General features: G+C 38.6%; 1 protein-coding gene across 1 annotated transcript; it reads right to left on the bottom strand.

Annotated features, from left to right (window-relative positions):
• Positions 1–1,513: 1,513 nt before the first annotated feature.
• Positions 1,514–85,869, bottom strand: PREP (prolyl endopeptidase). The gene is made up of 15 exons (XM_085543681.1): positions 85,680–85,869; positions 84,031–84,105; positions 76,585–76,718; positions 75,167–75,297; positions 72,279–72,488; positions 70,996–71,117; positions 60,229–60,334; positions 40,983–41,174; positions 33,610–33,807; positions 31,630–31,733; positions 17,435–17,571; positions 11,412–11,506; positions 9,167–9,298; positions 4,449–4,605; positions 1,514–2,167 (listed from the first exon to the last, which is right to left on the bottom strand). Exons 1-15 carry the CDS (start codon positions 85,851–85,853, stop codon positions 1,873–1,875), a joined length of 2,262 nt encoding a protein of 753 aa, XP_085399807.1. The 5' UTR covers positions 85,854–85,869; the 3' UTR covers positions 1,514–1,872.
• Between the last annotated feature and the right edge of the window lie 36,027 nt (positions 85,870–121,896).

Raw genomic sequence — 121,896 nt, 5'->3', positions numbered from 1 at the left:
CCCAGATGTAGGACTTTATACTTGCCCTCGTTGAACTGCATAGTGCTCCTTTCTGCCCAACTCTCTGGCCTTTTCAAGTCTTGCTGAATTGCAGCACAGCCTTCTGGTGTGTCAGACACTCATCCCAACTTCCTACCATCAGCTTCATTCCTGCCCCTACAGCTCAGCTGTTAAAAATTCCAAAACGATCTTAGAAAATAGTTCACATGTCTATGGGAAAAGGGCCAGGGTGAGAGGCTGAATCTGAATTCCATTTTCACAGCCTGGAGGAATAATAATAATAATAAAAAATCCCTCAACTCTCTAGTCGGACTGTTCAGTTTGGTGCTGTGATCGAAATACGGCATAATGTCCATATATTATTTGGTAAAAATAATGGCCAGGGTTCACAAATAAGCCCCAGATCACATACAGGTTTATGGGTATGGTACTTGTCATGAAAGCAGAAATCCTCCTTCCCCATCCTCCCCCTTACCTCCCCCCCAAATCAGATTATTCTTTATAAGGGCTTTGGAGACATGATCCTTCCCGGGCTACAGAGTGAATCAGAATAAGTCCCTGAGAGTGAGAGAAACAAGATGAATTTGGTACAGATAATCAGCAGCCTACTCCCTTTCTAAATACCACTCCCTCTTCCCATGTTGAGACATTACTTGCTTAGACAGGAAGCTCTTGAGCTCAGAACAAAAATACAAGCCTTGGGATCCAAGTGTGAGCATGATGACAAACATGATACTGGAGGAGTTTATCAGTTTATCCAAAACTGAGAAGCAGCAGTATTTTCTTGATGGGCAACAAGACTAATAGTGAGTGGTAGAAAACCATTCTGACCCCAAAATCAAAATCTACTTGCTGCAGCACATCACAGTTTAGAAAGCTACTAGACAACTTCTACTCGTATCTACTTCATAGCTCAACAAATTAATGAATGAAATAGCTCTAATCAAATTAATGAAATAGCAATTCAAATATCTCATGTGTGTCAAATCATTAGGGAATCTGCTTATGTGCTTTTGTTGTTTTGCAGCCAGGACAAGATTATGTATCCATCTTCAAATTTTGGCACCTTAAAGAATACTCTGTCACATGTACTGGGAAAATGTGTATTTGAGCAATCTAGACAAATCTGTCTACAGTTTAAAAATAGTTGAGAGTTAACAGTAGACAGGCAACACTGTGAAGTGTGTATGCATACCTTGACTGATAACTGAGTGTCTGAAGAGTTCTTCAAGTATTCCTGATTCCAGTTCTCTCTTCTTTGTGAAAATAAACAGCAGAAGAGACAATGGACAGTTTCAAGTCTTTGTGGTAAGAAAAGACAATTTGGCAACATTATTATGGACTGTAACACACTGTTACAAACAGTATGAAATAATATAATGTTTTTAATCATATTGGCGTAATTAATTACCTAGACTACTATCTCCTCAATATTTCATGATTATCAAAGAACATTTTACATTTCCATTCTTAAATAAGTTACTGTGTAAATAAAGTATGCTCAGAGTTCTTGTATGCGGACAGTACTTACATTTAATTACAGATGATCTGGATATGTTTATAGGTGCAAAATACATTAAAATTGTTTACATGAAATCAGCTCAACTAACACTACATCTGGAATCTAGATGTTCACAACAGCACTGTATTTGAACATGCTACTTAATATGTACTTTGAAACACAGTAGAAAAGAAATTCAAAGAAACTCTAAAAAAAGGGAAGCACAGATCAAAATTCCATAGCAGGTTGGATCAATAAAATATTGAACTGCAGTTCTTAAATGTAAGTACTACACCAAGTAGTAATCTGGTTGGTCTTAAAAGGTGTTAAAGCCCTTTTTTTCCTAAAGGAGACAGTAATAAGCATTTCGCCTATTCAATCCAATCAAGATTTAGGCAACGTGCTATAAAAGCAAACATATCTGACACTTCTTCTATAACTTTAGCAGTTGGCTTTCCTGCTCCATGCCCAGCTTTGGTGTCAACATGGATGAGAAGTGGATTGGTTTGTTTACGGCTTCGGCCCACAACATATTGCAGAGTAGCAATAAACTTCAGTGAATGTAGAGGGACCACACGGTCATCATGGTCTGCTGTGAGCAGCAGTATAGAGGGATACTGGATGCCATCTTCTTCTGGTAGTTTAACGTTGTGAAGTGGAGAATACCTGAGAAAAATACACAAACATTTATATATTTTCTCCTCCAGGTCCAATAAGGTGGTCCTCTCCCACTGAAATTATCACAGTGACATTTGATAGCACTCAATACTACAATGTTGCACATAGCAGGGCTTCACTGCTGGCAAATGATACATAACAAATCACTGGCTCTCAAATGTGAAGCAAATACATTAATTTACAGAGGGGTGTAAGCATACATCCCACAGAAATATCAAAATAGCAGGAATGGGTAGCAGAGAAAGAATAGCAAAAGCTGTAGAGCTCATAGCAGGATCCATTCTGCTGGGAAGCAAGGAGATAACACTTTTCCAGCACACATATGTATTACTGGTCTACATGTGAACGAATGGCTCCATTACATACAAGTTTGGAAACAGTTTCTGATGGTGAACGATATTTATACCACTTCTGAACATGCAGGTACTCTGTAGGAATATCATGCAGGAAACTGAAAAAAGAACTGTAGGTTTTCTGGGTTCTGATGGATGACTGATTCATACTTTTTGAGTAACAAATTATCTTACTTAAAACACTTGTTTTCTTTGCAGGAGAATTTATCTTTCTTTAAACAACTGCAGCATAACATAAAAGATATATCTACATATCACAACAACAACAAAAACTGAATTTAATAGTCACAGAGAATTCCATCTAACCAAAGAATAATCTTACCTTTTTAAAGTCAAGAGTAGGATACAATTTATTTTTCCTATTTCATCGCAGAAAATACAAATGGAATTCTGTTGTTGTTTTTTAATTTAATCTCACATTTAGATGAGTAACCATTAAGTAATACCAAACTGTCTTTAAGAACGCACAACACAATGATATTTGACTGCCTAACCTCACATATTCCTAGCTGCCGCATTTCCACTGAAAGAGCAATGGAGGTGAATTTCCAGATGACAATTTGTTTTAAAAATAGATGGCAGTCTAGTTAGCTAAGGTATTTTTTGAGAGTATCTATAAGACAACATTTTTGAAACATTATTTATCTTTCTATTTGTGATGATTTGATGTGCCATTGCCAGTTGAACAGGAAGCATAGCAGCTCAAAGAAATTTTGCCAAATTGAAATATTTCAGGTAATATTATATATGACGCTTTTAAAATATGCATTGAGATTTTGTGAGTTAAGCATATGTAAATAAGTAGGTACAGAATAACTCCTCTCTGCAGACACATATCTTCTAATCGTAGAATGAATTTAAAACTTCACTTCTGCTTTATGACTTCAGAATATCTGAACTTACAGCTGTTTGTGTGAATTTTACTGTTCAAAACACTGAATATTACTTGATGCATACATTTTAAAGCAAACAATCTCTTTTGAAAACTAATCATTAAAGAAATTATGAAATTTGTTAATTGTTTTGTGCACTGTATATACAAAATTTGTTTGCCACTGAAACCTTGAATTGAACAACTAGTAACAATATAATTACAGTGTGGCCAAATGATTATTTAGTATCTGGAATTGGTATTGCTTGTTTGTTTTTTTTTTAATAAATGCTGTAGATAAGTTAGATCTCAGTGTACTTTAGTATATACATTTTTTATGATCTAAACACTATTGTATTTCAGACAAGCCAAATTGTTAGCGTGTCTGAAGCACTGTCCTGTAATGCCAATCTTCATTATTGAAGGAATACAATTACAGTAACAGAAGATGAGATGCCAGAAAAATAATTTAAAATGATGGAACATATTTTAACACAATCGTTAGTGACCATATCAAATGTGCAGACCATTGCTGTTCTCTCACAGTGACTGTTTTTTTTCCCCCCCTTCTAAATGATCTTTCCAGAACTCTTAGCAAGAGCCTAAGAACTGAAATAATATCCTGTTGTGGTCTACTGCCATTCAATTCCTACAAATAAATCCTATCCACATTGTATAATACAATTCATAATGGTCATTGCCTCTACCCAGCATAAAAAATACAATTTGCGTAATGGTTCACTTGAGAATACTCTGTTGTGACAGCCTAAAGCAAGCGTTTGGAAAGAGTACCTAACAAATGGTTAAAGCTGCTAGTAGAATATGGTTTCAGAAACTATAATCAGTTAACTCAACAGGGCTTTGAGAAGAGTTGTTCTCATGCAAAGTTGACTTGTAAAGAAGCTGTAAACTCCAGAAACACAATGTGAGAAAAGAATGAAATAATTCATATTAGCTAATAATAATGGCTATTTATCATGACAACCTGAAACTGTTGAGCAGAGTTTGCATTTTAACCATGGCAGAAGTATTTAAAGACACTTACTTGTACAGCCATTCAAACTGTTCTTTATTGTCAGAGCAGCCAAAGTCAGTAGTCCAAGCATGGCCAATGGTGTACTTGTGGAACTTTAGCATATCCATCACTCCCACTTGGGCAATAACACAGCCAAAGAGGTCAGGACGCTGATTAGCACAGGCAGCTTTGACAAGAAAACAACTCTATTAGTATTAATATCTTAAAGAATTAAACTCAGCAGTAAAAGGCCCAATAACAGTAAGTTATTGTCAGAAAAACTTCTACAAAGATGTCTCTCCAAAGGAAACATCCAGGTTTATAAAAGAAAAGAAACAACAACAACAACAAAACTCAGAAAATTGTTAACAGGAAATTGTTAAGGTAAAACAAATATGGATTTCCCATGTAATATCTGAAGCCAAAGAACCTTAATACAAAATATCCAATATAAAACCAGTTGCAATGAGAGAAGCCCACCAATGTGTGTGAAATGAAAGTTTTCTAAGAAAAAAATGAAAACAATTGTATAAATGGATAACAATTATAACTGTCAAAGCTGTTATTTCCTAAGGAACTTCGGAGCTATTTTCTCTAAAGCACTAAGCACAGTTCTTAGAAAATATATCTTCCAATGCACTTGTTAAATATGTGAACTTTTGGACCACTGTAATTGGAGTGTGCTGAACCATTCACTTTCTAACATTATTGTCAACAAAGAAAAGGACATTAAGGAGCAAAATTCTCCATTTACTGATAAATTTTCTTCCATAATTACCCTGTCAATTCGTATGAAAAGAGTTCTAATGGAAGCAAACTTCTACAAAGTCAGAGGAATAACGTCATTTTAATTTTTTAAAAAAAAAGTTACGGTAGTATTTTTTTCTTCTTATTATTTTAATTTTCCTACTTCTGGAAGAGACAATTTCTTTAAGCATAATTCTTGCCTCGTATTAGAAAAAATAACCATCTAGCTTCATGTTCAATTTACAAGAGTGGCAACTGGCGGATGCTCTGGAGAAGAGCTTTAAATACAGAAAATACTGAGATTTCCTGTACAATGTCAGCTTTTCAACTAGTCGGTTGGTTTCTCCTGAGTTGGAGTTTATCCTCAGACACCAAAACAAGTATCCTCCATAAATACATCTATTTCCTCTCTCAATGCTTACTCATCTATTGCTATGATATCCTGCAGCAATGCATTCTTCAATTCCAACTTCAGTTGCTTGATTTAAATCTATTGCCAGATGATTTTACAAATTCCCCACACTTTTTTTGTAGCATAAGAAATAACAGTACCGAGTTATTCATTTAACTACCACAACAGATCCCTCCCTTAGTTCAGAGCTCATCACTGTGCATCCAAACCCAGAAACAGTCTTTCTCAAATTCTTCAGCTTCTCATTTGTGTCCACTGTGAAAACAGATTATTTATTCCCATTCTTTGTTTTCTGCTGATCAGGATATCACAACAGCAACCTTCCATCCAACTCAACAAGAACTTTCTTTCAAAGTCTTAAAATCTCGTCAAAAGCTCATGAAAATCTGAGAATAACCAGATCACTGTTACATGCAACATATGCTCAGTGACTCCTTCAAATAGCTCTAAGATTTCATGTCGCAACTTTAGCCTGCAAAATTCTTCCCCATGCATGTCAGCTATTATTTATTGGTTTCAGTTGGCTTGCCTGTTACAGAAGTCAGATTTACTGATCTGCAGTTTGTGGTTAGCCATCAACCATTTTAAAAATTGGCATTAAACTTGTTCCCTTCTGTTCATCAGACATTCAGGCTTAGGAGCCTGCAATTTCATATTGGAATTCACTTAGGATCTTGTGTGTGTACCATCTGGTCCTGGCAAGACACGATTTTTCATTTGATTTACTCTAAAACCTCTTCTGCTAATGCTTCAGCTTGAGGCAACTCCACAGAGCATCACCCACAAGGAGAGACTGATGAAGGGAAATCCCAATGCTCTGTAGTAAGGAACATCAATAGAAATGAACCATTTTCTTGTTCTGTTATGCCTTTATTTTTATTTAGTGCTCCTGCACAGTCCCAAAGATGTTCTGGTCAGCTTCCTGCTTCTGATACACACACAGAAAGTTTTTATTAGCAACCTTTATGTTGTTAGCAATTTGCTCAATCTCCTGTGGTCCATCAGTCCCTGTCAAAGCTTATTTTTATCCTGTTTTCTTCAGTTGAATCTCATTTCTGTTTTCTGGAGGATGTTATTTTACTTCTAGTCATCTCTGATAATGTAACTACACTCCCTGGGTCTTCTTCTTATATAAGGCTGCCATCTAAAAGCTCTTCATCCTTTTAACTTAACCTTTCAGATCTCTCCTTTTCAAGTCCTTTCCTTTTTTGAAGAGAAATGCTATTCTGTTAGGAAAAAAAGAGCCCAAACACCTATAGTAAAATCAAATTCATTCAATTCTTCATTGTAAAACACGTCTCTTGAAGGACTATGCGTTGCTCAGGATTATATCAGAACTGCTGCTCCTAGCTCTCAGAATAGTTACTTCAGTAAGAAAACACTTTTGGAGTCACTTATCAGTTCCCATCACACCCCTTTTGCTAGCCATAATTATATGCATTTTGGAGCTGTAACCTGGAACAACAATTTATTCATTAATTTTATTCCTCTACACATCAAGCTTTAAAATTTGGTTCCAAAGCCTCAGAACTGTTTGCCTAAACAAACACAAGAGGACAAATGCTGCACTTGCATGAAAGAGGCTTTCAGGTCACAGCTGTGCTGCTGTGCTGAGCTTTGGGATCCTATCATACAAGACAAGGAAGTATTGTTTTTCAACTCAGTGAGGCAGGAGTTCAGAGCCCTGTGCTCCTCAGAGACACCTCCTGTTAGTTAAGATTAAAAAGAAACAGTATTTTGGAAGAATGACAATATTTTTCCTTATCATTTATTTTTTTCCCCTCAGAAAATAAAAACTCAGAAAATTTGGCAGTGGATCCTTGCACTTAATGAAGTAGTTATATTTGTCAGTGTCTTATGAACAGCTACTGCAAAATTTAAATTGAAAAAGCACTTTTGTATTTCCTAAACTCACCTATTTTAATCTGTCTCATTAAGAATAAAGAAATCCAGATGGATTGTAATTAGTCATCAATTGAAATAGAAGGTTTCTAACACTAGACTTTCACAACAGGCATCTAGACTCACAGCATCTGTCTAATACAGGCATGACATGCCCTCTGCACTCGCTTCCCCTAACCTAAAGAAGGTGCCAAGCTAACGTGTTTATGAAGAAGCAGATTTTTCTGGTGACTAAAGCAGGGTAGGATGAATGCTATCCTGAGTGAAACTGAAGTGCAAGTAAGGATAAAACAGTATTTGCAGAAGCTATGTAACACATTGGAAGTTTAACAGAATTTTCATATATATATATATATATATAACTGTGCTCACATAAAATGGACTTTTGTAGTGGTTGTACTCCCAATGATGTATAAAACCTTTTTTCCTCTCTTTTTTTCAGCCATTTCTATTGGTGTTGTTTACAATATACAAACACCTTCTGCCATGTGAGAAGCAAATATGCAAAAATATGACAAAATATGCATGTTTGTCTTTAAAGTAATTGTAGTGGCCAAGATGGCTCAGATCAAAGAGCTGTGTAACTCCAAATCTTGTTTCTTACACAAGATATTAGTTCACTGAAAAACAACAAAAAATAATCAACAGAGTGAGTATTCAGCAGCTGTTAAACAGAGGGTAGTATAACAAGTGGAGCATGCAAAGGGCGGTCCTAATAAATCTCATTTTCAATAAACTAGATGTTTTCCTCATGAGTAGATCATCTCTGTCATACTGTCTCATGTCTCTCATGTTGTTTTTAAAATAAGCTAAACTAACCACAATGTTATTCTTTTGTGTTTCCTTCTTCTGCCAAGACTGAAACAAATAACTCTTTTTTATTCTACCACTTTTAGTCACTAGGATATAATCAGAAATAAATGTTGTAGCTTTTAAAAGGCTGCTTAGAATATGAGATTTTTTTTTGTGGAACCTTTTCTAAGAAGGCTATTAATTTCCTTGAATTTAAGAACATAGCAGTGAACGAAAAGCACTTGTAACAGCATTACATATACACAGACCCTCAAAAGTCCATGACTTTTTCAAGTACTTGAATTTAGTGTTTTGCACAAGAGACATTCCTGGATTTGTTACCATGTCTTAACTACATGATTAGAGTCAAACAGTCACGTGTTCTTGTACAAAGGCCTTAAATGCAGAAATATCACGTTTTCATTTTTTCCTTCAGGAATGGGAACACATGACTACAGAAGGACTGAATAAGAAGCTCAAAGGACTGCAGAACTTGGGATTCTGGCTTGTGCCATGGGCACACAAAATTTCCTGAATGCCACATAACAGACTTTCTGGTTATTCAGTTATTGTATCATACTAATTACTCTTAAGAGATAAAAAAGATTTTTTAAATTTCTTTTTAAATGCATTCTTACTCTGTGATTCTACCCAGGTAGCTTAGCTGTAGCAAACAAGACAGTAATCGTAAGCACTGCAGTCAGTACTCGCTGCAGAAACCTAATGTCCATTGGAAATGGCAAATAGAGAAGAATGGTATATACTTAATGTTTGGTGTATATATTAATGCACAGACATTCTGCCAACTCTTGAGAAAAAGGTTCTGATATATTTCTGTCAGGCTACTTTGATAAACTCCAGTACCAAACCCAGGAAATATACAAGCAATTCTTACCAACTAAGAGGCCTCCATTTGAGCCTCCATTAATAGTCAGCTTCTTTGGAGATGTGTAGCCCTCTTTGATGAGGTATTTGGCAGCATACTGAAAGTCATCAAAGCAGTTTTGTTTGTTGGCCAAGATACCACCTAGCACACAAATAAAACAAATCAGTTGATCCCATAAAAGCCATGTGAATCCATCTCTTCAGAAAAACACGTGTGCAAAAAAACCTGGGAACAATTCCAATTCCGTGAACATTTTAATAATTGATGCAGGTCAGAAAGACAGCAAAAACAAAAGATTCTTTCAACACAAAGAATATGAAATGGCTTTGTCAATAACTCTAATGCTTTCAGAAACTCTGAATAATACATACTTACACTGTGGAATGAGTGCCAGGTAACATTCCAAACCAGTAATATTAAAGCTAAAAGCTTTGCATTACAAAATATATACAAAATAACCACACAATCCACTTGAGGCTTGATCTAATGGGACATTAACAGCACTAAACTCAGGGACAGTTTCTTAAGGTGATAAAACTTCAAATTTGCACCTATATAAAATACACACTTTAATTTCCTGGACAAAGAATATGTGGCTGATAATTTACCTTTTTTTCTTATTATGTTTCCAAATCAGATGATATGTAGCTGTGGTCAAATAAGAAATTCAGAATCACATCTTGGTTAGAAATGTTATTAGTGAGCTATCAATGTGGAATGAATATCAACCTAGAGGGCTCACAGATGACCCAATCTCAGTATCAGTATCTTCCTCCCTTCAGAGGCTTGTTTGGTAAGGGACTAAAAAATGGTTCCTCCTCAAAGATTCCCCTACCATAGATCTAGTACATTCCTCTTCAAGCAATTAAATGTTTGTAAAAGTCTGGGGAGAATATCTTCACATTCCTGAAGGAAAGACTGTGGTCCAGTCAGGTAACAGGGGCTCGTACCTGGCAGAAATGGAACTGCATTTCCTTCCACTTAATTTAAAGCCATGTGGTTTAGTCTAAACTAATTGCCCAGGCTCCCACTATGGTTCAGGATAATTAACTCCTCCTTAAAATAAGCAGGATTAGATATAATATGAAGGTGCTTATTTCTATCATCCTTTGATTACTCTACGCATCCAACTTAAACTGGATACTTCATCCCTACGCTGCAAAATTTGAATAAGGTAACTCCAGACTTTACTCATATGGATTTCCTTGTGGAATTGTGAGCATTATTTTATAACAAATGCTCTCATACTAACAAGACCATCAAATGAAGATGTGTTGGAACAAGGAAAAAGTCTTCAAATGCATGGCAGCAAAGGAGAAATAAATAAATCTTACTCTTCCCTTCAAGTTCTGAACTAGTGTAAGGTCAAAATCCATACAGTAAACCTATAATTGCTTCTAGAGTTAACAAAGAACAGATGTATATCTATTTTTGCAACTGCAAGAAAGACTTGGGTCAAAATTAAGGAGGAAGTAGGTGGAATAAAGAAGCATTATCATATTAAAATAAATTTTATTAAAACCTATTACAAACCAATCTGCAAATTAAAATTAATGAAGGATACTTCATCTTTAGCAATAATATCCTGCGTCTGCAAGCACATATAGCTTCTATTTATGAAACCATTACTTCTTAACTCAATTGTAAGGAAATGACCCAGACAAAAAGTTACCACAGATGAAATGGTAATATCAAGATGTAATGATCTGGGAATACTGTTATGTTTGATACAAAGTTATTATGGATTACTCCCCATGCAAAATGTTGCATCATCACTGTTCTGGTGCATTTGCCTTACTGACAAGATCTCCAGTAACTTATCCTCCAGACTCTTGGGATATGAGTAAGGCATCATCACTAAATAATGGAGGTTATATTGCATATCTGAGAGGGACTTTCTTCAGCTTTTTCTTCTGGTGAAGACACACAGAAAACTGTCAACAACCAGAAAAGCTGACGAACAAAGGATTTAAGTGAGGACTGTACTGGAAAAATGGGGAGAGAAATACTTTAAAGGTGCTAAGAGGTGTCTGAAGTCACTTAAAAATGTCTACCTACAAGTTGTGTCTCCTAAGTACAGAAAATTTCAGGTAACATTGGGCAAGGTAGAGATCACATGAATAGGAAAAAAACCCCGACTTTTCTATGGAGGAAATGTAAGGTGAAATGAGACAAGTATGGAAAAGGGACAGAAAGAAAACATCAGCCTCACTGTTTGGCCTGCAGTTTTGTTCCTATGCTTGGACTGATTTACCTTTGTGCCAGGTCTCTCCATATTCACCACCACCCCTGATGTTTGCCACTGCTAGAACACCCCCCAGGTGTCGCACAAAAATAAGTCTTGATACACTGAAAAAGCAAGCAGAGGATTAATATTATTATTTATTTCTAAGTACCTGTATTACTATCACTTTCACAAAAATACTTTGAAGGAAAGTCCTAAGATCAACGACGAAATAATAAAGTCCTGCTCTGATGGCAAACCTGAGTAGCCAGGTAGTTTTCAATGGTTGTCAATGGAAATGAAACACTCTGCAGCCTCTTAGAGTGAATCAGAGCTGTTCTGCTCTTCTTTAGTTTCACACCCTTGAGGAGAATGGCCACTGGTTCTGCCTCTGGAACATCGAGTAAGCTACTCTGTACCACTGGACCCCAAAGGCTTTTTAGCTGCTGCCCTTCAGTGAGTCCTTTGCTTTTTCAGGAGAGGAAAGTTTAGCCCAAATGAGGAAAGCAAAGAATTAAGAATAATGATCAGCACATGACATTTGTTTATGGGCTGGTATATACAACTGCTGCTTAACGCTTTTTCTTTAACCTTTGTAAAACTGTATTTACCCTTATTTTGTGCCAGACCCTACAGTCAAATCATAGTCAGTCCCCTCCCTCATTATTTTCCACTTGATTTGTTAAATATGAAAAGTAAAAACTAAAAGTTCTGCCATCCTTAATAGCTCTCAAACCTGACTGAAAGCTGAAGTCAAATTGCAAAAAGTATGAAAGCTATTAGTATTATTTTATAAAGGATTTAAGTAATTTAGGTTATATTTAACAAATAAGAAGATATATTTATCTCTCATGTGTTGAGACAGTAGCTTATCATAGTGGAAGCTCCAGACTTAAAACTATGTTATTGTTAAGGAGAACAGTAAATATCCAAGCTTAATACCAAGAAGTTTTTGTCGTCCCCCCTCCCCCTCTCCCCCTCTTGTAAGTTTAAATTTCTTTTTTCAGTTGAATTTACTTAAATCTTTCTTACTTACTTACTTGAAATTTTTGCTTATGGAAGAGACCACTGACAGCAATATTTAAACCTATTCAACCATAAGAGCAAAGGTTAGGTCTTTTTACCTTTAAGCCCCTCCTGCTGCTCATCTGAAATGTCCTGAAAGACAGTTGTCTTACAGCATTTCTCATGTGGATGTAATACCAAGACAAGTAAACTTCACAATAGTAAATACTTCACAAAGCAATTACATATGTATTGGCACTTGGTTTTGACATATGTGCCAAAGATTAAGAAAATAAAGAAAAAGAAAAAAGAAAAAAAAGCAGAAAGATGACAAATAAGAGACTTTAGCATTTCTATAACCTGCCAGAAAAAGAAATAATCTTTCTAGATCAGCTATCTGTGGTCATCAGATGGCATGAATGATTTCTGCTTCTGTAAAATCAATTCTTGAGTTCATCACTGTGAATAGTATTTTTCCTTCGATCACTGGGACATGCTGATCATTGGTAAGATTGATATTCCATAGGCATACTGTGCAAAGGTCAGAGAGAATTATTCTGTCAAACTCAAGGATGTCCAATTTCTACAGGTTAACACATTGATGATGTACAGTAGTCTCACAATAGCTTGTCCCATAAGATGGCAGCTTCTTAAATTTTGCTATGTTAAAGCTGCAAAATCTCACAGAAAACTGCACTACTTTTCTGTGTCTCTGTCCCAGACAAAATCAATAGAAAGTTTAGGTACAACTTACTTGATCGAGTAACCAACCAAAGGTGCAAGGAAGAGGAATTGAAGGTGAGGTATGAATCTGCTACCCAAACACACTGTCTGAGATTATTTTAAAAACAAAACATGCCATCCCTTTCCATCTTCAGAAAAGGAAACTGTGCCTATCTGAGGAGTCAACATATTTAATCAAGCAATCTGAGCAACATGGAACCAAATTCTTCAGTGCATCATGATAATGGAGACTCCTCTAGCAGGTGCTACATTGGTGATAGTTTTCAGAGGGCCTGAAAATGACTTATCATCTCCTAAGATATTGAATTTCAGAAGAGTTCCTAACACAGTCACTAATTATACAGAGCTACTCTCCATTTCCCTTAGAAAATTCTCTTTCAGTTTCACAGACCCTCAATAGGATAAAGTCCAGAGACTGAAGTAATAATTATGTTGCCAAAAATGTAAGTAAGGCTTAGTATATTTGTGTTCATTCTTATTGGTACAACTGGGATTTAGGCACTTCTGATAATGTTACAGCCATACTCTCAACACAAACATCTAGTAACGTCACTGCAAATAACTATTAATTAATACCCACTTGGGTATGATCAGTAATAAAAGTGAGAGAAGACTCTAACTTGACTGATATTTTGAGGTGGATGTGCCTAGTGCTTATAACAAGTTTTCTCAAAGTCAATTTTAAATTCAAGGAATTAAGATAGACTAACTTTTAAGACAATAAAAATCCAAAATTATCAGATAGCACAAAATTCAACTTGCATCCAAACCCTGCTATTTCCCCCTGTTTTTCCAGTAGATTCTTGTTTCCAGATTTGATTTCAAGTCAGCCTGCTGTTTAAGTCACAGTAAACTGTTCAGTAGCCTTAGATGTCTAGAAATTGTCTCCTTCTGTATGGAAAAGTCTAGCTCCCTTCTCTCTCTGATAGTCTTTATAGCCATTTCCTCACCAGCTGATGGAAAAATGCAGGCTGGTGCATTGGTGGTAGGGAAAAAATCCCCAGATCCCTGAGTCACTGGACTTCAATGCTTTCTCAGCTTTTATAGGGCAGGAGGCAATGGTAACAGAGAAACAGAAAATAGTAATCTCACATTCTGCATCACTGGCTGTGGCATTGTTTGACCTATCTGTGGGCTAACAGACTTTCCCTGTGCCATCTCTGTGCTTAAAGGCTTGGTCGAATCTGGCCCTGTAGCAGTGAAATACAATTTCACAGTCTGCTTCACAATCAATTGTATTTCTGGGTGCATGAGAAATTGCTTCTACTGCACCTGCAGAGGCACCCACAGAACAGTATGGGGACACATGCTGTTTCCTGCAGTGTAATTAGCAGAATCTGAGGTATTATTGGTGGGTTTGCAATAGCATCACCACAGCAGATCTGCCAAGCCACAGGTGCCAATTCCATCAATTTTAACTTGCACTCACTATGCAGGCTGTATATAATTAATGACAGCGCTCTAGTGTGCACATTTTAGAAATGCTACTGAATACAGCTCTTTGGTCAAGAGAAACACATAAAAGATGCATGCTTGCATTCAAAAATAAAACACTGCTGTAACTGACTTAATGACTTTGGCCTATCATTCTCATAGTTATTTTTGGATCCTCTTACTTGTTGATTTGTTTCTATTGCTTTCAGGGGAAAAGACTTTTTGTGCGTGTGTATGCATGAGAGAATACGTGAAAAGCAATATCACTTTTGAAGAGCTGGCTAACATTGATGGATGCAAAATATCAGCAAGAAAATATTACACTGACTTGAAGAAGTATAGGACAGAAGATGGTCACGAAAAAATCAGAAGTCTAGAAACATACCAGGGAGGTTTAGGCTGGATATTAGAAATAAATTCTTCATGGAGGTGGTTAAGCATTGGAATGGGCAGCCCATGGTAGAGATGCAGTTCTCATCCCAGGAGGTATTTATGTGTTGTGTGATGTGGCACTAAGGGATCTGGTAGGTCAGGCTGATGGTTGGACTTGGTGATCCTTAAGGTCTTTGCTGACCAAGATGATTCTATGATAGGAGAAATAGGAACTGGGAACAACTCCTGAATACCATAGTGTATAGTAACAGGGACATAGTCACGCATTGAGTCTACTAGGTATGGAAGTCGTGCCTTTCTGACATAACTTCTCTATTACAATTTCCTTTCCTGATCTTGCCTACTGTAGTGGAATTCCAGGGTCACAGCCTGAACCAACACATGAACATGTGATGGCTTGTAGAGACACCCTTTCTGTCTCATCAATGCTTCTGGGAGCATGTATGCAATCTGAGTCTGCATGGGTTCCCCTTCCCCCTACCCTTTCCTTCTGCAATGCGAGAGTACAAACAGGAGAAAGCTCCATTCCTCAGATCACCCCTTTCTCCAAACTGTTACTGGGAGAGGTGAGTTAATTTCTCTGTGATTTCTTTACCTGTAGCACCTATTTCTCAAATAAAGGCTCTGTCATTGCCTTTGTTTGCTCTACACCTGCTTACTTCCAGAACGTTCTTCCTCATCAAGTATGCAAATCTGAGTTTATTAACGGTAAAGATGCATTCCAAGGCCTTGGTCTTTCTCTCTTTTTTGAAAGGCTAATAAGAGATGTGTTGCTGTTACAAGGAAAGAATGAGGAGGGAGATACAGATCACCTGTGTCTTCTTCACATTAGTGGAATAACATATTTATTAAAAGAGACTGATAGTTCTCTGTGCTTCTTACTTTTAAGGTATTGTTTCAGATTCGTACTCTTATTTAAGAGTACAGTTTCATGGGGCTCTGAAAGATACAGGCCACTGTAGAAAGGGCTCCTTTCTCCCATCTTCCCTTCTTCTGTTAGCTGCACTTTCTTGCTGCTTGCTAATGCTGGGATCCTACAAGTAAAATTTCAACTTGCCCAAGTGGCAGAAAAAGCCACCCATCCTTTTTGCTAGGATTGTGAAGGTAATGAGCTTAGCAAAAATTCCAGCAAACATCAGGGCTAATGAAAGGGAGGTGGAACAAGGGACCACGGGATACCTTCCACTCCTTTTGCCAGCAGCCAACTCACATTGGTTCTGCAGCACATGAAATTTTATCCCAAATCAATAAATACATTATATTTACTTTGGAAAAGAAAACATGGTAAGTTTTATCGCAGTTTTCAGCATCTACAATAGACCGTAATAAATCAGTGCTTGAGTCTAATCTAAAAGGGAATTTAAAACCTATTCTGGTTATATAATTGTCTCACAAAAAACCACAGGAAATTAAAAAAGTAGCTTTACAAGGCATATAAAATACTTTCCAGTAATCACAAAGTGCAAGATGTGAGGTCCATTGTTAGGCAAGGTATTTGATATAGAGCACCAGAGACTGTAAATCCTACTTAGAAATACAATCATTGTGACCTGGAGGAGCAAGCACTACAAAGGATTTCTTGAAATACACTGACTCTAAAAGAAGACTAGTGACACACAAACTTAACAGGATGGTTTGATAATAGATTATTTTTGTATTAGTGAGCTGCCTGTCTATCTGAAAAACAGTGTTCCATTCAGCCCTTTGCATTTCTGTTTACTTCTGCCTTGCTTAGAAACAATTGTTATACATCAAAGCTCTAAGACAATCAGTGCCATTTTTGCTAAGACTATTTGAATTCCCATGCAGAGGAAATAAGCCTTTTCTTTAAACAAGGATATGAATTCAATATAGGTTATGGCTTTGGAGAGCTACAAATCCTGTTTTGCAAACAGCATTTTTGGTTTACAACACATTGCTTTGCATATGCAGAACCTTTATCAAACCTACCTCCAGACAAAATTATCTGTTCTCAATTATATAGGAACACAGTATGATTTTGCTTCTGACAACCTCCACAGAAGTAAATGAAAATACATGTGAATTTTCATAATTTAAAGTACACAAGAATTTTCTTTAATATTTAAGACATATTTGGTGAAAAGGAAACTTCCTATAGTATCGGTTCAGCACTTCAATGTATTATGCCTTTTCTGTTGAGCTCAGTGGCAAAGCAGGAAGTGGTTAAGCTATAATTCACAGAGTATTGTGCCTGTTGTAAACCTGAGAAGAGCACAGCACTTCTCTACTCTGACAGAAATGTATTCTGTGATTCTGGGCAAGTCCCTTGATTTCAGAACTAGGAAAACAAACAAATGATGCCTGAACTCTGATCTGCATCCCTTGCAATTCCATCTTACTTCTCAAGGACTTGAAACCCTTAACACTGCAGATCTGAGTCCAGCCAGCTCTCAGTCCTTTCTGGCAGCTGTTAACATCAAATTGCTTCAGAAGGCGTAAAATACCCTGCTGCTTACCTATAGCTTGGTGTAATTGATATGTTGAAGCCTCCATATCCGTACAAGAAGGCAGGATGAGAACCGTCCAATTTAATTCCTTTCTTGTGAATAATAAACATGGGGATCTTAGTACCATCTTTGCTAGGGTAGAAAACCTAAGACAAGACAAGAAGAAATGTGAAACAATCAAGCCATCACCTGCATGGTTGCTAGATAGCTCTGAAAAACATCAAAACGTGACAATACAAAGGGTATGTCTATTAACCAGATTTCTAATCTAAGATATTCCCCAAAATCTCTCATTTTTAAAAATTCTGAATTTCAAACACTAGAGAACAGTGTACAGAGAAGAAGCAACTCATTGTAGGGTAGCGACTTAGTGAGACCCAAGCAAACGCACTGTTTTGGGTAAGAAATAGCTCTGCGACTCCCAAACAAAATATGTAAAACTCCCTTAAGACTTTATGTTGTCGGCTGAAATGCAGCAGTATTTGCTTGTAAAAACAAATTTAACCATAAGAAAAAGGCTAAAGATATTTAAAAAGCCATAGAATTAAGTTTTTGGTATCAATATATTGGCATACATTTTGTTAACACTGTTAATACATTAATAACATTTCTCATCAGTCATTCCACACACCAGACTCAAATCAAAAGAATAAACCTTGAATGGCTGAAAATCCTGTTTCTTATTAAACCTTTTGAAAGCATCAAAAAGGTGACTACTCAACACTTGTGCATGCACCATAAACTCATAACAGCAGGTCTGTATCCCGCAAACATGGATCGAGCACTGGCTGGTCTTTCCAGGTTGTCTCAAATTCCCCTAATCACAGTGGTAACATAATCCACAACAGACACTTCTGTCATATTTGGCATATTTCCAGGCATTTCCCAGCAGCTCGGACCAGGAGTGCTGGCACTACAGAACCCCCAAGCCCACCTGGCAGGACAACAGAGCTATCTGCTGGCTTTTAGGAAATCAAGCATCCAGGCAGCATATGCTTTCCTACGTGCTTCTCTACTATAAGTCACAGTGCTGTAGTAACTTAAAAGATAAATTTCACATATAGATACATCCGCAGCAATTGCTTAGCAGAATTTCTTCATCTTGTTATTTAGATGCATGTATCTGCACGCATTTTCTGGTTTAGGATCTAGCATATCCTATTTTGACAGCCAAACAAAACATGGGCATGAATGCAGTTTACTGCTTATCCTAAAGCTCATTGTTTTGGGTTTGGTATCAAGATTTGTGGCTTCCAGTCAAATCAGAACAAAGTAACAGAACTACAACCTTTCTTCATTGTACATTTACAACCCCTTCAGCTTTAGAGGAAAGAAACCTATCATATAAAGTGTTACGTGATCAACAGGATCTGTTTTTATAACTAATGAACCCCACCAGTAATACGATCTCTCCCAACATATTTATTCTGAGCACTGCTTGTAATGTGAAACAGAAAGCTACATGGCATGTTAAAAAAAAAAATAAAAAAGAATCACATTTGATTTTAGTTTAATGATGGCTAAAGATGTGTGAGAAATTTCCAAAGACACTGTGTCAGTATCTGAAGTCTTCACTGAGTCTTGTAGGCTTATTCTAGGTACAGTTCAGCATTTCAGTTCCTATTAAAGTTAAAAAAATATATATAAATCAGAACTTAAAGCTGAAGGCATTTTTGCATAGATGAAATAACCCTTCCCAGCTCCTGCCACAAACACCTCTTTACTGCTGAAGTACTCATCAGGGCGCACTATAAGAGAACACACAAAGCATTTAGAAAGACATTACAAACAAATTGAACACTATAAACAAATAAAATAGCTGATGGACAAGAGAAGAGACCTGCTGAGGATAGAGATGAAGCATTCCAGAGAGACTCCTCTCTAAAATACTCTCCAACAACTCCAGTTGTTGCTGGCAATTCACACAACGTGCACACCTGGCCCTCCTGTGTTTCCAGTAACAATGCTGTTGGACCTTTTCTTTTTCTTATAGAACTCTCTGGAAAATGACTTCAGCAAGGCTTTTATCATTATCAGTTAGGATTAAATAACATGCAGGTAAATGCAAACTCATCAAAAAAAAATAAACCAGACTGAAAAACTGCATGTCAAGGTGACATTTGCAATGTAAGGGTTTTCATTCCTATTTTTACTGAAATAATCATTACCTCCCTCTCTGAGAGGAACAAATGGGAGGTGGGAAAAAAAATCAATTCAGTGAGACACAGAGATATGTGAACCTATTTAAGCTTCTCCAAATAGACTATTTTCAACAACTGATTCAATCTCACCTTTAAATTGGGTGTTATCTCTGAAGCAAGTCCAATGGTTTATTTATGCAACCAATAAAGGGCTGTGCTTCTATCTCAAAGATTAAGGTAAACTGGAAAGGGCAAGCCCTGAAGAGAAAACCTTCCCGTGATGGCACTTCATGCCTAATTTTAGAAGCTGACAGTTTTTACAAGAGTAACTGCTCACAGAAGGGTCCTATGGTTTTCTGCTTTATTGCAGTGCCGAGTGATCCACTTGTGCCAGTCGCATTACGTTACTCATCGCTCACATACTTCCACAAATGAAGACTCACATCACTAGAGCCATTAGCACATATAAAAAGCAATACTTTTCCCTCCAAAACCACTTTGAGGACAATGCATCAGACATACTGGGAAGAATGAAACTATAGAAGTAGTACAGGAAGGAGGTGTGAAATGCTGAAAATAAATATTTTCAGTCTCCAGGAGTGTACCAGGAGTGTGTGGTTGGCAGGGTGCTCCTGCTGCGTGCAGCCTCTCAGGCTATTCTCAGAGCATGTGTGGGAGCAGCAGAGGAGCCCTGAAATAGTTGTAAGCATAACTTTGTCTCACACTACAGTCCCTTTGTGTCACATGGCCTGGGCTCTCACTGCCAGAAAGAATCTCTCTTAATTCAGATGCTGGAACATGAGGCATGGATTTAGAAACCTTATTCTAATTAGCATGATTCAGAGAGAAAGCAACATTGCTTGCACATCTATTCCTTACTATGAAGCACCTGAAAATTAAACTATATAAACTACACACAACAAGATTTGTTGTTCCTCATTAGTACATACAGTTTCTATCCTTTTTGCTTTAAATAAACAAGCCTTAGTACTTCAAAACAATTTACACTCAATTTTGATCTAAAACAGACACTAGAAGCTTACTTCTAATCCCGTTCAGTAAGGTCTACATATAAATGATTTGCAAATTTACTTAGCAGCTAATGAGAATAAAAAGTGTGCTGTGCATTCAGTTCTGGGGCAGTCTTTGCCCTCTTAATTCCTGTTTGTTATAAGCATGCAGAATTTACGTTACATGATCTTTGCTTAAGGAATAGGAAAACCAACACCCAGCACCACAGATACAGATATAAATTCAGAAAGATCCTTAGTTTATCAATTTATGCCTCTGTAAGGACAACAAGAGCATTCTCTCTTCTTCACAAAAGGCCATGAAGCAGACATACATAATTCAGCTTCTGAAAAGTTGGCAGAGTTCGGAAAAGAGCAGTCAAAAAGTCAGGTTTTCCCTTTTATTTGTCTACAGAGATAATATAATCAGACAGCGAGAACTTACACATTGAATTAAAAATAATTTTGGCACTCATCCACCATGCACTTCTGTGAATAAATACCAAGTCAGTATCATATAGCACTAAAGGAAGTGATATGATCATCACAACAAATAAATAAAATGAATCTGCCCGAGTACAACACTGCATCACACAGCTAAAAATACTCAAAGCTACTGAAATTAAATACAGGCTTCCACCCTTAAAAACTAAGAGTCAGAAATTTGGGAATACTCGGTGTCATTTTTTCTCGCTTTTAAAAATCTGTTGTCTGTTACAGAATACACAAATTAAAGGGTGAATGTCATTGTGGTTGTTCACGGAAAAAAGGTGGGTAGATACCTGAAATCACCTTTCTTTTATAAAATTGAAAATCCCCCTCAGCAAAAATAAAACATGCTGAACTTCTACCAATTTTAAGGTAAGATTTAACACAGGATTTGAGATACTGCTTTGAATCATAGAATATATATATATATATATAGAAGCCCAAAATAATCTAAATAAGTCTAATGCAAATTTTTAAAGCTGTGAAACATATCTAAATGTCTAGAAATCTTTCATAATTTTTAACATGCTAGTTAATAGCAAGAATAATTAAATTGCAATTAAAAAGTGTTTTGTGCAACTTTTCAGACATAATTATTCTTTGCTGATAATACGTTAATTTTACATATGAAAAGAATCTTTTGACTTGGGATTTGAAACACTCTCTAAATCACAATAGGCTAATCATTCTTAGAAAGCTGCTTGTGATTCTAAAAATGTCTCTCAACCTCTCTTTCAAGATTAGTTACTACATACCAGATATATCAGTTATTTCCATGTCTTTGTGTGCTTGATCCAAACCAGGTAAAAGTTGTATCTGTCAGTGCATTGACATTCATTGCACTAAAATGCCACAGAACGTTACGAAAAGTAACTAAGGCACATAAACCATAATAGAACAGGCTTTATTAAAAACATCTGTACCATAATTTAAATACAGAAATACCAAGACAATGCCTTCAAACAGACTTTTGTTCTATTGTCAATTAGTGTTTTATTGAATTAATTTCTTTCCTTTTGAAAAAGAACAGGATGTAGCAGACTTGTGAAGTTCAGCTATTGTTTTGTGCTTGCAGACAGGGACATCCCCTTCACCCATGGCTCCTCTCTTCAGTTTCAGCACACACAAGTAGGGTGACCCGAGCAAACCTGTGCTGAGCAGCTGATCAAAAGGAATGACCACTTCATTTCTAACTTCCAGGGACTACATTTCACATGTTCAGATTCATCTGCAGTATTCCCTTCATTAACTGCAAAACGAAGATGTCTCACTGCACTTATGCCAAAATACACGCCAAGTTAATATGCCAAGTTAAGAAAAGTATAAGAAATTTGAAACTTGTAATGTCATTAGTTTCCCCATATACTGCAAAAGCTTTGTTGAAATTCCATACAGCTGTATTTCAAAGAAGACTGAAAGGGTAAACCTAATGGAGTAGTCCCTGAAGAAAGTTCGAACTTGTGCACTGATAGCACTAGAGGTTGCTGTACAGCAACGCTTAAAATTGATAGATTGTAATAACTGCTGCTCAACACTTCAGGGAGGCAAATCACAAAGACCCTACACCAGCAAGTCTGAAAGTATCAGTATTGGCAGGCAGGGGGAAATATTCTACTTGCTTGAGGTGAGAAGGCGAAAGTCTCATAGTCTGTGATAGAATCAAGATTCTCCCTCCCAGTGCTTGGCCTTGAACACAACCTCTGCACAGTGCATTCAGATTCTCCTAATTTCTGACATTACAAAACAAACCAACAATACCCCCTGGTTTTGTACTGCAGGCTACATAGCTCTCCATCACAGAAGAAATACTCCATTGACTATAGCATCAACAAGCACTCGACTATAGAAAAAAGAGATGTCCAAAGAGCATCGTAGATCTGGCAGCCTATTACCGCTACACAGCAAATCTACAGGATCTGCAGTTTCCCTTCTTCAGAGGGAAATCCTAATCAATCTTCTTTAAGTTTCTTAAATTAGCTTCAAAGCGATTCTGTGCTGGTTGCAAAGCTTGCTAAATACAGAGCTGGACAGGAGCCAAAGTGACTCAGTACAGCAGAAATTAATGCAGGTAAAATCCAGAAGGAAGAGCACTCACTACAGACATTTTCAAAAGCACTGTGAAAATAATGGAGAAAGCTCTTAGAAGAACCTGTTTCTGGGATGAAAAGCAGCCTCCTGATGACAGAGGAGATGACCTTTCAGAAAAGATGTCTTCTTCAGTTCAGCTGCCCTTCTGCAAATGTCTCCAGTGAGGTATTTCACAGTGTAACGGTGGGGAGAAAAAGTAGGAATAAAATACAGCTGAGAGTTCAGAAATTCTGCAGGCCAAGCAGGGCAGACATTATTCCTAAATCACATTTTTTCTGTGATCAGTTATGAGGTAGCAGACCTATCATATAAAGCGTTAGTGGCAAATTAGATTCAAGGAATTCCTTCTACTCCTCTTTTGCAACCTGACAGACTTGTTGGTTTCTCTCTCTGCCTTACTTCATAGCAATCCCAGTGCTTCCTACAACAGACCAAGTAGCATTTGCCATGTACTGTTCCATCTTCTTTCCTCAATTGTAAGGAACACTGAGAGTATAGTACAGAGACATATCAGATAGATATACCTTTTGAATTAAATATATATTGTAGTCATGATAAACTTTTTTCCCATAGGTCTATGAAAGTTATGGTCTCTTTCTTATATTACCTGTATGCTTAGGTATTCATGAATGAGATAAAGAGATTTCTCAATAGAAGCAGCACATGCACACATGCAAGTAACATCTGCTGGCTAATGCAATTTCTTTCATTAAATCCAAGATTTACTTCACTGAGAAATCTGCTCTGACATGAGCACTGTAACGCTGTGTAAGCATTAGAAAGCAAACAACCCTCCTCTTTACCATGCTGTAAATCAGTTTGGGTTGTAATGGTAAACACTTTAAAAATAAAATCCCACTATGCAAAGGAGGGAACTTGCAGTATGTACACTATTCCATAACAGCTATTCTAATTTATGGTTTATTACATCTGATGGGAAATGAGAAAGATATTCTCATTCAAATAAAAACCAGCTAATGAAGCATTTCTGTTCCTATTTTGGTCAGAACTTGATTGGTTATCTCAAGAGAGCTGTGCCATTGAGCTGTTGCTTCAAAAAGATCATCCACACCTTGTTTCTAATTCCTAATGCAGGGCATCTAGAATAGTCAGGGTATTCAAATTTCACCTGTAAATGCATATCCAAAAACCTGCAGAACAAATTGAATTTTGACACTGGTGATGCCAAGAACCCAGCTTATGTCAGAGAAGGACCCACTTATTCCACTTACATTGCCAAGAAACTTGGTTTATGACTTTTGATAGCTAAATAATTTCAGGGTTAGTCTGCTTAGAGACACTGCTGGCTACTCAAAACCAGAGGCACCATAAATCACTAAGCACCAAGAAAAGTTGCACACATAGTACAGCAAAACCCTTCACTTCTATTCTTTGGCTTGAAAAGAAACATATCATCTATTCTGTGTGGGAGGGGGAATGACAACAAACTAGTACAATGAAACCTTGCAAGAATGTCACTTTATGATGTATTTTCAAGACAGACATCACAAGGCTTGAAGGTACTTCATAAAAGGAACACCAAGGGATATGCTAATGCATCTCTATAATAATGTTTGAACAAGGGAAAAAAAAACAAAGGGAAGAAAAATAAACTTGTTTATTTAAACAGAAAAACTACGGACAGCTTGTACTGATCTTTCCTTTCATGGGCAATATCTGAATAGGTGGTAAAATTCAATAAACTTTTTTATCAGTCAAAGAATTCAAATATTAATAATCACAAAACAGATGAAATGTCTAACTGCTGCAAGGCAAGTTCAGTGGCTGTTAGTAGTTCAAAAGTAGGCCAAGAAGTGGAAGAAAAACTTCAGGGATGTTTCTAATGGTAAAAGATTCCTCAGCTCCAGGTATTCTACCATTATCCTTTGAATCTTTTCTGTTTCTTGGGTATTTTAAGTCATTACAACCAAACACTGTGTACTATTACTTCCAAAAGCGTTTGGCTGAAAAGCAAGCTGTACTTGTCAGGAAGAATTTATCCATCCATTTTTCTGTGCATGTGAGAAAAGCAAGTCAAACTCAAGAAGTCTATTTCTTTAATATTATTCATCTAATATGGGTAAAAAACTAGTTGCTATAATTATGCTTCTAGGAGGTTTCTCTTGTCCCACAAATTTTCTAAGATGTTCCTCCAGGACAGAGCAGAAACAATTAATCAAAGGAAAGATGATATTCTATCAGTACCTCCGGGCAGTGTTGATAAAATAAAATCAACTGATAAATGAAGCTGCAAACTAGATTACCCTTAATAAAATTGTGCCCTGATGAATTTGTATTGGATCACATACAGAAAAAATATCCAAAGGAAAAAAAAACCTCATGTAATTAGTGATGAACTGTGCTGAGTGGAAAGCGAGCTGCTACTTTCCCTTCTTTATGTTTATGGGTATTTTTCACTACTTTTAAATAGTGTTAATTATAATTTGGTTCCAATGCCTCTATGTAGTTAACACACAGTTTCTAACTGCCCAGAAACATAATTTCTTGAACTGTCTTGCTTTCAAGGTGTAGTTGGCGAGGGGCCCTGTTAATGGCTTGTCTGTACATGGCACTTCAGTGTACTGGTGAACATAGTCCATGACTAAGCCTCCAAAGTGCTCCAATAACACAAGTAAACAAAGGAGCAATAACTTTCCAGTTTGTTCTCTGTAGGCTGCTGTACTACCTTAAATGTTTCTGCATCAGTTGTATGTCAAGCCTAATATAAGCTAGTTACTAACTTGTGTGTGCTTAGAGGCCTGGGGCTCACAAATACAAACGCCTCAGCTGTGTCAGAGCCATTTCTGTTCTGAAAACACTCCAGTTCTTTGGTGGCCCACAAGGACATCGTTCAGGATGAGAAATTCACTCACTGCGAAGTACCTAAGTGGAACAGGGGGAACTGTGGGGAAGTTTCATTAGGGAAACACTAAGAGTCTCCAGAAGAAAAGAGGCAGCAAGGGAGTGCTTTCTGCAAAGAGAACACAAGGCAAAGCTACATGAAAAAGTAGAACAAAATCCAGTATGGCAAAAAATGCAGCACGATGTTTGGACAGGTGCAATCACCTACAGGATGGGAAAGAACTGACTAAAATAATTCAGAGAAGGAAATGAAAGGTACAGAACACGTCAAACCAAACTTGAGCAAACAAAGAACTTTCAGGCAAGAAAAATCCATTTAACTGGCACATACGAGCAGAATTCTTACCTACAACAGGAATATAACAAATGAAACAACTCATTCTACCATACTTAACATTTGCAAACCTCAGCTACAATTACTTTGCTTAGCATGTCATATCACATCCTGGACATTTATTGAATCCAGGGAAAAGGAAGAAGAACCGAATATAAAGCTGTCTAGAAAAACTGAGCAGATTGCAGATGTTTATATTCTAAAGAAAAGAATCCTGTCTGTGAGGGACACAAAGCTATGCATTGCAAATGTAGCAAGAGAATTTAGGTAAAACCTGGTGGCAGACTCCTCTTTCCCCTGCAAAAAAAAAGCTTTCTAACAATAAATACAGTGAACCACTGGGACAAATTGCCTTGGGAAACTGGAGGTTTTTAGCAACCAAGTGGATAAAAGCCAGTCCGGAATAGTACAGGCAGAAGTGGCCTGTCTTAGAAATCATAACTGTGACCTGCCGTAAACATTATGTGCTCTAGCACATGGATACACGACCACCACATTGCCACTGCATGCACTCACTGCAGTTTTTTCCCTCCCTGTTTTTTCTGTCCTGTTATCACAGCAGCTCTGCCAGAGGTTCTTCTGATTGAAACATCCCATGCTAGGCAGTAACAGTTTGTTCTCTAGTAGAAAAAGAGATAATCCAGTCTCTTTAACTGCAATGTAAAAAATAACCTCAAAAGATCATTTCAACTAATACTTTATACGATCTCAGAAAGAGAAGCCTCATAAGTAGAGAAAACAAAAAGAATGAAAGAAAAGAAGCTTCCTTTCTGCCTTTCATAAAGCCATGATGTAATAAAATTTCATAGAATCATAGACAAATCTTCAGGAACAGCTGGTGAGGCCATACAATTTATTAAGCTGCAAATTCTCTTCTTAATGACTTAATGACTATTCAACAGGACTATACTATACTATGCAATGCCTTTCCCTGCCAGATCAGAAGCTTTAATTCTGATCCATATCAGTGAGGTCTGACAGCTGCAATCACCTGAAGTCCTTTTGCCAGTGTACAAAGTGAATAAAACTAATGACTATAGTCCCAGAGAGAGCTGTCCTCAGTGCAGCACTAAATCATGATTTAACCCTCTCCTAGATAGGCCCTGTGAGGCAAAGTAATGAGCGGGCAAGGATGCATTAAAAAAAACATTCCCATAATTGCAGAGGAAAACTGTCATTATGAGCAATGCACTGGCATGCCAGCAAAGTTGATTTTAGCCCCAAGAAACAGACAGAGAAAAGAAAACTGGTAGTTATCGCTTCTTTCTTTCAGAGGACAATTATACATATAGTCGTTAGTATGGTGAAATTTTCCACTTATATTACTGCGTGAATCTGAACAAGACCTGAGGAGCCATAAAGAAGGTTGGGAACAACAGACATTTGTGGAAGCACTTTGCATTTGATCCTTCACCATTATAGAATGAGACTGTTTATTCTGCAACTCTATGAGATATATGTACACTATTCTGATCAAAAGACATTCTTTAGTCAGTATTTAACATTGTTGGAGATACTGGGAGTGGATGATATTTAGGTTTTATTGGTTGGTTGTTGTTTGTTTTTTTTTTTAATCTGTTTTTCTTCTGTATGTTTTTTAAACTGATGCTAAAGTTCTATGAACTGGCACATATGTGATACCAAAAACTTACTTAACAGTTTTCTGATTGCATCTGAAGAGTCAGCTCCTGGCATCAGCAAAAAGAAGAGCAACCCATATCAAAAAAGAAACCCTGGCACATCAGCATGTAACCACAGACAAATCTCATCTTGAATGTTTTTGTTCCTGTAAAACTGAGTTAGTATTCCTCACTGCCTTTGAGAAATAACACCAACAGCTTATAAAAAGGGGAAAATAAGAGCTGCAAGAATATTCCCATTGAGAATCTTTACAGAGAATTCTTACTTATTTTGTAAGGGAGTTAATTAAAACAGTGATGTGTCCATGGTTAATTATTGGATGTAAGAACTACCGCAGGAGTGAATATGAATGGTGGGAAAAAAAAGAGAAGGGAAAAATCTGTGAAGAACACTTTTAATCTTTTTTCCTTGTTGGTAAGATGTATTTAGTCATTTACTGTAGAAATCTATACTGTTTTTATTCACTGCTAACAATGCAATAACTTAAGACATAGAAGGCTGTAAAATAATCATTTTAACTCCTCTGCAGTTGTATAAAGCTCCCATATATCAAAATGGATTCTCTGTGTGAAAAACTTCCTCCTAATATCTAACCTAAACCTCCCCTGTCTCAGTTTAAAACCATCCCTCCTTGTCCTATCACTATCCACCCTTGTGAACAGTCTTTCCCCCTCCTGTTTATATGCTCCCTTCAAGTACTGTAAGACAACAATGAGGTCTTCCTGGAGCCTTCTATTTTCCAAGCTAAACAATCCTAGTTCCCTCAACGTTTCCTCATAGGAGAGGTGGTCCAGCCCTGTTATCACCTTAGTGGCCTTCCTCTGGACCTACTCTAATTGCTCCACATCCTTCCTGTACCCCAGGCTTGGAGATAGTACTCCAGATGGGGCCTCACAAGAGTTGAGTAGAGGAGGACAATCACTCCCTCTACCTGCCGGCCACCCCTTAGTTAATGCAGCCCAAAACACAGTTGGCCTTCTGGGCTGCAAGAGCACACTGCTGGCTCAATGAAGGTTCTGCAAAGCAGCATTTTAAGAAGTTCTTCAATTCTCTGCACACAAAATCTCACATTAGAAAGCCTGGGAATAACAAATCACAAGGCCTGTATGATGATCACAAAAAGAGAGAGACTGGAATTTTACTATTATCCATTCAAACTGTGTGGTCTGGTATTGTGTTAATCCTTCTTAAGAGCACTTCTGTACTCCTCCACCACAAACAACACTTCTATTGTTCTGCATTCTGCTGAATACAAACTCCCAACATCCTAAACTGTACAACAATGCTGTGTAGAATGTAAGAAGGGGAGAGAGCAACTTTGGACATTTAGGCCTCAAAACAGGAAAATTGCATTGCTTTCTTTGCCAATCAAGTTCAAATTAAATTACTACATCCCTCCTGCTTGGAATATGAAGATCTGGTTCCTACTCTATTCACCTCCAGACTTAGGGAATATCATGGTCTGTCAGAATTACTGGTACGGATTATTTGAGTGCATTGCTTCTGCTTAGGCTGGCTTCAAAAGTTCAAGATCATTTAAGGTCATTATGGGAAATCCTTCACTAATTGCTATTCTAGACATAACATCCTTCACAAGTACAAATTTTCACCTTAAAGTGGAGTGCAATATGGCTGCACTATAAATAATTTTCCAATATACTAGCTTCTGGCTTTAAAGAGATACAGAACCTTAAAACCTAAAGATCGTGTTTTGAGTTGCTTCCTCGCTGACCTGCAAGAAGAAAAGTTACTGGCAGATTAAAGCGGTGTTCATAGGAATCACATGCCATGGGTGTAAGAAGTTAAATTCACGTAGGCAAACTGCCAACGCTGCCACAGTTGTCACTGCGATTTTGTTGATGCCTGCCAGAGCAAGACTGTTGACTAGGTGCCAAAACCACAGCCATTACCAAAGCGCCAGAAAAGCCCTAAGCTAAAGACTTCAGACTCATCTTGGGGGTTTTGATGAAAAGTGAAACAGTCCAGAGTTTACTTTCCCCTTGGAAGAGGGTAGGTGGCCTGCTACACTGTAGCAAGTACTAAAACTCATGCACTTCCTTACATTCCCTCCTCTCTCACAGTACTTCTTAGTCTTCTTCCCCCCTGCAATATGAAACCACAAGGAGATAAAAATGAATAAAATTGAAACAAGCAATAATAAGCAACTTGTTTCCCCAAGTATTAATTCTATTTCCTCATCCCATGAGATCAAGACAGGAGTCAAACTCCATATGCTGTTAAAAACAAGCAAATAATCAAAACTCAATCAGTTCTGCAACAGGAAGAATTTTGTGTGTGTGTGTGTGTGCATAGATTCAGTGTAAAATAAATGCACTTTCCTCCTCTGGTATAAGAAACACAGCTGACCCAGCTACTGAATCAAAATTCAGTAGCTCTCCAAAACCAAGTGACCTCTCTGTACCTATTAGACAAGAGACTGTCTTCTTATTGCTTCTATCTATCCACACTGAAAAAAAAAGAGATAACGTCAGCTCTTGTACTGCTAAACAGGTTGAGCTTTCTACATTCTCTCATAGGACACTGCTTTCCTCTTCTGCCTTCTTTACTTCTCATTTTAATGAGAGCATTTAATGCTCATGAACGGACACTAACAGCAACAGCAAGATCCAGGAATAGCATGGGCAGGTGCTGTGCACAAATCTCTCCCACAGCTTTGTCAATCAATCTCCAGCCTGACTGCTCTTCTGTGTTTTATTTTCTTGAAACAGAGATTAATAACTGTGCCAAACTGTACAGTGAGAAGTTCCACTAGGAATTAGATTGTTTGGAGGCTAATTTTCCCTTATCAGTGATTCACAACTTGAAATCAGTGCTGCAGATGGGGCTGAAAGGCAGAACAACACAATGAACTTCTAATGAAAATCACTTCACTTGTAAAAACAATTTTGGCAAAAGAGACAATCACAGCCCCAAGAAAACAAATACCCTTTTAAATACTTGTCCTTCCAGGGAACAGCGTCTAAACAGCAAATGCTTTCAAAACACAAGAAATTGTGCTATGAATTTCATAGTTCTCTTGCAAGAGCTAATTCAAACTTTATTTGTCAACAGCAGCATATACATTTGGTTCACATCAAACTATGAGGACTGCTCTGAAAGTAATGCCTTCTATTTTGCTATGTTGGCTCATGATATTGGAGGCACATGGTGGCAGTATGGCAGTAGAGGACAAACCATCCTGCTAGTGCTGCATGACAGATGGCAGCAGAAGGGTGGTCTGATAAAACGGTATCTGACATGGAAGTGTATATGCTATTTGCTACTTAAAATGTGTATTTCACATAATATTTTTAGCCACAGTATTTGTTATGAAATCACAGCAGATGATATCAACAGATGACACCCATCACCCTTCCTCCGTCCACTGAAGCTGTCACTCCATCATAGAAGGCCACCAGATTGGTCAGGCAAGATCTGCCCTCAGTGAAGCCATGCTAGATGTCTCAAATCACCTCTTTATTTCATATGTGCCTTAACATAGTTTCTAGGAGGATCTTTAGGCCCAAGAGCCCTGTAGGGCTCAGAAGCTGAAGAAATCACTCACCTTCAGCAAAGCACAATTTTGTTAAACTTCCGTCTAAGGGTTTACAACCAGTTGGAAGGAGTTGCATTTATTACCTGAATTGTCTGGTAAACCGAAGGATCAAATCCTTTCACAGTCACCTCCCGAAAAACTCTTGGCTCCAGTTCCTCTTTAGTCAGATCACAGTGATATATAATACCTATAACAGAGTACAACTTTGTCAGCTTCAAGTAAGGGGCACTGTTAAAAGGACAGTAGTTAGGCATTGTGATGGAGTAATGAATGATATGGATAATTCAGCAGAGTGGAAAAAAAAGCTCCTGATAACTCTTTCAGTTAATACTTCTTAAAAAAAAAATACGTCTACATTTATTCTAAGAGGGATGCAAAGATTTTCTGCCCAAAGTTAGGATCAAAAGTGGATTAAACAAACTGGAAAAAAAGAAAATCTGTTGTTTTCGTGAAGTAAAAAAGCATTTATTGAGACTGATAAAACCGGAAGAAGTATAAAGCCCTCTTCAAAACATCTCCCCCAGAGCTACCTGACCAAGAATAACTATACCAAGAATTTTATTCAGGTCATTTTTCTCCTTACAATAAAATATTTTGACATTACAATTCAAACACAACCCTGGATAACAGAAAGAGCTGGGAACCCACTTGAGATAGCAGCAGAGTAGCAGAGATTACCTATGCGACTGAACAGAATTTGGTCTCCTACCATTTATTTTACACCCTGATCCTGAAGGTTTGAATGCAGCTACACTTTCTTGAAACACACCTGTGTTTTCCAAGTGATTTTGCAGGAGAAAAATCTCTGCCTTTGAGCAGTATAAAACCACTAGGCTTTAAGGATTATTATTGTTTTTCAGGGTGTAACAGAATTGCAGGGCTTCAGCAATCTAGACACAATGCAGAGGTGTTATTGGACAAGAAAAATTTTGTATATAGACTGTAAATCACCAGTCCTGTCATTCAATCCTGTTACACTTGAACAGGGACCATACAAAGTAAGATTTTCAGTAAAGTGGCTGAGACTATCAGTGCCTGCACACTGGTTAACATCCTAGAAAATCCTATAGTTCATACATACAGTACAGATATACATGATGTAGAAAACTACACTCACTGTTAATTATTCCGTTTTTCTAGTTCTAAAAAACCAATGAGTCTCTCTAGAATTGTTAAGCACGCATTAAAGTAAAGAACACTACAAGCTTAAGGCAATAAATGGTCCACAGAAATTTTCATGGCAATAAAATTAACCAGAGTAGACAATGCTTGATTGAAATACTGCTGTGTTGTGCATCTTTTAGGTAATTGCTTCTGGTTTCCTGAAAATACTGCAGAAGTTATGGCTATAAAAATTATACTGAAAAATGAAATAATGAGGACACATCTGATACAAGTTAATTGCCTCATTAAATCATTTTTATAGACCGTGGAAAATCAAAGATAGAGATTGGTGAAGGAACACAAGTGAAAACCAATACCTGAAAACTGATAAAGCTTTTTTCCATAACAGAGAATTAATGGGAGGAATAAAAGGAAGAATATTCTAACCTGCTGGGAAGTATTTTATTGAATTGTATTTGCCATATAGTGACTAGCAAGCCTAATGCAGGTGAAAATACAAATAAGCATTAGCGCAGCATTAAAGTAACGTGAAATCACAAAGGAAATCACAAAAGGTGGTCAAAGGCACACTGCTGTTATACACACATATAGCTGCTCAGAGTGGGCAGAATAAGCACATATTAGGAAACAAGCAGTCATGGATGGTATTTTGGTAATGGCTTGGCAGTTAATCTCCCAAACCATAGTCATCTCTAGTACAAGCCAGTCCTTTGTACTTTCTGAATGCAGATGACTCAAACATGTTCATTACTTAAGCAATGTGGACTTCCCAACTGGTAGATTCTGCAGCATGCAGCCCCTCCCCCAGGGAAAGGAAAACAATTTTATCTGCATTGTAGATGTATTTAGTACCTACTGAACAACAGAATAGAAGTCACCAGGAAAAAAAACCCAATATGCAGTAGGAAAAACAAACAAACACAAACAAAACACCTTACCTGGAGATAAAAATGAAGTAAACTGATAGAATATTTCACTATCCTTCTTCTGACCACTATAACCCACAATACTCCCAACCTCTAATGGGAAAGTCTTGAGATGTGCACCAGTAGCTAGATCATGAAGTTGTAGGACATTCTTCACATCATGCAGATAGCATAAAACAAGGAAGTTGGATCTCACACAAGCAACCCATTCTGAAGAGCATGGAAAAGAAAAAAACAAACATCATATATAAATTGACTGACATACACCACACCATTTTATATGTCACTTGACTTCTGAAACAAAAAACATGAACCCAAACATAAAGGATGACATTCTTTGGATATGTGCTCACCATGTTGCTTTAAGCTGATTTATGCAGATGCAGGTGGAAAGAATCGTTTAACTAAGAGTATTCCTCATTTTGGGCACTTATGGATCAACATTATTCTTAAATACCACAGATTTCAAAAAAATTCCACTGAGACCTTGTTTTAATTTTCATGCTTTTCCATAAGTATTACTGGCAAAAAAAATCATTATGATTTTGACTCAAAATAAACTAATAATAATGAAGAGATGCATTATCCTGTGTTGCACAGTAAGTATAGCACCTAGAAGGTAGCATCCATCCTGTTTTAATTGTCTCAGTATTCAGGAGACTATTCTTCAAGCAAGCTCTATTCAGAACTGTGAAATACTCAAACAGGCACACAGGAATCATGGACATGATTAATTAGTTTTGTTTGTAGCACTGGTGAGGCTGTGGTTCTTGTCCTCTTCCAACCACACATATGCCACTTTTCCCCTGATAAGTCAGACTGGAAATGAAAATCCTGGATAAGGCACCAGCATTATACAATGCCTTATCTTATCTACTGGAGCAAAACCAAAAAGGATGGACTCAAACGAGCAAGAAAAATCACGTTGGAATGACTGGGGCACGCTGCCAGTGTCAAAGCAGCAAGTGGGGAATTTAAAATGCCAGCACAGGAACAAAAGACAAAACAGAAGCAAGGAAACATTGGCACAATTTCCATCTTATTCTGTATTGTATTATTCACATTTTAACAGCTTCTTCTCTTTCCTCAAAGCCCTGTAAAAACAAATGACTTGAATTCATAGAGTTGTACTGAACACTGTCTTATAAAAACATAATTGAGCATTCAGGAGCCAGAACAGAAGTTCAATGACATATCATGTGCTCCTTCCATTAAAGATAACAAGCTCTTTCTGAACTCACTACTTTGCATAGCTTAGCTTCTTTAACAGCCTCTGCTTTCATGTGGAGTTTAGGTCTATCTTGATCCCCAAGAGCTTGAAAGCCATCAGTACCTAGAAGGTCTATAGCCTACACTTCTTTCAGCTTGATCCAAAAGAACTCAGCCATACAAATTTGTTACAGAAACAAGAAATAAAAGCTTTAATGCTCTTCCCTCTTTCCAAAGACCACCCCTGAAATAACTGTGTTTTTCTTTTTGTCCTTTTCCTCCAGACTTTTCAACTCCCTCACAAGCTTCTAGTCTAAATCTGGGAATTTTTGAACAGAAGTCCCAGAACATAACATACGGAACAACCTGCCAACATTTACATCTATAACTGGATCATTAATAAAAAAAATCCGAATTAAATCCCTCTAGTAACATCCTTCTGTTACAATGAGCTCCTGTGAACTCTGTATTCTCAGTAACATCTATGACAAATATGTCTCCGTTTACTCTTGACATTTCCTGGCAAAGTCTCACAAAATGGACTGAGACACTCTCAGATCAACCTCAATCATATTATATACGTCACTCTGCTTCAGCAAGGATACTCTTCATGAAATCCTTATTTTAAAATTTAAATTGTGATCAACCTTAATTCCTCACTAATCATTTAGCAAAGCATTGCAATTTAGTGGATGGTTTCATTAAAAGTCAAACTACATCAGATATTACTCTTTCCTTAAAAAATAAATAAATAAATAAGAAATTCATTTGCCCATAAGACTTCTTGCTTCCTGCTACTAAAGAACTTGCCTAGGAAGCAGCACTATTAACCTCATCATCAACTGGTTCATTTACAAATAAGACACTTTCACCAAGCTGAAGATATGAGAAGACAATGGGAAATGGTTTTAAAACTGTCTATGAGATTTCAGCAGCATATCCTTGTAATAACTGTTTTTGTGCCTTCATAACTGCCTCCAAAACTTACAATAATGGAACATACATAAATACATGCAAATCAAAACAGAATGAAATAACTGTAGCAAGCTTGAAAGAGCAGAAGAAAAGAAAGAGTAAGACTCAACATTTATATATATGACAAGCAAACAATGCTAAATTATTAACAAGAGTTATTTTTTGACTGCAAGCTCAGCCTGTTGCTCCCCTGCTCAGCACTGAGAACTGCAGGTACTGTTGAGTTTGTTGTGACAGCGGTAGCCTCTGACTTTGCCCATGTTTTGAGGAATGCACTCGAAATGCCTCTGCACTTCCTTGAAGCTTTTAAGACTGTACATGAACAAGCCTCAGATGTCTAAAAGTTCAGGCTGACACCACTGCTGTACACTCCCTTTACAGAAAACAAGCAGCAATAAACATCTGTAGGATATAGAACAAGTATTTTGGCTGCCCTGTTGAGTTTCTCTACAGATTCACATACTGAACAATAAACTAGTAAGAAGTTGCCTTTTCCAACCTGATCCTTTGGCTTAGGCATCAGAGATGAATGGAAACACCAGTAAATGCTACAAGCAGGTGTGAAGGAGTATCCTTGGTACTTTCCATTTCTCTCTGACAATGAAAATATCCATCCTGATGACTACATAGTCATAAGAAGAAATGAACAAGTTATTTTCTATACAACATGCTCATGTATCCACTCAACAAATAAGAATGTGTGTTAATTGGCTGTGAAAACTTTAGCTAGGAAATAGATTCCAGTCATTTTTGGATTCTTTGGTCATCACAGATGACAATCGGTGTTCACTGTCTCAGCAGATTAACAGATATGCACGTTGGTATCGAGCAAATGACCCATAACCATCCACTAAAAGACAGCTGCAGGTAGACTTGAAAGGAGAGCACTAGCAACTTGCAGAGTAAACCATGAATCATTTTGAAACATGTGAGGGCAAGCAAGTTCTCACAGCATCTGTCTTTCCTCTGAGACACCATCAGTGACAGACTGCCATGATTAAGCTAAGGGCAAGGCTCCAACCAACTTCAGCACAACAAGGATTTTATACTCTACATTCTCACAGTATGAGACAAACAAATGAGAGAGCAGGGGGGTGGGCAAAGCTCTTCTGAAGCTGCAAACATCAGGAACAATGCTTCCTTAAATAACCAATAGGCTTTAGTCATCTGTGATTGATACAGCTTTTCCATGGTAAAAATGGTAAACTGAGTTAAACAGACACACCAAAGCCCTACCCTGAGAAGCAGAATAAAACTGAAGTCAGGGACATGCATCTGGACATCCTCTACATCCCTGATTGAGGGACTGCACCTAGCTTGGCCAGATCTTAGCTCTTAGTTGCTAAGAAACATGACATCTAATCCACACAACATCTCACAGTAGGAACTTATCAATCTGGTCCCTTGCATTGCAGCCAAGTTCCTCCTCTCTGTCATGCTGGCGTGCCAGCCAGCCCCACAGGGTACCTCCTTGGGTAACAGACAGAACAGCTGCTCCTCAGACCATCCATGCAAGCTTCCACTTGCTTTACTTTGAACACAAAACTCTCCAGTGTGGAGTACGGGCACTTAGAAAGACAAGGCATGGTAAAGGAATGCACAAGTTTTCTGACAGCTGAGACAAACATGAAGGACTGTTCACGCCCATACACATTCTCTGCCATTCAGGATTATTAATTTTGTGATCTCAGCTCAGACTTTCTCTCCTGGTTCCACTACATCACCAAAAGACAACTATCACCAAATACACTTGATGATTCTGGATGTTTGTTCATTATCACTGCAGATTATTAAGCATTTCTGATTTAGAATGTTAGAGGTATGAGAGAAATCACTGCCTTCCTCCAGCACAAGCTAGCTAAAGGAAGGTAAGCATTATACCTGCCCTGAATTTAGGTGTGCAGATGTTTGCAAGGTACAGAAACATTGCTAGCTTTGCCCCTGCTTATTAAATGGTTGAGATTTGAGGCATGGAGATTGGAACCAAATGACCTTTAAAGTCCCTTCCAACCTAAGCCGTCCTGTCATTCCAGGATATCATTCTATTGTTTAAAGTCATTTACCTGATCTACAGTGTTCGGGAACACTGCTTACTTCTTAGCCCTCCTTACTCGGGAGATCTATTTTATTATTTTTTTTCATTGTCCCAACTACATGACAGGACGTAACTGCCACTTTTAAGCTGCCCTACTCCACAGGTACTGAGCACTTTGGGGGCAATTAGATAGTTTAATAACTTTTTGAGATCTACAACAACCTAAGTTGGTCTTATGACTGAAAACCACAGTCCAAGCATTTCTAATGACCACAGATGTTTGTCCAAGCATTTCTAATGACTGAGATGTCCTCAGGCTCTTCCTTAAATTCCATTTTAAAACAGATGTCATTTCTTTCTTCCCCTCAACTCAGAGAGAAGAGATCCAAATTCATCCCAAGTTTCCACAAAGTCCCTGTTGTAAAATGAGGTGTGTGATCAGCCTTAACGTCAAAGCCAATTAAAACAAAGTATATCTGGTAAAACTAAGTGATACCCATATTGTCTTGTAGGCAAGAATATTTGTTTCTTGGTTAAATCATATTTGCATGTTCCTTAAGAATGCAATATGACACTTTATGGAATTTCTTTTTTTAACACCGATGGACATTGGCAGGATTTCGTTGTTACTAATACTTAATTTAGTAATCATAGATAAAATTTATACGCATCTAGCAAGGGTTTTTGGAAACAGAATTCAAGTTAACTCACAGAAACGAAATCAGATTGTGTCAGAGTAAGAGTATTCAGTCAAGTATTTATATATCCAGTAAAAGTACAAAGAGATATTTGTGGCCTTGAGGATCACTGACTATAGTATTTATAAAGAAATTCTAAAACAACTGATAATATCTGAGTAAACAGCCTCCCTAACATACCTTGAAGTGGACAGGCAGCAGCACTCATTTACCTTTGAATCACTGCTGTCCTAGCTTTTGCTGAAGGCATTTCATTACATTGTCATATCTGAATCACACAAAATCAAATTCCCTAGACTGCAAGGCTTACACAAGGCAATGAATTATTAACTGCCTTCTGCTATAATTATGTCTTTCCAAACCAAATCTTGGAATGATTAAAACAAAATGACAGAGACTGGTTTGCTTGCTATCTTCAAGTGTGTTATTTTATTCAGGGCTACAATCTCCTAAAAATGGTAAAACTCCCTTATGTTGGAGCTGAACATGTAACACTAACTTGAAACTGTCTACCACAGAAAAGCAACTGAACAATTCATGTTCGTTTTATTGTAGCATTAACTCTATGATACACTTATAATTGACCTTGTAGGGATGCTTTCATTTGCTCATTTAATGCAATGCCATTATGCACCACCCTAAAGAGCTAGCAAAAAAACAAGAATATGATTGCTTTTTCTTGCTCCACATTCAAACACAGCAGAGGCATGATAATACACAATAGAGTCTTGAGAATCACTATGATAGTTTCATATGACAGATTACGTTTGCCTTCAAGTGTGTAAGAGCTGAATACCCGTTGTGTTTATAGTCTGAAGGCCAGTGCCCCCAGCAAACCCATTTATCTGGGCTTTTGATTCTCTAACTGCAGCATTTGTTATGTTTATATAGTCACGACTGCCGCATATAATCCATTAGAAGAACACTGCATACTTTACGCTGTTTTTTAATACATGTATGTGCACAAACATTCTATTTCAACACTTGCTATCTGTAAGTCTGTTCTTCAGCTTGGTCCCTTTCTATAAATTACTATTCCTCGTAATCTACATATGGTTTCACAGACAGTCAGCAAATTTTCTTGCGATGAGAAATCAAATGTGGAAGCAGTTTTTTAACCCGCATGCATCATTTATTTACTGTCTAGAACTGGAAAAGTACTTCTTTTAAAATCCAGACTGTTCATGATTCAGAGAGTTCACAATCTTGAGAAAAAGATTTGTCTCTTGCTAAGCCCTGCTCACTACTTCTGTGTATACCAAAAATCTTGCAAAACTCAGGCTCCAGTTGTTTGGCAACATCACTGTAGTTCTGGACATGCTTCATAGGTGCCTCATTTTCCCTCACAAATCTGTTACATTGGACAGATGGGACAGAGACTGCCCAGAGAGCATCTGGTCAACTGAAGAATATATCAAATACTATGTTGTAAACACTTTGGTCTCCATTTATGCCTGTCTGGGGTGCAGCAGAAATCAAACAGGAAACTGCAGAAATTGAGATTTCTAAGAGACCTTGGAAAGTGAGATCTTAATTGGAATTCAAAATAACAGCTGATTAGATTTGTCTTAGTAACAGACAGAAGTATATAGGATGGCATATACATATGTCTATCACATATACAGAGCATTTTACTCATTCTAAGAAACAGATCCCCACTGGAAAAGCAGCAGACAGTGAATTAGTGAATTTGTATAAAGAAGGATTAAAAAAAAGAAGTTGAATCTTTTTGTATAGCTGTAATTATGGTAGTTGGATAAATCATAATTAGATCCTGTACAGTCTGGAGACTAGACTACATGAATGTACACAAAGCATCTGTCAAATAATAGCTCAGGGGAAGTTTTTCTTTATTATCTGAAACTAATTTAAGTACAATGTTTTAATATCATTTTCCCCAAAACAGGATAAAAAAGCTTCCCAGTGTTGAACTTTAGTTCAGAAAATGTATCACAATATATCTTGAAAAACCAAACACTTCTACACTCCAAGAATTCCATGCACTTTGACTGTCTTGAGGATTTTTTCCACTGCTCTCTACTCCACTTATCACTATCTCCGACCAGGTCTGCTCATAGTGTGGTACACCCTTACTGTGCTTGTTCTTTTCCTTCTTTCTGCTAACAAAGCCCCATTTGCTGCGATTTCCAACTGTCTAATAAGCATTTACTACATTAACACAAAGCAGGAAAATATCTACCCACCATTTCCTACAAAAACAGAATTAAAACAAGGACAGATGAAGTGACTCCTTTATGGCCACACAGGATGCTAGAGAGAGAGAGGGGAATGGAATCTGGACCTCTCAAGTATTAAGCAAAACTTAATTGCAAGCAAACACACGAAATCCTAAACTAAGTTTGAAAACAGTAAAACAGTAAGGTCTGTACAAGGTCATCCAACTGACTAATGACTGTATTAGTTTAAGAAAAACAGAACAGGGAGACTTTTACATGACAAACTCTTACCTAAGACATCTTTTTTGTGTTCAGGGATGAGAACTTTCCATTTGGACTCCTCTGGGTCACTGAAGTCAATGTTGATTAATTGATAATTTGGAGAATGACGGTTTGTCTTGAAAGTGAATATTGTTCCTTCGTTGGTGACATACTCATACTCAGCCTCAAAGTTATCTATCAGCTTCACCCACTGAAGAATTCCTGCAAGATTAAACATGTAAAGTGAATTCCTCAACTTCTGAAATAAAGCTTCCTTACACTCAAGAGCAAGGGCTTCCTCACAATTACTTTCTTTCTCCAGTAACAACAGCAGTCAAAAGGGGTACTGTTATGGGAAGGGCTTGATATGCCTAGCACAGTCTTAATATTGAATAACCTAGAGTTGGGACAGAAATAATCTGCTACTTAATCACATCTTACTTTTTTGCATCAGGTTCAGAGGCCAGTGGAAAGAAAAAGAATACATCAGAGATGATCAACATGCTTGTTACATCTGCAACTCAACCTATCAACCAAACATATTATTACAGGCATGCAATAAGTAAGAGTCCTTACTGATGAGAGAAACTGAAACTTTTCTGTTTGTAAATAACAATTGTCAATTTTCTACCTCATCCTTAAAACTAAAGGTTGTTTCTATATTCAAACAAGATCCCAAACTGTGCATAAATGTGATCATGTAAGTTCATAACACAGTATTTCCTTCAATAAATCAGCACAACAATATTAATAGTTGCTCAGGATAATAAAATTAGGACACAGCTGAGCTATAATTGTTGTAAGTTTAAGAAAAGTTAACTAAGGAAGCAGTGAGATGGCATTTTAAACTCATTAAATACAGTAAGAGTACAGTCAGGTCTAGTATGTTCATAAAGCTTGTATCACCCACTTAATTGCCAATTTAGTTTAAGGAAAACTGCCCCGTCTCTTTCTCTCTCCATCAAAGTGAGGGATTAGTCAGTTAAATTTTACTTTTTATACTACTGTAATATAAACTTCCCAGGTAATCTTGTCAGCTTAGTATTTGAGTGAGCATTTGAAATCTTTATTCTTCACTGGGGCCCAAACTTCCATTTCTCTCAAGAGATCTCATGCTGAAGACAAATCTTGCTAAGCCCCCAAAGTTCCATGGAAAAAAATATGCCTTAAAGTCCAGTAAAAGCAGAATATCTGTCCTACATCTAACTCTAATATATACCAGTGAAACTGTTTTATGATCTCAATTCACACATACAACAGTTTCACAAGATAAAAATTTAATTGCAGTATAACGCTATAAAAATACTGGCACATTTGAATTTCAGTATCTGACAGAATGAAATCATCCTCCTAAGGAAGAACGAGACTTCATAAAAAGGAATCCCAAGACTGTTGAAAAAAATCCATTTTTTTTAATGGTAAATGCACACAGTAACTGTAAACTGCACAGTCAAAACAAAAACAAAAAAGAAAGGAAACGGTGGAAAAAAAAGGACAATATCATTACATTAGCAATTTATGCTGCTGCCTTGCAACTCATTTATCCAGTCCCAATAGAACAGTCCCTACACAATGAGAGAGCTGATACTCTCTCTACAAAGATACACTAAGTTGTTATTACAAAAAAAGTTAAAGTAAAATAAAAAAAATCAAGAGCATTCATCTTGTTAAAGTGAATATTATATAGTCCTTTGAAGACGAATACTGCAGGTGAATTACCCCCAAACCACTGTCTCACCGAAGTGGTTAATTACATCAATATCTGGCTTGAGTTAAGAACCAGTAACAAGGCAGCTACAAGCAGTTGAGAAGGACGGTTACATCAGGTACATCTGTTACTGCTACTTGCTGTAGTTAATCAGAGAGAGAAAGACACCCAGCCATAGAAGGTGCATCTGTATTGCATGCTGCAGCTGACCTAGACAGAGCTTGCAACTGATAGGGATGCCCCAGCATTGCCTTATATCAGTCTGTTTTGTTTTTTCTTTCAGGCTAGGAACAACAACTGGCTGACCAGCACAGCCACTTCCCAGCTTTAATAAGGCTGAAAACTGACTAGGGGTGGGGGAATATGTTTTTTGGCTCAACCCCTTCTGTCTGCTGATGCCCAGGTCTCCCTAGTGCCAGCCCAAATGGACGGGCAGCCCCTGCAGCTATGCCATTATGGAGGAGCACCCCAGCGAGCAGCATGACCACGTGACCAGGTGCTGGGTTGATTCAGCATCTCTTGAAGAGTTGTTCTTCACTCTGCTCTTCCTAGCCCACTTTTTTGTTTTGCTTATCTGCCTTAGAAGCGCTACAAAATAAGCTCCTCTCTTTTGTTGCCTGACCAAGCATGCAGACAGAAGAGCACCAGTATGCACAAGGCAGCAGCAAAGAGAAGCAGAAGAGGAGGAACATTTTTCATGATTAATGAGCCATAGGAGAAGTCTGACTGAACCAAAACTGCACACTCCTTTATCTCCCTCCTCCAGCAGCAGGCCTCCACTTTCATGCTTGGTTTGCCATTTGCCTGAGTGAACACTGTAGCAGATTAAATTAGTTAACCTAGAAGAACGTTCACCTGTTTTACAGGGTTTTCCTTTCCCTGACAGAATAGCGAGAGTCATCGCCTAATCACAGGTTGAGAGAGGAGATGCTGATTGACTTAAAGCGAGGGGCCAGCACTAGGTAATCTGTGGGCATGAAAACACGGGTAGAGCCAGACAAAGGAGTTGGCTGTCTCAGACTGCTCTCTCCAGTACCCAAAGCACCAAGGGGAACAGACAAAGCAGATTTCTATTGAAAACAGCACATTACACCGGGAGGGAAGTTTGTTTAAAGGAACATAATTTGAAATGCAAAGTACACCTTGTCAAAGGTTCTGTCTGTGTCAGGAATGCATCTACAAGTCCGTCTAGATGGGGAGACATGGGCATTCAGATTTAAGCTAAGTGTAACCAGATTAAGTGCAACTATTCTGTTTCTCCAAGCATCTGTTGTTTATATGGGTAGCTACTCAGTACTATGAGAGGTATTCCGCATGTAGAGTTCACTAGGCATGAATTTAGGAAGATTGTATAGTAACTGATCAAACACTCAAAATGAAGGTGAACCATGTACTGTGGACCTTAAGCACCTATTGTCATAGTTTTATGATCATCAGTATTGCACATCATTACATCATGTAGCATACTGGTTATTTATGGGCCAAGCCAGCCCATAAACTGTCGACACCTATGGAACATTCTTTATACATGGGTAACAGAACAGGTTTTACAGCAACTGAATGAGTAAGGCTGAGAGCTGGTATCATAAGAATCATCAACAGAAGAGGATGTTCCAGAGATCAGAGGTAACCAAAAAAGCATTCCAGCATGAAGTACAGATAGGAAAGTGTGTCTGACCATGGAGGACCCACGTTATAACTACACTAGAAGGAAAAAGAAAGAATACACAAGAATACATAGGATAATACAAGACCTCCCAAGTCCTTTCTCTCAACACTGTTGCCACAAGTTCCAACCCCAAAGGAAAATCTGAGAAAGTCTGTGAAGAAACTAGTGAACAAGAAGCTCTAATAAACAAACAAACAAGCCAGAATTTGTATGTCTTAGTGAAGGGTATAAAGCTATGGAAATAGAGATGAACTACATGGTTTCTTTAAGACAAGGCAATGGTGGAGTACTACTCAGGGGTGGCTCACAGTCTTTCCAGGAGCTAGACAAGACACTGGAAACAACCATTCAATACAGGTAGGAAGCATGATGAAATCTAAAAAGTTTTCCTGCAGAATAACCAATGAAAGTGCCTTAATTGGAGCTGCAGTGCCCAAATCTTCCATCAGAGCAAGGATGATGGACCTGCTATGGGCCGTAGGCCGCAGTCAGATCTCTGTACAATGGTTATGTGATCAGCACACTCATTCTTACCAAACAGTGAAAGATACATGCACACCTTTCCACTATATGGCTGGATGAACATTCACCTGCTGATTATATCCACAACCAAAAGCAAACACATGCATATATCTAGTTAGCTAAACAGTTTTTCCTCGCCCTTGAAATACTTTGACAAAAGGTCACCAAGGCCAATAAGCGGAAGGCTGCTTACGCTGATCTAAAGGCAGCTGAAGGATCCCTGTTTCAATCTCCAGAACAAGATCTTTATTAAGACCTGCAAGTTTTACTAGCAATCTGTTGAGAATAAATCTCTGAGGAGATCCACTAAGAAGTTTTTGCAGTCCAGGCTCCCTCACCCTCAGCATCAAAGTCACTGAAGACTCAAAATTTAATCCACATAAGTATGTGATGAGATATGACATGTAGGAAAAGCATGAGGTTAAAATTGTTGGTATTTCCTACATCCTGCTATAACTTAATCATTGTTTCTGCCAGTCCTTCTTCTGAAGTGCATTGCTGAAAAGCTATAGACAGTTTGGCATACATGTTTTGTATGTCCACCATCAAATGCAACTGTTGCATTACAGTTGCAACTCTGGGAAAGGGATTTATAGCCTTTACGTGATGGTCAGTAAAAGCTGTGCCCCATGGCAGGAAAACATAATCCTACAGAGCTGACCCACCTTCAGCAACAATTAGAGCAAAAATAACAAAACGTACAGATTTTCAAAGAAAATTTTCAGATCAGTGAGATCAAAAAGAAAACCACGTCAGAAAGCAGCACAGATTCAGCCCTCAGCAGGACACAGCAAAACATTCGCTGGTCTGCTGAGGGCTCTCTATGATGAAGCAGCTTTGTGGCTGACTGATGAAAAGTACAGGGGAAGGAAAAGCTAATTTGAACAAACTGTGATTATAACAGCAAGAATGATCACAGAGAGCCTGCCGTTAGCCCTCTTTGAGAAAGACAGAGTGCTGGAGAGTCACTGTTCATCAGCTTGCAAATGTTCTCAATAATTCCTTCCGTATTTCATGGTTCACAGAAAGGCCAAACAATCCATTTGTGGCAAATAACCTCCTCACTATGCTGGCTGAAGACAGTGCTTTTACTTATCAGCTAATGGCAGTTTTTCATCCGATGTTGGAAGAAGTTATGAGTAAGAAAAACTCTCATTCAACCTTCTTCATATATTCCAGCAGCCAAAGTGATCAGGTAAAGCTATAAAATAAAAAGCTATAAAGCTGGTCAGCATTTAAACAGCTCTTCTTCCAAGCTCAGGATCAGCGCATCCCTGTGTGCAAGAAATCGAGTAAGGGTGGCAGGAGACCTGTATGGATGAGCAAGGAGCTCATGCACAAACTCAGAGGGAAGAAGAAGGTCCATGAAATGTAGAAAAAGGGTCTGACCACTTGGGAAGTGTATAGAAATGTTGTCAGGGCCTGCAGGGATGCAACAAGGAAGGTGACGGAGCACTGGAACAGGTTGCCCAGGGGGGTTGCAGAAGAGTCTCCTCTGGAGATATTCAAGACCCACCTGGACACCTACCTGTGTGACCTGGTGTAGGGAACCTGCTTTGGCAGGAGGGTTGGACTTGATGATCTCTGGAGGTCCTTTCCAACCTCTACTGTGAAAATACTAATCACCATTTAATTATACTTTATCTTACATTTTGTAGTTTCAGTTGGATGCAAAAGAAGTACTCTTAAGGAAGAATATAATGCTAACTTTGATGTTTTAAGCGTCAAAAGTTTCCTTGTTATCTCAACTTCTGTGCTTGTTACTGCAGATGTCAAAGAAAGTTCAATTAAGAAAATAATCTGAAAACTTATGTCCCAACTATAAATTGTCACGTCATTTGTCACCAGAAAAGACACCTGTGAAGACAAAAGCCAGGTTTAGAATGCTAGTTTATATAGCCGTCAGCCTTTTCTAATGTCCCACATACTAACAAAAACCAAACTGAATTAACCAAAGAAGTGGTAGCATGTTCCTTGCAAAAGTAATAATGTTGACTGGCATATGAAATTATCTTTTAATTTTCACTGCTTCCATTCATACCAGCCAACAACTTAATTGCACAAGGTCAGCAAGTCACCATATAAAAGGTGTCTGAGCTTTCATGCAGAAGCAGTCTTATTGCAGAATACCAGCAATCAGGCTTTCATCAGGCTTTTATTTTACAGACTTTTTCAAACCTGAAAATCCACATACTCAGAGACTTTCAAGTTTCAAGTATTCTTTATGAGAAGAGATTTTGAAAAGTGACCATTTACTCCGGAATTCATATCACATGACTAAATCCACAATAATCTTTACATTCAAGACATGATAGATACTCTCATAGTAAACACTAGTTCAGATTGGAAGACAGCTTCACAGCCCTAGTGGTATGATCAGAGCCCTTCTAGACAGCGTGCAGCCCTTCATTCGCATCATCTACACGTGCTTCAAAAACTACCTGCATTTTAAATCACGCAGTATACACCTTGCTTTTAAGATCTCACTCAGACCAAGGCAGCTACAAAAAATAACTCTTTTCTCTCCCCCCCTTCCCCCCTTTCTTCTTCACAGCCACAAATTTTTAATTAAGTGTGCCACTCTGGTCTCCAAAGGTAAAGCAGGTTCTCAAGAAACTTGGACTATGCTTGAAATTAATATCTCAACCTCATAGGATCAGACTTCATTTATGAACACCTGGAGGAGAGCAGCAACTAAGGTTTGTCTGGAAGGAATGAACCCTTTGTCACATTTGTACGGAGAGCTCCCAGTAAAACTCATCCTGTGGATGATGGCTACTCATTGTTATGCAATATATTTTGAATTTAAAAAAAAAAAAAAAAAAAAAAAGCAAGGAGGCAATCTTTGTTTCTGGATTAAAAAGTTCAAACATGTCAAGATATATAAAACCAGCCCAAAAGAAAGAAATCAAGCACTTTTATGAGCACAGATTCATCAGATTTAAGGCTTCTATTTTACTTCCATTTAGATGCTTACACAAAGGACAGAAGAGAATATATATGCTTTGTTTAGAGAGTTATAGCTTATGGCCTCATGCAGCAAAACAGAGCAATAGAAAACAGGAACTAATGGTGATCTCTCATGCCATACTTTCTCTAACATACACATAGTACAAACAGTCTAAAGAATAACCTGATTGTGAGTACTATTTATAAAAGCGATGTCCAGGTAGAGATTAAATCTCTTTATTCAAATTGTAACCTTTTTAACCTTATTGCTAATGAGTCCCCTTGAATTAAGAGAATCTACAGCAAAAGCAAAACTGATGAGAATTACCATTTACAAGATATGAAACCATTTTCTTAAAGCAAACACAGTTTTGCTAAGGCATCCACGAATTTTTACAATATTGAGCTGATTTTTTTTTCCCCATATTCGTTAGGGAACTAGGATAGGAAGGCTTTGTTTCAATATAGACTTTTGAAGGCTTTTTTTTTTTTTAATTCTTAATCATTATTATTTTAAAGTTTCTTAAAACAGTCTTTCTCCACTTGCTACACTCAGCTTTCTAGCTAATGTCTGTTATCATCTCGCAATTCTTTCTCACGTCCATTATCACCACAAAGGTTTTGATCTACATTTTCAGCCTATGTAGAATATACCAAATCATCCCTTTGATGTTACTGTATATAGCACTGCTCACTGCTGTTTAACTGTTTTAAAGACAACCTTACAAACTACAAGACTAAATAAAAGTACAAAAAGATCATGTAAATCTAATATTAACAGAAAGTTGACAAACATCATATTAACTTTTCTGCCTGCCCACAGAGCACATTTCTTCAGTTTGTCTAGGAAAAACAGAAAAACATAATGCTTTTCTGAACAAAAATACAGAATAAAGAAATTCTTACAGCTGTTAACACTACTTTTCAAGTCCTTCTTGCAACATCGTTGTGAAGAAGCCAGCTGCCCATGGTTTGGGTGGGCATATGTGCCACTGGGTGAAACATTGGCTGGATAGCTGGGCCCAAAGAGTTGTGGTCAATGGAGTTAAATCCAGATAGCAGCCACTCATGAGCTGTGTCCCCCAGGCTGGGTACCGGTGCCACTTCTATTTAACATCTTTTTTAACAATCTTGAGAGGATTGAGTGCACACTCAGTAAGTTTGCAGATGACACCAAGCTGGGAGGGAGTGTTGATCTGCCAGAGGGGAGAAGGGCACTACAGAGGAACCTGAATAAATTGGATTGATGGGCCAAGGTTAACTGTATGAGTTTCAATAGGGCCAAGTATTGGGTCCTGCATTTTGGTCACAACAACCCCAGGCAACCATATAGGATTGGGGAGGAGTGTCTGGAAGGCTGCCTGATGGAAAGGGACCTTGGTGTGCTGATGGACAGTCAGCTGAATATGAGCCAGCAGTGTGCCCAGGTGGCCAAGAAGGCCAATGGCATTCTGGCTTGTATCAGGAATGGTGAGCAGAACTAGGGAAGTCATCCTGCCCCTGTACTCTGCATTGGTGAGGCCTCACCTCAAGTACTGTGTTCAGTTTTGGTCACCTCAGTACAGAAAGGACACTGAGGTGTTGGAGCAGGTCCAAAGAAGGGTAACAAGGCTTGTGAAGGGCTTCGAGAATATGCCCTACAAGGAGCAACTAAGGAACTGGGGCTGTATAGTCTGGGGAAGAGGAGGGGAAAAAAGGGGAAACATTATTGCTCTCTTCAAATACCTGAAAGGTGATAGCAGCAACAGCGGGGTTGGTCTCTTCTCACTGGAGACAGGATGAGGGGAAATGGCCTCAAGTTGCACCAGGGGAGGTTTAAGCTGGATATCAGGGAAAACTTCTTTACAGAAAGGGTTGTTAAGCACTGGAATAGGCTCCCCAGGGAGGCGGTTGAGTCACCATCCCTGAATATATTTAAAAACTGTTTAGATGTGGTGCTCAGGGACATGATTTAGTGTACAGTTGCTAGAGTAGTATAGTTAGGTTGCAGCTGGACTTGATGTGGTCTTTTCCAATCTGAGCAATTCTATGATTCTCAGACAAACTATCAGTTTCCAAAGCAGCTCAAAGTCTCTGCTTCCAAATATTCAAATGTAAGAACTTCCATCACCATCCTCTCTCCTCAAGTTCCCCACATCTCTAACATCTGCAAACCTATCTTCATAGGAAATCTCTTCCAATCAACAACATAGGCTGTAACCTGTGTTTTTCAACTGGCTATCTCTCTAAGTTTTCCGCTTTCCAGAAACCACAGCAAACTTTCAGAGTTGATACATACTCTTCAGCACCACAATATGCTTTGTGCCCCTCCTTCCTCACTCTGTTCTCATGATGTAGCTCTCCCCCATGAAGAAGAAAGTGGGCCTGTTCAGAGCTCTGAGGCAGCGATTCATAAATCAGCTCTATTGTGCCTGTAACAAGAGGATCTTAATTCTTTATTAGGCTTCCTGGGCACTGCTATAATACAAAAAGAAAAAGGTCAGTACTAAGAACTTCAAAAAGACCAATTGGCCATGTCATGTTGGTTTAAGTTTCTATCCAGGGCTGATTAAAGAGCTTTCACTTACACCCATTCACATGCCTACATATTTGGGCTAACTCCCCTTCTCCCTGCACCAAATGACAGATTCAGAATAAATAGTCAAGGCTGACAATGTAATTAAAAACAAACAAACAAAAAAACAACACACAATAATTTCTAGAGAGAAGGAAAAAGTTATTATCAGACACAAGAACAATAAGAAATGTGTTAGGAGAAAAATGTTATCTTTTTTTTATTTAAAAAAAAAACAAAACAACAACAAACTTGTACAGCAAGGCTTTCTAATATATAAATGCTTGATTGCTATGTATTCAACTGTTTCGTTTGATGCATTTTCAGGGATATTGAGTACAACAGGTAAGTAAGGTGATTAATGAGAAGGCTTTTTTGTTTGATTGCTTCAACATGCAATCAAACTCCAGAGCATTGCCGGTAATGTAGAAGACACATTTAATAGAACAGCTACTAAAAAATTATGCCTTACAATCCTGAGCTATTGAGCGCTTGTGCTGTTTTTGTTTCTTAATAAATATACAGCATTAAATTATTATTTGTTTTTTTTTTAATTTTGTATAAGTAAATGTTTGAGACATTTATGTTCAGCCTAGCAAGAAAAGTAAGGAATTCTGATGTCTTGAATGAGAGGCAACCTTCTGGGCATGAACCCACAGTGCTGTCCTTACTGACACAGCATACAGTTGTTGTACCTCTGCAACTGAATCTCAAAGCAAAATTAAATTCAGTTAAATAAGTTCAGTAGCTGACAGAGAAACAAAAATCAATAAGAATTCCAGCACTCATTATAGAATAACTATGAATTCGTCAGAAGCTACACAGTGATTTTCTAGTCTAGAAAGGCTCATTCTTAGCACAAATAGCTCACAATAGCCCAGTTAAAATCTTAGCAAACCAACTTAATATTTGAAGAGCAAAATGACTCATTCTGTACACAGTATGAGTACTGTAAGGCGGGATGGGAAGCACGAAGAACATTTTATCTAACCTGAGAAGCAGGAAAGATGCTTCCTTTAATATCAGTGGAAGGAAATAGAAGCATGGCTTCATAAGTTATCATGCAAGGAAAAAACTCTAGCAAGGATTATTACAAAAGATCACACTGTACATTCAATTAACCCATGGCTGTTGGCCAAGAATCACATGCATTCCTATGCAAAAAAGGGGAAGCAGTCTACTCTCATTTCTTAGACACAATCTCCACTTAGATTTAAGACTACTTTCTACCCTACACAGAACAACCTGACTTTCACTGGTCCCCAGATGCTTGAAATGTATAAAGAATCAGTGAATATACAGGACAACTGTTTTCACTACAGCAGAACTAATATGTCACACTTGCACAAAATTTTTAATTATATCATTTTTCATTTACAATTAAAAGAGTATATGCAAAAAGAAGCCACAACTCATGCTGAGCAGAAAGCTAATGAAATGCATTAACTCACAATTACTAAACTAATAATGAAGTAGCAAATATTGGGCAAACCATATTTCATAAAAAAGATGAGAAAGTTAAACCAGAGGGTTCCCTCCACATGGAACTAACTTTTTTGTCCTGGCTGACATCTACAATGCTGTACTAAATGTACAGCAGGGCTGACAGAAGACCCACCAGATTTCCACAACTAACATTTTCCTAAAGTACTTAAAATACCAATTTTTAGATTCGGACTTAAAATACATATAGCTTCTAAGCTAAGAGGCTGAGCTGAAGACAAAGTATGGAGTGAAAACAATTTCATCTCAAAAGACAACATCAACAAAGAAAATACACAATGGTGTATGTTCTCTCTATGCTGTGCTCACAGTGGAAAGAATAATTTTTTTTGGTGAGGTACTCAGTTTTAAGCCTTTCAGAAATCCAGTATTTCCAAAAGTCTTCTACAAATTTTGCATCACTTTGCTACCTTAAGTTTTCATGTCAGTTTTTAGTCAAAGGTTACACACTACCTCAGCAATTTGGCTATTTCACCTTGAGTTTTTCTAGAACTCATAGGTGAATTCCTCAGACGTATCTGTTCTGGTAAGTGTACTGATGTTCTGTCAGTTTTTTGGCACAACCTATTTGTAATTCAGCAGCACAATCATACCACTCTCACTTCAGTTTTAGATAAATCTTCTCATGTGTTTTCTGAGAAGAGTAACTCCATCATTGTATTACCCTATTTCCATCGCCAGCCCTCGTGCACAGTGAAGCATATAAGACACACAGTCTAATTCTTGCCTACTTGACCCCTACTGACATTTTTCAATTGTGTAAATCACAGACTATATCAATACTAAAAATAGATTAATTTGTCTTAAAAAAATAAATAAATAAAAATCCAGGCTGGGGTATGATTTAAGGTCAGAAATAATTTCTAGTAAGCAGTCTGAATGCAGCTACTCATGCACTGCAGAGTAAGAGGGCTGTACAAGTATGGGCATAGGTTGTTAAAAGTCAGCTAGTCTTAGCACCAGAAAACATTCATCAATCCATTATGTTTACTAGTATAGAGGAAGCTAGTTCAAGCAGGGACTGGCAGCAGGTTCCTGCAATGCAAGAAAAGCTTGGAAAGATAAGTAATGAAGTTTGATGTGTACAGTATTTGATAGGTGGGAAAGATCGCATCAAATCCTTCTACACAGCAAGAGAGCAGAAATCAGATCTTCTCACTACGTATGTGAATGATTCTCATCCTGGGCTGACTGGAAAAAGTGCAAAAGGAACAAGAGAAGCATTGCTTTGTTTCATGTCTTGTAATACCTCAGAGAGGCAACAACAAAGCAGAGGGAGTGTCTGCCTCCTATGTAGTTTCAACTTTGTGCCTTCCGCTTCAACACTGCCTACTTTCTAATTCTAGTAGCTCAGCATGTAGATTTATAAATGTGTCTTTTTCTACAGCCCCTGCCTCTCTCTGAATGTAAAAAAATAGAAGTGTAGCTCAGGACTGTGGGTTCCATGGGGTAGAAGATAAATATTTAAATGTTTCAATATTTTAGTGTCCATATCATGTTACAAAACTATTCAGTACAAGATAAAGCATTAAAATATAAATTAAGCTCCTTATTTGTAATTCTTCCACACTAGCAAGATGACTGAAGATGACGCCTGCTCTTGCAAATAGAAACATCAAATTATATGGGAGAAAAATGGAAATTATTTTAAACAACGAAAACAGCTAAAGGTAGGGGAGAAAAGTCAGGCACCTTGAGACAACAAAACTTAAATTAGCATTGGTGACTGTCAGGTTCTCTTAGACAAGGAGACCAGTGGGATTTAAAAAAAAAAAAAAAAAGGTTAAAGAAGCTGAAAAAAACCACAAATCACTATCTGGAATGAGACACAAAGGAAAAGCTAGAATATTATCCCTCTGCTTTGGAAAGTAAGGCATTGCTCCTACTACTCATGAATTGTTAACAAAAAAGGTTGACTTATTTAATAGTTCCATTTCTTGCTGATTCTCGTGGGACAATCTGGTTTGCCCATTTCAGCCTCTTACACAGAAGAGCTGCAGATTTAATTTGTTTGTATTGTCCAAATATCCAATGAAAAACAAGATGAGCATGTAATTGAGCATAAATGGGAAACGAAGTTCAAAATATAAGCAAGTTAAAAGGGTTTTAAAGCTTTGTGTTTTTTTTTTTCAACTGGATACGCTTATCCTGTTGTACTCATCTTTTCAAAACAGCCAGAAACTAATGAATTCAATTTGAAATGAAAAAGGAAATATTTTTCTTGTTATAATAGCACTTCAAATGTAAATAAAAGTAAAAAGGGAAGACTACACATTCATTCCATCTGCTGAGGAAAGAAATATCTCAACTCCTGTAAGCCTGCTATGGGCTACATTGTGTTGGACCATAATTCCCACAGTAGCTGACTCATTTCTGAATTCACAGTCATCTTCTGAGTTCTCTCAGGCAAGTATTTGATGAGTGTTTTTCATTTCTATACATGAAATACACTGCTTCATCATTTTCCTTTCCTACTTCATTTCTTTTCCCAAGATGGATTTTTTCCCCCTACTTTGCAAATGTAAGCCAAACAATTCAACTGGATATTGAATGGTTTGAAGGACAATGATTTTTCATTTTTTATCTTTCAGACTAAATAAAATAAAATAAAAAAATTTACTCTGACCTTTCTTAATAGATAAGTAAAACCCGTTCTTGGTTGTTTTTCTTTCCCCCCCTTAAAATGTACATTTCTAACCTGTAGTTTCCAGTTGCAAAGTCGGACTACTTGTATGCGTCTTTCCACAGCAAGCTTCTACAAAATGGAATGAAATTTTGATTGAAGTAACCCAAGCACCTCCTATTTTTAATTTAATGCTATTTCATCTCTTTTTTTTTTTGATGTCACTAAATTGGAGTTTCACTGTTAAAGCACTACATCCTTAAACAAGTAAAAGGCGCCTATGTCAGATGTGTTATCTGCTATGAAGACTCTGTCTAATAGTTGCAGGGAGAGCACAGAAATCCATCTAATGACCTGAAACACATGAGCTCTGTCCATCACCTCCTCTAAGACATAAAGGGTCTGGAAGCAACTCTCCCATTACTTCCAACAGAATTCAGCAGTGACTTCATTTCTGCAGTACAGCATAATGTAAGAAAGATCGTTACCCACCCCAGCCACACTGGAGTTCACTGCATTCAATAACAGAAGTAGCTGTAGGATTAGCTTAATGAAAATATGAAACCAGAAGAGATTTAAAACAGCTCTACTTTGTCATTATTATATACTCAATCTGTGTGTCAGTTGTTATCCGGCGCAAGAAAAACAGAACTACAAATTTGAAAGCAACTGCTCCAAGCCTGAATTTGTCCACCCTGTACATCCTTTAAATCATATACCAACACACTGCCTAGTCCTCCTTTACAATGGTATTCCAGTGCTACACTATTTCAACACAGACAATCAGTTGCATAACACACTATTAATTGATTTATGACTTAGTTATGTCTAGGAACAGACAGAAAATGAGTTGCTTAAGGAGCTCTCTAGAAACCAATCCGTTTATTACTGCTCCTTTTATTCCATGGATCAGTTCTGAAACTGAACCATCTCAGGTCACAGTAATTACCAATAATGACAAAGCCTTGCTAAAAACCCCATGTACCTCTTGGCTTCAGTGTAAGAGCATAAATGGCTGTGTCCAGCCTGCTCATGTATAGCCATAGCCTGAGTTACACATGCAGCCTATCTCATCCCTGAGGTGAAGCAGTGGGAAGCCTGAACATGTGCTTCTGGCATTCAGAAGATGTGAAGGGTTCAAGATCTACAGCAGGAGGGTGTACTGAGAACAACACAAATAAAACACATAGCCACATTAAGTCTCTGTTTCCACAGAGGTAGGTAGGCAAAGGGTAGTACAGGGTACATTAACTCAGATCATTACAGAGGGGTGCCAAAATATCTGATATTTGTCTCCTTTTTAGGAAACACAACACAAGAGCTAAAGTAACACATTGATAAAAGATGGAAGCTGCCTTCAGTTCATTTTATAACCTGTGAGGACAGTAATAATTAAAGTTTTACAAAGAGGCAGTGTAATTATCTAGATATCTTTTTGTTAATTGCATTTAGAAGTGTTATTAGGATTCATTAAAACCCAGCTGCCCTAAAAGCTGGATTTTTATTATTATTTTTTTGTCAATTTTGGAGATCGCTGCTAATCAAGAGGCATACTATGAAAACACCATGCTATTTTTTGAAGAGGCTGTAATAATGAACTTTAAAAACATTCTGGAAAAGCAGATCACTTGAGTCCACCTTTGAAAGACACTATAATTATTGCTTTGTTCACTGTTTTAATGAATAAGACTACCATATGAGGTATAAAATAAAAAACGCTAAGGCTTATGAGAAGGAAAAAACCTCTCATTTCATTCAGAGAACAGTATTGGTAACAGATGAGTTACTGCTAAAAGAAATTTATTTGTACAGTCTTCCCTGAATAGAACAATTCAGTGCTTCTTTTTGGGTAAGGCTGCATTGTTTTCAAGAAACAGATTTTAATCCTTCTGACTCATTCAAGGATTCAGCAGATCCTGAGGCTGCAGAATCACTGGAGACTAACACAGAAATTATTCTCAACAATGCAAAAAGATTCAATAATTAAAAGACCTGGTGCATATTTGCTAATAAAAGCTACCTTTTTTAAAATCTTGTAGATAAGGACACATCAAACTTAGGTTTGATGAAACGCTTCCATTGTTTTTGTTATCTCAACTCTGAAAAGGACAATTTTGGATGTAAACTTCATCACAGATATAAAATGAAGGGAGTATCATTTATGCAATGTGCATGCACACACTCTTTCAATATACTCTACCATTTTCAACCCTCCCTCTACAAATTTACCTCAGGCCTAGAGATATGGGAACTTCTCTTTCTCTCCAGTTTTTGGCTACTTTAATTCTTACCATAAAAGAGACACTTTCTCGACTCCTATCTTCCAAGATATTTCTTCTCCTTTTTCAGGAATAGCAAGCGTTAATAACAGAAGTTTTTGCATTTCAGAATTCATTTTCTTCATTTCTGAATCACTAAAAACTATACACATAAATAAAATATATGATTTAACTTTTTGAAAAATGGTGTAATTCTATATGTCACAAATCAGGAAACAAAAAAAAAAAAAAAAAGGGCTATAAATGTAATCAAATTTCACAGACATTCCCACGGTTTTCCAACAAACAACAACCTGACAGTTTTGGCATTCAGTACTGAGGTCACAAAACTGGACTACCTGACTTCTACACAACCATTTGCAAGTAGGCAGGCCAAGCAAATGGCCATTTATCATTGCAGCCATTGTCTCAAGGAAATAGTAAAAGAATTACAATCAGCTTCCCTTGGTACATCATAGGGAAAAGAAATTCAGTCTTCAGTGGTCATATTTCTTGACTATAAGAACACCTTTTTAAAGAAAACTATTTAAACAGCTAAGAAATTTGACTGCCTCCTGTCAAAGGAAAAGATTGCACTGCTAGCAATCAAAATCGAGAAAGGCAGACTAAGTTAGTTGACACCACATTTTGAAATAGTCTTTTTGGGCAATAAATCACAGATCAGAATCAGTTCTCTGCATTTAGGTGAAGTTCTGTCTAAGTGACATTAATTCATGACTAAGTGCAGGCATTTCAAACTGCAGTGGCACAGTGACTATGGGAAAGACTATTTTAAAAAACAAATTTACAATAATATAAAGGAAATGATGTTTATAAAAACATGTTACAGAGTAACTTTAAGAAACAACCATTTGAAACGCATCATGATTAGCAGTTGCTTTTTTCTTCTACCACTGCCTCCAAAAACAAACAAAAAAAGTCTGAAAAACTGATAATTTATTTCAAGTACCATTTAGGACACTGGAAAAATACTGTCCTGCTTTTTTTCCTTTTATTCCTATTTATATACATATATAATTTATTTATTTTTTTGAAAGAAAGATGATATTCTGAATGCGACCTCAGATTTGTGAATAAACAGGTCATTGCAAACAGGTCAAGTAAAAAGGCTCAGACTAAATAATCAATAATTCTGAGAAAAAAATGGTAAGAAATTCCTTAGACTTAATCAAAAGTACAAATTCTTTTTATAAATAAAACATGTTCTAAAAGCTAAAAGACAAAAGAATAATGTAATATGCTTTAAAAACCAGATACTCAGGACTTGACACTCTTGAGCTTTCGTAACTGGTAACATGATTCAATACTTACACACACACTCATAATGTATAGATAGCATAAGGAGGGCCAGCATTTTTATATCTCTTGGTTTTGTAAGAATGTGCTTCTTTTGTACATTATTATCCCCATCTTAACCCATCTGAACATCCCTTGGAATATTACTGAGCAGTCTCTACCTTAGAATATTATTGAACAGTCTCTCCTAATTTGCAGTAAAGTGCAAGTATTAAATCAAGAAACAGACTTGTCATTAAACTCAATTTCAGATATTCTAGAGCTTCTCATTTATTATCTAAATCACCTTAATGAAATCTGGTATTAGTTTCTCTGAACTTCACAAATAATTACTTCTACATTTGCTGACCCAGAAAATTACAAACATCTGAAATTACATTTCTTGTGGTCTAATTTGTTAGTCAGAAAACTAAGCATACATATTTCATGCTTGTTCAAATTTACTGTTTCTGGCCAAAGACTGGAGGACCAGTGATTCAGGGAGTTTACATTTGAATGTAAATTCATCTCATTCAAAACGAAAATGCATTTGGTAACTTAGATAATAAATGTACATGAGGTTATAAAACAGAATTTGTGAAAGCAAACTGTTATACCTACATTTTTCCTTTTATAAAGAGAGAGGATTTAGAGAGCTAAAAGAACTTCCACCCACAAACAAGAATGCAAGTCAAGGTCTGAAGGAAATATTTTTGGTAAAGCAGCATTTCCAGGCCTGGAAAACATTTGAACTATACTTTTACCTTATACCAGGCAGTATATAGCTTCACTATCTGTCAAGGCTTCATGCTAGTTTTCTTATCAAGGTTATTCAAAGAATCTATAAAAGGGAGGGTAAAGATGGGAGGAGAGCTACACTTTTTAATTCAATCTGCCTCTACCTGGAAAGTGTCATCTTGAATGACAATCCAATTTATCATTTACAAAAATGCATCACTATACTAAACAGTTTTATCTATGCAGTTAAATGTTTGTAATAGACCTCCACAGAAAGAATTTGTAATGATTGTCATTAGACCTGCCATTTTCTCCATTCAAGAGGGCATTAAAAAACTTAGCAGTTTTGTCTAATACAACTTGTCTAAGTTAAGTTTAAAAGTAATTAAGAAATATCATTTGTAAAAGGGCAGAATAACATGAACACAAAATAAAAATAAATATTCTCCCTGGGAAGGAGTTTAGAGGTAGGAACTATCATCTCTAACACTTAACTCACCAAAATTCAATTTACTGTACTAAGACTTGTTCAACTAATTAAAGGAAGGCCATGCAGCCATGAAGTACAACAAAGGCATTGACAGAAACAAAAATAAATTTCCCTCTCCCCTCCACTGCAGAGCTGTAACTCTCATAAGCCTTTAATATTCTGTTTACAGGCAAGAGAACAAGTTGCTTAAATCCAATATCCAATGAGGAGCTACTGCAGTATTCATTACCCCTGAAATTTTTTGAAAATAGAAGCAACAAAGAGTCAAAGAATTAAGTTGTTGTGTACTGTGCAAAGCACATATTGCGGAAGAGATTTCAACAGTGCCAGTATTCTGGCAACACAAAAGCCACTGACCATTAAAACAATTTGCTATAATGACCAAAGTACCAAATGTTTAGCCCATAGTATCGAGGCTAATACTGCAAATACACAGAAGGCAGAAGGTAATCCAACTAGAAGACAAATAGGTGACAGTTTATAAATGTTTATTTGAAACCTTACTGTGGAAGTATCTACTAAGAATAACAACACTACAGAGCCAAGTTTTATTACTAATACATTAAAGGGCTTTTTTCATTCACTGTACAGTGGAAATGTTACATAGATGTTGGAGAATCAGGTTGCTTTGTTTTCAAAAAAAGTAAGATTAACGCTTGAAGGAAGAGACGTGAACTTTTGAAATGTGAAAAAATTAAGCATTGGAAAATATTAGTGGAGTAGAAAAAGATGGACCGTACACTGCTAAGGATGTCTATACTGTATCAGTTTTTCCTTGGGATGTTTTAAACTACAAAATTAATATATATGTATATATATTTATATATATATTTCTAATGAAACATAACAAAGAAAACCAAGTTCTAGAAGTGTGGATTTTCTCATTCTCTGCATCAGAAAATAAGATATAAGTGATACGTAAATATTTATGTGCAAATATATTTCAAATATAAAGAAAACACATACCTGATATACCCTGAGACTCTGTCTGGAGATCACAATACCACAGTCTGTTCACTGGATCACACCCTTCTCGAATGGACAGCAAGACATATCGACCATTATCAGATATCTATAAATTACAGAAAATAAAATAAAAAAAATCCACGCTGAAAAGGCAGTCCCTAAAAATCTAGCAAAAAATTAGTCAGTGCTACAGTTAGATGAATGAACAGATGTATATGGAATGAGAACTCACCAAGAACCCTCACCACTTCTATCAGCAAATAACAGAAGTGTAAAAATTGGATTAAAACAAAACAGCTGTATCCATTTATTCCCATTTTCAACTAAACAAAGAAGTTTAATAATAAACACTTTTGATATAAAAGAGTCAGTGCATAAGGCAAACATGCTTGCTTTGTCAATTTATTTTTAATAGAAAAAGACAAGCACTGCCCTACTGTCATTCACAACAGCACCGCAAGAAAAAGATCTAACAAGATGGTAAAAGATAGTTTGGATTCACGGTTGGCCTAATTACAATTAACTTCCAAAGGTAGCTGCTAAAAGTCTCTCCATCAGAGGCGCAAAGAAACTGGCTGCTCTCCTCCCAGTGACTAAAAAAATTATTGTTTTCATCATTTTCATAGGGTTTGCACATAAATCTAATGCTGCTGCTAAAATGAACATTATAAGACACAAACATATAAGACATTATAAATTTTCAGATGAAGCTTTTCATTCTGCCATTACAGAAACACATGATAACATTTCCAAAGTTGTGTCTGTTGGTACACAAAGTTACTATTTAAGCCTTTTTTTCTACTCAATTTTTGCAAACATAACCTTTTTCCTTGCAAAGCTTTTGAAAATGCAAGTCTATGAAGGAAAGGCATAATGTAACAGGAAGCCATCAATTTCAAGTTTCCCTTTCCTTACTAAGCTCTTTTGAGCTTATGCCAAAATTACCAGATTTACATGTTTTATTAACATCTGATGTAGAAATCGTTTCCTGTCTACATTCTTACACAACAGTGTCAAATGGAAATTTAATTTTAGTTACAAAATATGAAACTGAACTTGAAAAACTTCCCATCTGATGCTAAACATCTTCAAAAAATCCTTATTGGTTGTAATTACACCATAGGTTTATTTCAGTTAACATTCATAACGTTAGTAGTGCAAAGTTTTCTTAGAATTAGTTAGCAAAATCAATTTCAGAAAAATTAACCTGTAGCTATACAGTTATTCAAGTAGATCCATGGTTTTGAAGGCACAAAGGAACACCGTAGAATACAGTGCAAAATCTCAGTACATGGGAGCTAACTAAAGAAACAAGGCCAACAAACAAGCATTTCCAAATTACCTTTCTGATAAGCATTTTTATCAACCAGGGATTACACCACTAAAGAAAGGCCTTACATCTGCAAGCTTACAAGATGAACAAGAAGGAACACCCAACTGGACCAAGAAAAAGCATTACAGGAAAACAGCTACTACTGACTTAACAGGGCAGTAAGCAATATTAAGACATTTTACCACCTCCTTCCCAGACGGATTATGTTCAGGAATGGAAATCAAGTCCAGGTGATCTCTTTCAGAAAAGCATCTTTTGTGTTTTTAGACAAAAATCCACTAAAAGTGTCAGTTTCAATTAAACTGGACTACTACAACATATTGCTTAAATAACTGTTTGTTACATTACAGTAGAAGTCAGTAGTAAGACACAAGTCTTTCAGTCATAGCCAGAACCCACACAGATTTGTTATTTGATGGTATGAATTAAGAGTTAACAGAAAACTGCTCACTTCACACAAGACAGAAAACTTATTTGCTGTTTTCTCCTGTGTAGTCATAGCAAAGGCAATTCAACAAATTTGGGCACATCTAATCAGTTTTTCCTTCCACGTCCTCAACTGAATGAGTGAAGAGCTGATAGCAGTTTATGTTTAATTTGAAGTAGGAATTCCCAAAGCACATTCCTGGTGGGATGCCAATTATGTCTGCCTCCATCACTGAAGCTGTTTTTACATCAGTGAGTTCTGTAACCCAAAGGAATGTGACAGAAACAGGACGAGTCACTGTTGACTGCTGCATGCTAAAAAGTTTAATATTATATTGCAGATTTAGAGATCCACATTGCAAACTTACAGTTTGACGAGTAATTTATGGCAGCAGCATCAGTGTATGTAGTCTCCAACTCTAGATCTTCTTTCTGCTAGGGTTGCTTGTATCCACACAATTTCATTTCCATAACCATACCAGTGCAGGCATTTATTACCTGTGTGGCAAACCACACTGGAGAACTGATCCAGGTGAAAAAAATAACATGCTCAAAAACAAGTCCCCACTGCTCCACACAGAGAAAGAAAAACTTGGATGGGAAGAAAAAAAGAGAGAGAGAGAAAGTCCAGGTGTGCCCCAGTGGCGCAGCGGTAGGAATGCCGCTTTGCAACACCAGAGGCCCGGGTTCAAATGCCCCCTGTGGCACAAGTGCCGCTCTGCTACACAGAAGGCTCAAATCCCGGGGGTTGGACTCGATGATCTCTAGGTCCCTTCCAACCCGCACAAGACTGTGATACTGTGATAAAAAAGTAAGAAATACAGAGAAAGCCTCCTTTGCCAGACCAGTATCTCAGTTCACTGGGCAGCTGCACAAATGGCTGAGTTAAGACACTGTGCCGAGCAACTGGAAATATGAGTAATAGGGACAGAGATTGCTTTGAAGGCAGCTCAGCTGCTATGTCCCAACTTTTCTATGCTGCAAACAGACTAGTTATCCAAATGGCAAAAGGAAATAGGATTTCCCAAGAACACTTGGGTTATCCTTACACAGATGCATCTTAACAAGGTAAACTGCAACCCTTCTTCTTGGCCCACAAACTTATGAATTGAAATGTCATACCAGCACTTCACTCAAATCTCAGAATATTCATAGTTCAAAATAAAGGAGACAGCTGTAATGTCAGAGTTGACAGCCTGGCTCAGAAGTAAATTCGTGTTTACTTTCATCCTAGCTGGAAAGAAACACTGAGAATTTCTGAGAGAGACCTTTATTTAAAGTCGAAGAAGTGCATGCACATAAAAAGAGCTTTCCAACTACATAACCATATTTTGTAAAAGAAAGAAAAATGTAATTCATTCCACAAGTCATTTAAGGAACCCCAAGTAGTCCTATCTTCTGCACTTACAACAGCAGTAACAATCTACGAGGATCCACAGCAAAAACTGAAGTTAAATATTTTGTCTAATAGAAAATCACTCCAGATCTAAAATTCATACATAATTAAATGAGCAAACAAAAAAGAACAAACAGGAGAAGGTTGTAGGATTTTCTGACTTCCTGGCTTTAAGTATAACCCCTCAACTGTAAAGTCAATAAGAAAGACATTAAAATGCTTTCCCTCCAAGTAAAGTAGCCTGACAGCAACTCCTGTGAATATTAATGCTAGTTCTTTGAGTACTACCTGGGTAGTTACCACTGAAAGATTTAGAACAGGGAAGAGCTCTCTATTTTTACTTCACAAACACAGGTCCTTTGAATGCCTATTATTATGTGAAGGCAACTACCTACTTTACGTCACTTTAAACTAAACAATTACAAGTTTTACCACTTTTTCCTTTTTTTATTGTCAAGGTAGAAAAAATCCTAGTCATGGCATAATTTGCTTCCACATAATAAGTCATTAAAAAAATGAAGTAAAAATCAGTTCTTACAATAACATGCCTGTGTCTAGAATAAGACAAATGCCCTCTTATTTAACTGCAGATATTAACACCATTATAACCCACCTCCTGACCTGCATCCACGGTACCTACGAACTACTGCTTTTCTTCAAAAAACAGTGTCGTCTATATATGGAACAAGGTTAACTGCCATTGCAAACACATTTGCAATATAACAAAGTAAACAATAGAGCCAAATTGTCAAATTAGGAACCATATTCTATGCGCTAACACATGGTAACAACAAACCTTTCATGGAAAGCAAGATAGGAGACAATAAAGATAAAACTATGCTGTGTGTGACAATAGCTAGACTAATAACTCAAAGCATTGGTAAGCTATGTTTTAATACTACAGTTTTCATTACATTCTATGCATACAAGAGTTTAAAACCATGAGGAGTGATTGTGTAAAAACTTTTTCTCTACCCATTAGTACTGATTTACAAATGTAGGAAGCCATCCAGCATAAGACAGATGACAGCTGTTATTTCCAAATCTTTATATTCCTGCAGCAAAAATGTTGGGTATAATTTCACCAAACTTCAACATAAAGAATCTACATGCAGAGGACACTTCAGACTGACATAGGAATTATCTGCCTTCCAATCACTTTTAAATGCTTCAAATCTTCCTATCAGATAACTAAATTAAAATCCTAAGCACAAAAAAACAAACAACAAAAACCCTACAGAAGACAAGCCTTCCACAAAGAGATGAAAAAATATCTACTGAAATTTGTCAAAACACTTGGTCAATAAGAAATAAGAGTAATTTTGTCTAAACAGCCCCAAGTGTTTTAGCGTCAAAGATATGCCACAGAGTTCTGCCTGCACAATGACAGTGAAAAATCCCTACTGTAATCTTCCAGCCATTCAAATTTTGCTTTTATTAACTTATTGCTTAAAAAAGCAAAGCTCCATCTTGTCATACAAGAGGAAATTAGGTAAAGCATTCTTAAAGATTTCGCTTGTATGTTTTAAGAAAAATTAACATTCAGCTACATTCTGAAATTATCTTTGCAGTAGTTCAAAAAAAGTCACACAAACTAGTATATAGTTCCAACAAAATGAAAAGCTTTGAAGTTGGGCTGGAGGAATCCGAGGCATATATACAGATTGGAAGGAGCACTCCTTGAGAGTAGCCCTGCAGAGAAGGACCTGGATGTCCTGGTGGATGAAAAGCTTAACATGAGCCAGCAGTGTGCTCTTGCATCTCGGAAAGCAAATGGTATCCTGGGCTCCTTCTGATGAAAAGGAGTGGCCAGCAGGGACAGGGAGGTGTATTGTCCCTCTCTACTCTGCAATTATAAGGCCCCATCTGGAGTACTGTGTACAGGTCTGGGGCCTCCAATAGATGAAAGAGAGCTTTTAGAAAGGGTCTGGAAGAGCGCCGCAAAGATTATCAGAGGCCTGGATGACCTCTCCTATGAAGACAGAGGGAGCTGGGCTTGCTCAGCTTGGAGAAGAGAAGGCTGTGGGGTGACCTCATTACAGTCTTCCAGTACCCTAAAGGAAGTCTACAAATAGGAGGGCAGCCAATGCTTTACAAAGTTTGGTAATGCCAGGACAAGGGGAAATGGTTTTAAGTTGAAGAAGGGAAGATTTAGGTTGGGAATCAGAGGGAAGTTCTTAACTATGAGTGGTGAGGTACCGGAACAGGCTGCCCAGACAGGTTGTGGATGCCCCGTCCCTGGAGGTGTTCAAGGCCAGGTTGGATGGAACCCTGGGCAGCCTGGTCTAGTATTAAATGTGAAGGTTGGTGGCCCTGCCTGAGACAGGGAGATTGGAGCTTCATGATCCTTGAGGTCCCTTCCAACCAAAGCCATTCTATTTGTCTGTGATAGTTCCCATAATATTTTATGTTCTTCAGAAGATATGCTACAAATACTTGTTTTGTTTCCTATTTGTATCACATTGGTTTAATAAAATAGATTTTTAAATTAGAAGAACTAACAGTGGGTGACTACAGGAATGAAGGATTTCTGGATGTGGTCCATCAGAAATCTTTCTATTCTGAGAAGCAGGCTTGATATACTCCAAGAAGGACATGGTCTTACTGTATGTAAACAACAAGGTAATATGCTCTCCCTTTCCACTTTTCAGCTTAGAAAAACTGTTTTGGGCATTAACTCAGTTTCACTGTTCCCTCAGTTTCCTCCATGAGGCAGTCTTGTTCCCAAGTGGAACACAATAATATGCACATGGGTATTTACAAGCATCCTACTTAATTCGAGTACAGAATAAAACTCGTAGTCCTCTGAGGTGACAAACTATTGTATTACTTTTTTTCCCTGTGGTCTTCAGCTTCTTTTTGAGTGCAGTGAAACTCACACAGATACGAACACATGACACCAGAATAAATTCAGGAGGTTCCAAAAATCTGGGTTAGATCCAATTCCCTTTGAAGCCATTTGAAAATTAGGAACAACTTCTTCTCAGAAAGAACAGTCAAGCATTGGCACAGACTGCCCAGGGAGGTGGCAGTCACCCTCCCTAGAGGTGTTCAAGAACTGTGGAGATTTAGCACTGAAGGACATGGCTCAGTGGGCACTGGGGAAGGATGGACTCGGTGATCTTAGAAGTCATTTCCAACCTAAATGATTCTGTGATACAATGCCTATAAGATGTTACACCTACCACAGATCCGTGTGCAGCCAGAAAGATCACCTGGCTGTTTTACTTAAGCAAACTGGATGCTTTGAGCCCTTCCTGTTCATTCTTTCCCCCTGGATGCTGCACTTTCATGTGTGAAAACACGCCAGAGCCAACACGCATCTGGCAAAGTTTATTCTTCTGCACTCCAAATTTCATCTGCAAGTCCACCTTCCTCGCAGGGAACCACTGATGCAAACTGACATTTCTAAACGTTTAAAAATATTTTTCTTGTCAGGTTATGGCCTGTGCACAGTGTATCAAAAAACAACACAAAAAATTGTACTTGTTTCATTATTGGCAGAATTGGGACAGGAGGGTTCCCCCATTGCTCTCCTTTCATTCTGCCAGTGTAGCAGTTTTAACACTACCAACTGTGAAAGAATCTTACATAATTTACTGACTAACTTTCAGAATAACAGTCTGTCTGTAAAAGACAGTTAAAGTGTATGAGTCTGGAGAGGAAACAAGCACATACTGCAAACAGAGGGGCAGAAGCCTGGGAAGCTCTTGTTTCAAACACTACAAAAGCATAAAGGTCTGGAAAAAAAATAACAATCTTCATACTATACTGCCATCTACTGGAAATTCACTCAACCTCATTCCTGCTTCTTCCCAAATCCCTCACCATCCTAGAAGCTGCACCAGAAAAACATACACAATTTCTACACTACTGAAGAGATGAGATACCATCTTCTTCAAAACTAATCTAGCTATAAATCTGAAGTATGAGGAGCAATAAACATTTTTTTCCTCCCTCACAGACAATCCATTCCAGTGAGGAGATGGAAACACATCTATAATTTTTATGCCAAATCTATTTTATGCATTACACGTTTTGTTTAAATCAAGTATACTCAGTGCTGGTGTTGAATAAGTAACTTCTTAAACTGAAGCTATTTTCCTACATGTTGTTCAGTAGATGTAACAAGTTAACAAAATCTTACTCAATTCTCTTCTGTCCTAATTGGAGACACATTTTCATTTCTCACCTTCACTGCAATACCCTATTTTTTAAAGTATAATGGCATTATTATAACTTTCTCTGTCTGAGAAAGATGCAAGTGTCTGACACGAACAAGCCAGGAATTTTTCCTCCTCTACCCAACGATTGCAAAACCTGCAATTTCTTTTCTAATTCTGGGTACGGAACTTCAAGATCTGATTGCACTATAATGAAAGGTTTGATATTTGAAAGTGGACCATTGATATCAAAATCTGACTGACTCCACTGGAGCCTGTGTAAAATGGGAGAGAATCTGTTTCTATGTATTTGGCCCAGCTAGGCACTGTAAAATAAAAATGCTTCTTCATTTATCTTACAAGAATGCAAGTAAGCAGACTTTCAGAAAATACTGAGCTGTGCTATATTTCAAAATCTCTGGCAGAGTGATAGCACTGGATTAGAATATTTAGGCTGGCATCACTAAGTCACACAACTCAATTTTTACTAAAGCTATTTTAATTCTTCCCAATTATTTTGTGGTGTTTGGCTTTCTCAGATGCATGCTTTAATAATAATAATAATAACAATAATAAATGACCAGAAAACTTGTTTAATGGTTTAAAAGGGAGATTTTTTACCTTTTCCACAAAGATAAAACCACATTTTGTAGTCACAATGGTATACTTCAATTGCAGTATATTTGTCTTTTCCTGACTATTAAAAACCATCTTCCATTAATATCAGGGTGCCAGAGCCACATTTTACAGCTGCAGTCCACAGCATGATCCTGGAAAGTCAGCTGTTTTATAGTAGTATCGCTCTGACTCGCTCATGATTGTTTACCAAAATGAATCTCTATTTTACCAATACTGCCTTAAAATAGTATTTAATCTTACATAATAGCATCTCTGCAAGATTATGTTTCTTAGAGATTAGGAAGTCACTGGAAGCTACACACATTAAAAAGAAACAATAGTGAGGTGCTTCTCTATTCAACATCCTGTCCCCTCTTCCCATTAATTGTGGGGATGTTTCAATTCCAGAGACATAGAACTGGTAGCTGCACTACAGTCTATTACTCTCCTACACTACAGCAAGCATCATTACTACCAATGCACTCTTCCCACGCCTCAGACTTTTTTATCACTTATTACAAGGTCTATATATTCTCATCAATGAGAAAAATTACCCAAGACATTTGCTGTCAGAGCAAAAGGCACTTTGTTTAAGGTTGCCTCAAGGTTTTCTTTCATGACATAAGAGGAAGAAGATGCAGGGTGGCTACTCCTCTACATTCTGGACCAGTAAACTCTACACTAATCCCTACAGGCTCCACACTACTAGTTCTTTTCCATCATCCTTCTCATATTCAGTTCTATATTTCTGATCTCCAAATGCTCCAGGCCTTGCTTTTTCAACTTAGTACACTGACAAACCCTTTTATACCTATTACCTCAAAGAAGATTTTACTAAATGAGACCTCACCTGAAACACAAGAGTATCTCTATATCTAATACAAAATACATATTTTCTGTGGCCTCTAATATAATCTAAGACAGCAAACTTTCACTACCCTAAAAGACATTATATGCTAATAAATAAAGGTCATAATAAATCAACATTGTAATATTCCACCAAGAAAAATTAATTTGCCTTAGCAAGTGTAAATTAGCTCATGAGTCCACAAAACAATAATAATATGCATCATGGTGTGAATCAGCGTACATACCACTGCAAAACACCTGCCACCAACAGAAAGAAGCCCCTTTATTACAGAACTGGAGAAAAATAAGGGCAATTAATTAAATTAGCAACAGGATGGAATTTGAAACTCAACACAACTTGTTATTGCTGTTCAAAAACATTTTAAGATCCTATTTTCAAGTTAATACCAACATTCAGGTCAGACTGTAAAGGTATGCTCCAATAACAGATGAGATTACGTAAAAGAGTTCTGTTTATCTTTACATTCTGTAAACAAATACGATTTGTATAGACAAGGTTTAGCATGGCCACTTTGCTAATGTGATGTTACACGCTTATTTGCCATTCCATTTTAAATCCAAGTGCTCAAATTCTTTGAGACAACTGGTGTTTCCTGGCAGCACAAAGAACCCCACATGGTTGGAGTTGATATCACGGGTTGATATGCTGAATGGTAAGCATTCTAATTTAGAATCATTCATTCATCAAGATTGAAAAAGGCCTCTAAGGTTACCAACCATTAACCCATCACACCATTTCCATTAAAGCATGTCCCTCAGTGTCACATATAAGTGTTTAATGAACACCTCCAGAGATGGTGACTCTTCACTACCTCCCTGGACAGCCTTTTCCAGTGCCTCACCACTCTGAGAATAAATGTTTCCTAATACCCAACCTGAACCTCAATGCAAATTCAGGCCATTTCCTCTCATTTTATCACTGTTACCTGGGAGAAGATGCCAACACCTGCCTTGCTACAATTTCCCTTAAGGCAGTTGTAGATAGCAGTAAGTCTCCCTTGAGCCTCCTCTGTTCCAGATTAAACAATTTCAGTTACCTCAGCTGTTCCCCATAAGATCTGTGCTCCAGACCCTATCTCATAGTTCTAGAATAATGCTAATTACAAAAACTAGGGCATTTTGAATCATTCAAGTAAAGAAGATCAAAGCATGGTTATGTACAATTATGGTTATCTAGGACTTTGAACAATATAGTTGTAGTTCAACAAAATAAACTTAAGCAATCGCTTCCAGCAGTCACTTTCTGGTAACACTGTCCACACCATGTTTGTGCTGTGAAGTCCATCAAAGAGGAAAGATATGAACTATAAATCGAAAACAGAACTAGCAAATAGAAAATAAATGTGGTGGGGAATATTCAGACATGCTTCTTGAAGTAGACTTTTTGTAAGAAATGAAGACTGAGGTTTGCTGACAAGAAGCAAACAGAACAATGATATATTTTCCTCCTTTATACCCAAATTTACATAAGACAGTGTCCTCAGAGAAGGAAAAATGCTGCGTGACTGTGTCATTACAGACTCAAGGACTGGTTTAAAGCAGACCAGTCTTACTTTTAGCAATTCTTAGTCCATGATTCCAAGTCAATGATTTTTAGTTCAGTGCTAAGCTCTGTAACTCTAACAGATTCACAGAACAGCCTGGGTTGAGATGAGATCTTAGAACCAATCCAGTTCCAATTCTCAGCTGTGGGCAGGGTTGTCTGTGACTAAATCAGGCTGCCTATGGCCTCATCCAACTTGAACTTAAATGTCTCCAGGGATGGGGCATCCATAGCTTTTCTGAGCAACCTGTTCTAGTGCCTCACCCACCCTTTGAGTAAAGAATTTCCTCCTAATATCTAGCCTGATAAAAAACTTTATTTTAAGGAACATGTTTTCCGCTCTGTATCTGCTACCAACTGTTAGAATCTGAAGAAATAAACACGGTGATAATGTTAAGCTTCAGCACGTTCACTTTACCTCAGCTCCACCCATCCATTTTGGTTCATCAGGAAATTCAGCACACAGAATATCTTCTGATTGGTCAGTTCCTAATACATGATAATACAGCTTCTGGTGCAGATTAGTGGAGGTCTCAGTACCTAGTGAAATGCATAGAATTAAACAATTAGCTCTCAGTGAAATCCAACAACATCCACATAAAATCCTATGAAACTGTATATCCTTTTTAAGTATAAAAGTAGAAAGCCATTCAGCAGAGAGAACTAGGAATAATTTAAGCGTACAACCATTCCCCTTCAAAAAACCAACATCCTCTACTATAAGATAGATCTTCAAATCACCTTGCAGCCTCATTCAAACAGTTAGACTTGTATTGCAGGCAATACTTTCTCCGAATGTAAAGGTTTATCATTTCAAAGTGCACTTTCTAGAAATACTGAACAATCAAAGAAAAGCAACAATCTCTGCTACCCTTTAAAGATGCTTCTGCTTCTATCTTACATTGGGGACTTAGGGGGGGATCTATTATTAATTACTACTTTTAGGAACCGTTGCATTCCCATCTGCTGAAAATAAAATGAAGCATTTTAAGGCGCACTATATGCTAATTGATTTCTCCTTTTACTTTTTTCTTGCAACATTTTCTAGTGCAATACTTCAGATTCTGAACTACAAATATGTTTAAAAGTAAACATAATAAATGGTGGGTGTCTAAATTACAAGTTTGGCAAAACTATAGGCTACAAACTTAAATACACATGTAAAATTTCAGCTCTCTTCAATGTTTCACAAAAGGCACAGGTTTAGAAAGAACATACTAGCATTCCCTTACAGCAAGAGAAAACTCCTAGATTCCTTCTATATTGACACTCTCCAACAATTTATTCCACTTTCTATACTACTTAGAGTTTTGCTAGCATAAATGCTTAGGTTTGCTGTGCAGCGAACCACAGATGAATGAGTCTGGTTGAGTAACAGAAACATTACAACCCAGATTACTCTTCAAGTCAACCTCCTAAAGTCAGTTCACCAATGCCCAGAAAAAAAATGCGTAAGGTAGAGATTTAGAGTAAACTGCCTCTAGACATCAAACTCCAGCCTGTATGAAAGTAAACAAACAAACACCTGCAGAGAAAAATAAAAGGGCCGATAGGAAAGGGAACTAGTTGAATACAGATTTTGGCCATATAAGACAATCTGATATCTAAATACATAAACTAATATTAACTATTTGTTGCACAAATTAATTGAAAAGGTCATTTTGTTTCCACATAGAATGCAACTGGTACAGCCATACTTACCATCACTTTTACCATCTTGTTTTGGATAGCAGTTATAGAACATGCCTTTTCCATCATGAGTCCATGCCATGCAACTGAATTTAACTCTTTCCAGTGTATCTGGAAGTTCCTCAGGACCTTCCACTTTCATAAACTTGATAGTAACCCAATCAGAACCACTAGCACTCAGGCCATATGCGAAGTATTCACCATCTTCACTGAATGCATAACCTAGAAAATCAGAAACAAACAAGATGCTGTAAGAACCAGAACAAGGAATCAGTGTCTTCAGTAATCAGTGTTTGCTATTTTCCCACATGGCTTTTTGCTATTTACTCCATCTTAGTCAAATTCAGCAAAAGAGAGATGTGACTGAAAGCAGTTAAAAGGACTGTGCTCACAGAACAAGAGGATTTATTTTCTAAAGGCAAAGCAAGCAACTACACCAACTATAATTTGGGATTTGCAGTAGTTTTCCTATCTTGGGCTTATCAAATAGCTTGCAGTTCATTTTAGTCGTATGTACTCAGTATGTTTAGTAGCATCACTAGTATTCAGCATGTGATATACAATTTGAGCAATAGCTGTTCTTCTTCCCTGAAGCTGGTGATAAGGATGGAGACTGCAAGTGCCTGTAGGCAACCACAAACTGAGGTTCTAAGACAGTAAAAGCACAGCAGAAGTTAACATGAATTGAAATAAATAAATAAATTCTGAAGATATTACTACTTCAACTTTGCAATCAATGAAAACTAGACCTTGCAAAACCATCCAAACTGAATTCCCCACTACAAAACAAATGGATTTGTTACCATAATGTCAGCTAAGACCTCTGAGACATACACAGTTCTACTCAAATTTTAAGGAAAATATGATTATGAAAAAAATTCAGGAGATTTTCCATCATAGCCAATAAGGATCAAACTCACTTCTAAAAATCAACTCAAATGAAGGGACTGAATTATCATAAGCCTATCAAGACCTGGAAGTAACTACACTGGACAAAAAAAAAAAAATAAAAATTGCACTTAATAGGAACTTCAGGTTTAAGACGCACTACTCATGCACCCCAACATGTTCTCTCCCCCCCAAGGTTGTCATTCTGACTCAGAACAGATTCCGTATAGGATTTTTCAGAAGTAACAAGATGCCTGCAAGAGCAACACAAGCAAACCTATTACTTGCAAGTATCCTTCCAGCTTCTGACCACTTTTAGGAAACATCTTTTCCACAAGGCAGTTTGTTAATCATCATCAATGGGTGCCTTCCCTTGTCCTTCTCCACCTTCCCTATAAACCCACAGTAAGCTCCCTGCATCAACATCTACTGTCATCGTTGATCAAACCTACTACTTCCAAGATGAACAACAACCTTCTTTGCTTAGGACTCAACTCCCACTGCCCTCTTTTGATATCCTCTAGTTCTCAGAATAGAAAAATAAATAAATAAATAAATCACAAATAACCAAGAACTTTGCACCCTCTCCATCATACTTAATGCCATACAGGATTTTGTAGACCACTTTCACTTCCCTGTTATCTCTTTTCCAGATCGATCAATCTGGGCACATTCCATTGTTTCTGACTTTTGCTTGTTCCAGTTGCCCTTCTCTGAACTACAATTTAGAGCCCCTTTTGGGACCTCACCAGGCTGGCACTGTATTTAATTTTCAGCTGCTACCACATAAACCCCTGGGTTGCAAATATTATGATTTTTTAATGCTCTTATCTCCATTTCTTTCTTAACTATTTCTGACATTTAGTGTCCTTATTTTGGCTGCTACAAGGAACCAGGGTGACAATATCATGGAATTACTTATTACAAACCAAGAATTTTTCTGAAGTAGTCGTGGTCAGCTCAGAATCCCATCCATTTCTCTCCAAATGAGGTCAAGGTTCTTTGTCTCCTGTGCATCATTAATTTATCTACTTCCTGCATTTTTTCACAGTCATTCTTCAGTCCTTATATGGGATAACTCCATATTATCGACAATCTCTGACACCTTCCTGCTCACTCCTTTCTCTAGATATATAAGAATATATACAACAGCCCAAGCCCTTTCACAGTTCCTGAGAGAGCTGCACCAGTGATTTCTACTTTGACAGCTAGACAGTTATTCCTGTCCCTGCCTTTATGTTACTTATTTATTTTAGAATGAATGCCAGGATTTTCACCTCTTTTTCCATGTCTGTATTCTCTCTAATTGCATTTAGAAAAAGATTTTGTTATAAGCCTTTCAGAAATGCAGCATGAACCTGATCTGATATCCATACTTTAAAGGCAGGACTTCTCTGAAAAAACCCATATTGATTCTTTTTTATTAGATTATCTCAAAGTGTCTCCTAATTCTGTCCTTTGCATAGCTTTCATCAGTTGGTCTTGCAAAGACTTTGAAGGCTTCTAGATTTAAGAGCCTTGCTTCTGCAACAAGCCAATAAGAAGTAGGAAAATGGACAGCTAACACGAGTAAACACCAAAGAGAACACAAGTCATCTTGTGATTCTCACAGAAGTTAACACTATGCTACTTCATTCTCTCTTACCTTAACTTGCAGGCTTTTACTAAGAATACAAAATAAAATTTTAACATAACTAGTTGACAGAAGTTCATAAACTTTTTTCCTAGCTACAGAAAATCTCAAGATCCATATGTATTTCAGTGGAATTCATTCCAGATTTATGAAAAAGACATGGCAAAAATAAACCCAGTTAATTACGAATATAACAAAGACTTAGAAGTGTTCTTCGGAAAGGCTATACAAAATACACATGGCTACTATGATTACTTTGATGCTAACAAGCTACTCTAGTTGTACTTCTTTGTTGTTTTTTAAATACATGAAGAGTTACAAACTATTTCTAATTACTGGAGACCCAGACTTCTTCAGGAGTAACCGCTGTGCCACCAACCTCGTAAAGCCACAGTGCCATCATCGGAAAGCTTATTTGGATCAAGAAAAACTTTGGCATCAGCATCCAAGGAGTCTTGTACATATAAAACCCGCTGGTTCTGTAGTCCTGTATTGTAAAAGTGGAAATACCTAAAAGAACAAAAGATGGCAAAATGACTATGAGGAACTCAGGTTTTTCAATTAGACTACCAAGAAAAATTTGTGTTAGGTCTTCATGAAGTGAATAAAAGACAGGTAAATAGGGAAATAAAAGTATCACAGTAGAACAGGAACCATAGCTTCCCCTGTGACTATCAGAGAGTTGATGATCCACTTTGACACAGAGGAGGCCCAGTCACTAATTTCTAGGCCTCTGAAGACAAAAGGAATTCCAGCCTGTATAGTTGGAATAATACAAGTATAGTTGTAAATAGATAGACAGAGGGTATTTAAGAAAAAGACTCACCAACTCTGAGGCCTTCAGTCAAGACGGAAAATGTTGAGGCTGAACTCCACAAAGGAGCAAAAGATGCTACCTTAATGGTGGTCTGCCCTTAAATGGGATCTAGGAGAGGTAAAGTCAAGCTCTACCCCTTCCAGGAGCACAGCTGAATTACCTTCACCTGTGCTCCCACCAGCTGACTCATCACTTGCCTCAGATGGTTAATCAGCAGCTTCACTGCTTCTGGGCTTAAATTTAACATCTTTAAAAGATGGCATGTCAGTGCTAAATCAACATCAGCTCCCCACAATATACCAAAAACCAAACAGAAAGCAAATAAAGCCTCCTGCCTCCCCAGACCAAAACACCCACACAGTACACTTTCCCTCAATTAATAACAAGGACCTATGCCCTCTCTTGCAGCACAGGACAGGTAACTAAAGAGCTGCAGATCTCTCTCAATAACAATGCAAAAGTCTTAAGGTAATCAAGGTATATTTTGCTCTTCCTCACGCGTAACAGTGAAAATAAACGTGGTATAAGTAGGTGCTCACTTAACAAAGATCAAATCAATTGAGATTATTGGAACAGACTACTCTTGTTTGATTTAATAAATATTCAGAATGTGTACCTGACAGATTTGTGCTTTTTCTAGGAGAAGTGCCTTTAACTGGCAGTGATAAACCCTCAAAGAAACTCCCCAGAGTTTTATTTTTACAGCAGCTGTCTTACATTGCAGTTAAGAGTTTTGATAAATCACTGTTCTTATTAAAAAGATAACAAATGCACAGAAGATAATTTAACTGGGAATCGCAAACAACCTAGCACCTTCTGCTCTGCATCATGCAACCACATATCTCAAATACCAGCTTAAACACATGCCTTCACAGCAATAAGGGAAATAATGCAAGTACAGCTTATAATTTATGTAACATATATTTGCTTTTGACCTGCTCCACATTCATCTATGTCATGTGAAGACATTCCTTACGTACCTTTTTCCTTTCTTGAAGTGGCAACTGTACTTAGGATAATCATAGAGTTCAGTCATTCGTTCTTTGAATAGTCCTCTGACAGGGCACTGCTCAAGGAATGGTACTGTAAGCTTGTTCTGAGCCTCCACAAATGCCTGAAAGAAAATAATACCCCCCCCCAAAAGTATATTAGTTCAAGTAGAAATGTGTACTTCCTACAGGAGACACTATTTTCTGATGCAATTAATCACATACATTCTTTCTTCCCATGTAGGGTGTGTAGATTTACACCTGAACAATCTTACATATTTACCTGCATTATTACAGTGTTGCAGCACTTAATAAGACTGATTGTATACCTTGAATTATCTTTCTTCAGGACACACATTAAGGTAGTCAGTGGTCAGGCCAAAGGCAAGCCAGATTCCTGCCACTCCATTTTAAAAACAAAACAACACACCGAAGCTCTTTCTTTAAAACAATCCTAAGCTTTACCGCTATCATTTAAGCAAATATAAGTTACAGAAGACACTTAGGAAAAAAATCACCTTCTCTTACTTCACCACAAATACACAACGCTCCAGTCCTCTACAGCATATTTATTAGAAAACTGATAATGAACAGAGTCCCTTTTGCCCACAGACATGACTATCATTTCAGGGACTGTGAAAAGCTAGATGATGATACAAAATGTCATGCACACCTGTCATCTGTTCATTCTATTAACACTTTGGATTACTAGCCCCAGTCAATATTTCTTGGAAAGCCCAGTGTGCTATCCTTTACAAGAACAGATGAGGCATTTTCCCCATGTCCAAAGATAAATTCTTAGTTACAAAAGAGTAACAGATGTAATCTCTGGGAAGAGAACATTAAGGGGTCTGGCTTCCTTAGAACACTCCACCAAACAGATGCAAACACTTAACTCCAGTGGCCAAAACTATTGCTACTTCAGCTGTTTGTTAGAGGCCACCACTCCCATTACACGGATGGAAAAAGTGGCGCTATGCTGGTGTTTCATCACAGCGCATTAACATAAAATTAATACCTAACATCTTAAGGCAACATGCTGTGAGCCACAGCTGTTAGGAAGCAGACATGCAGATTCTTCTGTCAAGAATATAGACTAGAAAGGGCAGGGCAGAGTGCACGTCTGTAACTCACAGCCAGGCTTTCCAAAGACAGCTGCAATACCATACACAACCCAGCCTCTAGCTGTTATCGCAATGTAGCAAGCTGAAATGCTGGACTCCTCACCTGCTTAACACAGGTTTCTTCCCCAGCAACTTTGAATATGGTTACTGTTTCTACCCTCTGAATCTGTTACAAAGCAGGTGGAACAGTGCATAATAATGTCTGAATTACATTTCACTGTAGGGCATGACCTACGGGAGCAGGTGGGCTACAAACTACACTGCACAGCCTGCGTTTCACTGCTCTTCAAGAAAGACAGCTGCCGGACAAAGCACCTGACCAGCATTTAGCAGTTGCTGTCAATGTTCACTCATCTATCAGTTCTTCAGGTGAAAAAGATGAAAGAATAGAACAAAATTGCCCGTTAGTAGCATGTTACAGACATTTCACACAGTGAGAATGGCTCCGTGAGGCACAGAGGTTAACAGACTCTCCCATTCATCCTGCTGCAACAGTAGTGCATGGCCAACAGTTGCATTACATGCCAGGCTTTGTTTCCAGAGACTTGTCAGGCTACATGATAAGGGGGAAAGTACATTAATTTTGGTCACTCTCTATTTGGAAGATAATTGTTCATGTCCAACAAAACATACAGAAACTGATAAATCTTAAACACAAGTGCAAAATTAGTAATGCTCTAAGAACACTTGGCTAAGTGCAGAAGTGCTTTAGTTTAAGAACATACATGCTGGCTACATGCAAGTCACCACTCAAGGATGACATAGAAAAACAACAACTATAGCACTGAAAAGTCAAAGATGCAAAAGAAGGCTAAAAATGATGATATAATCAAACGCAGACTCCATGCATCAGTGAGGAGTCAGTCAGGAAATTAACCCCCAAGAACGAAAGAGGGGAAACCATTGCCAGGGGAAGGCTGATTCTTATCTCTGCTCTACCCCCAAGGATTAAACTGACAAAGGCAGCTTTACGATCTAGCAAAGAAGCACAGCACATCCCAGTGGTTATAAGACAAAACACTGTTCCAATCAGAACATGGTGCGGTTTCTATCTTGCTGTAACATTCCCAGGCTCCATCAGAAGACAAAAAGAACTTAAATCTACTCAAGAATCATTTGATCTGATCTGTTTCCTCTAAGTGGAAATACAGAAATTTCTAAGAGCACAGACAGCACATACCATGTAAGGTAACTACTCAGTGTTGTGACAGTCTCAGGGGAAAAAATACATATATACATACATATATATATGTATACATATGGATATATATATGTATATAATCACCAATGCACCTATACAGGCAAAAGCACTCTGCAGTGGCATTCAATGGAAAGAAACTGGCACAGATCCTTATTCCCTATATTAAGTGTGACCCAAACAGTAACACTGCTGTAGTGTGTTACTCACTTTTAATTGCAGTCACACTTTTACCACATCTGCTTTTACCTCTGGTAAAAAAAAACAAACTTTTCCTTGCAAGTGTTCATTGCACAACAATATACTTACAAAAAAAAGGCAATACATATCTGAAATATTGCTCTGTGTGAAGTACAGGAACAGATGCTACCAACAGAGCTCTCACAGCAGACAGTTCTGTTGACCATGCTGAGTTAAACAGATGCCAACAGTACAGAACCTACAGCAATTGTCCATACGTTCTCGTGAACCTACAGAGAAAATACTTCCTCTGTTGAAATCTACACCTAAGAAACTAACAGCAGCCTTGACCCAGGAGAATTTGTTAGCAGGAGAAAGAACAGAATAAGGGTCAAACTTGTGTGTGTCAGAAAATAAGGTAATTTTCAAAGGCAGAAGTGGCGTTAAGTCCAGAGACGTTCTACACAAGGCTGAAGTTTTTGACAATCACTCAAGCAGGTCAATTGCTATTTTTTTAAGAAGTTTATATTTAAATTTCATATGAAAAAACAAATGACACCTTTTCTTAAACCATGTTTTTTACATCCCATCAGCTACATGCTACTGTGCTGTTCTCTTGACAAGATGATTTCTATCCAAAAAGAAAATTACCCAAGGCATTCACAGTATATTTTCCATGGAGAAGCCTTTAGTCTTTGTTATTAATCCATAAAGAATTTACAGTTCATTTAATAGTTACCCTCCAAAGTCTCTGTATCTCAGTGAAAGATGGTTTGGTCCAACTCCTACAAGAGTGCACGTACCTTGTATTAAATGTTCCAAAATAAAACTAAGAAATTTCTCATGGCTTGCTCCTTAGCACTTTCTTTAGTCTTTACTAAAGCAAAACTCAAAGTTTAACTGCAAGATTATCCAGGAAGTGTATAAAAACTGTTGAGTTATAACTGCAAACCCATTTAATTTTAGTTCTGGGAGTTTTAGTTCTAATCTCAATCCAGTTGTACACCAGTTCATAGTACCAAAGTAAAAACTGTCTGCTACACAGCCCCTACTTTATTATCCCTTCTCCATCCCTCACATCTGAGATACACTACATGTTCCTGTCTACAAAGCTGTTCTAGTGAGCTAACGTATTGTATACAACTGACTGATGCACAGTAGCAAAAGACTTTCCTAGTCTAAAATAAAGCTTGCATCCCCTAAATTGTAAAACATGCCAAGAAGTTAAATCATTGTTGGCTTTGTCAACTCAAAAGACTTTGCATCTGACTGGAAGCAGTACTGGTTACCTACATGCAGACTTCAATAACCTGTTTTTTATGGAAGCTACATGCACTGGTGATCTGACTGAAGGATCTCTAGAGCTCTCAGACTTTCATCTAATCAAAAGTAGCTTGTGTGCTGCCAGAAAAGAAAATATCTCATTGTTATATCCAAATATCATGTAGCTTTTGTGTGAGATGAATTAAGTATGCATTCCACTACAAAACTCATTTACCTAAAAGGTTTCACCTAAAAGGTTTCATCCCCAGAAAATCACCCTGTGATGGCTACACTGATGTAATAAAGGGACAAAACCATTCCAGTCAGTGTAAGAATGAGAGAGAGGGCAGAGAAAGCACAGAGTCAACCAATTTAATGGAAATTAACAATATACAGTGGATTAGGTACAGTACCACCTACACTCTAACATCACTTGAGAAACACCTGATTAAGTCAATTACAAAAAGAAAAATCATTTGGATTAGACATAGCAAAAGTGACCATGATTTTCTTTACAGACATTTTGGATAATTTCTTTTCACCTTAGTCCTATTAAACCTACAGCATGCATCAATTAGAACAGTGAACATTCCATAGTTGAAACCAGTATCATTTGCTTGCACTTTTTACTCCATGCTTCCGAAAATATAAACTGTATTTCACCAACTCACGTCAACAGAAACAAAGTAACACCAATCCTGACCACTCCAACCCTTGGACTATTTCTGCCTAATCAAGATTTCTGAAGTAGAATCCAACATAATCGTCTTGCTATTCAACAGCACATACAGAACACTTCCAACTGTCCTCACATGAGAAAAGATCCCTAATTTTATAAATGAAGTTCAGCCTTCACTCTTAGCATAAACCAGAATTTTCTGTTTACACTCTTGATTTGCATGAATGTAACAGGAACTGGGAGTGGGAGTTCTTTCAGTGCAGATGAGCATGAATGCCAAAGCAATTCTTCTAGTCTTTATTTAATACGTAGAAAATTAGCCTGTAGAAATGTAATATGTAGAAAGTTAGCCTGTTGGTGGAGGTATACAGTGGGCACCCAATCTTCCCTAAGAATACATGGAAGTGTGAGATGCTACATAGAGCATAAAGAGAACACTGGACTCAGAGGAAGCGTAAGAAAAGATGCAGGTCTCAAGATTAGCAACTTCAAGGTTTGGAAAGTCTACAAAGCACACTTGAAATTCCCTCTGAAGTCTGTATAGTAATTCAATTGTCCCTTTACCAGGGTCTGGTTATTGTTTGATCAGCTAAGTACAGAATGGTTATTCTGCACGACTCTGGCAGAACAATCTAAAGAACACAGAGATAAAACCATTAAGAAAAGCTAGTAAGAAAGAGTAGCTGTCAGCAGCCTCTGCTGTAGAGCACAAGAAAGTGAGTAATAGGGCAAATGAAAAAGGCTTAGTGCTTCATGACTCTTCTGACCTCTGTGAAAGAAGAAGGAAAGCAAAATACTCACTGTCTTTGTTCAGTAACTCTTGAGACACAGCAAAAAGATGACCTACTCGAGTACTCAGACACACAGGAACTCTTTGCACTTTTTGCATCATTCTACTAAAGCATTGCCAAGTTGTGTGTTTTTTGGAGTGTAGGTGAGTATGATGTAACAGAAGTTTCACTCCACCAAAATGACATCTTTCTTGTGCTCCACATCTTAGCCTGGAGAAGAGGAGGCTCAGGGGAGACTTTATTGCTCTCTACAACTTCCTGAAGGGAGGTTGTAGTGAGCTGGGGGTTGGCCTCTTCTCTTGTGTAGTCAGTGATAGAACTAGAGGGAATGGTTTTAAGCTGCGCCAGGGGAGATTCAGGCTGGACATTAGGAAATGTTACTTCTCGGAAAGGGTGGTCAGGCATTGGAATGCACTGCCCAGGGAGGCGGTGGAGTCACTGACCATGGGAGTGTTCAAGAAACGTTTGGATGTGGTGTTGATGAATATGATTTAGCCGGGAAGTATTGGTAATGGTTGGACTAGATGATCTTCTAGGTCTTTTCCAACCTTGATAATTCTGTGATTCTGTGATCTTGTGCCTGGGTGGCTTCATTTTTACAATGATGCTTCAATTCCCCACTCCTTTTTAAGTCTCCTATACATAAATAACACCTCTGTAGGAGATTCACCTGCCTTCAACTGTCCTTCCCCAGTCTGTTCACATCTTGTAGCAAAAGCAGTGACACAAAAGGCGACATCTTGGCATTTTCACAGTGCTACCTCTTCTTCATAGGGTTTTGAAAACCACCTGAGTGGGTGGATATCTGCATGGTCCTTATAAGACAAAGATATAACCATACCTCCCTATGCGTAAATCCTTCTAAATGTGATACAAAAACTAACCTAAGTGTACCATTACTTAAGTGTATCAGAAACAAAACGTCAAAATACTCCAAACTTACTACATGTATAATTTTCATTGTCAGTATCTATGGATGAATTTTTCTCTACGGTACAGTCCCCACATAAATACAGGTGAGTATTTATAAATCCTAAATAACCATTTACAGGTGGGGAATGGAACACTGTGTATGTTTTTATCCTAGTCTTAAGTGTAAAACAAATTCTATTTAAAAATCCTGTAACTCATCAAAACATCATTATACTAAGCACCTGTATGAGTGAATCTAAAAGGAAACTCACTAACAGAAAGATATCTTACAGAATTATTTTTAAAAGGAACAAACCCTCAATCTTCTAACACAGCCATGTCAGTAGACAAGCTAGAGCTGTAGCTCTCTAACTACAGCTGTCACAAAGGTATTAGCCATTCTAAGGGAACAACCCCCTTCCACTCCACTGCCACCTACAACTTTCTTGCAATCACCCTTGCAACTCCCTGTGCCAAGACTATTGGAGGAACTGGCTCACAGACGTACTTCATTATTTTTCAGAGGGAGCTCAGTGAAAGACCAGCACCACAGAATCACAGAATGACCCGGGTTGGAAGGGACCTCAAGGATCATGTAGTTCCAACCCCCCTGCCTGGCAGGGCCACCAAACATACACATTTACTAGATCAGGTTGCCCAGGGCCCCGTCCAACCTGGTCTTGAACATCTCCAAGGACGGGGCATCCACAACCTCCCTGGGCAGCCTGTTCCAGGGCCTAACCACTCTCCTAGTGAAGAAGTAACATAGTCTAGCTGTACTAGATTTCACACTGAAAATACTGTGATATATGTAATGAAAACCATTATCAAAGCCTAACCTGAGGAGGTCAAAGTTGAAAACACACAAAATAGATTCACATACTTGTCACTGTAAGAAAGAGGAAAGGAAAAAATCTTCCTTTCTGACTTGTTTTAATATGGCAATCTTAGATGTACTTCGGACAGTAGGCAAAGCGATCTTAAAAACAGAGCACCACCTTTCAGTGTTATAGTGCCACCCTGAAAATCAACTTGACAAAAAGAAAATCAGTGCAAGACAAACAGGGCCTTACTTCTCCATATTGTTATACCCACCTTAACACAAAGGTGCAAAATAACAGCATTGCTCTGTTGGTACCTTTAAGCATCAGGTGTACTACGTTACACCTACATTCACAATGGTAAGATTTTTAAACCTATTGGCAAGGTCTTCTAAAAACAGAATACATACACATACCCTACAAAAGAGATCTATGTTGAAACAGACGTTTCTGCACACAAAAAGGTTACCTTTGTCTGCTCACTGTCAGGATCTTCAAGCCAGCAATATGGGTCACTGATTTGGTGTCCATGGTAATCCGAGACCTGAATTAATAAAAGACAATACTTAAAACAACAACAGCAAAAAAAAAACAAACCAAAAACATCACCCCAACATTTATACAAGTGAACTATTTATCAGGGAATAAGCCACCCTGAAACAAAGTTTATTTGGAATTTCAACAGAAGTACATAGTGCTAAGAAGCAAAAGAGGACATCAGCATCTTGCTCTCAGTTGAGTTGTAAATATCATCATTTTTGGTGGAAGAACTAAGGCAGCAATAATCCTTGGGGGGGGGGGGGGGGGGGGAAACAACCAATTGAAAACACAGAACACCAGAGAAACACATTGGAAAAACCTTAATTCTTTCCATGAGCTAGGTTAGAAAACTAACTTAAAACGAACAAGCAAACAAACAACAAGGCCTCCTTTAAACAAACAAACAAGACCTCCTTCAAATCCAGATGCTTAAGTGAAATCTCAAAACCTAATTACTGGATGCACCCAAAAGTGTGAATTCAGGTTCTGCCCCTGGCAGTTACTACACCTCTCCTACTGATGCTCACATTCAGCAAAGTACACATGCTGATGAGAAGAAAAGCATTTTTAGCACTCAAATTAGTCTCCTATGTGCCTGCTTGCTCCAGCATACAAAAGGCACCAAGATACCTGGAGCTGTGTGGTTCAGCCTTCCGCTAAACTACAGAAGAAAATACTTGAGTCTTTCCAGTGCCAGCTCATTTCGGCAAACACTTTGGGTTAAAAGCAAAGTTCTTTCTGCAAATAATCACAGAATCACAGAATGACCCGGGTTGGAAGGGACCTCAAGGATCATGTAGTTCCAACCCCCCTGCCAGGCAGAGCCACCAAACATACACATTTACTAGATCAGGTTGCCCAGGGCCCCGTCCAACCTGGCCTTGAACACCTCCAAGGACGGGGCATCCACAACCTCCCTGGGCAGCCTGTTCCAGGGCCCAACCACTCTCCTAGTGAAGAACTTCCCCCTAACATCCAACCTAAATCTTCCCTCCTTCAACTTAAAACCATTTCCCCTAGTCCTGCTATTGTCAGCCCTTTCGAAGAGTTTACTCCCCTCCTGGGAGTAAGTTCCCTTCAGGTATTGAAAGGCTGCAATGAGGATAATAATCCCTAGCCTGGTGTACGAGGCTCAGCTGTTTGTGGAAGAATTGTGAAGCACTCACAATTCCGGACAAACTCACACGGCGATCCATGCGCGAACCGCATCGGAACGCACGCAGACATTACGTTCCTGGTGCACCATTACAGAGAAGCCGGCAATGCTCCTCATGCATTCAGGCAGGCCTGTATTTTCCAGCCGCGATGGAAACCGCCCCTGAGCCCCCCACCCGGCTCCGCGGGGCTGCAGCCGCCCCCGGGTGCGCAGAGACAGCGGCGGGTGGCACGACCCGCCTGGAGCAGCCCCGCACGGCCCATCCCCGCGCCCAGCCACCCCCAGGCGCTGGCCTGGAAAGGGAACGCGGGAGGCTTCTCCCGACAAAGCAGCTCGGGCCGCTGAGGCGCCCCAGAATCGGAGTTCTGGGTGCGGGGCACCCCGGGCACCCGACGGGCTGCCCCAGCTCCAGCCGTACTCACGGCGGCCTCGTCGCGGTACACGTCGGGGTACTGGAAGGCCTGCATGGCGGGAGGCGGCGCGGAGCGGCGAGAGGAGGAGGAAGAGCGGAGCGGAACGGGCTGCGAGGCGGCAACTCGAGCGGCAGCGACCGGCAGCAAGCGTGCGGCACGGCCCAGGCGCAGCGGGACCGCCATAGGACCCGCCCCACACAGGGGAGGACGGCGGCGGAACGAGGCGGCAGCGCCCTCTGCTGGAGGCCGCCACCACTGCACCGGCTGCACCCGGAGCGCTCCATTAGTTGTTTGGAGTGCACCGCTTGGAGCATCACCGTCCCCGTGTTTATAACAGGGATTATTGTGTTAGGAAACTCGCAGTTTTTCTTCTTCTCGGAAAGGGTAGTCAGGCATTGCAATGCACTGCACAGGGAGGTGGTGGAGTCACCGACCATGGGAGTGTTCAAGAAACGTCTGGATGTTGTGTTGATGAATATGATTTAGCCGGGAAGTATTGGTGATGGTTGGACTAGATGATCTCCTAGGCCTTTTCCAACCTTGATAATTCTGTGATCTTGTGCGATTCCTCGAAGTGACACAGTGATCTCTCATGTCACAAAAACACCGGAAGCATGTAGCTCTCGGTCCTTTGACCAGCAGCACGGCCACGTTGCTCGCCTTCCAAACTGATGATGTTTCAAAGTTTCAGCTCACAGCCCTGACAAAACCATGCTTACTATGGGGACAGTTTGACTGCTCTCTACCAAGGCAACTCCTGTGTTCATGTGATGAGTGTCGCAGAGCTGGAGGCAACAGTGTTTACATGTGGTAGAGTCTACAGGCAAGAGCAGCCCAAAGACTGCTCAGTGCCCAGTATAGCTGTGGTTAGGATGACAGTGATATAAAGTATTCTGGAAATTGAATCAAACCTTCATACATTCCAACTCAGAAACGTGTCTTGATTTGATACTCTTAATAGAAATTATTACCATCTCTAAATGGGCTTTGTTTGGGGGTGGATAGTGTGTGCGTTACAGAGTAAGGCAACACAATAACGATCTCTGTTAGTAACCGATCTAACTACATTCATGTCACGGGTTTCATTTAGATTCATACATCTTCAGGTCTAACATCCCTTCTTTTTTGATCAGTTTTCCTTCTTACCTTGTTGCTCTATTTAATCTTGTGTAAGGCCAACTACAACTTTTACACTAGTGCTCACAAAACACAGACAGCAAGGAAATGGAGATGCCTTGGTGTGCCTTGTGCTTGCCAAAAATTTGCCTCCCCTCAAGCACTTACTGACACTGATGAGATCCCCTTGATCTTCCTCTTCTCCAGGCTGAGCAGGCCCATCTTTCTAAGCTTGTCCTCACAGCACAGGTGCACCAGTCCTTTCAGCATCTTGGTGGCCCTCCACTGGACCCTTTCTAGTATCTCCAGGTCTCTCTTTTACTGAGGGTCCAGCACAATGATCCAGGTGGGACCTCACCAATGTAGAGGGGAAGGATCATCTTCCTTGACCTCCTGACAACTCGGCCTAATTCAGCCAGGAACAGTGACAGCCATCTCAGCACAAATGGCACTCAGCTGCTGACTCATGCTCACCTTGGTGCCCCCCGTAGCCCCAGGCCCTTTTCTGCAGAGCTGCTTTCCAGCTGGGTGTCCTGGTGCCTGGGCCCGTTCCTCCCCAGGTACAGCCTCACATTTTACCTTGCTGAACCCCTGGAGGTTCCTGTCAGCCCCTCTCTGTGCTGTTGCGGTCCCTCTGGGTGGCAGAACAGCCCCCTGCTGCTCCCCCCAGTTTGGTGTCATCCATAACTTTACTGAGGAGGCTCTCTGCTCCATCAGCCAGAGCATTCATGGAGATGTTAAACAGGACTGAACCCAGAACCAGTCCCTGGGGTACTCTTGTGGTTACTGACCTCCAACCAGGGTTTGCACCACACTGAGTCTGGTTGTCCAGCTGGCAGAGTTCTGAGTCCTCTCAATTGCAGTTTATACACATCTAAGTCCTTCATCTGATTCAGAGCTGCAGTTTTCCTGCAGAAAAAGAATGGCATCTTCTTCAGCCTGAAAATATTGTCCATTGTTAAATGTGAACATTCTACATTTGTCCAGAATTCCTGGATGTTCAACATCTTGGTCATGCTTATAAGAACCTCTGACCTAGCAGCCATGCATCCAAACATCCCAGACATTTCCATAATGTAACTGTAGATCAGCTTTGTGCAATAAAAGCAGCCCAGCTGTCAAACACTGGCATTATGGACTGATGTTCTTCAGGCACTTGAAGAACTCTGATTTGCCAGGAGAGGGCAGCCAGACCGCACACTTCTGTGCAGCTGGCAAAGGAATGCCTCATATTTCAGTCTAGAGCAACACTCTCAAACCAGTGCACAATAATTACAACACGGCCTGGCAAGCATCCAAGTAGTCACAGTAATTATCCATTATAATACCTTTCAGTTCATCCCGGATGCAGAGAAAGTGGGAAGATACAAAGATACCCTCATGCATGGTTGTCCAAGATAAGATCATTTGGCTCGTATTTTACAAGTAGTAATATATTTTTAAAGGTGAGCAGCAGGGATGGGCAGAAAGTGAATTTTCTCTTTAATGTAAATTTCCCTTTTGTTCCTTGAGGGTTGGGGGGGGGGGGGGGGGGGGGGAGGAGAATTAGGGGGGGGGGAGAGAGGAAGGAGGAGGGTTCACATATGAACGGTAGATAAAGAAGCAAAATTACACCGTCTGAACTTTCCTTATCAGAAAAGCAGTTATTACAGGTTACACAGTGCCTAAAACATCGCCCAAAACATGTTTTTCTTAGCAGTGAGCATGCGCTCCCTGTACAAGTGGAAGAGAGTGTAGCATGCATTCTGTTAACAGAAATACCTGCTATGAAAGAAAGATGTAGCCATCTTCTCTCTTTCTTAACACACTCCCTTTTCTTAACTAACACACAGTTGAAAGAGATTATTGTTTGAACTTTACTGTAATTTTAGCTTTGAGACCAGATTTAATCGTTCACTGTTGTAGAAGCAAGTGAAATTTATAGAAAACACAATAGAAAATACTTTTTCTAAAACCCTCCAGTAGAGTTCAGAAATATATATATATATTTTTTTGCTAAGTTTTGAGGTTACTCTGCCGAGTAAGCAAAAAATTCTTCCTGTACTTCAAAAAACAAAACAAAACAAAACAAACTCAAGTTCTGACATCTCGCAGTATTCATTACCATCATACTTCCACATTAGCACGAATTCAATCATTTGAAAAACACATTCTGGTCTCTGCTGATATTAATTACACTTCTGCTGATCATCCACTCATTAGTCAATTTCTTTCGGCTTAATCAGTGTATCCACTTTGACTCACTGCATGTTGTGTATTGACTCAGTAGGAAGTGACCTCCTTCTTGTGGGGGAACATCTTACCAAAAAATATCAGCAAATTTTGTTTTTACCTTTCCTTTTCATCCTTTCCCCAGTCTGATTCTACAGCCATTATTTGAAAATGACTTGAAACTTTTCTGCTATAGGAAGAAAAACCATTTCTGTACCTTTACTTCTGTTTACTTTGTGTTTTTAAAATGCCATTTCCTTTATTGTAGGGCACCATTTCTGCTGTTCAGACATTTATCAACAGATGTCAGCAGAACCTCAGTTTTTCAGTAACAGGAACATATGCTGAGGCATGCAAATAATTCAAGTTGCAGCAGAAAGTGATTCTGAAGGTGTCTGTCCTGCTGGATTTCTGTCTTGAAAACTCTAATTGAGAGCCTTAGACTTATTGATTAGCAGTGAGTCTTTGATTACCCTACATTTTCATTACAAAAAATCTGTATCTTGTCTGGATAGCTGAAGGATTGCTTGGTTTTTGAGCTGATTTATAAAGTACCTGCATAACATGGAGCAAGTCTGAATTATTTCAGTTGTAGAAACTAGATGTATTTCTATGTAGAAACATAGAAATGACCAACATTTGAAACTGCAGTGAAACAAAACACTGTTATGGTTAACTGCTCTGCACGCTAAGGGTCAGAATTGGTGCTCTAAAGTCAGTGGTATGCTGCAGAAGCACATTACCTTTCCCTGGTATTGTGGGTTGGTACTGGAGCTATGAAGTCAAATAGGTAATACAGGGATATTTACATGGGGAGCTAGCATGTAATAGCAATTACAGAGTAGCTATTTCAACATATTTCATCAGGCAGGCAATTCTAAACTATGATTATGGTGTGATAAACCGTACCTAAAGTGACGTATGAGCATCAACATATAAATCGTCTTAGTATAAATACATCCAATTAAAAATATCTTTTCCTAGACTGAATGAATTGGTGGTTGTTTTTCTTTTTTTCAGATAGATGAGTTGAAGTGTTTTAGGCTTGCTTACTTTTTTTCTTTTTCTACATGGACCTTCCTTGTGAAATGAAGAATGAACAAAATTCGATTCCTGGAAGAGGCTGATGTACAGGGAATTCTCACCTGACCCTTTGTTTTAATTCCCTAATTTTTATCTGATTTTTATCTGATATGAATTTACCACTAAAAGAAAGATTTGCCAAATAGCGGAGATCACAAAAGTAAATCTGAGCTTTTGTATCCCTTTGATAGATTCTGAATTCTCAGCTTTTGCTGGATGTTTGATTTGTTTGGGTCTTTTTTATAATTTACCAGGGAGTCCACCAGAGTATGTAAAGCTAGGTATTATCCACCAGATCACAGCATAGTCCTGACGTGTACTTCAGTGTTTCTGGAAATGCATCCTAATGTTGTTACCTCAATAATTCATCTACAACACTATTGCATTTTGCTTGTCTTCTGAAACAAACAAACAAACGAACAAACAAAAACAACGTTGTTGCAGATAAGTTAGAAGAGTTTGAACTTCTGTAGGTTCACAGAGTTTAATGGGTAAGAAAGTCCAACACTGTCAATAGGAGGTTTTCTGCCTGTCTTTTTTTCATCCCACCTATTTCAATTCCCACTTAGCAGCATTCTGTAAAAACAACTCTATCTTTATAAGCATTTTCAATCTAATTATTTTGTGTGCATGTGGAAAGACAGCTAATTCACATTAATAAAATGAAAAAGGAAGTGCATATTCTGATGTGGTTTTGTTGTTGTCAGTTTTGGGTTTTTCAGTCTTTCTAAACTCTTCTTTTTCTCTGTTGTGTGATGCAAAAAATTGTATAAGTCAATTATTGTCTTCAGATCTTAAAACCAACTCAAATAACTTCTATATTCAAAATATTTTAAATATTTTTATATATGCATATATTATAATTACAAATATATAATATATAATATAAATTATAATTATAAATATAAAATATACATTATAAATATAATACTATAATATTATATATATTATGCATATATATAAATATTCAAAATATTTTGAATGTAGAAGTTGTTTGAGTAGGATTTATATATATGTTCTGAATGAAATCTCCCCACTGAAGTCAAGGGAAGCTTTGTCACTGATTTCAAGAGGCTAGGAATGTTGCCTCTAATCTTGTCAACAAGCAATACAGAAAGCAACCTCCTGGTAACAGCTTATGACTTGTTGACAGAATTCAAAATACACTAAATATGGGGAAGCATACTTTGTGTTTTTACTTTTTTTTTTTTTTTTAAACAGTTTTAGCCCCTTTTATAAGAATTTATATCTAGAAATATCATCTGAAGCCATCATATATCTATGTTTAACAGATTTCAAATATGCATGTTCAAACAGCTTAGAGAAAAAGTTTTCCATTGTCCCTCAGAAGACATTTGGTTTGGGTTATAATGCTATAGAAACTATAGTTCCCTGAAGAAAAAACAAAATTCAGACCACCAGAAATGCTATTCCAAACAAGCTTTAACATGCCTTTGAGGAGAATCACTCATTACTTGGGAAAAAGGAGGAAGTAAAACTATGAAATTTGTGACCTTTGAACTGGAAATGCAAACTATTTATGACAATGTACCAGGTTATCACAGTGCTCTGGCCACCCTTTGTAACAATTCATTTAAAATGAATTATATCACTACGGTTCCACAGTGGAGACAAAAATAAGAAGAAAGAAATAGTTTTAGTTCCAGAATTGTCTTTTGAGAAAGGTATAAATTTTGATAGGAGCCAAATAATAATTATATAACAAATATATTTGTAACTATACATACTATAATATCTTTAACATTTAGTGGTGACTTTAGCATCTCCTGTAAGGTAGTATGAATTAAGCCTAGTTACGTAACTGAGGAACACATTCCTAACATTTGCAGAGCTGAATGTAAAATCTCTGTATTTCGGTCATTGTACTGTCTATGCAGTTCAGATATGAATCATGTGTGCCATGTATTATTTACAGAAAGCTCTTTCCAGACTTGAAAGGCAGTGTAGTGTAGGAAATTTTCAGTAGTGGATAAAGAAGAAAGAGTGAGAAAACACTCTGCCAAAACAAGAGAGGGCCGTCTTGTGGAAATAGACATGCAGGAGAATGAAACCCAGACTGATAATATTATCTGTATGGTAGCATGACGAAGGTCATAGCTTTGAAGTTTTATGTACCATGATTCACACAAAGCATTGGTATGAGAAGCTGAGGTGAGAAAGATCTGGTCTGAGGGTGCTGAGAAATTCAAGGACTGGACAGAAGATAGGGCTGTCATGTTAGCCACAGTGGCTACAGAAAGAAGCAGCAAAGAAAGCCTAGAAGAAAGATTAAGAGCTCTGGTGAGCCTCACTAAGCTTGAGCCGATGGCTAGACATTCAGAGAGAAGCAGGCTGAGATCTGGGCTTGGACAGAAGGGAGCATAAGAGCGGATTTGAGTCATCAGCATGAGCAGTTGGGCTCGTGTTTACAGATGAGCTTACCCAGAGAGGAGGAGCCCTCGACAGAGGGAAAACACATTCACCTATTTTCACATGAGATTTATTGGTAATAAAAATCTTTTAATACCTATGCGATTTTAAATCCTGCCACCAAAACTTTTTAATACACAGATTTTAATCTAGTGCAAAGCTGGTAGAAAAACTGTATGTGGTTTACTGAATAAACAGTCAGTTTAGAAGATGAATTTTCTCAGGTCGCATCAGTAACACTGAAAACAAATGCCTTGCATGTATTTTGTCACTTCCTACTCATGGTAGAGTTCAGGAATGTCAGAGGAGCAGGAATTTCAAAGACCCAATAGATATTCAAACAAATAACTTCTTTTTCTCTTTGTCATTTTCACATTCTTGCAAGACTTTATATCTCCTTTAATTTTTCTATTCATAAAGATTGGAATTCTGACAAAAGTGAGAAGGGAAATTGAGAGAAAATCTATGAAAATAAATTCCTCCTCCAATCATTTTTATTAGTTGCAATTCCTTTGCCTTCACCCTTGGAGGAAGAGACATCTTCTTCACTGACTGGAACAGGTTCCTAAGTACAATTGGGAAACATGGAGCAAATCAAGGAAACTGGAGAAATATGTACAGCACATTCTGGTGGAAGAAAATTGCACAAAAAATCCTCATAAACTTCTATCTATTAAATTTAATCTAATTCATCAGCTTTTGTCAGGAGTCCTATTCTAAATCCTGCTTGAGGGTCATCAAAAGGCACAGAACAAGGTAAAAGTACAACCTCTGGTTATAGGGAAGACCTACCATATAATTTCAGCATAATTTCTGCTGAAATTACCCAGAAGGACCTTTTTTACATCTTGTGAACCTTCTAATATCAGTGTTTGTGATAAGTAGCAGCTCCATGTCCTCCTTCCCATTGCCCCATCCCTCTCACAGGTAGTGATATTGTGAAGTCAGTGTTCAGCAGCCATCACACAACTAACAATCTACTGTTGTAGTTCATTTTCTTCCTTAAAAAACTTACTTACGAATGTTTTAGTGTTCTAGAAGAAATGGAAGTACTTGGGGAAAAAAACTTGACAGAGAGAGAGAAATGCAAGAAATAAAGACTGGGAGACCACATCTTCTATGAGCAGGGTCTTTCTTGCCTAATAAACTTTGATCTCTAATTATGTTAGATGTTAGTGCTATAGTAGGCTCTTTTGATCACTAATAATGTTAGATGTACTGTTGTTGATATTAGCGCTGCAAATAACCCCTCCCTGAATTCACTAATTAAATATTTTTATATTATTCATTCACTCCTAACAAAACTTACATTAGTAATCAGAAAATACAATGGTAATTTATTCTGCACGTGTGACTCCTTTGCTTAGATAATTATTTACACAATTTTACTTTATTACAACCTGAAAGAAATTCATCTTCAACATTTAATTAGGCATGCATGTGAAAAGCCAGGAAGTATTTGAAGATAGTCTGTGCTTGTTAGCTTTATTTATGCTCTTAGTCGTGCAAACTTCAGAGTATTTACAGAGGTGTAAAGGGTAATAGTTGTTACCACACCAAGTAAAACTTGCAAAATATTTCCATTTACTTCATGATAAGTGTGTTATCTAAATCTTGTAAGCACTAAAAGGGATCAGAGAAAGAAATGTGCCTTTCTCTTGTGTAACGCTACCTGGATTTTCTCTTTGCCTTGCAGCAGACTGGCATATTGCTGCAAGCCTTAGTCACTTGTGCCCTCACTGCCCTAAGCTGATACTATGGCTGTGCTCACTATCACACAGACACAGCTGCAAGCATGTGGCAATGGACATATTTCTACACAGCTCATAGGATTTTTCTTTTACCAGAATTGCCCATGCAAGGTCTTTGCTTCTGCTGGCAGGTCATGATTCAACCATTTGGTATGTTCAGCCAAATACACCGGGAAGGCTCCATGTAATTAGTGGGAATAACAGACTTGCTCCAAGCCCTTTGGAAAAAGCACAATAAATTTAACAACTGTGCCCCTACACCTACTAAAGTAACTGAACTGGCCTTCCAGCTTCAGGATAATAAATGTAACAGCCTCATTTCCTGGAGGTTGCTGAAAATAAACGAAGCCAGTCCCTTCATTCCAAGAAATGGAAAAAATTGGCAATCAGTCTTCTCCAAGGGAAAACAAACAGAACTAGTCCCTCAAACCCAAACACTGGAGAGTCCCTCCTTCTCCTAAGCAGAAGAGCAAAGACCTGAAATCCTTCTTGGCTGAGATGAAATAACCCTTTTCTCTTCCCTGCAGTCTGTCTGATACTCAAGTGAGATGTAGGGCCAGCCAGCAACAGGTTGCTTCCCTGCTTACTCTAGCCCATGGCTGTGCAGCAAGGATAAACCTCCACTTCTTTAGTTCTGCCAAGTTCTCCCTTTTGGGAGGATTTGTTTGTGTTCTGGGAGAGGGACTCAGAGATTGCATAGTGTGCTACACTTATGCCTGATGCTTCCTAGGTTACGTAAAAAGAGAATGCTCTACTTCTTCCCTATTGCTATCTGACCCTTCCAGGCCCTCTCATAATCCATTCATGAAAAGGCAGAGTCAGATCTAAGATGCTAGTGATGAGGTGATGAAAAGTGTCTTCATCCCCCTGTTTCCTGGGGCTCTACATAAGAAAACACCCAGTCAGATCATGGCCCAGCTAGTGAGCTCACACTTGCAGGTAGCTCTTCTGCTCTGCCTTGTAATTCTGCCATCCACCAGACTCTTGCCTCTCCTCGTGGATATCTGAAGGATGTCTCACCATACCTCATCAGAAATAAATGGCTGTAGGTGCCTCCACATGGATCAAATGTACTTTGGATGAGAACAGCCATTCTGCATTCTGTATGAGTTCTTGAGTTTTTGCAAATCTTATGATCACTCACAGTGACTCAGAAAGGAGTCCACCTATTCTAGAAAACAAAGTAATTACGGAATGGCACTGCTAGAGGACCATCACCAGGTTTGTGCTCCTGTCAGCAGATTAACTACAAAGCAAGTGATGAGCTACTAGGAGCAAACCAGCTCATATACCTAAACCCTTCTGCCATGACTCAAATCAACTCCAGAGATATCTTGCATTATTTTGCTGCTAACCTTGCATAATCCCATACTTGCTGAAGTCCATGCACCAAAAGTCCAGGTACTATATGCCTCTCAATGCAGTGAAAAAAACCCGATCAAAAGGGATCAGGTCTCTTTCTCCCTCTTCTCTGTCCTTGCATACCTGCACTCTCAGCATTTCCTTCATACAAAGCATGAAGATCCTCCTCTGGGTTTGCTTTGCTTGCTTATCATCATCTCATGACTTACTACTATGCAAAGCTAAAATCTGTTGAGCACAGGGGCATTTGACCCTGACCACAACCTGCTGTTCCTTTAACAAACAATTAAGACATTCCATTTATGACTGAATTCGAAAGCAAACCCAAGAATTAATCTGCTTGTTTTAAATAGGGATATAAATAAGAACCAATCCAGATATTGCCCAAGTGATAAGCCAAAACTTTGAGGTTCAAAAAAAGTTCAGTAACTTCCGTAGTTTCTTAGGCAGGTTTGTTAGGTCTTTATTTAGGGAATAGGGTCTTTATTTAGGGTCTATTAGGGAACACGATGTCTCCCTGAAACTTGAAGTATGCGCTTCCATTTCTATTTGAGTAACAGTTTCCCCTGGGTATCATACTAAAGGAAAACAGTGTAGCCAAATCCACTGTTACCTAGCACAAATTGTATTTCTGCAAGATTTCTACTTTTAACACGCAGTTGTGGCAACCACATAGTTCTGGAGGTGCCTGGGTAATTCTGCATTAGATGTATCTGTCCCGTGGCCTGTAAAGAGAATGTAGTACAAGAATACCTGCATTTATATCAGGCTGGACATAGAGACGAGACTGGCAAAAAGAGCACAGCTTTTAAAAAGGTTGTTGACAAGAGACACTATTCGTGGCAACTGGTTTGATCGATTTTGTTGATACTGTAAGGGTCCTATCAGAGATGGTATATCAGATCTTTGAGAGACCTAAGACAATATTTGTTATATATATCTCTGTACATATATGTTACATGTTACAGTTTGGAGTCACATAGTGTATGAAAAAATAAACTAGTTTCAACACTTTATGTAGAGAAAAATCTATAATAAAAAGCTGGATGCAGCAGGAGAACAGGAGAACTATTAAAGTCATTTTTTAGCATGAAAAGATGCTGAGTGGAAAAAAAAAAAAAGGAGATTTTTTGATTAGTTTAATTCTCTGAAGTTAGAGATAGCAGTGATAAAGTTATGAAATCATGGAAAGTGACTATACCCACACATTTTTTTAGGTGACATGGAGTTCAGAGAGTTCATTTTTCAGGGTTTGTAGACTGAAGTTTATATATTAACCACTAACCTAACTGATAACTCCATGGACAGAGTCCACTTTTCAGTGTAATATGGCCTCACTTGTCCCACGCATAATGTTTTATGAGCACTTATACTCACAGTGCTTTCTCACAAATTATTTTGCATGTAGATTATAGTTAGTAAACAGGGCTTTTCCTAAAGAATTCTTCAAAATATCTCAGTTTACATGCAGATAAAACAAACTCTTTCTTGAAAACTCTTTCAAATAGGTGTTTTACTTCAAAATGACTAAGTGAGCAGTATTTCTACTAGGAGTGAAAAACTGAAGCATAAAGCTTAAGTACTAACACTATTTAAGTGTCTAAGAAGCATCACATTTTCAGAGAGGCAAGGTGCGTGAGTACCTTTGACATTTTATTGTCCTCTACATGTCACCAGTAACAGGAACAAGGTTAAGGGTATTTCTTGACTTGTGCATTTGTTTTTGAGAAATACCTTCTCAGGATCATGGGGAAAGTCCTAATTTCACAGAAGCTGCTAATTTAATATCCTGTTTTATTAGCAGAATGTATGCACATTGTCTGATGAATTCCTTCTATGGTAAGATTTGTTTTGAAAAGAAGAAACCTCTCCAGTAATGTTTTAGAAAGAAATTTCAGAGAAGAGCAGATGATGTGGCACTGAGAGATGTGGTTAGTGGGCACAGTGGGGATGGGCTGGTGGCTGGAGTATATAACCTTAGTGTTTTTTTTCCCGCCTTTATGATTCTATGATTCAGCAATTTATGGTAGTAACAGGCATGCCCGATGAGAGTCAGAAGAACCATTTGTTCTGCAAAACAAACAGAAAATATCAGTGTATAATGGTATGATTTCAATTTTCTTTCAAGTTGAAGGATCTCTAACTTGGTATTGAATTCCATTGCTCTAAAAATGCTTCTGGATCCATACATATTTTGCAACCTTCTGTAAATCAGCGACACATGTGCCACTTACTAATAACTGATTAACTTTATTTTTGCATTTGGAACATCACTGAAACTAGTCTCCAACTCTGTCATTTCATTTTTACTTCAGAATAGCTATAAAATGCATTGATTCCTTGTAAGATATGAAAGATGTTACCTTTCCAGTTAGCAGAGGCAAAAGCTGTCTTTTTGAAGGGCTTCAAAAGAGAAACCATTTTGAATGTTTTAAATATTTACAGAGAAATCATATATTTTTATTTTCATGTGAAAAGGCAGAGTGAGCTTTCTTGTTCAAAGTTTGGCTCTTTGAGGAGGTTCTCAGAGGTCAAAGAGATGATCTGACCCTTAGCAAGTGAACCCCTAATTACTGCAAAGTACCATGGCACTGGGAGCCTGGGATCTTCGTCCTCCTCTGAGGCATCATGGTTCCACTGAGCTCTGTTGAAAGATCCCTCTCCTCAATCAGCTCCTTGCCTTCCTGGCAATCCCATACATCATTTCTCTACAGATAGATAGCACAAAATCTGTCAGATGAAATCTGAACTTTATATCTGTTATCATGTTACTTGCTACTATGATGTGGTGCACATCATATGATTTTAAAATAGCACTGCTATACTGCTTTACTCCACTTGTAAAAATGGGACTGTCTGAAGCCCTCAGGCACCTAGTGCTTGATTCAAAGCCAGTTAAAGCTAATTAGACATTTTCCACTGACTTAAAATATAGGACTCCTCAGAGTGAAATAGATCTTGCACGCTCCTAAAAAAGATGTAATGACTAATATCAGAGTTGTCCAAAGGCTTCCATCTCAACATTCTCTTTTCTTGGAAAATAATAATAATAATAATAATATATTCATATATATATATATATATATATATATATATTTGGCTCACATTCTAAGATACATCAATTATTTTAAATGATTTTGTTACAGGTGAACCAAGTAAGAATGAGTCAGATTTTAGGATTTTATTTAGTTCAAACAGTGGCTGACCAAGAAGAAGCTTCAGCCAGGAGCTCTGTCTGAGTTGAATACGATACCATTTTACTTCTTCATTGCTGTACTCCTTAGGGAAGCAACTTAGCCTTTGTGTAAAGAAACAGCCAGGTTTCTGCTTTTTACCCATTTTTACTGCAGGTTCCAGTCTTCTGATTTCAGTCTGCATGGCTGCACTATGTGCTGGTGTCCCCACAGAACCCTTTGTCTCCTACCTTTGAAAACTTTCAAAACAAACAAGTCCCTTTCTCTTCCCCTGACGAGACACGTAATATTAATGGTTATCTGCCTATGATAAGCGAAGCAGTATCATTTTTCATGACTTGAAAGGGCCATCTATATCATCAGGCACAATTAACTTGTCGTACTCTCACAAAACAGAGTGGGGTATGTAACTGAGAGACCATGCTTCCGCACATACCTTAGAAAACTGTTCTGGGACAAGGGGATGGCCAAAAGGCAAAGAAAACTTGCAAATACCAAATGCTTTTTGGTTGGAATGAAATAGGCTGCATGGCACCTACCTGATATTGTACCTTCTGCAGTGGAAAATGATCAGTCACATGCAAGTTTGGATGATGTTACCTGCAAGATTTATGTTGCTATTTATCCCACTTTTAAGGAAAGGTAACTTTGCAGAAAAATTACGGAAAACAGAATGGATTTTAGTGAGAATTTCTTTGAGGATTTATTCAAATTACAGCTAAGCCCATGCTGAAATCTGGCAGAACTTACACCATTTTTCTATGTTGTTTTTGTTTTGCAAGCATACATAAATCAGAACAGCAAGCTAGGAGTGAAAGGCAGCTCTAACTCACTATAGGATGCTTCAACACCCTACGTACCTGCTTTTCAACTCTCAAAAACCAATAAGTTTAACAAAGATCCTGCTTTGAGCAGAAAATATCTGGGAAATGGATTGTGTAGAGAACAGTGTTTGCAGTTTAGCAGATGAGCACAGCTCTTCCAAGCCAGTGCTGTATCCCAGCTGCTGCTGAGGGCACTTCATTCAGATGAAATGATGCTGACCTCTTGGGTGGCAGAGAATTGCATAGCACTTGTCACAGTAACACTGCTATTAAATGTGTGACGTGACCGAATACCAAGTCTAAGTATTACTCTGACCACATGCATTATTCCTGCAATTAAGTAAAATATATTTCACTTCCTGTCTTAAATAACTGGGTAGTGCTGCTGCTGACAAGGTGCTGAGTTTCAGCAGAATGACTGAATGTCAGTAATTCATCATGGTACCCTTCAGAGGTTTTCTTCTGAAAAGGTTTAGGGTCCTTTGGAAGGAAGCATCCTGACTAATGGAAATTTTCTACTATTTATAGCATGGCAAGTTTGCACATGCCATTTTCCTTTTATGACTGATCTAAAAGTCCATGCCAATCATTTATTTTTTTTTTTGTCTCTTTCCCAGTATAATATGCATGTAGAGGGAGAGATGGCCAGAGGAAATTTAATCCTTTTTTGTTTTCCATTGCATCAAATTTTAACACAGAAATAACTGAGAAATATCTTTTTTCCCCCTATTCTTGCAAAGAGTATAATACATCTGTAGAATCGTTTTCTTCAGTATAAATAAATGTTTTGAAAAGGAAGAAAATTTTTTTCTATACAATTTCTGTCAGTTTTAAAGATATTTCCAAATGAAGGAATCCCTTCTATTTTTGTTTTCACCTCAAAAAGAAAAGAAAATTTGGAAGTGCTTCAAAGTCCCTTCTGGATTTTCTTCACAGATTGGTGATAAACTGTCATGTTTTGGTGAAGAAATCAAAATCTCTTTTTCTCTCAGAATTCTGAAGTGTCCAATTCTTACTAGCTGTATGCTGAATGATGGCAGCTTGCTTGAATAATGAGGATGTTCACAGGGAGAAATTGTGGAGAGTGTGTTTTGCTTGTGATGGATGGAAGGACAGCATCCTGCTGGGGACACAGCAGTCTGTCGGTGCTGCCGCTGTAACATGAAGCTTGCCAAAGGTCAGCAGCTGCACTCTACAGTGTGCTCTCTGCCTATCTGTGCCATCTCTTGGAATAACAGTGGCTTCCAGGGCTTCTTTACCTTCTTCCATGGCTGGCCCCTGCCTCCCCCCCTCCTTGGTTCCCCGGTCCCGCTCTGGCACACATCCTTCAGCGCTGCTCTCTTTTCGTTCTTGAGCTTTTCCTGTTGTCATCACAAAGACCTCTGTGTCCTTTATTGTGCTGTGTCCTCTCCTTGCCTGGCTCAAAGGCTATCTCTGCCTTAAAGATGAAATCTTCTTTAAGGAAGGATGGACATTTAATTTAGAATGAAGAGTTAAGGAAAAGAAACACTCTGATGTCCCATCTGGGAGGCAAGTAACTCATTCCGACAGGCAAATTCAAACTTTAATCAAATATTTTCTCATTATCATACCCAAACTTTGCGAATTTCCTGAACAATCTATTTATGACTTGTTCCCTTGAAACTTGGAAGCAATTCTTTTAAGAGAAGCTTCCATTTTACTCTGCCAAGAGAATTACTAAAATAGACCTGCAGCATTGTTATTTTTGAGGATTCATGACCCTTCATTTGTTTGTTTGTTTTAGAGGGATTTTTTTGTTTGAAGCCATTTTATCTTGGTGACAATGAAAGTTGAAAGGGACGTTTCAAGTAATAAAAAAGTAACTGTTCACATTTGCAATGCACACTGTTACAGAAGGACTTGGGTAGCTGATAGGAGCTCACGTGTAACTGCTGCCATATACTGCCAGATGGTGTATCAGGTAGGAGAAAATATGTACTGTGCTGAAAGGCTTCGCTAACCTGAAACTGAAATGCAGGGTAGAAAAGTGATATGCTATGTATTTGTATCACATAAAATTCTACTCATGTTTCCTTCTAAAACTAGATCACTGTCACTAGTGCAGCAGCTCTGTCCACTGCTGGGTAATGGGGTAAGAATCTGAGCTCCTTGTCTTGATGCACAGTGGACAGAGCAGAGGAGGGTGTCATGTACGCCCTCATACAACCCCAGAAATGGCTGAACTATTACACTCACCATTGCCCTCCCTTGCTTTAATGTATCATTTTTCTGTAGTGCCATGAAAACACAAGGAAAAACCTGCTGCATCTGAGTTATATGCCAACCTCAAAAATAATTTACACATGAAAAAAAAAGCAAGTAAAGTGAAGTGGATAAAGATGATTAACAAAACATAAGCATGATGAGTAGTAGACAAAATTCTGCAGAATTTTGCCATTTACTCTTTTCCAGTGCCTACTGAAACATGTAGCTAGGGTCTCAAAGGAAATTTAATTATGATTATTTAAAATATGAAATAAAATTAAGCCAATTTAAAGGAAAGTATTTGTAGTAATGTAGCAGAAAACAGCCTAGGTTACTTCTAAAACATTTCATGTATTTTGTCACAACGCTGTTCATGGATACAAAAACCATGTTGTTTTGTACAGGCAGATGTTTCACAATGAAAATCTCTGCTGGAGCCATGTTAGTCTTTAGGAGAATCCTTATATACACTCTACTGTAGATACCAGATCTTACGCAAGCATCTTCCTCAACTGTTAGTACATGCTTTTAGGACTGAGCATTTGAGGAGGGCTCTGAATGTATTCAGCAAAGTGCACCTTTGTAAAAAATGACAAACACATAAGTTTTCTTCTCAGGCAGCATGGCACCTATTAATTAGCAGTTCATTTGCTCAGTTTGTTCTTTAATTTAGTACTGAAGCTCCTAACACTCAGGGCAACTTTTAGCTCAGAAATTACATACATGGCAGGACCTGTGAACTGAAATTGCTAATGTCTCTCTCAGAGAACAAGTGTTCCTTGCTCTCAACAAATGATTCTCAGCACTGAAGACAGCTGACTATATCATAGTTTGATATCATTAGATAAACATCCCACTTGTAAATATGGAAGAGTTATATATAATAATATGATGAGAGTGAATGGCCAAAAGTTGCACCAGGGGAGGTTCATATTGTATAGTGTATATCCTATATGAAGAAAGGCTGACTAACTTGGGTCTGTTCAGTCTGGGAAACAGAAAACTGAGACAGGATCTGATAAATATTTATAAATATCTAAAGGGAGGTGAGAAGCAAATGCATGAGGTCAAACTATTCTCAGTGGTGTGAAGTGATAGGACAAGGAGCAATGGTCTAAGACTTGTGCATAGGAAGCTCCATATAAACATGCAGAAGAACTTCTTTACAGTAAGTGTGATGGAACACTGGAACAGGTTGCCCAGAGTGGTGTCTCCTATGGAGATATTCAAGACCCTAATAGACGCCTTCCTGTGTGACTTATTGAAGGGACCTGCTTTAGCAGGGGAGTCGGACTTGATGGTCTCTTGAGATCCCCTTCCAACTCCTGCGATTCTGTAGTTCTCTGCTTAGGAAAAGCTTCTCTGAAGCACTGGAACACAATTCCTGGGGAGGTGATAGAGTCACCATCCCTGGAGGTGTTCAAGAAACACATAGATGTGTTACTAAGGAATAAGTCTTAGTGAGCAGTATTGGTGGTAGGTGAGCAGCTGGACTAGATGATCTTCGAGGTTGTTTCTGACCATAATGATTCAGTGTTTTTATGATTTACAAGCTCATAAACTTGAAACCTGTATCTTAGATCTGGAAAAAAATGTTTTTTATTATCATTCCCTAATTCTCTCTGCTGAGAGAATCAGTAGAATTTCAGGTAAATGAATTAAACTGGTATCTCCCACCTTTCTTATACTACTACAGTACTTCTGCCAGAATGGCTTTTCTGTTGAACAGATCAAATTATGAGCAAAGAATCAGAGACCTAAAAAAAAATAACATGACAGAAATTAGGTGAGTGGGTGGTCAAAATTTGATTACTTTGTGACCAAAGCAAATAGTTTTATTGGCTGTAATTGGTCAGTTCAACCTGTGATCCAGAAATATTGTTGAAGTTCTGATCATCTTAAAAGACAATGCAGCTGTTTTTCTGTCATCTGTGGCCAGCGAAGAATTCCATGTCTTTGTAAATTCACATCCTTTAGCTGGACTATCGCAAAGTGATGAGCACAGGCTCTCTTTGCAAAAGGTGCAGGACACTACAGTGCATCAGTTATCTGAAGGCATTGGTATATTCTTCTTTCTCATCTTCAAACCATTTTGGGTATAACCCAAGAGGTTCCTATGCTCTTGTGTGAAGACCATGGTCAACAAAACTCTTCTCTGCCCTTGTGAAACTATGTGTAATAACGATCTTTTCAGAATAGAATGGTCAGACTTGAGAATGAACTCCTCTGAAATCTGAGGACTACCACAAACTCCATCCTCTATTCCAAGGTCTTGGTATCTGGGGGCTCATTTCTTGGCCTTTGCATGCCCTACAGTAATCATTTGTATTTAGAACAAAAATTAGAAAATGTTTCTCAACCACTGAAAGACTGGGTTCTGAAACAGCCTTCCTAGCTGAACTGTGAGGGAAAGAATCTAGAATTACTTTGAAAATAACTTTATGGATGTGACAATATACAATGAGTTCAGAATAAAGATTAATGTTTAAGCTGTCAGTCTTTGGACCTTCTGTTCATTACTGAAAGTAGATGTGATCTCCGTTGTTGATGAATTGTGTCACATTAACATAAGATTTCACATTTCTGCTAGCTACTTGCAGAGATTAAAATATATTCATATATATATATATATGAATTTTCTCTTCCTTGATATTAAACTTGGATCCTATTTCATTTTGTTTTCAAAATAATTTCTACTTGCTTTCCCTTGCAGCAATAAACACTGACCATAGCAAGACCAAGGATTTCATGATAGATGTGCAGCAATAAACACTGACCATAGCAAGACCAAGGATTTCATGATAGATGTTCTGGGGCTCCCACTTGCTGATTTGGGCACATAAAGCAAGTACCAGGTTTGAGTTCAGGAACACATTTTTTCCCGGTGCTATACTGATGAGGCCCGTGGGTGTTTGGAGGGCTTCTTTGCAGAGGGGTTTGTGAGCAGGTTAAAAACAAACACTGGGAACACTGTAACGGTCTTGATTTCTCTTATTCCCTTCTTGTGGCACTACACGGTCCCACAAGAATCTTTACATTTTTTTTTCCTGTGACATGCCAGGAAATATGTGGCTTGTGGTACATGGAGACATGTGGAATACATGTGCTCAGCATCCTTTTAGGCCTGTTCTCAGTATCCCATTCTGTGGGTTAGTCTTAGATTCCTCCGTAGTAATGTGTATATTGAAAAACGGGAAGCAAAAAAAAAAAAAGAACAGAACTCTGTACCAAAACCAAACATTTTCACTGCATGCCTCTCCTCTTGGGGAGTGGATGAGAAAACAAACAGCAGATGACTGACACTAACCACACTACTTAATACACTCATGGCAATTACTTAAAATTTTCTGATGATCAAGTTGAAAGACGCTAAAGCACAGGATAGAATTATGTGAGACAAATTAATAGGCACAAGTAGAAATTCCACTGCGTAACACCATAAATATTTTTAGAATGGTAGGCATAAATTTCCTGCAATTGTATAGATAAGGGAACCCAAAGGTAAATATAATTGCTAATATTCATATTGTGTGCTGTTTATCAAACACTTACACCACGAACAAGTGTACTTAAAGACACTTAGTGTAAAGTGTCACTGTTTGCTAAAGATTTCTTCTCATAATGTTTGTAGAGCCCTGAGTGGCTCTACAATTAAAGGCAAGGCAATTAAACACTGATGGAACAGAGATAAACATGTCCTACTGAGAAATGCCACATCAGTCTTTCTGCTTCACTTCATTGTGTCATTTGATGCACTGAAGGGTATTCAAGTGACACAGCACCAGATTTAATATCATAGCAAAGGCCACAGAACATGCTGAGCCATGGCCAGGTGGGTAAAAAAAAATTGTAATCTTACACATTTGCACAGAGAGAAGGGACAAGTCATGTATTTACTTAGAGAGAAAAGTAACATGCAACCAGAGTCTCAGTACATTGGTTTGCTCTCATGCATAACTCTCCAAGCAGCAGCATACAAGCATGTGCAAGTTAACATCCAGTAGCTCTCCTTTCCTTGAAAATTAAAACGTCTGGCAGCCAGTGCTGTCAGGATCCTTTTAAGATCAGGTTTCCTCTTGCTTTCTCCAAATGGGAATGTTAGCAAACTCTGTCAGTCCACTCTACATAACATATCACTCACATTGCAGAAGGTAACAGACAAAGCACTGGAGTTTCAGGAGTGCCTAAAGAACTGTAGTTCTCTTGATGCTTACAATTTATCAAATGGATGAAATGTCCACCTACTTTCTGTCATAATTTTTTAAGAGTTCAAGAGGCTTCTTTTCTTAAGAGCAATGCTGTTACAGTGAAGGTGAAAGCATGCCTAGTGAGCAGAGAAACCATATGTCCCTATTTTAATAAGGCCTCAGACTTGGTTTCAGAATACTTGAAAGCTTCCAGATTTTTATTCCGTTGTTTGTATGCTTTGCTATTGTTGCTAGCATACTGTTTGACAGCACTAACATCCATGTTCAAAGTTGACTCAGAATTCATTACTATATTTTGCACAACTTTTCATTCAAATATGAATACTATACAGAACTATACAGTAGTATTTAGAAGTGTTTAGTGAGATAAACACAGATCAATGCAGAGCAGAAAGCTGAATGCATTTGGAAGCTGTTAGACTCAGTCTTGCGCTTCAAGCAAATGCTGGAGTCCTATGATTCACACTGTATGATAAATTAGTGCAACACTCTGAAATAGAAATAAAAATGTCCCTAGTTCTCAGAAATGTGCATACGCTACTGTTGAATCAGATCTTGGCTACACTACCATTGGCACACATAAGGAAGAGTCATTTTGTCTTCTATGGGGATATTTATGGAACTGCGTTTTAAAATACAGAAGATCTTGTAGGCTGCAGCCAGCTGATGAGTGCTAGCTATCATATATAGGCATGAATGAGACTTGCTGCATTTTCTAATTGAAGCAGTGATGATTTTTACTCTGTTCCCGCTGCCAGCTGGAGCTAAGCACCCTTCCCAACTGAGCCATGATTCCAGTATTTGGTGCATTAGGTAGAGAGGTATGGGTCCCTCAACTGTATCCATGCCTTTGTTCACAAGAGCACACCAGCACTAAGACTGTTCTTATGCATTCATGGTTCTTATTCATGTTACTCTTTAAATACAAAAATAGAAATTAAATTGGAATCAAGAAAATGCTGTTGAAAAGAACTGGAGACTTCAGTTTGCTTTTCAGTTTGGGGAAAGAAACAAGATGTGAAGAGATAAAAACAGAAATATGTATTGACAACCAAAAGCAAGATTTTTTGTGTATTTCTTGTCACCCTACTGCATACACTGGAAAGCCATTAAAGTTAAAAATCACCACATGAGTATTTTTGATGATAAAATTCCTTTGTCAACAAAAGAGCTGAATATGTAAATGTTTCGTATAACATCTCTTTCTCTTTCTGTCGGTATGTTTTATACTTGCTGGTTGAAGTATAATAACTCCCTAAAACACAAAGTTTATTCCAGGGTTTTTATATAAAGCTAACTGCAAACAGATTGTACCAGGAAAGAATAAAGCAAAATCCACCATAATGCCTGCAACTGAAATGTTTCAGCCTTTCTGTCAGTTCTCTGCACCCAGAAAGAAGGCTGTCAATGAACCTCATATTCCCCACTGTACACTCTCCCCAGGAGAGCACAGCAACAGGTGCTTTCCTGTTTCCTCTTCTAGTCCTTCAACTTGGCCTGTCCTAAGCCACCCTGACTCATCTCCAGCAGGAAGGGTGGAGGTTTATCTCTTCCAAAGGGGCTGATCTCCATGTGGTTACAGGGCTCTTTTGGCATGTGGGAATTGTGGAGTCAAGCCCTCTGAGGCTGCACAGATAGGCCAGATTTCCTGCTTCTGGATGAGGGGGTTAAGGCATCATGAACAAAAAGAGCACAGGTACTTTTTCCTCATTCTGAGTTTAGGAAATATAGGATGTAACATTGCTATCCTGAGTGCAGAAAAGCATTTGAGGCTCTGAAGACTAAGGTGGGGCTTGTTGGGAAATCAGATTAAATTCTTTTGAAATGATTTGGGGGTGGAGACAATACATACTTTCCAAACATGAAGGTAAGAACAAGTTTTAAGGGATATTATCAAAGGGTTTAGATACAAAAATTAAACATTATAATCTCTTGAAATAGGGAGCATTCACCAGGAATTTCGATAGGAACTGGAATTTTTATTTAGGGGGGAAATAAAAAAGAAGTGCGAAATAAAATCAAAGCAAACCAATCAGTCTGTAACAAAATGCTGCAACCATCTGGTTCTTAGGCAGCACTTCAGGCTGCAGCTAGTAATCCCATATTCACTGTCCCACAGAGGGTGCAATGTGAGTGGGCAATGCATGGGTAGAGCTGTCCTTTCATATCTTAAATCCTGGCCAGCTTAACCTTCTAAATTGCCTCTGTAGTAGTATCACAGCTTAAAATATATCTTTCCTGGTCCCTTATGTGCGTTAGCCTGAGAGTTACTCTGGACAGTAATGGAAGGCAGGAAGTTAGGTACTGTTATTTTTTTCCATGTGTATGTAAAGCTTTATAGACTAAACTAGCAGGGTCAACAATAGGCGAAATTAAAACAGTTCTAAAAATGAACTAGACAAGAGGAAACAATTACAGGACTGTTATTTGGAGGAAACAAGCACTGGGTGGTTCGGTCGCTAACACAATGAAGGAGACAGCCCATGATGGTGCTTCTAAACCCTTCCTGGTCTGGTATTCCCAAACTACCCAGTGTTGTTTACTTGCCTGGAACAACGCCACAGACACATCCTGATAGGTCAAGAATGATCCTCAGGGGTTTCTATGAGAAATAGGAAGTGGGCAGAGAGGGCAGCAGCAAGTGACGTCTGCACGTTTGAGGAGCCGTGCAGTGAGGGCTGCTGTGTCCCTCAATTGTCTGTGGCAATGCCTTTGGTCAAAAAATAACCCCAGAAGGTGTCATGGGCTGTAGAAAGCATACTAAGATTACTAGGATAGTGTTCACAACTGCTTGGGTCTGCCTGGAAGATGTCAGAGCCTTTGGTGGTCCCTGCTGTCATGCTCCCACCCCCAAACCATTGACATCATAGCAATTAATGAAAAATTAGGTACAATCTTAAGCCAACTGCACTGACCAAGAACTTGGAGGATCTATTCTGGCTTTTGTGCTGATACAACCCCATGGCCTGCCCTTGGATGTCTCAGCTTCCTGTCTATGACTAGCATTGCATCTTCTTGCCTTATGCTTTGAATGCTGCTTTTCATCTGCAAGGAGTCTGCAGCAGGGTCTGTCTCACACAAGGGTCTGTGCTGCACAGTGACCGGCAATGCCAGGTTTCAGGCTACTGTAACAGTCACGAAGAATAACTCCTACATCCTTCTACCTCACTGCTAGTTAATGAATCTGTTTATTAAACTGTATTAACTTATTAAACTGTATTAGACTTAAATGTATTTTAACTACTTTCATTCAAAATGCTAAATTAAAACAAACAAACAAACAACACAATGTGCTCTCAGATCTCTGCTCTGTAGAAGCAGTGGAGAGCTTCTTGCGCAGATCCTCTTGTCTGTCAAGTTCTATCATGTGAGGTGAGATTGCCAGTTTTCTGAATCCAGAAACAGTGCAGACCACAAGAGTGTCATCTGCAGCTTACCATGTAGTTATCTTTTTTTTTTTCAGTGAATGATTTAATTGCAGCTGTGAGAGACTGAAAAATCCTTCTTGATAAGCGTGCATTTCTGCTTTAAAAATGCAGCTGAAAACATTCTGCTAGCAAGCCTACACAAAAGCTCATTAAATTAAATGCCAGGAATTATCTCTGAAGGTAAGAGTATATAGAAGGCAGGTGGAGATAACAAAAGCAGGATATTATTCCATTAACATTTGTTCTGTTGCTGCACCCACTTTGTTGTCAGCTCTCATTAGTATTCCACCAGAATGCTTCCAACTACCTGGAAAGGAGATAGCAAAAGAGCAACCTGCCCCTCCTGTCAGGCGAGGGAAGTGGTGACGGCTCCTTGTCAGCCAGGGCAGAAACGTGCCAAGGAAAAGTGTGAGCTGCAGGCGAGGCTGCGGAGCAGCTAGGTGCCTGATCCTCCCTTCTCAGCAGAGCCAAACACTGTCAGTGATGCAAGAGCATTGCTCTTGGCGTGCCAAAAAAGCGTACACTCTTTCAATGTTTCATTGCCTCACACCACCCGCTCAGCAGCTAGTGGCACTCCTTCTATTGAAGAGTGATTGTGCGTGATGCACACGTCCCACAGCACACACAGCACCTCCAGGCCCTGCTTTAATAACCGAGAACTCGGTGTACTCCCTAAGTGTGTGCTGGCAAGGACAGCGGTGCTGGGGCAGCTCAGGGAACTCAGCAGCAGCCAGGAGGGTCTGCCAAGGAGTCCAAGGAACTGAAGTTGTGTCTGGACTGATGAGGCACCCCATTCTTGCAACTCTCCCTGAGTACTCTCTAGAGAATGTAGGTCCTGGTGGAGGGGCAAGAAGATCAGCCAGGAGCTGGGTTTTATGGCTCTTTCCCTTTGGTGAGAAGAATCCTTTGCAATGCTACCTGGTCAGACAAGCACTTCTGACCTTCCCCTGGGCAGTGGGCACAGCCCCAGGGTGCCAGAGTTCAGGAAGCATTTGGGCAGTGCTCCCAGATGTAAGGTTTGAATTTTGGTTGATCCTGTGCAGAGCCAGAAGTTAGACTCAGTGATCATTATGGGTCCTATCTAACTAAAGATATTCTGTGGTTCTATGATTCTGTGTGAGTAGGGTTTGTAGGAGAAATAGAGACACTGTGGTGATTGGAGATCAATTTACCAGAGCTTCCCTCAGCCAGTGCCCTCCCTTTTTTTCCTTCCCTTCTTTTTCTGTTCCCCTTTATTACTCTTTCTACCAGAGATTCCCCTGTGATTCCTCTCCCTTTACTGCCTTTCTGTGTAACTAATCTCCTCCTAACTAAATCCCAGCCCAAGAAGCAAACTTTCAATTCAATAAATCCCTGCTTTTGTGTTTTGATTTTCCCTAACCTCATCTCTTGTTTGTTTACATACACTAAAATAATCTGCTGAAGTGTGGGAAGACCATTATCCCATATTCTTTCCTCTTGTTTCTTTCTCTCTCTCATCCCCTAACTGTCCATAAGGCGCTGAGTCTTATAAACATAAATACAGCTCAATTTGGCTTTGAAGCACAGTCAATCCCATACAACAAGGTGCACTACAGAGGATACCAATAGAACATGCTTCATTTTTTAAAACTGTTTTCTTTCCTCTTCTCTACTTTTGTTTTCTTAGTCTCTCTCTTTTTGTTTATCCCCTCTGCCCCATTTTTCATCCAGGACTTCTCTCTGCCTCACCCCACCCTGGCAGCCTCACCTCAGAGGAATGCAAACCAAATAACCATTCAACGCTGATGAACTTTAAAACCCATGACATTCAAGTGGGTTGGAAATTAGACAAAACAATTTCACCCATCCCTTGTTTAGGGCCCTGACAAACAGCTTGCTGTGGCCCTCAGGATGGTGTGCAAGAGGATGTGCTGCTGCATGTCTCCCTTTCATAAGGGAAATGCAGGAATGTGGCTGTGTATCAAAAAGCTTGTTGGAACATGGTTTGTTAGAAGGACACCCTGGATCCCCCACATGCATCTTGTATACTGTGCTTTTCAGCTCACCTCCTTTGATAGTGAGCACACGGAAATGGCAGGATGAGTCTTGTTGGTTGCTGAAGCAGGATCGTTTAGGGTAGTGAATAGACTAGTCAGCAAATCCACTTGGCCCAAACTGAAGATCTGTTCCAAACAACAAAACAGAGTGTTGTTTGCTTGAGCAAGAACACCAGATTGAAAGGAGTGCCCCATTTCTACTTTCTTGCTTTTTATAATGATTGCCCAAGAAAAGCATATGAAATCCTTTCATTTTCTTCTAAAATCACACCCAGGACAGGGCAGAAAGGCATTTTATTTACTTCACAAGTTGTGTAATTCACAGCAGAGTCTGGATGCCTGGTTGTGAGGGGTGAGGAGGAGGTCCTTTCCCTTATGCACTGTCAGTAGCAAGGCAGCAGAGTGAGCCCCATGGTGCGGGGCTGGGGGCCAGCACCAGTGCCTTGACACTGCTAGAAAAGGCAACAAAAATTCATACCCTCTTTATTGTCTACTCAGCTCACTAGCTCACTTTTCACAGACCAAAACAAGCTGCAATTATCACAATAACAAAGCTGGAATTGAATTTCTTTTCTGGAAAACTATGAACATCAGTTCTTTTCCTTGGCTTTTGCAAGACTGAGCTATTCTTACAGGAAGGGGCTGAGATTATTCCTTGAAAATGAGCTAACAAAGTGAAAATGAAATATTTTAAAATGCAAGAGAAAGGAAGTGCTTGAATACAGAGTCCATCTGATCTCAAGGGGCCTAAATCTAATTTTCCATGCAATTAGTTTCAAATCATGACAAGTGACAGATGCTTTCATTTATTTGGCTGAACTGTGACAACATTCTCTCTCCCTCTCTCCCTTTTTTTGTTCTGTAGTCCTGAAAGCCTAATCCAAAATCTACTGAAACTGGTGGAAAGATTCCCACTGTCTTCATATGGGCTTTGGATCAGGCCCTAATTAGCCTTGGGCAAACCAATAAACTCAGATACTTAAATTGTTGCAAGCTGAGTCTCAAACTGTACTTTGTTTTCATTCTAAGTTTACTAGAGAAACTATGAATAGCCTACATTTCTGAAGTCAGGAAAATTAAACTAAATTAGATTGTATAAAAAGCCCACAACAAGTTAAAAATCTACCTTGGGAACATTATACCTGAATCCTGTCAAGAAAGAATGGGAAAAGCATATCATCTTTCCATTGGCACAAAATGAATTTCAAGCATAGTGAAAAGCATACCCTGAAATCTTCCTCCAGTTGTCTTCAAATTCATTTATGATAGTCTGCCCTATATCCACTTATACTGTAGATGTTTTTGTATGTATTATGTCTGTAAGCTGCGTCTGCATACACAGTGATGCATATTAAATATAGCTACAAGCAACTATAATTTTTGTTGATGTAAATAAACTACACTAGCTGAAGGATATTTTTGCTGATATAATTATATCTACATTAGAGTTCTTCTGGCACGACTACATACTTCAGGTGAATTTTTCACACTTCATAGCAAAGCTGGCAAGACTTTTAAGAGTTATTAAGTCATAGACTGGATAACATTTTTGTTGGCAAGGTGTAAGCATCTTGACTTGCTCTGCCCTAATGCTATACAGTAGAATTTACCTAACAAGCGCATTGGAGAAGGTACTTAATTCAGGTGCTTAAATCTCAAATCTAGGACAGATCCAGAGCCAATCACAATGTTTATAACAAAATAAAGCAGAAAGGTACAAAACCAAGCTCAGACAGCTGCCTTTTCACACTGTTTATGATGAGAATAGGATGTACCCTACCTAGCACACTTCCTTCCAGAAGTCAGGTAGCCACATTATTATTGCCACATACTCCTCCAGCAATAACCGGTTTCTTAGCCTGGGCGTGCTGCCATGATAGCACAGCTACACAGCTTTCAGAATGGAGCTGGATTACATCTGACTTACTCAGAATGGAGCCATGTAGGAATCTGTTGTGTTGTTATACTGGGTGGGACTTTTGGTCCAAAATTAGACATCTGCCATGTATGTGTCTATGTCTGAGCTAGTTGTCAAGGCTCTTTTTAGAAGCAGTGAAGAGAAACAGTCACCATCTGAGAGTTCAAGTCATCACAGTTGGAACTACGTGTCTAAAACAGGTCAGAGGAGTTGTGTGTGAAGGTGTATTAACTTAGGTGAGGTGATTTCCAAGCATCTTTGTTAGTGGCTGTAGCTGGGGCTCAGTAGTACACAGAAGATGCATTGACTTAAGTGAAGTAGTGATGCTACAGCGAATCTCTCAGTAAATCGAGTTTCCTAAAGCCCCATCCAGCCTGGCCTTGAACACCTCCAGTGACTGGGCAGCCACACTTTTTCTGGGCAGCCTGTGCCAGTGCTTCACCATCCTCATAGTGAAGAATTTCTTCCTTTTATTCAATCTACATCTACTCTTTTTCAGGTTAAAACCATTACCCCCTTCTCCTTTATATGTGAATACACATTCTTGTGAAAAATCTCTCTATGTTTCTTATAATCCTCTATTAATCATTGGAAGGCTTCGATAAGGAGTCTTTGCTTCTTTGGCTAAATGAGGCGTACTTTGTAGAAATGCTTCATGACAAAGATTAAGTGAGTTCAGCAGTGATTGAAAGATGCTGAAAAGCCAGAGAGTGAGATGGGTTTTTCATTTAGAGAAGGGGCTATAAGACAAGATTTGCTGATCTGAGTGTGTCTGTGGAAAGGTGGAATCAATGAGGATATTTATGAGGAAAATGACTAGATGGCCAGAAAACTTGCAGATAGTTGTCTTATTTTGAGATAAATCTTTTGGTTCAATATAATTTTGGTACTGCTGTCATTGTGCTGCATGGGGTGAGCAGTGCTGAGTCTGCACAGGAATAACAAGGTCAGTAGTGGTTAGGGGCCATTTGTTGCTTTCAAATGCTGAATCCATATGCTATGATCCTGTGTTGTGTTAGAGCCTCTAAAGGTATTTACAAGCAAGCAGACACCTCTGTGGATGGAGGGACAGTAGAACAGTAGCCAGTCTTGTTTTTTTCTGCTACTTCAGCTCAGCAATCACCACCCTTGGGCTATAAATGCATCTTCAGAGACCTTCAGTGGCCAGAAGGACAGTTCCTTCATTCATTGCTCTGAGCTTGCTTCCCACTGATTTGTGCTGTGTATTTTTGCAAAAAGAGGACAGACTAAAGCAGCATACACTTACACGCTACTGATAAAGATAATGGTCTTCAGATCCTCTGAAGTTGCCAAAACAAAATTTCTTCTTAGTTTTGAAGAGACGTTAGATGCTCAAGTCTCCTGCCTGCTTGGATCTCCAATGCAATGCAGTATGGCATCCAATATCTCTTAACTGGATTATTTGCATGAAAATGGGCAGTCCAACCTGCACCAGAAAAGTGATATAGGTTATCAGCAGCCATCCACCATGAAACTTAAATCTTTGAAATGAATAAGGTGATTGCTGCATTGCAGACAGTTCTCTCTGTGTTTGAAAGAAAAACATCAGAAAAAACCTGTTCACAAAGCATAGTTCCATAAGAACAGTCCAGTAATTAGCCAACTGTTCTGTGAAACACTCTGCTAAGTGTTGATCTGCAGCAATTTTTATCTGTGGTTCAGACAAGTTAACCCATCTTTAAGGAATAGATCTGCTGAAAGATGGATTTACTCTATTTTAAAGGAAGCAAACAAACAGATTTTCTAGCTGCTAGTAGCAGCCATGCAACTTTTGCTCCATATTTGATTTTAGCTATATTTTCTCATTGCAAAGGCAAGTCACTTCATAAAGGCATATCTTATTTCCATTCTCATGGTAACCAGATGCAACAACATCTCCTCCACCAAAGGCCACTTGTCAAAAGGGATTTCCTCTTCTAACATTTTCTCTCTTCATTGGTTCTTACTCTTAAGGACACTTTATGTATGTCCCTAGACACACCTAACTTTCATATCATAGCTTTAAGTAGTCTGGTTATTGAACATCTTTTCAGGAGAGCAGCAAGTATATGTCATAAGGACCACTAAAAATAATGGTGCAGAAGCCAGGTGGTTCAATTTCTCGTTATTTGAGATGCTGTAATAACCGCACTGTTCTTCAGACTGCCATGACTTCCCAATTTTCACACTATATGGGCAGCTTCTAGCTGTCAGACATCTGTCTGCTGTGCATTGAGAGAAGAGGTAGCAACCTAGTCCCTGGGGCTAACCTAGCAAACCACTGACCCAACTACATAAAAGTAAGCTGGTGTTTACATTTTATTTTACAAGACTGACCGGCAAAAAAATTCACCAGTGATTTCACCAGTTAAGAGTCTGCATTTATTCTGGCACTTGTTTTTCAGTCAGGTATAGTATGTTCTAGAAGATCAAACTAAGATTTCTTTGAGTATGTGAATGCTGGAAGGTGAGACATAGGTCAAAGGATGATTAAAGGCTACATGTCTGGCCCTGGGATGCCAGCGTGGGGGTGTAATGTACCCATGCTGTTTTCAAGGCAGCTCAGCGTCAACGTGCCCTGCCTTTCCCAGAGGACTTGGCTGCATATGACATAGGCATTTTCAGCAATGAGCATGCACTGTCTTGTTTGCCTGAGTGCAGTTATTTGACAGTGCTGTAAGGCACTCTAGGGCCAATGGTAGAAACCTACAACAAGTCTGATTGGCCTCTCTTGTCCAGCAGCTGACCTTGTTGTAAGGGGAATATGTGGACACTGACCAAACTGGGCAGCACACACTAACTGCCTCCTCCTTCCAGGCTTCAGTTTATTCTCACTGGAACTTATTGCTTTCATCAGAACATTTTGGTGAGCTTGGGAACCAATGTGGACTTAGACCTTTGCTCAAAAGAACTCAAATTATAGTAGGCCAACATGATGCACTACCAGTCAATTGTGCCAAGAAGTTTTGGTGCTGGAAAACATTTGGTCTCGCTTTGATCAAAGGCCAGACTAGACTCAGCTTTGGACAAGGGAGGTAGGGAGGGGCTCTGGTGGAAGCACAGTAGAATCCCTGAATTCAGTGCATCCACAAGTATTTATTACTGGAGAACAGGATAAATACTTGCCTATAAAAGTGATCTCATGAGAGATTGCTTTCTACTCCAATAGGCAAGTCCTTACTCAAATGCAAGTCATCAAAGAAATTAGAGAATTGCTTCAATCAGCCATCCTGGGAGAAGTTCTGCAATTGAATAAAGTAAGGAGGGATATTACTAAACATTTTACCCATCCACTCATCTCTAGCATAAGGAGCTAAACTCCAGCTCTACTGCAGATGTATGGCAAAGTTCACATCATTCAATGTTTATATTCAATAGATATGTTCATAAATTAAAATTATAGCACATTTCTTAGCAGAATTTAAAATGAATGATTTTTTTTCTGCATGGAAATTTCTTGGTACAATTTCTTCAGTACTTTGAAAGATTATTTTTGAAGTGTCTTCTAAAAAACAGAGAGTTTGTACATGTTTATGTGGTCTTAGGTAGGTTATCAACCCCTGGGTTGCCGATGCGTAGACTAGGTAAGAAAGAAGAACTCCTTGAAGTGAAAGGAAATTTATTTGTTGTAAGTCCAGAGCTGAGATGCTATTGAGATCATGCCTGTCCTTGATTGTTTTAATCTGTATTGTTCATGTTCTCCTTTTGTGTGGTCCCTGTCAGCACCCCTGGAACCACTGCTATTCCAAAAGCTCCATTTCCTTTTGGCACTCCAAGTCACACTAGTGGCACCCCAAGAACAGTCCTACATTTTTTATTAGGGGCATGGCTCTCCTCACCCCAACTGCCATACAGTGGCATCTGCATAGATCCCAGTTACATATCTCTCTCCACTCCTGAAAAATGGTACCCGAAGACACCGTGCTGCACTGGCCATAGAGGGACAGAAATGAGGGCATCACCTTGTAAAGCTCCCCCATGTTGGTGCAGTCTTACAGGCATTGTTTTCTCACCCTCCTCCATCCCCTGCTCACACGTCAGAAGACACTGGTCCCATCAGCCTGGCCTCCTGAACAGGCAAAAGCACTGCAAACAGACGGTGTGCACAAGAAAGGAGGTAACAACAACAGCAACAAAGCATAAATAGGTGTGGTCTTTTTCTGGATGCAAAATGATCTTCATGAGGCATGGATTTTGGGACACATAGTGTCCTTGCTCTCTGGTTGTCTTTTCTCCTTCTTACTCCCAATGGCTGAGAAACAGTTTTCAAGAAGTGTTGTGAGTTCTGCTGGCAGTCAGTGTGGGCCTGTTTTTGTGCTCTTACTGGTCTCACCTTTATCCAAACTTCTTCCACATTTCTTAAAATTGCAGCCAAAATAGTCATCAGATCCCTGTTATTAATACGTCTATTTGAACTGCCAGCTCTCAGGGCTGCTAAGTTCAGCGCCACTCCAGCGGCTGTGTAGACGAGGGAAAGAGAAACATTACTGAGTTTTCCTGGTTTGTAACCAACTCCAACTGGGAGACATCCTGAGAGACGCCTTGGGAGTTTATCTTAGGGAGAGCCTGGGCCTAGGGAACAGTCTGGTAATAGCATCCTTTCTACCACTGCTTCCTCTATTCGGAACAAATGTCATTAAGAGAGTCTTGGGAATAACTTAAATGATTACTAATTTTATTCCACAATGTGTTTGAGATGTTCCCAGAGCTGCCTCACACCATCTGCAAATTGATTTGCTGTGAAAACCCACTTCTTTAATGGGCCGGGAGATGGAGCCAGTCAGGACGGTTAGTCAGACACAGGCCTTAGGATGGACATGGGGACAGTATTTTTTAAGAGAGTTTTCCTGTTTTTTGGGGGTCAGAAAGGAAAGAGTGAGAGTTAGTTCTGGGCAAAAAGATGTTGACATACTTGGCACATTGCAGCATGGCAGAATGGTTTCTTTTGCAAATGACTATCCTTTCTGGATCCATCCTTTGAGGGTTCTGGAAACTGATGGTTGTTTCTACATTTCTGAGTATTTTTGTGAATCCAGAAGGACTGCAAGGCATCACTCATACATGCCCTGTCCCCCAGGGGCAGGCTAAAAAGACAGTCCTTTGCCCACAGCCTGCATGACTTGGGAGAATGTGTGTTTTATCCCAGGCAGCATTAACAGCCTTTGCCTCCCAGCTGTAATAAGCCTTTGTCACATTACTGACCTGTGTCTCATCTCCTGACTTGGTGACGTGGGAAAAGACAAGTTGCAAGTCTTCCCATGCCAACATGTGCATAGTCCCTGTGAGGGTTACAACCACCACTTGGTAATGACAAAAGAGAGACCATGCTCGTTCATTGTATAGACTACATGTTCTGGCTCCAAAATCCTGGAAGAAAGAAAGAGAAGAAGCCTTCTCTATGCGTGAAGGCAACTAGACAGGCCAAATTTGTGTAGGTATAATATGGCAGCTGTGTGCTCACTGGGCTACTGGGCAGAGGTGCAGACAGCCCTACAGATAGGGTGCAGAAGGCAGCTAGTCCAGAGCTCTGTTGTCTGGCCTACAATTTTCTGTATCCCCTTTTTTTGCTATGAGATGCTGGTGAATAACACGAGTCGTGCTGAGCTTATGTTGTCTGCTGTGTTTTTCCTGTGGATTGTAGGTGTTTTGATTTTATGGTTTTGTTTTATATTTCTTTTTTTCCCTTCTATCAATAACTGAAATGAAAGATCAATGGAACAAGAAGGAAGTGCTTAGAAACTATAGCAAGCTTCTGACTGGACATCTTGTATGACATCTATATTTTGCACGAAATAGTCTAGTAGCTTTTACTTTCAGAGATGGCAAGAGGGGTGCAGACTCCAAAAGAGCCTCTTTTGACCCCTCACTGGTCCAAGATGTAGGTGCAGAGAGGAGGAGCGATGTCATCAGCAACATTTACAGTAGATACAGGTGCTCCTTGGAAGCCTCCCAGCCCGTGTCTGACAACTCAAATCCCAAAAAATAAAGTTAATTTAACAAACTGAGAATGGGGTAATAGATACAATAATAAGAATCAACATTCTCCATATGCTTTTTCATAAATATGTAATTCAAATCCATGTATTGAATTGAGAATAAAATTCATACATGATTTGTACTTCTGTGATATACTTGAGGTTCAATTGCAAAGGTATAAATTTCTCACCGACTGAGAAAGGTCTCAACACAGCATTGGCTTTAGTGTGCTTTATGAGGCAGCCAGCAACGTAGTTCTTTGCTTCTCTATCAGCTTTCTAATGATCTAATAACTTGCCCACCTTGTGTCTTGCCAATTTGAAAGGAAAACAGTCGTCCACAGGTACTATTAAGTACAATTTTCACACTCACAGATTAGCTTTTAACTCCTCTGTACCTTGCTAGTGGTGACAGCCACTTACTATTTAATGTGTCCTGCATTTTGGGTAACTGGAAATAGGCCAAAGTGAACGTCAAGAAGATTCAAAAGGATTATAGTGAATGGGGAGAAAAGTTGCCTAATTTTCTTTAGTGAGCATGGAGAACAAGAACTTCATTTAAAAGAGACTGTGGAGGTAAAATTCATTGGGTTTACTAACTACATCTGTGGGGAAACTACTTCTGGGCTGAGTCCCTCTGAGGTAAGCGGGGCAATGTTAATAAAAATAAGGTATTCAACAGGAGGTGCTATCATGATCTTTACTAAACTGTTGCTGTGCCAGCCTGACAGATAGTGTTAACAATTCTGACATCTCTGCAGGAATTACTGTGTTTTATTGTTCAGGAACAGAAAATATACTCCAATCACCTGATTCCTTTCCACTCATTTGTTGCATAGATCTTAGACTGCACTGAACCACCAGATCTTATCAAAGGTTTGGGAGCAAAAAGAAATGAGTAGGACTGTGAACAGTGGAGCCAACAGAGTCTGGTCTGCAAGGAATTGCATCTTGTGGTTAGGTTCTCTGATGTCTAATAAGGTGTGAGTTTTGCTTGAAGCTTTCCATGCAAGAGAAGCCTTCGTTCTCAGTTCCTGTCACCCACATGAATTTTCTAATGCATCATGAGTGGTGAACTCATGTCACATTGATTTCTTGGAACAGGCACAAATAAGTTCTCTTTTGTGTAATCTCTCCTCTGTTTTCTTGACACCTATAGACACACACACACACACACATCCTTTGGAATCTGTTTACTAGCTAATGTGGTTAATTCTGTTGCATGTATGCTCCAACCACTCCTTCCCATGGGGTTCTCTTTCTCATTATTTTCTCCCTCTCTGGAGCCTTTTGTAGGACCAGAGCAAGTTGAGATGCCCACAAAAAACAGATGTAAAAAGGCTGTTTGTGTGGGCCAGATCAACTTTATGTGATCCAGCTTTCTGAAGGAGGCTTCCCCATGGGGCTTCACAGATGCTGGTGCCAAGACAATGAAGGGGGCAGGCCCAGAGCATGAATGGGTCTTAGGGCAGGAGGAGAGCTGGATGGCTTCTTCCAGCAGCAGGACTGCCTTGTGGCAGCCTGCAATGAGCCTACAGTATAAAGAATACAGTATAACGAATTAAAACGTAGTATTCAAAGAAAATTCACTGGCTGAAGACAGGCGATATGTGTTCATATGTGTTCACAGGCAAGCTGACTTGGACTGGGATGGGGGTTGTTTCTCTGACAGAAAGCACCTCCTCGGGGTGGGTTTGGAATGCAACAAGAACAGAGGATCTTTCTTTAAGGAAATGTGAAGCATTGTTTTTCTCTTAGATAAAGGCAGCATCAAATAAGTTGATCTAAATAGCAGAAGTTACAAAAAGGAGAGTAATTGTTGAAATGGAACCACCTTTATGGGACACCAGATTTTTCACCAGCTGCTATTTCCATTCTACATTCCAAGTGCCATACACTTCATCCTAGGGAACTGGAGGAATTAAGGGCTGCAATGTCATTTAAACTACTGATTTCAATGTGCAACTATCTAAATCACTTGTCTTTTTGCCCTGTCCTAACAATCTCAGCATCTGGGCAAGACAGGGAGGTAAAAAAGAAACAGATACTGACTTAAACCTATCTGAGTCAGTATATCAGAAAAAGGTACCTGGTGGTGAACATTTCTTTCTGGGGATTAAACTTTACTCAGTAGGATGCTCTGGTCAGAAATGATATGGCCAGTCCAGAGAAATAATAAACACAGTCGAATCTTGGCAAGCTAAGGAAACCCATGGTAAACCCTCTATTTAGATGAGTATCATTCGTGTACACAACAGCTGTTTTTGTTCCCATGGTTTCTGGTAAACCGAAATACTGTTTTATATTAAATATCATTGCTTTTAAACATCTTCTGTTCACTGCTACTTCCTACAGACTTCCTATCAGCCATAACTTTAGTAAGTTCTCTGATATTGCCCTGGTAAGAACTTCACGTCTTGATGCACTTTTAAAAAGTTCTTCCACTCTTCTTCCTTTGCTGCTGTAGATGTGTCAAACATGC

Source organism: Coturnix japonica, chromosome 3 (assembly GCF_054131305.1).
Source record: "Coturnix japonica strain WE chromosome 3, WE-NBRP24, whole genome shotgun sequence".
Lineage (NCBI taxonomy): Eukaryota > Metazoa > Chordata > Aves > Galliformes > Phasianidae > Coturnix > Coturnix japonica.
Note: the sequence above shows the minus strand (reverse complement) of the source record. Positions and strands in the feature narration are given on the sequence as shown.

Coding starts and splice junctions, on each gene's coding strand:
- PREP (XM_085543681.1), bottom strand. CDS start 85,853: ATGGCGGTCCCGCTGCGCCTGGGCCGTGCCGCACGCTTGCTGCCGGTC. Junction 41,175..60,228: donor AGAGTCTCAGGGTATATCAG/GTATGTGTTTTC, acceptor TTAATCTTGCAG/GAATTCTTCAGTGGGTGAAG. Junction 11,507..17,434: donor TCAATTACACCAAGCTATAG/GTAAGCAGCAGG, acceptor TTGCTTTTTCAG/TGTATCAAGACTTATTTTTG.